At 57.5% G+C, this 104,518-nt stretch overlaps 2 protein-coding genes across 2 annotated transcripts; both read left to right on the top strand.

Moving 5' to 3' along the window:
- Positions 1 to 24,149: 24,149 nt before the first annotated feature.
- On the top strand, positions 24,150 to 62,311 carry Fbln2 (fibulin 2). The gene is made up of 18 exons (XM_090323779.1): positions 24,150 to 24,200; positions 36,437 to 37,750; positions 46,842 to 46,953; positions 47,613 to 47,742; positions 48,811 to 48,991; positions 50,962 to 51,171; positions 51,571 to 51,684; positions 51,765 to 51,866; positions 53,481 to 53,621; positions 56,108 to 56,242; positions 56,952 to 57,089; positions 58,071 to 58,214; positions 58,298 to 58,426; positions 58,824 to 58,949; positions 60,234 to 60,350; positions 60,697 to 60,825; positions 60,948 to 61,071; positions 61,880 to 62,311. The coding sequence occupies exons 2-18, from the start codon at positions 36,454 to 36,456 to the stop codon at positions 62,235 to 62,237; spliced, it is 3,687 nt and encodes a 1,228-aa protein (XP_090179905.1). The 5' UTR covers positions 24,150 to 24,200; positions 36,437 to 36,453; the 3' UTR covers positions 62,238 to 62,311.
- LOC150042917 (uncharacterized) lies at positions 49,683 to 50,485 on the top strand (the record flags this gene model as incomplete). The annotated part of the gene is made up of 2 exons (XM_090323778.1): positions 49,683 to 50,097; positions 50,211 to 50,485. Coding segments are annotated over 2 exons (690 nt in total), but the record flags the coding sequence as incomplete, so codon positions are not given.
- Positions 62,312 to 104,518: the final 42,207 nt, after the last annotated feature.

Below are 104,518 nucleotides of genomic sequence, written 5' to 3'. Positions count from 1 at the left end.
CTGAGTAGAGCGGGCTCTCTGCCCCCCACCCCGCTTCTGGAGCCAGCCCTGCTTGGCACCAGCAGGAGATAGGGAAGGGAGCTCGGGCCCCCCAGCCACTCTGGCTGGGCCAACACCACAATTGTTTTTCCACCTGGAGCGTCCAAGGAGCGGCTGGCAGCCAGGCTTGTGAGGCGGAGGCTGGGTGAGAGACCAGCAGGCACAGAGGAGCCAGTTTCACCCCGGGGTGCTGGGGCAGGGGTCTATTGGATAGCGCTGTTCAGGGACCACCGTCCTTGACAGCCAGTGAGTGACCCCATCCTGATGGCAGTGATTTCTTGGGGTTAGTGAGAAGCAACTCAGCCCTTTGTAAGGCATGACAAGGATGCCTGGCGCCCAAGAAAGGCTCCAGAAGACAGAGGTTTTGGTTTTCATTGCAGCCTGGGGCCAGCCTCACCTCTGATATCTGTGGCTACCCGGCGTGGGCCTCTGAGCCTCCACATACCACGGTCGCCACAGGCAACAGTCCACACAGAGGGGCAGAGGAGGGGACTCTTTCCTCCCTGCCCCTGATCTTGGAGAGGACTTGGCCCTGAGCCCTGGAGAACTCTCCCACCCCGGCAGACACAGGAACTGCGGAGCTCCACAGCCCACGTCCCATTGCTCATCACCACACGGGAGAGAAACGGCAGGGATAGGAAGCCTGGGTCACCCCGTGCAGCTGGACTGACGTCCAGTGGAGCCGAGGTGTGGTCAGGCCACGCTCCCCGGGGCCCAGCTGTGGGAACAAGCTGTCCCAGGCCCTGGCTGCTGTCCTTGCAGTTGTTTGGAAGCAAGATCCGGCGCCGTTCTAGCTCCCACCCTGCCCTGGTGTGGGGCCCAGCTCCTGGGCCTGGCTGCCCCTGGAAGACCCTCTCTGGGCTGCCATCTTTCTCCTTGGCTAAAGTTCTGCTGTGCCCTTCCACCTTGAGGGCCCAGTTGACCAGGGAGCTTTGGGTGGGAGGCAGAGGCAGGGAGCCAACATCAGCTTAGAACCCACCAGGACTCCCAGGCCAGCCAGGACTTTTATCCCCCAGGGCTGTCAGGGTGTGGTGTGTGCAGGTGGCCACACATATGGCTCACTAGTGGAGGTGTCTCCCTGCACAGCAGCCCCACTGCTATTCCATCCCAGCTCTGTCCTCACCCAGAGTGAGTACAGGCTGGGCGCGGGCTGCGTTCCCCAGCACAGGGCAGGGGCAGAGGGACCCGAAGCCTGGGGAAGGGGCTGGCCCAGAGAGGTACCAACCAGTTCAGCCAGGAGCTTGCTTGCCCAGGCTGAGGCCTGTGTGGTAAGGGATCGTGGTGGAAGCTGAGCAGTCGCGGGGAAATGAGAACCTGACACCACCAACTGAATGGGGTAGAGGTGAGCTGTGCCCACAAACATGAAGGGCCAGGATGCAGCTGGTGCCAGACACAGAGGATGTGGGACCAGGGGTAGGGAGGGGGGCATGTTGGGGGGGTATCACGTTCCCTCGTGTATTGGCTTCCAGTCCTTGCAAACCTGCAGGTTTGATGCACTCCTAAATGATACTGGTCATTGCCAGGCTGTCCCAGCAGGGCAGGTGAGCCGGGAGGGAGGGGAAAGCAGGTGGAGGTGGGTCAGGGCTCTGTTTGGGCATGAATTGGAGAGTGAAGCCTGCTGTGGGGCCAGTGCCAGGGGCTGGCAGCCAGGGCGGGTACCACATCCTGCTGCCCCCCAGTTGCCAGCAGCAGAGGATGAGAGAGGCTGCAGATGCTGAGCTGGTCCTTTTCCAAAGGATGCTTGGACTAAAACCAGCTCAGCAAGCTCCCTGCGGTGGCTAGACATATGAAGGTGCTGGGCAGGGTGGAGGTGGCGCATGCAGAGTGTGTGTGGGGACCTCCAGCCAGCTGGCAATCAGAGGTGAGAGCCAGGGAGCCAGGATCAGGAGTCCCCAACTGGGACAGAGCTCCTCTCTGGGAGGGCTGGTGACATCCAGGCAGGCCATAGCCTGGGACCCCCCCGCCCCCCACCTGATGCTCTGGGTTCAGGGCGCCCTGAGGTCCTGAGCCATCCTCAGGGCTGTGCTGGTTGTGGAGGCAGCCTCGTGGGTTGGCACCCAGGTCTCATGCCTCTGGCACTCTCCCGCCAGTGACTTCAGTGCCTTCCCGTGGAAATAAAGCAGGGAGGGTCAGGTAAGGGAGAGAGAGCAGGGCCTGGGCTTGTGCTCGGCCCGTGGGGATGACCTGCTGCATGGACTTTCAGCAGCCTTTCCCCTGGGGCGTCAGACACGCGGTGGGGACCTGGAGGCCTGGCCAAAACGAGGCACGCCAGCCGTCAGCGTGCAGATCCTCCAGTTCCGAGTTGGAACGGAGGCAGGGACACTGGGGAGCTGCTGGCTGGTGAGTCTGCCCTGTGCGTGTCACTGGCCCCAGATGCGTTCAGGCCCATCCTTGAGCAGCTGGGCCAAAGCAGCATCTGCACTTCCCGGGGACCCTCCCAGCAGAGGGCACAGGGCAGGCCTGGGCCTGGGAAGCCACTCCAGCATGAGAGGGCTTCCTGGAGAAAGAGACATGTGAGACAGGCCTTGAGGAGTAAATAAAATATCCCTGTGTGAGGCACAGCACTCTAGGTAAATGGAATGGCATGTGCAAACCTCAGGGGCATGCAGGAGTTTAGTATCTTCCAGAAATGGTAGGTAGGCAGAAGCTGGAAGCCCAGGCGACTGAGGACAGAGGTGGAGTACTAGTTTTTCTGGTGCCTTCTCCCTATTCTAGGTCCCTCTCCTGTTTCCAGCCACCACTTCTCTTTGGGCAGCCGAAGAGGTATACATTTGTACTGCCGCTCACTAGCTCTTGAACCAGTTTTTCTGAGTTTTAGTTTGCCTGATCGATAAAATGAGCTTGAGCCGCCTTTCTCTCAGAACTGTTGTGAGCTAAAAACACCTATGCAGGGCTGGGAGTGTGGCCTAGTGGTACAGTGCTTGCCTAGCATGCACTCATGAAGCCATGGGTTTGATTCCTTAATACCACATACAAAGCTAGAAGTGGTGCTGTGGCTCAAGTGGTAGAGTGCTAACCTTGAGAAAACTCAAGGACAGTGCTCAGGCTCTGAGTTCAAGCCCCAGGATTGGCAAAAACAACAAGAGGAAGAAGAAGAAGAAGAAGAAGAAGAAGAAGAAGAAGAAGAAGAAGAAGAAGAAGAAGAGAAGGAGGAGGAGGAAGAGGAGGAGGAGGAGGAGGAGGAGGAGGAGGAGGAGGAAGAAGAAGAAGAAGAAGAAGAAGAAGAAGAAGAAGAAGAAGAAGAAGAAGAAGAGGAAGAAGAAGAAGAAGAAGAAAAGAAGAGGAGGAGGAGGAGGAGGAGGAGAAAGAAGAAGAAAAAGAAGAAGAAGAAGAAGAAGAAGAAGAAGAAGAAGAAGAGGAGGAGGAGGAGGAGGAGGAGGAGAGGAGGAGGAGGAAGAAGAAGAAGAAGAAGAAGAAGAAGAAGAAGAAGAAGAAGAAGAAGAAAAGAAGAGGAGGAGGAGGAGGAGGAGGGGAGGAGAAGCAGAAGGAGGAGGAGGAGGAGGAGCCACCTACACTGAGCTAACCTCTCTCCCAGGGACTGGTAGAGTAGGAACCCAGCCTGGAGAAACAGAGAACAAAATAGAACATCATCATAGTGAGTTTCTTTCCCTCCTCCTCCCCTTCCAGGCCCTTGTCCAGGCTGAGTAATGGTTTAGGAACCTGGAGACTTTCCTTCCAGTCACAGCCTCTCTGTGTAATCCCAAAGGGATCCCCCCTCCTTCGTGAGCTGTGTCCACGTCTGTGGAGTGGTGTTGCTGGGAGGAACCTTACAGAGGATGTCTGCATGCCGCTCCTTTCACTCAGGGTGTGCCCACACAGCTGGCTGGGCCCCTCTGCTCTATTCAGGTAGAAAGCGTAAGCAGGCGAGGAGACGCTTCCCCTGCACTACCACATCAGATCCAGGGCCCATGGGCTGGACTGCAGACCCAGGCTCACAGTTCCAGGCCAGGCTTACGGCTGACATGTGGCAGCTATTGCAGAGCTTGGTGGCAGCACCTGCTAGTGTCACAGCTCTTGAGTGGCTCCGGTGTCCGTCCCTCAGCCCTATAGCGCTGGCGTGAGAGCTCTCAGGTCTGCCCTGTCTGGGCTCCTTGTGGTCGGGCTTGGCAGCTCCCCGAACTCTTCCAGCCACCAGGGCCTCTTCACCTGCTGTCTTTCTTTGCTTTGGTTCTTGGGCCCATCTCACCTCTGCTTCTCTACCTTTGCCTCCCTTTGGCCTCTCTCTACAGGAGAGCAGTGGTTACTGATGCTTCTGCCTCCACGGCTTCCTTCATAAGTCATAGCTGCTTTTGCTTTTTGTACCCCAATGCCTATAGCCAGAGAGGGGGCGTGGCAGAGGCATCTCCTCCAATCACAGCAGCCCTTCATGCAAATTAGGGCTGCGTTTGCACCAATCACAGCACTCTCCCTGCCGTGGGTCCACCAGAGGAAGCGCGCCCCCTCTGGCCGGGGTGAGAACTGCGTCTGGGTCATCCCGAGGCTCCAGGCTGGTGGAGCAGAGCCTCAGCTTTCTGGGCCACAGCCCCACTGGAGCTTGTCCTCCACTGTGCAGCTGCTGCTGCTGTGTCCACAGAGGGACGGCCCAGTGTCCCAGACCGCCAGCTGCCACTGGAGGGCCTGCTCGGCAGACAGCTCCCCACCCACCCGAAGGCCTGTGTGGTGTTGACAGCAAAGACCCAAGGACAGCCCAACACAGTACTACAACGTCAATACAACTGGACAGTACTGCATAATGCTTTACTCTGCTTAACTCCCCCCAGGCCCAGGGTGAGGAGTCTCCTGTCTGGCCCTCTGGGTCAGCAGAGGCCAGGAGGAATAACACCCAGTAAGATCCCAGAGCTTCCGCAGCTTCGTATCTTTCCAGGTTCTTCCTAGAATTTCTGATCAGGAGGAGGGATCCCAAGGTATAGGCCGGGGAGGGAGTGGAAAGCATGCAGGGGTGTGTAGTCCAGGAGTAACAGCATGAGGAGCGGGGCTGTCCAATCTCAGAGGCGCCCACCTGGCTTCTGCCCAGCTGGCTGAGAGCTCCTGTCTCCGGCCCCCTTTCACCGTGGCCTTTCCCGTCTCTCTGGCTCCTCAGGAAGGTATCAGTCCTAAGATAGAGATAGCAGGGCCTCGTGAAGCCAGGGGAGACTGGCGATGAGGCCAGGGGCATGGGAGCTGCGGCTCTTGGGGCCAGCATCCTGTTACAAGAGCCCCAAGGTTCTGAGCTTGCAGGCTAGAGCCCCACTCCTACTCTGGGGTGACAGACTACCCCCAGTCAAGCACTTGAGGGGGTCTTGTGGTGGCCGTAGGCCATGGCAGGGGCCAGGCTGGTCAGTTCACAGTGGGTTCTACTTCCTGAGAGTTCTGAGAACAAAGCTTGCCAGGCCTCTGGCAGTGACAAACTGTGTGCATAACAAAAACTGTCCATCAAAGGAAAGGCGGATGAACAAAATGTGATCTGTCCATACAGTGGAATATTATTAGACCAAAGAAAGGAAAGAAGCACTGTCTGTATTCCAGTTGGATAGACCTTGGGGAGGAAGAGAAGACGCCACATTGAATGTGGTTCTAGGCAAATCCATTGAGGCAGAAAGGGCTGGGCTGCAGCGGGCTAGCAGCTGAGCCGCGATCGTGGTGATGGTTATGTATTACTGCAAATGGACTGAAAGTACAGGCAGGTACACCTTACATGGCAGATTTGTGCCGTTTGTGAGTTATCTCCCGATGGAGACATTTAAAGCAATGGTGTTCATTGGCTAAAAATGAGGGAGCTGGTTTTAAACAACAAAGTCCTTTGGAAATTATGACAATAAGATGGATGGCCTTGGAGTTAGTGTGCAAGTGCCTGTGTGTGCAGTGCCCTCTAGGCCTCAGTTTCCCTAAGTGTGACATAGGGGTCCCTGCTGTGCTCCTTCCGGCTTGGCAGCATGCAGTGTGCAGACAGCCTGAGCTGCAGGCTGGAGCCATTGTCTCCAGTCATTGCCCCATGTTGTGCTGGTATTTGCAGGCATCCCCAAGATCCAGAAGATTCACAGGGTCAAAACTGTTTGCGTAGCAATCCTCAGACATTCTTTGGCCCTTTCCCTGTGGCCACTCAACATGAATGAAGTGTAAAGCGTGAGTCAGGGGCATGGCACAGTCGTACCCATCTTCATGAAGCTGTGCTATGCCACTGCCAAAGCCAAGCAGTCATTCACCTTGACACTTAAACTCTTAGTTCTAGTCTCGTAGAGCTGAGTGCGGTGGTGACCGGGCCTGCGGTCCCCAGGCTCAAAGAGGATGGTGGTGTTTGAGGCCAGCCTGGGGAGGCCAGCCTCCATGCAGGAGGTCCCTGTGTAATAGGGACACAAGAAGTAGATCAAGTATAATTGTCTCTTGGAAAATCTCGGGGTTGTTTGAGTTGAGTGAATTAGTAAACTATGTTTATGTGGTCGTGGGCCTTTCCTTGAAAATGAAAACAAAAGAAAACAAATGAAATGAATTGTCACCTCAGGGGAAACAACTGACAGGAATTTGTTGCCAGTGATAAAATTCCAGCTTTCAAGTGGAAATTCAAATGTTTGGAAAGCTTGTGTGAGCCTCGGGAGTCAACACTCCCCGACTTTTCGCTAATGAGATTAACAGCCAACTGTGGCTTTAGTTCCTGCCCGGGCCCTCAGTGAATGAATGGTCCCCCCCACCTCAGGGGCCACTGCGGTGCTGTTGCAAAACCAAGCTGGGGTCAGCCAGCCAGGAACAAGGTCAACTGCTGGATTCTCAAGTAACAAATAGGAATGTGTCATTCATGTGGTTGCTGATTCCATGTGACCACATGTTGAGTTTGGGGATGATAGCAAAGGAAAATATTTATAATTAATTATACGAAGCAGCTATTAAAATACTCTACCCTTCCCAGACTCCAGATCTGCACAAAGCCAGAGTTTCTCCACACAGTTCAATGAAAGCCCATTTCGTAACGGAGAGACACAGCAGCTGTTTTCAGTTAAGCCAGGCACTGAAGAGATCTGAAGGAAAAAAAATTCACAATTTCACTGTTCATAATGATTTTTCTAATCTGAAAAACGGCGGCTATTTATTTTACAAGACGTTCTTTTACGTAAAAGTGTGGGTCTTACCACTTAGAAATACATTGATAAGCAAACATTTCGACAACCTTTTCTGTGTCAGTCTCTTGTAATCATTCCTCTGGCGGTGGGTGTGAAGGTTTTTGAAGCCCTCAGTGCCCTGAGCACTTGGGAAGCTGGATTGCTTCTCCAGGGCGCCCCGCGGGAGGCTTAAGAGAAGCTAACTCTAAAATGGTGTGGGTGGTCATTCATCTGAAATTCACATCGAACCGGGCACCTTGTATTCTATTTACAAAGTCCATCTTGCAACCTGACAGAGTGGGGCCAGGCTGAGCTGTTCTGTGGAACTGGGGACACGGCAAGGAAGAGATGTGTTCTAGGAAAGAGAGAGTGTCTCCCCAGAGGTGGACTCACAGTAGCGGGACAAGCCCAGCGTCCTGCCGCTGGCCGTGGCACTGGGAGCCCATGCCCTTGACCGTGACCCTAGAGCCCACAGTTGGCCCTTCTAGTCCTTTCACACTACAGGCTGAGGCAGGTTGGCCCAGAGCCTGGCATGGGAGATACTCCCCAGGAAACTTCCTTCCTTCCTGGCCAGGATAAGGAGCAATGGGGGGAAGGGATAGCCAAGGAGCAAAAAAACAAAGGCCCCTTGTGTGAGGGGGAGGGCGCAGGCTGGGGGGAGGGCTGGCCTTGTCTGCACAGGGATTGGGGTCACCAGTCTGCTGAGCAGGCCTGGACTGCCCCTGGCTGCCTGCTGCGTGGAGGCTTGGCTGTTCAAGCTTGGGTGGGGGTGGTGAGCTCTCAGCCGTCTGAGCTGGGCAAAGAGGACAGGACCAGAAATGGCCTCACCCTGCCACACCTCCTGCCCTGCCACCACTCAGATGGGGGTCCTGGCGGGATAAGTCAGATGGTTTGGGGTCCCCTCAGGCGGCCCAGGTCAGGACTGTGTGGGGATACAAGGCTGGGCTGGAGGGACCCTTCCTCAGAGAGGCTGTCCCGGGAAGAAGGCTGCCTGGGTGGCACGGTGCGGCTCTGTGGGTTCGTAAGAGGAGTTCCTCAGGACGGGCGTAGGAGAAGGCAGGGAGGCGCTGCCAGCTGCTGGCGCCAACAGCCCAACACACATGACTTCAATTGATAAGGAACGCGCAATAGCCAGTCTGCTTTTTATTTTCCTCTCGCTCTGCGCGGTGTAAGAGCAGCAGTTATTCAGAACTGCAGTTATTCGGAACTGTCCCGGGCACGGCCGGCTCCCAATCCCAGCTGCCTCCCAATCCCAGCCGCGTGTGCTTCTCATTAGCATATTTGGATGATGTTGATTGCACTGGGGATGGAATTGATCGGGAGAGCCCGCCCTGCAGGCGGCCTGGCCTGCTGGATTCTCCCACAAGCACATGTTTGGGGACGTGGTGGGGGAGTCTGTGGGGGATTGGGGGACGGATGTGTCCATCGTGATGGTGGGAGCGGCTTACGCCAGCCCCTTTGCCCGCGGGCAGTGTGTTTCACACTGCCAGTGGCTTCTCCTGTGGCTCTGAGGACCAGGGGGACGTCACTCTGCTTTCCCAGAGGCCCATGTGGTGTCCTCATGGGGTGTGAGTGAAAACGGGGCCCAACGCGGACCCCAAGTGAGATGCTTCTGCCTGGTAAGTTCGTACATGCAATGCCACATTTCCTGGTTATTACTGAAAAGACGTGGTTGTCCACAGCAGGGGTTTTGGAAAGTGACCTGCTGGAAGTCTGTGCCCGTCTTGGTGCCCGCCAAGGAGGGACTTCGAACGCCAGGCCAGACCCGGATGACCAGGTGTGGGGAGAAGAGGACAGAGCCTGGGTGGCAAGCGTGGTGGCAGAGGGGCGAGGAGGAGGAAGAGCTTGCTGGCACCCAGTCCTGTGCTCTGCGCAGTGTGTCTCTGTCGGTGTCACCCTCACCGTTCCCCTCGGGGACAGCCCAGCGGGTGCTGCAAGCCGTGACTACCTCGCTGGCCTCTGTCACCTGTCTGTACCATCAAGGGGGGAAGGGGTGGGGGAGGGAGCACTGGCACCAGATGAGGACTGGTGACCCTAAAGCAGACCCTCGCAGGGGGACAGGCACCCCTTCCCCAAACAGATGCCAGGATAGCTAAGATTGACCCCAAAGGACCATAGCCTCAATGGGGCTGCCAACTTCCTGGGCTCCTTCTCTTACACAGAGCAGTCTGTATCCTCTTCCTCCTCCCCTCCTCCTCCTCCTCCTCTTCCTTCTCCTCCTCCTCCTCTTCTTCCTCCTTCTTCTCTTCCTTCTCTTCCTACCTCCAATAGCTAAGAGGCTTTTTTCCCCTCATTTCTCCCTGACATCTTACTATTGCTTTCAAATAAACTTCCCTCTGCGCCTTCTTCGGCCTCATCATTCTTTATTTGGTAGAGATGAAGACTTCAAGAACCCTAGATGGTATCACTAGCTTTTTCACTCCGGGCTCTACCATTTGCACCACAGTTCCATTTGGCTTTTTGGTGGCTAAATGAAGATGATTTTTCTCTTAGATTTTCCTGCCTGAGCTGGCTTCAAACCAGGATCCTCAGATCTCAGCTTCCTGAGTACCTGTGATTACAGGCGTGAGCCACTGGCAACTGGGTTATGCTGTGACCCAGAAATGGCAGAAGTTCATGGTACAAAGGGAAAGCAGGTCCAGGAAGCCCTCACAGACTTGAACCTTCCTGGGTTTGGGCCTCTGACCCCTCAGAATGAGGAATCGGATTAAAGAGGTTCTTTTCTGTCCTTGCCTTGAGATGTGTTGACTTTCACTAAGCCATGCTAAGACCCATGCTGTCTTCTTCATTTGCTGCCATACTGAGCCAGAGGCTCTTCTGGCATCCAAGGGTCTTTGTGTGCTGTGCTGTCTTTCCTGTGATGGCTGCCTTTCCTGGGCTAGGGATTGTGTCTGGGTGAGCCTAGCCTCTTCTTTCTTATTTTTATTTTTGTATAACATCTATTGCTCAATCTGAAATATCAACTCCACCCTGAACTGGGGCTGGCCCCAAGGCTGAGGGCCAGGAAGCGGGGAGAGGAGGGGACGAGGGTGGTGTGAAGCTCGCTGAACTCCGGGTGGGCCTGGTCTTGGGAGTCTATGAGGGGCTTCCATAAGCCTGGGTGAGGCCAGTGAGGGAGGTGGAGTCTTTCTGGAGGGGCCTTTGATTTTGATGGTGAATGGGGGCAGAGCCTCACTCCTCTGCTCCCCAGTGGATGGCAGGCCTGAGTCTGTAAGCCTAGCTACGCAGGAGACTGAGATCTGAGGATCCCAGCGTGAAGCCAGCCTGGGTGGGGACAGTCTGTGAGACTCTTATCTCCAAGGAGCCATCCAGAATGTCCCTCCTGCTTTCTCCATGCGCTGTGGGCTCTGAATGGAGAAGCCATTGTTTACTGAGCAGCTTTAGAAGCTCTGGGAATACAGAAGGGAAAGTGTTCTCTTCCTTGCATCTGTCCCGGGCCCTGGCCTCTGTTCACCCTGAGCCCTATGCAGGCCACTGTCACCTGTGAGTCCTCCCCCTCCTGGTCGGGCTGGGTGGCCAGGACCAGAAGCGTGGGAAGGAAAGGGGGCAGGGCCTGTCCTTCCCCAAGGCTCCATCAGACTTCCTCCATCCACCACTTTCCCTGGTTGCCCTGCCCTGAGGATGCCAGAGCACTGCCCTTGGTGTGGCCTCTGTTCCCAGCAGGGCATCTTGCAGAAGCGCTCGCTGTGTGAGGAGGGGTGGCCACCTGACTTGGGGCATTCCGCTGCTGGATGTCCCCCAGCTTAGTTCCTCCTCCCAGCAGGGGCCTCGACCAGGCTACCTGTTAGCCTTCTTCCCTGTGCTCCAGCTGCCTCGAGACACTGAAGGGAACACGGGCTGGGCAGCTCTGCGGCCTTTCACCCCGTCCCTCCCGGCAGCTCCAGGACCTAGAGTGCAACCTACTTTTTGCCTAGGCTCGGCTTGACTTGAGATTTTCCCCATTGCTGTTTCTCAAGGAGCTGGGTACAGGAATGGGCCATGGTGTCTGACCCTATTATTTCTGATTTCTCTGTCATCTCAGTCTATCTCACCCTGCCTTAGGGTGATGGCGGGGGCTGCCAGAGGTGTCTACCATCCTCACGTTTCCAGTCCCCTTGAGAATGTGGACTTTGGGGGGCTTTTGTTCTGCACGTCAGGTTGGGCAGAAGTCCTACCAAACAGTGTCTCCTCAAATGCCCACCCAGTTCTGCCGGACAAGGCTCAGGAGGGGCTCGAGACTTGCTTAAGACATACACAGTGTGCTCTGAATTCCAGATAGGGACAAACCCCGGCCATTCCTCTTGTCCTAAGATGGAGGCAAGAGAAATACCTGGGCAAGATGTAGGCTCTGTGGTTTATGGGGGAGTAGACCCCAGAGAGCTGCGCGAGGCTGTGGGACAAAGGAAAGGAGGAAGCCAACAGAAGACAGAAGAAGACATAAGGTACCAGCCCTGGGCTGGCTCCAGACCCCGAGGGACCATGCGGGGTATGGTTAAGAATGGCTCCCACCAGGGGCCAGTGTGCTGGGGTATCAGTCCCTCAGCTTGTGGACTGCTCCCGGAGGCTGAAACCTGCTCTGCACACTGCAGCTCCTGTGACCAGCGGTTCCAGAGAGAGCAAGGGTGGAGCACAAGGCTGCTGGCCCTGGCTATGTCCACAGCCATTCCAGCCACGCTTTAGAGATGAAGGGCGGAGAGGAACAGATCCCCTCACGACTGCAGGCTACAGCCTGGTGCACCCTGGTTCCTCAGGCCTGGGTCCCCGGGGTGTGTGCAGGCGACGCCCGCAGAACTTAAATGTTCTCCTTGTGGCAGCACCCAGATTCAGAACCACGCACAGTCACGCTGATGGTGCCGGCTCCCAGCTGATGTCTTGCAGCCCAGGGATGGAACTCAGGCCTCAAGCTCACCACACAGATGGTCCACTACTGCGCCCGACACCCTGCCCTGACTCCTCGGCGCTCAGATTAGTTTTGCCTGCTGCAGAACATCGCAGGCAGTAGACTTAACCGGGTGTGATCATTTACATCTGGCATCTTGGAGTCTGGGTTTGCTGGTAAGTGACATGGCTGCTACTATCTGCAGTTGAAAGTGGTCCCCGCTATCCAGAATTCAGCAGTGTGGCAACCATCAATGACCTGCCCAGTCCACTGGTGATGGACGGTTGAGAAGTTTCAGGGCAGGGGTCCTGGCTGGTGCCCAGAGGAGTCTTCTGGCCTGAGCCTGCTGGAGGGCGCAGGCTCTTCCTCTAATCCGGAACTGGGAGCAGGGTTTCTGGGTCGTGGTATATGGTACCACACGTGCAGGCCTTCCTGGCAATCTGTTTCCTGTGACTTCCTCGGGCAGGGGATGCTTCACTTCCCTGCCCACGCTCACTATTTTGTTACCTTGGAGTAGGTGAGTCTTCAGCTCCCTTGAACAGTACGGGCCTCATCCCTTGGTGGCGTCCATCTGCTTTTCCCAGGCAGGCGGGGATGGCGAGGGGAGGGCCATCTCTACGCGCACCGCGCAGGCCTGGGCTCTGAGGAAGACGCTCAGCAGCAGACCTCCTTCCTGCCCAGCGGGCCCGCGGCCGGGACAGGAGCTGTGAGTGGACACTGGCAGATCTCTGACGAGAGCAGCGTGTGCGTGGGGTTGTTTTCACCCTTGAAGTTGTCCAGCAGGCCGGTCCCGGGGCCTCTGTCCCTGTGAGACAGAGAGGATCTCCAGGCCCCTGGGGTGCTGGGGCAGGGTGAGGTCAGCACGGTCCAATATGTCGCTACTGAGAATATTAATGGAAGGACTAGATTGTCGTCATCCTATTTCAGGTTTATCCTTCCTTTAAATGAGCTAAGCTGTGAGGACGGGGTAGTTTGCACTCCGACAGCTGGTAGAACTTTCCTGCTGCCTTGAGCACTGAGGTCCAGTGGCCCTGCTGGCCTGACGCCCTCACCCCAGCCCGGCCTCTCTGCACCTCCACAGAGGCCCTGAGGAGGCTGCACAGCAACCATGGCTGCCTGCTGTCGAGGCACAGCTCGGGCTCCGGAAGGCAAAGTCCCAGCCACCATGGCTTCACCCAGCCCAGCCCGGCCCTGCCACCATCACAACCCGCAGGAAGCCTGGATGGCCCTGCCGCCATTTCCACCCAGGCCAGAGGGGGCGCACTTCACCCCCAGGGGGCCTGCAGAGGGCTGTGATTGGTGCAGACGCAGCTCTCGTGTGGAGGACTGCTGTGATTGGTGCAGACGCAGCTCTCGTGTGGAGGGCTGCTGTGATTGGTGCAGACGCAGCCCTCGTGTGGAGGACTAGCTGTGATTGGTGCAGACGCAGCTCTCGTGTGGAGGGCTGCTGTGATTGGTGCAGACGCAGCCCTCGTGTGGAGGGCTGCTGTGATTGGTGCAGACGCAGCCCTCGTGTGGAGGACTAGCTGTGATTGGTGCAGACGCAGCTCTCGTGTGGAGGGCTGCTGTGATTGGTGCAGACGCAGCCCTCGTGTGGAGGACTAGCTGTGATTGGTGCAGACGCAGCTCTCGTGTGGAGGGCTGCTGTGATTGGTGCAGACGCAGCCCTCGTGTGGAGGGCTGCTGTGATTGGTGCAGACGCAGCCCTCGTGTGGAGGACTGCTGTGATTGGTGCAGACGCAGCCCTCGTGTGGAGGACTGCTGTGATTGGTGCAGATGCAGAGGACTGCTGTGATTGGTGCAGACGCAGCCCTCGTGTGGAGGACTGCTGTGATTGGTGCAGACGCAGCCCTCGTGTGGAGGACTGCTGTGATTGGTGCAGACGCAGCCCTCGTGTGGAGGGCTGCTGTGATTGGTGCAGATGCAGAGGACTGCTGTGATTGGTGCAGACGCAGCCCTCGTGTGGAGGGCTGCTGTGATTGGTGCAGATGCAGAGGACTGCTGTGATTGGTGCAGACGCAGCCCTCGTGTGGAGGGCTGCTGTGATTGGTGCAGACGCAGACCTTTGTTTGCAGAGAGGGCTGCTGTGATTGGTGCAACTCCAATTCCTCATTTATGATTAGTGCAAACACCTGCCATAGTTCCCGTCTCTCTCTATAAGAAGGCTGTCCAGCTCACTTACCAAATTAGCTAGGAGGAGCCATCTTTGTGTGGGTCTCCCTGGAAGTCTGCTGTTCCTCTGTGATCTTTATCACCGAGAGAGCAGTGGTGACTGTGTGGCTGAGGGTGGCTGAAGAACTGGGGGCAGAAGCAACCGCAAAGGATGACGGAGCAGGTGAGAGAGGGCAGAGAAGCCTGTGGCAAGATGGAGCTGCCAAACCCTGAGCCGGAGAGCTGAAACACTGGCTGCTGTAGGAGCTGAAGCCTGTTCAGGAGCCCCTGCTGCAAATGTGGGGCCTCTAAGGTGAGACTCCTGAGCCTCAAGTCTCTGGCCTCCAAAGCCTGGAGCAGCAGCCCTGGCTCTTTAGGCTGGAGCTGTGAGCCTTGGCGTCTGCAGTCTAGCCTCTAGGTCTTGGCAGTCAGGGGCCAAGACTGCACCTCCTCGCTCTTCAGGATTTCATGGAGAGCAGAACCCCAGCCGGCTGAGGGCAGGCTCACCTAGCCCAGACTCCTGGGAGTCAAAGCTGGTTTGGGTGGAGGAGGATGTCTGCCCCAGAGACCACCGGGAGCTTGGAGGGCAGGGTATTATCCTCACAGGCCAGGAGCCTGGAGGCTATGGGGTGGGACAGTCAGGCTGTCTCAGTCCCTCCTGGCTGACCTTGAGGGCTGCCCAAGGCTCCCCAGCTCCTGGTCTCTGATGCAGGCCTGGTAGCAATACTAGAGGGAGTAGTGTTTGAATGGGTCCCTCAGCCTGCTGGAATCACTGCTGAGGCTGGAGGGAGAGTGCTCCTCAGGCTGGAGGGAGAGTGCTCCTCAGGCTGGAGGGGAGCATCTGGAACTGGGCAGGGCCCGGGATGCCCCGTCCACCGCCTCTTCCCTCCACATGTTGGCATCTGGTTTTGTTCAGTTGGAGCCTTGCGGGTGGGGGTGGGGTGTTCCACCCTCCAGCGGCAGGAACAAGGCTCCTTTGTCTGGTCCTGGAGCCTGGAATGGTGGGTTGGACCTTGTACCAGCCATGCAGGGCACTGTCTGTGGTGGGAAACTGACCAGAGTTCCCCTGTACCAGATGGAGAAACTGAGGTAGGGAGGAAAAAAAGTAACCATCCAGAGAATTCCGTGTGCTATTAGTGGAGGCAGGGCCAAAGCCAGACTCCCTGCCCCCCACGCGCTCTGCTCCTCCTGCTCTGTGGGCTTCCAGGGGTCCCCAAGTCCCCCGTCAGGCCTGGGCTGGAGCACCCAGCTGCCATCGCCCCTCACGTGCGGGGAGCTGAAGGCATGGTCACATTGCCAGAGACTGGGAAACTTGCTGCCTTCGGGCAAAGCCAAAGCTGGCCGAGCCCACTGACCGACACGGCTGGGGCCCACAATGGTGGGTGGGCAGAAGCCAGGAGAGCTCCTGCAAGGAAAGGCTGCAGGAGAAGCATCCAGGCAAACTTGGATGCAGGGCCCCTGCAGATGGGGAGGGGCGGCAGGCGAGCTGCAAAGAGAGTGGAACAGGGTGAGGGAGCGAGTGAAGGAAGAGAGGGGGCTGGAGGGGAGAGGGAAGAGGAAAGAGGCAGGAAATGGCTCTTATCCAGCATGGAGACACAGGCTGGAGCCAAACCACCGCAGGGCCCTGCCGGCTGGGCTGCAGGGCGTGGGCTTCCCCCCCAGGCCCACGGGAGCCATGGGGGGTGGGGAGAATTCACCCGGGTTGGCAGACCCCAGTCTGGCCAGGCTGTGCTTGGGAAATTGAGATTGTGGGTAAGAAAACCATGTTTTGAAGGGTGAAAGCCATGAGCAGACATTTCACCAAAGAGGAACTGCTGACAGCTGGCGCACAGACGTCCGGTGTGGCCTGCATCCTCGTCATGGCGAGGAAGGGGTGTGTACATCAAGGCGGCACCCAGAAGCCAGTCTGCACCTCCTCTCGCAGGCGCGCAGTGCGGAGGAAGGGGGCACAGCTGGAAAGGGCAGTCCTGCCGCCCTGCGCACCTCTCTTGAATGCCTGTCCATGCAAAAGTCACAGGAGGCAGCAGACAGTGGCGGTGGCCTCATCTGTAACGGGGAGAAAGAATCTCCATTTCAATAGCGGTGAGACTAATTCACCGCGTCAGAGCTGGTCAGCTCTGCCCCGCCGGTGCCGTGGTCTCTACATCAAGTTCAAGAAGCAGCAGATTAGATGGCTTTCCGTCGGAGAAAACGTGGGGTCATCGTGGCAGAGAAGGACCTGGAAAAGGAGCCGGTCAGGACAACCTTGCTTTTCACAGACACCCAGCCAGGGAGTTCAGCCATGTGAAACGGGCTCCTGTCCCGTTCTCTCTGACAGGCTAACATTTTTCCGATGGGTGTAACCTGCTTTTGTAATTATTAATCACCAACCACAGGCGACTTGCTTTCCCCCTAGGCCCACCAAGTTCCTACCCGGGACTGCCTGGGCTCTGCTACCAGAGTCTAGGGAGAGCCCGAGAGGGAGCCTGGGTTTCTCGGCTCTGACTAGCCTCTGCTCCGAGCCAATCACTGAGGAGTCTGACCAAGTCCACTGGTGCCTGCTGGGGGTTTTACAGAGCACACCCTTTTGAAAATGGGAACATTTTTATTAAAACTGAGTTTTTATGTATTTCAAATGTCATGTTTTGCAGTCAAGTATTCAAGAAAAACCTCTATATGCAATCACTGGCACAATAAATGTAAGAAGAAAATGAAAATTAAGCTGACGCTTTTTATGCCATCGATGCATATGGATCTATATAATACCTCAACATAATGTCTATAGGATATATATCCTATCATAGACCTATATGTCTATATAGATATATTTATAGCTCCAAATTCATGTCCGTAACCTTGGGTACCCCAGTAATGAGTCATGGCTCTTGTACTGTTTGGATCTACTATCCACATATCAAGGAGACCATGCGCCTTTTGTCCCTTTGGTCTTGGCTTATCTCACGCAACACTTCCCAGCGCATGCCACTATTTTATCTTGTCCGGTGGCTGTGTACAACTCCATTGCATATATGTGCCCGGCGTTTTTGTATCCATTCTTCTGTACTGGGGCATCTGAGTGGTTTCCCTCGCTTGGCTGTTGTGAACAGTGGGGGAGGAGGGTGACTGAGAAGGTGTCTCTCTCATAGTCTGGGTCATGTTAGAGCACACGCTCTAACATAAATCTATGCCGGTGTCTGAATCGCTGGGGAAGTGAGTACCTCAAACCCCGGGGTGCCGACACAAAGCCCTGCCAGGCTGTCCGTCACCCACCCAGGACCCTTACTTTCTGTTGTGGGGAGCCATCCACTCTCTCGGGCTTCCCGCTCTGGAACTGGCTCAGGCCTGAGCACCTGCCCTCAGTCTTCCGGCTGGGAGGACTCTCAGGACCCAAGGGCCAGCTGTCCATTCTGCCAGCTGTGGGGCTGCAGAGGCCCTCCTGGACCCCTCCGTCACCACGGGAAAATGGAGCAGAGCAGGGTAAAGCTGAGGGTCGGGTGGTGATGTGGTTGAGTCCACCCTTCTGGTCTTTCGGGACCAAGGCCGCGGTCTGGCTCTTGGCTGACGTCTGCTGGGTCACATGTGCTAGGCTGGTGGCAGCATGTCCAGATGCATGTCTTTCCCAGCTCATCAGCAATACCTTTTGATCCTGAACTGGGGTGAGCTGTCACCCCAGTTCATTCAGTTCCTGGGCTCCCAGCATCCTTGCGTACTTCCTCTCTGAGGGACCTCTCTCTCCAGTCTTGTTACTCTCTGGGGACCTGATCTATCATACAGGGTGGAACGAGGCTTGGGGAAGACAGAAACCTGGCCTGTCTGGTTTCCCAATGCATCTCATTCACCATGCGGGTGTGAGAATGTGAAGTCTGTGTCTGCTCCTCTCTGCTTCCATCTCTCTGGGTGTAGGGGTGAGTCGTACTCAACTGCAGGGCCACCAGCCAGGCAGAGACCGGTGTCCAGGGCAGACTGGCTCTGGACCGCTGGCTGACGCTTGCTTACTTACCATGTTCCACCCTCTTTCCAAGCACCTCACACGCTGAGGCAGACAGTTATTTTCCCTTAATGGAGGCCATTTCTCCAGGTCCCCTGTCTAGTGAGTGCAGAGCTGGGACCCAGAGCTCAGGCCTGGGTGGCGGGGCAGCTGTGGTCTGTGAATGGGGGGTGGCTGGGTGCTGAAGCTGCAGTCTCATGGGAGATCGGGGCAGCGGAAGGCGGGGTGTGGAGAGACTGCCCCCATATCCAGACCCTGTGAGGAGCCCAGGCTGGGCTGACAGAGATAAAGGTTCAAGGCTCAGCTCGCCGGGGGCATCTCTGCTTCCAGGGGCTGGAGCCAGCTGGCCAGCATGGTCGGAGGTGTGGCTCTCTGCCCGTGCCTTCCCAGAGCCTTGGCGAGGAGGCCGGAAGAGAGGCTTCCTCTGGTGGAAGATGCTGGACGGGCTGGTGGGGCAGAGACCTGGGACCGATGGGCAAGCCTGCCCGTGGTTGCCAAGCCGGCTTGAGGGGCTGAGGGGCCACTGTGGGTGGTGCTTTGAGGCATTGCCCCAGTAGCCACACCAGCGTGGGCATAGCACCTACGGGCTGAAGGACAATGCCGCATGGAAGGCGAACCATCTCCATGAGCTGTGCGGACTGCTGGGGCGGGAGGGGCCCTGGAGGCTGGAGAGCCCACCCCTCAAGTCCTGGCCGAAACCACGAAGGGGTCAACATGGAGGTGCTGTCCCTCTCACCCATCACCACGCTGGCTCCTTCCTGGAGGAGAGGTTCTGAGCCCCATCCCAGCATTCACAGTTGAGGATGGCACCAGAGTGCTGGATTGAGAGAGGGAGCTGGGACTGAGGAGCCCCGGGGCCCCCGAGGGGGAGCAGGACCCAGGACCCAAGTGTGACCCCTCAGCTTGTTATTTGCCAAGTGGGGACTCACGGATCCACCTTCAGGGCAGGGGCTCGGGACAAGGGCGGTGGGCTGCTCTCCTCCACGGGCTGCCTGGCTGCTGTGCCTACCCTTGTGTTCATTTGGTTGTGGTGATTTTGCCAAGCTAGATTAGCTTGGCAGGAAGAGGCTATGGTCACAGTGCTTTGACACTTGTGCCGAGTGAGGAGGAGGAGGAGGAGGAGGAAGAGGAGGAGGAGGAGGAAGGGGAGGAAGAGGAGGAGGAGGAGGAGGAGGAGGAGGAGGAGGAGGAGGAGGAGGAGGAGAACTATGGGCAGCAAGGGGCTGGGATCCTGGCACAGTGCTAGGGCTTCAGCCGCTGAGCTGACAGGAACAGGGGGCTGGAGAAGCATCCTGCTGGGCAAGGTTGGGGCGGTACTCTATCCCTGGCTGGAAGTAGCTTGTAGTCAGACACAAGGGTGGACCTACAGGGGTCCATCCCCTGAGCAGCTGCAAGCAGAGGATCTGGGACCTGTCCTCGTTGTCATCTGATGGTTTTGACCCTAAATCGACAGGCTCAGGAGGGACCAGCCCTGAGCTTTTGTATTCTACCACCCGAGCCACAGCTCTAGTCGGGGTTTTGGCGGGCAGGTTACTGCCTGGGCTGGCTTCAAACAACGACCCCCAGGTTCAGCCTCTTGTGTAGCACGATGCAGGCCCGAGCTGCTGGAGCGCAGGTCGCTGCTCTGCCAGCCGAGCCGCAGCTCTTTCAACCCTTGGTGAATTAATTGGAGATGAAGTTACTTGGGTTTGTCTGCCCAAGCTGGCCTTGAACCCTGGTTCTCAGATCATAGCCTCCTGAGTAGCTAGGATTATGGGCTTGAGCAATGACTATATGTGTTTTGCAGCTTACCAAAATCACAACCATCTTTCCCCATTTTTCAAGTTCTGGCTGGGGAAACTGAGGCTTAGAGTAAGCAAGAGCCTGGCAAGACCAGGCCTCCTATCTCGGGACAACTCTCCTAGCCCATTGAGGTTGGCTGTGTGCCCTCAGGCAAGTCCTTTCCCTCTCTGGGCTGCTCCAGAGGGAGGACTCTGAGACCCCTCAGCCTACTTTCTCAGCCTCTGAGGTCAGTACGCCCTCTCCTCCCCTCTGCTAGGATTGCTGGCCTAACCAGCAAGGCCGGGCCAGGTCTCATCCAGGGTGACCAGATCATCTGAGAAGTGCCAGCAACTTCATCAGGCCAGGCGGAGGGCTGGGCTGGTGAGTTATGACTGAGCAGGGCTGCGGGAGGTAGCGTGGACCATTCCCAGACGGGAGGCGTCAGGTTGGGCAGCTTTCCTGGAATAAGCAGAGAACTTGGGAGAGGAGCGGAAAAGGAGTCCCCGCGTCTCCCTCCTCCCTTCCACGCACCCCCTCTGCATACTACAATCCTTCCCACACCTGCCACGCCCCCTTCCGGGTTCACAGCCTGTGTGTGTGCGCCTGCATGTGTGTGCGCCTGCATGTGTGTGCGCCTGCATGTGTGTGTGCGCCTGCATGTGTGTGCGCGCCTGCATGTGTGTGCACCTGCATATGTGTGTGTGCGTTAGAAAACACACCAGCAGCAAAGGGAATCCGCACTGTAAACGTTGGGTCCCCAGAGGCTGGACGCCCAGCTGGATGGGGTCTGGGAAGTCAGGTACAGGACAGGTACAGGACAGGAGGCGCGCTGGTCACAGAGTTTGAATATAAGAAACTCCAGCTCCAATGGCTAAATCCTCAAGCCACCCAGAGTAAGACAGCAGCTCAGACTGGTGGAAGCCTCCAGAAGCATTTACGGGTGTCTGGAAAGGAGACCTGGGAATGGAATCTGAGCTGTAATCTGGTGGCCAAACATCCAATCACTGGACCCTGGTCTCCTGGGCTCCCCCTCCCTGTGGTCTCATTCTCAGCGTCCTGCTGTGTCTCCTGGCCGTAGGCAGGGTGCAGATGCACTGTCCTGTCACTGAGCCCCTGGCTGGGGACATGGACATGCACTCCAGAGCCAACCACTGCCTCCAGGCGCAGATAGACCCCTCCGGGGGGCTCACCTCAGCCTGGTGCCCAGCCCTGATGGATCCCCTGGGCACATGGGGACACCAAGTAGAGAAAAGAGGGCTCTGTGGGGAGCTGGGGATGGGGACGTGCCTAGGCAGAAACTGTCTTCCGGGGTGGGGCTCCAAGTTCCACCCTGCAGGGCCTGGGCAGCAAATGGAGCAGAGCCCTCGGCCATGGCTCGGGTCAGACTGCTCTGACAAAGTGGGTAGCCTAGTGGAGTCCACGAGGATGGTCGCGGCCAGGAGTGGTCATGGCGCCTCCCAGGCAAGTGGGCTGGTTCCTGGTTATATACAGGGCTTCCAGCCTGCGGCAGGGAGGGGGGTCTCTTCTCTGCTTTTGTGGCAAGAGCAAGAAGCTATCTCTACCACTCGTGCTCCATCCCATCGCCTGCCGGAGACCCTGGGTATGGCAGCATCTGTCCATTGGGAGTCTCTGCAGCGTGATTCTTCCCGTCCTGAGGCTCATGGACAGAGGTGGGGAGTCGGGGAAGCCCCCCGGGTGGCCAGCCGGCTCTTCATTGGCGGGAATCACTGCCCGCCATCTGTAAATACCATCTCAGTCCAGTTTCTGTTGCTAGAACAAAATCCCCGAGGTGGGTGTGTTATAAAGAAAAGAGGCGCCAGGGTCTGTGCTGGAGTGAGTGATCCCCTGGTAAGACAAGAAGCAGGACAAGTCAAGGGCCGGTCTTGTTCTTTGTGCACACAGAGGCTCTCACGGCACCCAGGCCGGGCCCTGAGGCAGCGCCCTCGTGGCCTAACCACCTTTCAGGGTGCCCCACTATGGAAGTGGGCTGACCCAGGCTGCCTCACTAAGGTGACCTGCCACCCTGGGTGTCAGGAGGTGTGACAGATTGGGAGCCAGCCCTGGGAGCAGCAGGGGAGTCTACATCAACGCCTGCACCAACGGCCCTTACTAGAGAACTTGCTTCTCCCAATACCTTCACTCCCAAACCCTCTGCTGAGACCCACTCTGCTTTGGTATGGAGGCCAGAGGGGACACCCAGGCCTGGAGTCACACAGGCTAACACCGCTTTAGCCCCAGGCCGTCTGGTCCCAGAGCCCAGGCCCCTAAGCCTTTAGCTAGTAGCTTGTGGGGTCTGGTTACTGTTACTCGTTCCTCAGATGTTTGGGCTGGGGCTTGGAGAGGTGGGGAAGTAACCCCCAGAAGGCCAGCCGGCTGTCTCCTCCCCTCTGGCCCCTCTGGCGGTGCAGGTGAGTCTGGCGCCTGCTGGCTCTGATGGCTTGGTGCCAGGAGCTGGTAGGATGTCACTGAGGTCACTGATTTCACTGCCACTGGGACCTGTCTCAGCTTTATCAGCTGGTGATGTCCTCCATGGTGTGGCAGCCAGGCCCTGGGCCCAAATTCTTGGTGAGTGACATGCACTGTGCACTCTATCTGTGATAAGAGCCCTGCCTCTTGGCCGCATCTCCGGCTCAAATAACAGAGGTCGGGAAGTGCCTCAGCTTTATCTGCTGCAAAGCCAGCCAGGCCAGGCCCAGGCTCCTCCTGATAAAGCAGAGCTCAGGTTTGGCTTTGTCTTTCCTCCCTGAGGTCATCCAGACAGCGAGTGGCTCCATGCCTGCTGCCTCTGTCCCGGCCACCTTTCCAGTGGGCAGAGGAAGCATCCAAGGGTTATCACTCATGAGGTATTTTCTGGGTGAAAGAAACCCCATTCCAAACGCTTTTAGCCTTCTGTTCATTCACTCTTCCTGCACACCCCTGCCAGGCCGGATTCATACTTTTTCTAAATGATTGAGAACAATCAAGGCTCAGAGAGCTGAAGTAAGGATCCAAGGTCTCACAAGGGTACCGTTCTTAACCACCAGGTAATCTTGGCAACAGTCATGGGCCATCGAGTGTTACAGCCAGTCAGTGACAAGCACTCTCAAGAAGCAGCAAACAGGAACTGATGGGGACCCAGCTGCTTCCTTTCCTGGGGCCTCAGATGGCCTCCTCAGAGCGAGGACACTTCAGCTACTGCGTCCCAGTGCAAGCATGAGCCAGCCAGCTGTGCGTATGGGGGAAGGTGCCAGGGAATAGCATGTGCAAAGGCCCTGGAGGAAGCATCAATGGATGAGTTAATGAGAGAGAGAAAGATAGAGACAGAGAAACAGAGACAGAGACAAAGAGAAACAGAGGTAAAGACAGAGAGTCAGAGAGACAAAGGGAGAGGAAGAGAGGGAGAGGGAGAGGGAGGGAGGTAGACATGGAGACAGAGAATGGGGAGGTGGGGAGGTGGAGGGAGAGGAGTGCCGCTGGTCAGCTGCTAGTCAGCCACAGGTAGAAGGACAGGTTTTCCAGCCAGCCTGCCTTTATTCTGACCTGGCCTCTGGGCCCCTCACTGGTGTTAGGGATGGAACTGAAGCTGGGGCCCGTGTGCAGAGCCCAGGTCTGCAGGCCGGGCTCAGGCCTCATCCTCTGGCACCTGGGCTATCTTGGTGCTAGCATGTGCCACAGGCTGGCACTGCGTGGGCTTTGCTCCTGCGGGCTTGGGAGAGGCCCTTAGCCAGCAGCCTTTGTGCAGGTGGGGCTCTGGTCCCCTGATGGTGGGAGGTCTCACCTTGCCTGTGTTGGGGGAGGGCGTCAGAGTCCCAGTCTGGGACCCGGTCTTCCAGCCTGTCCCTCCCTGGGCTGCAGGGCACAAGTTCCACACAGATGAGGCCAGGCTCAGAGAGATCAGGGCCTTGCTGAGGCTACACAATGAATGGCACATGCAACAGAGGTGCAGCCTCAGAGCTGCAGGACCTGAGGTGGCTACAGGGTCCAGCTGGGTCCAGCCCATCTGCCCCTGCAGCCGTGCAGCACGCCCGGAATTCAAAACCCCAGCCAGGGCCGGGAGGGGCGCAGGGGAGAGGGAGCTCTCGCCAGCCGTCCGGGCCTGGCTTCCAGCACCCAGCCTAGGAGCTGCACGCAGGGTCACCGCCTCCACAGAGGGGATCCCTGGCCCTGCCTGAGGGGCGGAGGCCCGGAGGGGGCGGGGGAGGCCCGGCTGGGGGCGGAGGCTGGGAGGGGTGGAGGCTGGAGGGGCCCCGCCCGATGCCCCGCCTCCACCCCTGTCCCCATCAGAGCCGAGCAGCCTGCACGCTGCACTCTGGCTCTCCACACGACGGAGGTGGAGACAGAAGGGCAGACGGACTGGTGCTCGCAGTGCAGCCTGGTGAGTGTCCCCGGCTCGGGTGCCCGGGCCCCATGTGTGGCTGTCTGCTGTCCGCAGCCCCTCTGGGCCGCCCCACAGACGGATGCAGCCGCTCCTGAGCACAGGGCATGGCTCTGCCCTGCCGGCCGGCTTCCCCAGCCCTCAGGCCTGCCACTCCTGTAGCTCAGAGCCTGTCCCCCACCTCAGCGCTGCACCCCCCCTCCCCGGGAACCTCGAGGCCACCACCCTGGGGAGCCAGGGAGCGGGGGCCGGGGCACTGAGGCCGTCACCCACAGACTGGCAGCACCCCCGCACTGCTGCAGAGCCAGCGCCATCCTGCCTCCAGGACACACAGACACACACACACACACACACACACACACACACAGACACACAGACACACAGACACACACACACACACACGTGCAGCCTGCAGACATGCATCCGCTTCTATCAAACAGTTGTTTCCTAAACACGCCTCTCTCTTCTATACATGTGTGTGTGTGCACACACCCATACCGGCACACCAGTTCCACACTTGTGTCTCTCACAACCCCATCACATGGGCCACGCACGCCTCCCACGTGGCCAGTGCTGTCACCTAGGACAGCTCTGTGGTCCTGAGCACTGGACCTTCTGGCTGTCATCCTGCATGGGCCCAGAGCCCCAGCCTCGGGGAGAGGGGCCCTGAAGGTGGCAAGACTCCTGTGCCGTGGGCCGGACTGGCTGGGGCAGGGTGCAGGGCTGGGCACGGCAGGGCACCCTTCCTTCCCCGCTGTCCCGTTAAAGGTACCAGGCTCTCCTCCTGCCTTCCACTCTCGCCCAGGATCTCTCCCGGCTCGCTCGGCTTTCAGAGTCGCTTGGGTCGGCTGAGCCAGCAGGTGTCGCTGTGACCGACTGGGAAAGGAGAAGGAAAGGGCAACTTTGGGGTGCTTGTTGCTCAGCCAGAGCCACAGAGGTGCATGTGTGGAGCCCCACCGGGGATCCCCGTGCCTTATCCCGGGCTTGGCACAGAGCGGAAGCCAATGCTGCGGCTGGAGGCTTGGTGCCCGGGTGAAGGCTCTGGCGCTCTGGGGCGGTGGAGGGGGTGGGAGCAGGACGGCTGGGGAGGCGTCCAAGCCTGTGAACGCCGAGGCGCAACCTGCCAGCCCCGCTGTGGCTAGCCCTGCGTGTTTTGTTTGGCTCTCACCCTGTTATTATTATTTTAAAAAATTTAATCAGCTGCCAACATTTACAGATTGGCAAGTTTCACACAAAAGTCCGGATTTCCGTCTTCTCTTGAAAAAAAATCCCACGCTCTGGCAGCTCAGGCCCCACAGGTCCTCGTGGACCACGGGCCAGCGTGGGCCTCCAGCCTCCCGGGAGGGGCCGGGCCCACGGCTTGGCGTGCCAGGCTGTGGCTGCGGCGGACAGCGAGCTCTCTTCTTTGTGGCTTCGTCCCTCTTGTGTCTGGGGAAGCCCTGGTGAGCTGTCCACCGCTCGGGGCCTCACTTACTGGAGCGGTGTGATGTCTGGGGCCCTGAACCACAGCGCGGGCTTGCGATGGTGGCTGACACATTCCACTGGGCTGGGGGAATGGGGGCTGGGACCCCGGGAGCAAGAGCACCTCAGATGTGAGTCAGGCCTGGCTTTTCTCCCCGGCCGCCTGGAAGGCCTCCTTCATGCCCCTGTTTGACAGGACAGAGAGCAAAGCCCTCCCACCTCCCGCTCCGCTTGAGCCAAGAGAGGGAGGGATTTGGTGTCTAGCGCTGAGGGCGTCCCTGAGCTTTCTTCACGACAGGCCATGGAAGCTGTGTGCCCTCCAGGGAATGCTGTACACGTCTGATGTGCAAGGACACTTTAAATCCCACGAAACCCAACGCAGGGCTCCTCCTTGAACAGCATCCCCGCGACGGGATGGGCACAGCCGAGACGCTGAGTGAGTGTGTACCGCTCCGGGGCCATGGAGGCCCCTGCTCTGGACAGCTCGGAGGGGTGTCACTGCAACCAGAGGTGTGGGCTACAAGCGTCTTTTCCTTAAACCCAGCTGGCCCTGGGTTCAAGAAAATGCGATGCCATGCAGAGAGGGACGGCTTCTGGTCCCTTGTGCAGATGCTTGCCAGGCGGCAGGTGCGGTGGCAGCCATGGTGTTATTCTGAGTCCCCTCCTTCTCTCGTCTCCCTATTGCACATGGCTCTATTTATGTAAGCCGAGTGGCTCTGAGGCACATGGCTTCCTGGAAGTTGGTTGCCTGAAGACCAGGCTTGTCTGTGGCATGTGTGTGACTTGGACATGTTCAGGTGGTGGGCAGTCCATAGCCAGACCCCGGGCTCCATTTCCAGCAAACAATCCCCAGTCATTACAGTACATGGGCTACCATGTAGTTGGTGGACGGGTGTCCATCTGTGCGTTCACTTGGTGGGGTGTGGGGAAGACGTGCTGGCATCTGTATTTTGGATCTTGTACTTGCTAGACAGATGCTCTACCACTGGGCCAGGCCTCCAGCCCCAATGGCGGGTTTTAGATGGTTTTTAAAAACCCCTTGCATTCATGATTGCCTTTCTCCTGGCGTTGGCACAGGAGAGTTCGTGGTGAATCAATGGTCATTTGGCAGCTTGGTCAGTAGTCAGATGTGGCATCTGCCCTTCCTCTCCCTGCTTTCCCTCGTCCTTTCCTCTGGGGGCATTTGCTTGTGGCGATTGCACCTAGGCGTCTTCCTGGGGTGGTCGGAGGCAGGCATTGTTGGGGGGACTTGTGATGCCAGGGTCTCACCAGTGTGAGCCAAGCTGCAGCTTGGGGGAGCCCATGCAGACTCACCCCTGCTTGGGAGCTGCTGGGGGACACCCTAGTTCTGAGGCTTGGTGACAGACAGGCCGGGTGTTCCCAGCAGGAGAGGGACAGCCAGGCCTGCCAGGCCCTTTATAGCCCCAGCCTGGAGATGGGGCTGGGAAGGGAGCCAGATGACAGGTGGAGGCCAGTGAGGAAGCAGGGAAGGGAAACTGAGGCCCCAAGAGTGTGTGCGAGCCCGTGAGGGGGAGGAAGAGCTGGGAGAGGGCCAGCTCCGTCCTGGATCAGAACCCCCAGGCGCCCTCTCACTCGGGTCAGGCTGTACGTCATCTGCTTCATTGTCTCCCCTTAACTGTAATTTGGAAGTGTTACAGGCCTGCCCCCTCCGCCTCTGCACGGCCATTGTTGCAAGAAAGCTCAGGTCTGGGAGGTTATTTCCTTCCTGGAGGGCGGGGGCCGGTTTATGAGAGCCATTGCATTGTCCTCACCCAGAAAGTATGCCACCCACCCTGCTGGGCTGGGGCCAGGGGGGAGGGGGAGGGGTGGGGTGGGGGAGGAGGAGGAAGGGGGAGTAGAGGAGGGGGAGGGGGAGGGGGCTGTGGCACCCAGCACAGAGTCCCTGCGCCTGAGCCCTGCCCAGCCCCTGCACTGCCCTCTTGGCTCCTCTGTGGGGAGGGGCTGCCCTCTGGGCTCTGCCAGTGTCTGGTAATCAAGGATGCCTGCATGTAAGAAGAAGTCATGGCACGTGGGGAGCGTGGAGGAGAGGGACCAGGCCAGGCCCGCCCGGTACCTGTCTGGGCCTGGACCAACCTCAGTTTCCCCACCTGGAACTTGGGCAAGTGGCAGTGTGCCCATCTGGTCCCCATGTCCCCGCTGAGAGGTGGACTGTGCTGTAGGTGGGTCACCTGGGCTTGGTGTGTGTGGCCTTTCTCTCCTGTCACCTCTAGAGTCTCCGTTTTTAGCCCCCCTTTCCGTCTCAGAGCTGGTCTAGCATCCCCCCTTCTGTCCCCCTTTTCATCTTAGAGGGCTGAGCATCTCAGCCCTCTTCCTGTCCCACGTGGGTGTGTTCAGGGCATCAGGGAAGTTCTGTTCTTTGAGTGGAGTTGGGACCACTGACCAGTCCGCCCTGGCCGTAGGTCTGTGACCCACATCCTGAGCAGAAATCCTGCGGTGGTGGGGTAAGTGGGGGTGGGAGGGGGGATGGGGACGGGGGTGCCAAGACCCCCAGGTCAGGGCACTGGGAGACACACAGACTCTCTGAGGACACAACCATGAGGTTGTATGCCCGCGCACAGGTGCACACACACACACCAGGGGCACACTCCCTGGGAATGCACAATCCTCAAGTAGGCATATGCATACATAAGAACACACTTACATACACAGATATATAACATACGTGTATGTGCACTCTCCCATGCACAGGCACACACTCTTCTGATACACATTCACATGTATGTACACACACGCCTACACTCATGTACATGCATGCACACACACTGTAGGCGTGCTCATCTCTGGTTTCTCAGACATTGTCTAGGCCCCTGGAACAGAGGTGGCAGGCTGGCTCAGAGCTCAGGGCTCAGGGCTCAGGGCTCAGGGCTCAGGGCTCAGGGCTCAGGACTCAGCGCTGGCTCAGGGCTCAGGGCTCAGGGCTCGGGGCTCAGGGCTCAGCGCTGGCTCAGGGCTCAGGGCTCAGGGCTCGGGGCTCAGGGCTCAGCGCTGGCTCAGGGCTCAGTGCTGGCTCAGGGCTCAGCGCTGGCTCAGGGCTCAGGGCTCAGGGCTGGCTCAGGGCTCAGGGCTCAGGGCTCGGGGCTCAGGGCTCAGCGCTGGCTCGGGGCTCAGGGCTCAGAGCTGCCAGCGCCCCTTATCTGCTTCCTGCTTATCTTGGGAAGCAAATTAACTTCTTCACCTCTTGAGACACTCTGGCCTCTGCTCCTTGGTCATGGGTGGCCGGGGCGGGCTGGGGGACCTGTGTACTTTGTCAGGGAAGTAGCCGGGGCGTCGGCTTCCTCTTTGGACAGAGTGGGGCTGGGCTGGGTGAAAACTGGGCTCTTGCCCCATCTTGACACGGCACATGGGCTGCTTAGAAACGTCCCTCGCTTGTTTTGCCGATACTGTACGTGGAGACCTTTGACCACAGCTGTGCAGAGACTGGGGTCACAGGCCCAAGGCCTCAGACCCACAAACAAATACCGTGCTGACGCCGAGCCTGCTCTCCACCATCGGGGCTCTGAAGAGAGGTGGTGTGGGTGTCACAGGCGTCAGAGGCACGGGGTGGGGGGTCCCTGCAGAGTCACCCCCACATCCTGAGATGGCCAGGCTCATGCCTCCTCTCTGGAGCTTGTTTGCAAAGCCCACCCTCAGCCTGTCCATCACCCCTGCCCCCTCTCTGGCTGCCTCTAGAGGTCCTCAGAAGTAGCTGTCACACCCCCGCCCCGCCATGACCTCTGAAATGCGTGCCTGAGAAGAAGCTGAGGGGCCGACAGGATTCAAGGACAGGCTTGCATGAGTCACAGCTGCCACCCCGCAGTGGCTGAGGTTACAGTGGGGAGTGAGGGGAGAGCGGGCTGCGGCTCTGCCCACATGTGCCACACGGACCTGGGTGACTGGGTGACATGGGCAGCCGTCTTGCTCCCTGAGGCTGCACTGAGAATCGTGCAGGAGCGGCCTGGCAGGGAAGGGGCGGTGTGCTCTGAGGAAACGGTGTGGAAAAGGGCAGCTGGGCTGGACTTCAGTCACACACGGGGTGTGTCTGGCGGGCGGCCTTTGCCGAGGGGACCCTCCCCTTTTCTAGGCGCAGAGGGCCGGCCGCATGCTTGGAGCCTGGCGGGGTCTTGGCGTCCTCTGTCTTCTGCTCATGCCTCGGCCGCTGGGCTCCTGGGACCAGGTGTATTTTGTGGATAGAACCTCGCTGCTGTCTGGGTCACTTGCCATGGGTTGGCCAGCTGCCTCCCTGGGAGCGGGGTTCAGCCCTGAGCCCGGCTTCTGGGACCCCAGCTTTACCCTGTTTGCTCTTCTTTACTCCTCCCAGCAGTGGTTACAGGCCACCCCAAGGTGGGGGTGATCCTGCCCCCTCCACCCGGCAGCTCTGCCAGCCAGGGCAGACTCTGCTGTTTTCACACACCCCTCACCTCCCTGGCAGCCCCGGGAAATTCCTGAATTTCAGGCCCGTGCAAATAAACTAGAGGGCCGGCTCAGCGAAGGCCCCAGGGGACTCACAGCTGCCCACTCCCCGGCTGGCGTCTTCCAGATGTGGGCCGAGGACCTGGGCCCGCCTGCCTGACTCCATGTCCGTCTGTCTGTCTGTCTGTCTTTGGTCTCTGTGGCTTCCCTTTTGCTTCTGTCTCTGTCTCCTTTCTCCCTTTCTCCCAAGGGTTACCAGGCCTTGTCTCTATCTTTTTTGTCTGTCCCTTGTACCCCGCCTGGTTCCAGAGTGGGGGGAAGGGACCCCCAGAGCTGGCCTCTGATGACCTCCTTCCGGCCTGTTCAGCAGGAAGATGGCCCTTGGTGACAGGGTAACAGTGTCTGTCCTGGGCTGAACCAGCCTGCTGGTGTCAGACAGGAGAAAGACTCCAGTGTGGGGGTGTCCCAGGAGGCAGTCTGGACCAGGCAGAGGCCAGCCGGGCAGAGGGGAAGGGGCGGGAGGTGAGGCAGGACCCACCAGGTGAACAAGCTGCTTCCCCGACGGCAGGCGGGAGCAGCGCTCCTGTTCAGATGTCCCTGGACGTCTGTCAGGAGAGGAGGCAGCTGGCTTTCCCTAGACCTGTGACCATGGCTTACCCATTTGTGAAAAGGGTAGACAGTATTGTGAGCTCCACCTCGCTGGGCCTGGGCCAGCCTCCATGCGAGAGTGTTCTGCTTCTTCTTCTTCTCAGTGCTGGGAGAGCTGGCTGTCCATTCCGCAATGGGAGCCATGCTTCCCCGCGGGGGCCGGGGCAGCGGGTCAGGCGCGGGGCCAGGCTCTCCCAGCACTTCCCGGGCAGGGAGCTGTCTGAGGTGCTGCCCCTGGGAGCCCCGGGCCTTTGCCAGTGTTTGCAGAGGAGCTGAGAAGAAACGACTGAGGTCAGAACTTCCTCTCGTTCCACTCCAGCCACCGGCCCTCCCCCACTCGTGCCTCTGCTGTGTCCTCAGCTATCCTTGCCATGGCTCTCCAGGAACCCCCTCCAACCTCTCCCCATCTCCCCCCCGCCCCTCTGTCTTCTCACCCCTAAAATGCACGTCCTCGCCTCCATGTCTTATCCTGGGGTGTCCACCAGCTTAGGAGAGCTTCAACGCCCAGCCACCCATCTGTCAGCCCCTGCCACCATACCACCGCCATGTCTGTCTCCCACCCACAATTCATCCGTTCACCAGTTATCCCCACACCAGTCCCTATTCTCACCCACTAACGCACCTTCTCTTCACCCCTACCCCCCATCGGACACCCCTCCCAACCAGCCACCACCGCCCTGTCCCTCCCTCCATCCGCTCCACCCCATGCATTTACACACACACACACACACACACACACACACAGTTGATCCACTCAGCCCATCTATCTATTTATCCGCCCACCCGCCCATCCACTCACCAACTAACCCACCGTTCATGCATTTTCCCACCTGTGGGATTTGGCTTTGGCCATGGGTGTGCAGAGTCTCAGGAGCGAGGCAGAGACTGAAGCAAAGAGGAGGGGCTGGGAACAGGAGTCTTAGGGCTTCCCCTGAGCTGGCCTGGGTGTGGGGGGCCCCGGAGCGGGTGGGGTGGGAAGGATTGAGTGTCCCCCGGGAGGCTGGGAGAACCTGGGTGGCCGGCGTGGGGGACGGGGGAACACGTGGGAGTCTGGTAAGAAGCTGGCTTGGAGGTGACAGAAAACCTGTCCCAAGCTAGCCTTCTCGAGACGGGCCATGCCTGGCCAGGTCAGCCCCAAAGGTGGCTTCAGGCAGGCTGGATTTTTATTTTCTAATTTTCTGCTGTCTCCAGCTTCAACAGTCTCCACCTGTGGACGGAAGGGTTCTTGGGGTTTAGTCCCGAGCCAGCAGAGTACCCTGCCCGCTCCTCCCCTGGCTCCACTGTCCTCCTGTCCACTCCTCCCCTGGCTGCCACTGGTCCTGTGACTGTCCGTGTGCAGGAGGGACAGGCAAGAGGGGTGGGGCAGGGGGAGAGTCCTGTGCAGGGCCCCAGGACGCATTCAGGCTGCCCTGGGCAGTAGCCTGTGCTGGACGGTTCAAGCTTGCCCAGGTTCCCTGTTGGGGTTCATTCTGGGGGAGCAGAGCCCAGCCGCGCTGGCCCGGCTAGAGTTCTCCCAGGGCCCGGGCTGATGGGGAGAGGGCAGTGAGGTGCTCCGAGGAGATGCTGTGGGAGGACACTGGGGCGTCCGTGGTGGCAGCGGGGGGTCAGGGCCCCAGGCGGGGCAGGGCGGCCTCTCCCACTCCACCCTGGGACCCCTTCCTCGGCAGAGCCGTCCCTGTCACACGCAGCCCTCTGGAGCCAAACGCAACATGCTCCTTCTGTAGGTTTGATGAGAGGTGGGGCAGCTCTGTCATTCCTCGCCGCCTTTGCTGCTCCTGCGATGAGAGACTGTGGACTGCGGCCAGCTCGTTCCGCGTTCACAGCGTCTCACGGCGTGTTCTCCTGCGTCCTCACCCCACTGAGGGAAAACCGGGGTGGTCAACAAACACACGAGGAGTGTGGGGTCTCTGCACCCTAAGTGCTAGGTCTTCCAAGCCTCGGGGACATCTGGGCCAGCACGCCAGCCCCCGCTTTGTACCACTGTGCTTTTTTATCGTTGCTGGTGGTACTGGAGTTTGGACCTGGGGCCTTGCCATTGCTAGGCGGGCACTGTCACTGCTGAGCCACGCCCTGTCTTGATTTTTACTTTGTAATTTAATGCGTACTGTTTTATGCCATTCCTGGGGCTTAAACTCGGGGCCTAGGTGCTGTCCCTGAGTTGTTTTTGCTCAAGGCTGGCTCTCTACCGCTTGAACACAGTTCCACTTTTGGCACAACACTGGTGGTAGGGGTCTCCCAGACGTTCTCACCCAGACTGGCTTCAGTCCTCACTCCTCAGATCGCAGCCTCCCGAGTGGCTGGCACAGTGCCAAGCCCCGCGTGTTTATTTTTGAGATAGGGTCTTGCCCTGTCGCGTCGAACAACTCCCCTGATGCCCCTGACGTCCAGTGCCCCCCCTGCACTGGAGGGGTGTGGGAACGGACGCCCCTCTCTGGCTCCCACATTCCTGTCCCTCACCCTACTTCTTGTTCCCTACATCCCCTCAGTGTAGCAAGCTGGTTCCTACCCCAGGACTTTGGCACACGCTGTCACCTGTGTCCACAAGGCCGTTCAGTGGAGCTTTCCACCACCACTGTGCCAGGCAGGTCTCAGCTGAGAGGCTCTGGAGGGCCCCCCTGGCCTCTCTCCCCACGGGAATGTCCGTGTCCCTCAGGGCTGCTGCATTACTTAGTTCTTTGTGTGCCCCTTCCTGGAGAAGACGTGGCCGCCTGGGTGGGACAGTCAGTCTTGTTTGCCCTCGTGCCTCCGAGGCAGGGTGGTCAGAGGCACGGCGCTTGATGGATGGCCCTGTTGGATGGCCAGCCAGGCTGGGGTCCACATTCCCAGGCCGGGTTTCCTGGAGTGTGGCCCTGGCGGGCAGGTTTCTTTGTTCCCCGGTCTGGATGAAGTCAGTATCCCTGGAGGTCATAGTCGGTGTTGGCCCCGAGGAAATGATGTTAAATAGAAATCCCATCCACAGCTAAGTCCTGGCTGGTGCTCGGTGCCAAGAACTAGCTTATTTCCCGCCGTGAGCTGGATGACTTCCTCTTATCAGACCAGAACTGCCGGGGCACCCTCTAATTTCCCTTTTGGCACTGACTTCCAGGAAGCTCCTGCTAAGGGCAGGCCTCGGGGCAGCCCTCATCTCCTGTCAGGGGCTTCCTTCCCCTCCTCGGCGCCAGCTGCTCACTTGGCCCTGGGAGGCGCACGTGCCCGCTCCGTGTCACGCCCTGGGCGTCCTCTGTGGTCCAGCCATCGCCCTGTCCATCCCATCTCTCACGTTCTCAGGCTGTCCATGCTGTTGGTATCAGCGGGGTTTGAACTCGGGGCCTTGCGCTTGCTAGGTAGGTGCTCTCTGATGTGAGCTATGTTTACAGCCTGTTTTAGTGCTCACTACTATTGTAGATAGAGTCTTGCTTGATGCCCCGGCCAGCCTGGACTGTGATCCTCCTGTTTGCTTCCCCGTGTCTCTGGAATGTCAGGGATGGACGCCCTGTCCGGCCATCCGTTGGGAAGTCTTGTGAGCTTTTCTTTTTTGGACTTGGTTGCCTTAAAATGTGATCTCCTGAGTTCTGTTTCCCAAGTGGGTAGAATTACAGGTTTGATCCATGGTGGCCAGATCAGATATTATTATTATTATAACTGTAATTATTAGCATGTTTCCCTCTGGTGCTGCGGCTAGAATTCAGGGTCTTGCTCTCTCATTTGATTGTTTCACTCACACCTGGTGCTCCACTCCTTGAACCATGCCTCCACTTCTGGCTTTTTGCTGAGTATTTGGGGACAAGGACCTTTTGGATTTTTCTGTCTCACATCTCAGCCCCTGAATCATCAGTGCACTGCTTACACATTCTTTTTAATTGGCTGCATTTCTATCTTTACGTGCCTCGGGTGACTCCAGGCTAATTGATGTGTTTACATGTCTAGGACGAAGTCGTTGACCCTGCTGTGTGTGTGTGGGGGTCACCTGTGTGTCCTCGTGTGGCAGCCGTGACGGGGCGCAGGGTTCTGCCCAGGCTCTGCTGCCCTCACCTGGAGCTGCACTTGTGCCAGCTGTGCTAATGGTCCACACTTGTGCCTTCTTGCACTCCTGGTCCTTGGTTGACAAGTGTTAACCTTGACATGTCCTCCGACATGCCTGCAGGGTCACTGTCCCTGGTGGGTTTTTTTTTTTGCCAGTCCTGGGCTTGAGCTCAGGGCCTGAGCACTGTCCTTGGACTTTCTCAAGGTTAGAGCTCTACCACTTGAGCCTCAGCACCACTTCTGGCATTTTCTATGTAAGTGGTACTGAGGAATCGAACCCGGGTCTTCGTGCATGCTAGGCAAGCCTAACGTCCCTGCCCAGGCGGGGGGCTCCTCTCCTTCCACGGTGCCCACAGGCTGTGCTGGCTTCCAGCCCTTCAGTGCTTCCTGTCTCAGCCTGTGTGCTAGCCATTGTCCTGGGCAGTGACATGTCCACTTGGGTCCCGCTTAGCACTTGTGCATTGCCCTACATCAGCGCCACACAGTTCCAGCCATGAGTTGCTGGGGGCCTGCGGCGGGGCCTGGCTGGACCTTTGTTCTGCCCAGCATGGCGAACGTTTTCTCTGAGAGGACATCCACACAGCTTCTCTGGCAGGGAAGTGGACGTGTTCCCTGGTTGTTCAGATCTAAGAGACAAAATCAGAGCCTGCCAGCTCTTCCCTGCTCTTCTGCCGCCTTCCTGTCAGACCAGCCATGGTTCCGTGTCAGGCTGGGTCCCCTGTCCCTCTCTCAGCCAATCACGGTGAGGGGGAGCTCTGCCTGGGGCCAGGCGTGGTCCAGTCAAGCATCTGGGCTGGGTCCAGGTGGGTCTCCTGACCACTCCTGCAGGCTGCGGGAGCCCCAGGGGTGTCAGTGGGTACTGGGGTTCCTTCTGCGACTGCAGAAGCTAGGAGTTGGGGTAGTCCACTGGCCCTGCCACGGCCGCTCCCGCTGTCGCCCCCTTGCTTCTGCTGTCCTTGAGCTTGTGGTTGCCCCAGCCCACCCCGCTCTGCCTCCAGCACCAGGCCCCGTTCATGGCAGTCCCCTGGAGAAGTCCTCGCTGACCCCGCCAGTGGGTGGCGGGGTCTCTACTGTCCACTTCCCATTTCCCCTCTCGATGTATTGCTTCTCGGTGTACTTGCCAGTGCCCGGCACAGATTCGTACTTGCAGTTATGCCTCTGTCCCCCACTTTCGGTTCTGGGGAGCAGCCAGGCAGCCTGTCTCATTGGCCAACACACCGTCCACACCTCACGGTGGCTGGCGTGGCGGAGCCACGGGTGGGGGCCGGCTGGCCTGCTGTGCAGGGGAATGGCCAGTCTGCCTGCCGCTGCCCACGGCCCAGGCCAGGCCCGCAGGCCACGCTCGTCCCGCCCTTCCCCCCCGCCCCTGCCTGGGCTCCGCTGGGAGTTGGTGAGCCTGCAGTGGCTCTGCACCGGTTTCCTCTCTGTCCTGAACCTTTAAACAGACATTGCCTTTAAAAGTTTTGAAAGGACAAATGCTTATAAAATCGGAGATGCCATTGCAGGCCTTTCGTTTAAAACAAAAGCCGGCAGCGGCTGCCTTGTCAAAGCAGGGGTGCTGCCTTAGGACTTGGGGCTGGGCCTTGGGCCGGGTGGATGAGGACCAAGTCCTTTCCTGTGACTTCCGTGTTCTCTGTCCAGGCGGCAGCCTGGTCACTCAGTCAGCTTGTCCATGCCTACCCCTGGTGCTGACCGGCTTCCTCTCCATTCCCCAGGGCCCCGAGGGACCAAGATGCTGTTCCTGGAGCGCGCAAGGGCCTGGCTGGCCCTGGTGCTGGCCCTGAGCGTGAGGCCGGGCACGGCGGTCCCGTGGCAGGACTGCACGGGCGTCGTGTGCCCGCAGCTGGAGAACTGCATCCAGGAGGCGCTGGAGCCCGGAGCCTGCTGTGCCAGCTGCGTGCAGCAGGGCTGTGCCTGTGAAGGCTACCAGTACTACGACTGCGTGCAGAGGGGCTTCATGGACGGCCGCGTGCCTGCCGGCAAGTCATACTTCGTGGATTTCGGCAGCACCGAGTGCTCCTGCCCGCCCGGTGGTGGCAAAATCAGCTGCCAGTTCATGCTGTGCCCTGAGCTGCCGCCCAACTGCATCGAGACGGTGGTTGTGGCCGACAGCTGTCCTCAGTGTGGTCAGCTGGGCTGCGTCCACAGCGGTCGCAAGTACCCGGCCGGCCACACCGTGCACCTGGCCCCCTGCCGGGCCTGCCACTGTCCCGACGCCGGCGGGAAGCTCATCTGCTACCAGCTCCCTGGCTGCCACGGCAACCTCTCGGACACGGAGGACGCCGACCCCGAGCGGCACTACGAAGACCCGTACAGCTACGACCAGGAGGTGGCCGAGGCGGAAGCGGCAGTGGCCCTGGCGAGCGAGGTCCAGGCAGGGGCGGGGCTGCCCCCGGCCGCACTGGGAGGAGGGAGTCAGCCCCTGGCTTCCCTCCGGGCCACCCTCCGGCCGGCCGCCCTCCCCTGGCCCACGGCAGCCACTGCCCTGGGTCCCCCATCCCCCGAGCATGCCAGAGCCAGGATGGTGACAGAGGCCACGGCAGAGGAAGGGGATGAAGAAGAGGAGGAGGAGGAAGAGGAGGAGGAGGAGGAAGAGGAAGAGGAGGCGGTGGCGACTGAGCAGACTGTAACGAGCAGCCCCCCCACGGCCCCTGCCAGACCTGACTTCCCCGTTCAGGAGCAGGGGGAAGAAGCCAAGGCGGGGCCCGAGGAGAATCTTATTCCAGAAGCCCAGGCCGTTCCTGGCAGCACTGGGCAGGAGAGTGCCATGCCCCTGCCAGGGTCAGCCCTGGGGGTTGCCACCACATCTCAGGCCTCGCCGATCTCTCCCCGGGGCCCAGACAAGCTGAGTGCCCTCCCCACTCTGTCAGCACCAGCACTGAATGGGTCCCAGGCCCCGCCCACCTCGGAGGTGCCCGAGGAGGAGCCCGAGGAGGAGCCCGAGCACCCGCAAGGGCTGCCCCCGCCCCAGGCAGAGGACAGCATCGACCCCAACTCCGTGCATTCCGATCCCAGAGGCAGCCCTGCAGGTAAGGCCACTCTGCTTCTTCCACTGGGTCTGGGAAGGAACTGGGCCCTGCCCCAGGCCCCAGCACAGTGGCAGGCGCTCTGAGACGGAGGGTGGGGGGGTCCCCGCCCAGGCTCTGCTCTACCTCTGGGAGCAAGCCTCGTCGGGGAGCAGGGGAGTCTGACCGGGCCTAGTGGGGTCCACAGGCCTCCCAGCAGGAAGAGTGGGGCTTTGGGGACAGGGACCCCCAGTATGCCCTCCTATGATGTGCCCAGCGCACAAGAATGCTACTTAACATGGGGCCACCTGCCTACGGTGGCTGGTACCACAGCCGCCTGGCTGGGACTTTGTTCCTGTGACACACACGTGCTCGTGCCACTGACGCCTCCTCCAGAGTAGAAACAGTCCCCTCTGTGGCAGGGTCCTGTGCAGTGGCTCTAAGTGCCCTCGTGAATGTCCTCTCCTGTCCCTTTCCCCTCCTCCAGTCCGCCTCAGGGCCCCTGCATTTCTGCTCCCCTCCCCCTCCCTCTGTGCTGCTTCCTGACCAGCCACCCTTTTCCCACGCTGTGTTGATTTCTCTTAGCAATGACCGACATTACAGGACCTCATTGCTGGGTCATGTCCACTTTCTATCGCTCGGCCTGCTGCCCGCCTCCTCTCTCAGTCGTTACCCGTACTCCAGCCGCCATGCCACCCGCCCCCAAGCTGGAGCCTGCCTCATTTCTGACCCATCCACTCACTCTGCAACCTCGGCTGGGTGTGACGTGGGAGCAGACCCCCACAGCCATCCACCTAGCACCCTCAGAGCCTGTGTCCCGGTAACCTGGGGGTTCTGTTGACCCCCCCAGCCTGCAGCCCCCATTTCCAACCCTCTGCTTCCAGTGGGAAGAGCAGGAGCCAGGCTCTGTCCTGGGCTGGGCTGGGTCTGTAGGGTGTGGCTGGGGGTCCCGCTGTACTGCCAGGGCCTGCAGGGGGTACTGATGAAGCCCATGTGTGCACATGCCACCCCTCCAGCCTGGTGGGGAGGGGGCGGGACTTGGAACGGTGACAGACACACCCCTTGCCAGCCCCTCCCTCTGCCCTTGCCGCCAGTGGTCTGGCCGGCCCCGGAACCCCCACAGAGCCCCAGCCGCTCTCGGGGCTCCCCATTCGTGCTTTCCCCTAGCTCTGGGTTTCTCAGATGGACTTGGGGGTGGGGCTCTGATGAGGGATGTTGGGAGCTGGGCCTCCCCGCGTGCCCACATCTGTCTGAGGGTTATTCTGGCAGCGACCCAGCACAGCGAAGGCCCAGAGACTAGCGTCAGCGGGGTACGGGGCCGGGCGCGGGGTGCGGGGCGTGCCTGGCAGCTGCAGCCTTCTGGGTGTGGGGGGAGGTGCGGGGTGGGTTCTGGCAGCAGGCCTGGGACTCACCCACCATGGCCTCCATCTTCCACACTTTACCTGCCCTGCACTGGTCCCCTCCGGCCGCCAGCTTGTGAGCGGGCAGCCCAGGCAAGCCCCCTGTCCTTTAGATAGCAAGGGCTTGCTGCTTCTTGGGCTGTGTTAAGAAATAAATGAGCTAATTCATGTTAAGTGCTTGTGCGGAGCAGAGTTCGTGCTGAGCAATTAGAGGTGTTTGTGGTTGCTCTCTGCCATCTGTTGCTTCAGCAGCAGGCACTCAGGGCACCCTCGCTGTGCCGGGGGTTGTGCCATCCAGCAAGGCAGGGCCACCTCTCCCTTGGGGGCCCTCATGGGGGTGGGGAGCCTTGAATGAGCACCGATTGGTTCCTGGCCACCCCGGGTGAATGCCACCTGGTCAACAGTGTGGCAGCCATCTGGGGGGCCGCAGCGGGGAGAGGATGGTGGTCCTGCCGTTCAGGGGCCTGGCGGGGCCCTGGCCGGGGGACCTGCTGAAAGGTGGGCGGGAGGCCGGAAGTGACCCCCCCCCGCATCTGCTGCCATGGCAGCTCTGGGGCCTGGAGAAGGAGAATCCCCACAACAGCCTCAGGCCTGAGGAGGGGGTCCCGCCTGCAAGCCGGAGCCGTGCCAGGGAGCCGGGCCGTCCCTGCCTCTGAGCATGTCCAGATGCGGCCTAATGGAAGCCACATGGCTGCTCCCTGGCTGGGGAGGGGATCCGAGGCCTGTTGTCACTCGGGGGCCTGGGGGAGGTGGCACCCTAGAGGGAGGGGCCAGTCCCTCCCCTGGCAGGGCTCCAGGAGCAGGGGAGGCGGCCCAGAACCTGGCGGTGGGCAAGGGCCTGTGGAAGCAGATTGAGCAGGCGGGGGTCTGCGGACCCTCTCCTGCCCACAGATGGCTCTGTCACAAAACCCAGTGGTGTTTCAGCCTTCCACCCGTGACAAGCCGGCTTCCTGGAGAGGGAGGTGAGCCCTGGAGGCTCAGGGCCACGGGAGGTGGACGCAGACAGGGAGGTACTGTGAGGAGATTACTCCTCGCTGCTCACCCCGGGCTCCCAGGAGGTGGGACAGGCCACACTCCTGCCACAGCCCTGGAACGTGGCTGGCCTCCCTGACACTTGTCAGGCGTCCTCCACGGCACACGCTGTAGCCTCTATGAACAAGCCATGGCCCAGCAGCTCAAACATGACCCCTGCCTTTTCCTTCCTTTTTTCTTTTCCCCCTTGGTCTTTCCTCTTTTTGGTGGTACTGGGGTTTGAACCCAGGGTCCTGTATTTGCTATGAAGGTGCTCTACCACTTGAGTCACAGATTCAGTCCTGTTTCCTGGTAGGTTCTTTTGCAGTGGGGTCTGGCTTTTCACCTAGGGCTGGCTTTGGGCCACGGTCGTTCCACCTGCGCCTCTGGCAGCTGGGGTCACCTGTAGCTCCACCGAGCCTGGCTTGTCTTGTTTTGCCTGGGCTTACCTCAAACCAGGCTCCTCCCCAGCTCTGCCTCCTGAGTAGCTGGGATTACAGGAATGAGCCACTTCTTTTTGTCCCACATTCTCGGGTCAGCAGCTGGCTTCCCTGGGCCAGGAGTGGTTGGTGTTTGCCAGGGCAGATCACCGTCGGTGGTGACCGAAGCTCTCCCAGACGTTCTCGGCCGGGGAGGGTGGTCTCTGCTCCCCAGGGCTGTTACCTCCGCTCTCTGTATCCCTCCCTGCCTGACCCAGGGGCGCTTGCCCCACATCCTCCAGTCTACTCCACAAGGTCCCTGTCTGCCCCGTGGTCCCCTTCCTGTCTCTGAGCTGCCTGCTTTCTCATCCAGGGTGGCTTGCTGCACTCTGCTCTATTTCAGGTAAAAGAGGAGTAGTGGGCTGGGTCGAGGCCTGTAGAACCAGTAGAGATGCCATGTTTTGTTGTTGCTGCTGTTGTCCCGCCTGTCCTGGGGCTTGACCTTGGGACTTGGGTACTATTCCTGCACTGTGTTGCTCAAGGCTAGTACTCTGCTACGTGAACCAGAGCTCAAGTTGTTCTTAATGTGGATATAAGGGCCTCACAGACTTTTCTGTCTAGTCTGGCTTCCATCAATGATCGTCAGATCTCAGCCTCCTGCGTAGCTAGGATTGCAGGCCAGGTGCAGGCCAGGTGCAGGCCAGGTGCAGGCCAGCAAGGGTGACTGCTTTTGCCATTTCTGGTTTCAGCCTGGCAGGAGCTGATCCCAATCCAGGGGCTCCTCTGTCAGCACAATAATCACGCAGTTAGCTGTGCGGACTGAGGGGGCTGGGGCCTGGGGTCTGGGTCAGCGAGCCTGTGAACCCACCCACCACTGCACAGCAGCCCGGACCCTTCTCAGGGGGTCTCGGAGCTCATCGTGGGTGTGGATGTCCCCACTACAGCAGGGTCATGACCCTACCTGGCCGAGCCCCCTCTGGCTGGGATGGCTGGTCCCCTCCTGTGCTGTGAGACCCAGGCAGATGTCTACCTGCCCTGGGCCTTGTTTTCCCTTCTAAAGAAGAGCTCACGGTTGGCTTCCTCCTAGAGCTGAGCTCTCAGCTGGAAGACTCCAGGGGCTGGTGTCTGTCTGTCCACCATGGGGCTCGGAGCTCCAGGCACGTCCTGGAGTGCTGTGGGAGTCATGGGCTGCCCGTGTCCTGGGCCTTCTAGGAACCTGGACGCAGGCCACGGCACCCCACTGTGGAGTTTCTGCCCACCTCCACCCCAGCACGTCCGCTGGCTGAGTCGGGCTTGGCAGCTGCTAGGCCCTTTGTCTTAAAGGGTGCCTTCTGTCTGAATGAAGTGAGCACTGTGAGCTGGGGCGCTGCCAAGCCCTCCACCTGAGTCTACCCACAGCTTCCATGCTTGGGCCTGTGTCGGCCTGGAAATGGGACCTAGCCAGCCCTCCGGCAGTGAACTTGTACCTCTGTCCTAGCTGTGCAGAGGAGTCTCCTTCCCCTAGCCTTAGCTCTACATCTGTCAGACGTGGGTCAATTACTCGGGGTTCCGGAAAGAAGTTTGCAAGATGTCAGCGCAGCGGGCTCCTTGGGTCCAATTCCTTCTTTCGTTCCCTGCCAGCTCTGGGCTGGAGCCTGGGGGGTGGATTTGTGTTTTTGCTGGCCAGAAGCTGTCGCTCTGGCAGCAGTGAGGACCAGGGCTGCTGGGGACAGGCAGGCTGCTGAGTTGCTTGCTTCCTGCCCCGCCTCAGCGTTGTCGGTCCAGCTGTTTCCAGATGTGCAAGCTGGGGGCCTGCCCTGCCCTTGCTCAAGGCCCCTCCCTGCCGGTCCCTTTGTGAAGCACGTGGGGGAAGCAACTCAGAGGACAGGGACCACGGATTCATGATCACCAGAGACCTGAGCCTTGAGGCCCCAGGAAGAGGCCACGCTGCCACCTTATTTGGATTTTCTAAAAGGCACTGTAATCTGGACCTTGGTAGAACAGCTCTCAGCTTGGAAAGGGAGGCAGCTGGTAAAGTTTAGAGCACCCAGGGATGTGACGTAGTGAAGAGCAATCTCCCTGGTCGGGGTGGGGACGGCGGGGATGGCACCACGTTGGCCACCGTCAGCTCCTCTTTGGATCTGTAGATGGCTTCATGTTGAGGGTTCCGTGGGCCCCTCGCTCTTCACGCTGCAGGGACCAGGCAGAGGAGGGGTGACCCGGCAGGGGTGGAGGCAAGATAGCGCACCGTCAGGGTGTGGCCTTTTGATGTGGTAAGGCCACCGTCCCCTGTGTGCAGGAAGCACGGCCTGCGGGGCTGCCGGCTGGGGAACCCGGAGTGACGTTTGGGGGATCCTCAGCCCATCCATGGTTTCCTACTGGGAACACTGAGCTGTTCCCCAGGACAGGGGCCACGGCCCCTCTAGAGGGCTATGTGGGGTGCCAGGGTTCAGTGAATGGGGCTCAGGATCCATTATTATCCAAGAAAGACACACTTCTATATGTACACACACATCCCCAGACACGGGTCTGCACGCACACACACATCTCCAGACACGCGTCTGCACGCACGCACGCACGCGGCCCCAGACACGCGTCTGCACGCACGCACAGGTCCCCAGACACGCGTCTGCACGCACGCACACATCTCCAGACACGTGTCTGCACGCACGCACACGTCCCCAGACACGCGTCTGCACGCATGCACACGTCCCCAGACACGCGACTGCACACATGCACACACAGGTCCCCAGACACGCGTCTGCACGCACGCACGCACACGTCCCCAGACACGCGTCTGCATGCACGCACAGGTCCCCAGACACGCGTCTGCACGCACGCACACATCTCCAGACACGCGTCTGCACGCACGCACACGTCCCCAGACACGCGACTGCACACATACACGCACACGTCCCCAGACACGCGTCTGCACGCACACACACACGCACACGTCCCCAGACACGCGTCTGCACGCACGCATGCATCCCCAGACACGCGTCTGCACGCACGCACGCGTCTCCAGACACGCGTCTGCACGCACGCACACGTCCCCAGACACGCGTCTGCACGCATGCACGCACGCGTCCCCAGACACGCGTCTGCACGCACGCACGCACGCGTCCCCAGACACGCATCTGCACGCATGCACACGTCCCCAGACACGCGTCTGCATGCACACACACGCACACGTCTCCAGACACGCGTCTGCACGCACGCACGCGTCCCCAGACACGCGTCTGCACGCACGCACGCACACGTCCCCAGACACGCGTCTGCACGCACGCACACATCTCCAGACACGCGACTGCACACATGCACGCACAGTTCCCCAGACACGCGTCTGCACGCACGCACGCACACACGCACACGTCCCCAGACACGCGTCTGCACGCACGCACAGGTCCCCAGACACATGACTGCACACATGCACGCACAGGTCCCCAGACACGTGTCTTCACGCACGCACAGGTCCCCAGACATGCGTCTGCACGCACGCACACACGCGCACGTCCCCAGACACGCGTCTGCACGCACGCACACGTCCCCAGACACGCGTCTGCATGCACGCACGCACGCGTTCCCAGACACGCGTCTTCACGCACACACACATCTCCAGACACGTGTCTGCACGCACGCACACGTCCCCAGACATGCGTCTGCACGCACGCACGCGTCCCTAGACACGCGACTGCACACATGCACGCACAGGTCCCCAGACATGCGTCTGCACGCACGCACAGGTCCCCAGACACACAACTGCACACATGCACGCACACGTTCCCAGACACGCGTCTGCATGCACGCACTCGTCCCCAGACACGCAACTGCACACATGCACGCACAGGTCCCCAGACACGCGTCTGCACGCATGCACGCACACACGCACACGTCCCCAGACACGCGTCTGCACGCACGCACAGGTCCCCAGACACACGACTGCACACATGCACGCACACATCTCCAGACACGCGTCTGCACGCACGCACGCACACGTCCCCAGACACGCGGCTGCACACATGCACGCACAGGTCCCCAGACACGCGTCTGCACGCACGCACGCTTCCCCAGACACACGACTGCACACATGCACGCACACGTCCCCAGACACGCGTCTGCACGCATGCACAGGTCCCCAGACACACGACTGCACACATGCACGCACGCTTCCCCAGACACGCGTCTGCACGCACGCACACATCCCTGACATGCTCCTTACTGCTTGGGGTCTGCAGAGTGAGTTGTGTTTACACACGCAGAGGGCCTGCCACCCAGTGGACCAGGCACATGCTTCCTGTGGTCCTAGGTCCGTCCCTCCTCTGTCCCTGTGAAAGCCACCATTCACCAGCTGTGAGTGGTGTCGGTAACCCAGCCCGGTTTCTGGAACGGGCAGGTTTCTCAGGTACCGATGGGTTTCTGCGCTGGCTCGTTGTCTTTCTGCTCTCGGGGTGATTGTGGGTGGACCCATCGCTGGCGCTGCTGCGGGAGGGACCCCCAGCCCTCAGCGGGCGTGCCACCACCCCCACTTCCCAGCGCCATGTTCGTGTGCTGCCGAGGCCTTGCCCTGCTCACATGGGCCTGGCTAGCTGGGGGCTGGGCTGGGGCAGATGGCTGCCTCTCATGGCCTTGGGCTCCTCAGGGCCAGCTCTGACTTATCCCCATGGCATCTCAGCAGGGTCCCAGGCAGGACAGCAGTGGCTACGGGGCCTTTTGGAGTATCGCGTGGCCACAACCTGTTGGGGGCTCAGCTGGAGCCGTTCTGCCCATTACCATCCCAGCCTCCCGTTACCTGCCCGGCTCAGTGATCCCAGGGCAGAAGACAGAGCCATGCCCAGGATTTGTGCCCACTTGGTTACTTCTCAGACCTCACCAAAAGACACAGCCCCCTGGGTGGCCGAGGAAGGCCTGCCTGGCCCCTGTCCCCTGGAGAGCTCTCCGGCAGGGGTGGGGACCCCAGGCCCCAGCAGTCTCTGGGCTGTTTGCTGAGGCTCTGCAAACATCCTGATCAAACAGGGGGGCTGGTGGGACCCTATCAGTCCTCTCCTGCTTGGTGAACAAATGCCTCTGCAGCCTTCCAGAGCTGGACTCAGGCCTTTCACATCCGGGAGAGGGGGGCGGCCTGGGGTGTGTGTGGCGGGGAGGTGACAACCTCTGGATTGGATTGTTCCGGTTACCCATTGTCCTGTAATCAAAGGAGGCAAGGGCCATCCTGAGTGTCGTTTATAGCCGAGTTTTCCTGCATGGCCATACCTGCCTGCTGTAAAAGGCAAATCCAGAAAAATCCAGAAGGAGCCCTCAGAGACAGGCCCACACCCCTGCCACGGGCCCCTCCCAGCCAGAACCCCGAGGCTGGCCCTACAGAGCGCGGTGAGTGGGCATTGGAGACTGCATGGGCGCAGACAGGTTTCTTCCTGGCCCTTGGCTGTCACGAATGCCGCAGCCTTCGCTTGGCGGCTGTAGGTCATTGAGAAAGAAAGAGTTAGGGCCACCTTTCGTGTGTGCCTCAGTTACCTGCTGTGACGCTCACACGTCCCAGCTGAGACCAGTTCGATATCCAGTTCTTGCAGTGTCCCTTTGACCATCGCCATCCTCGGCCAGGACTCTTCCCACTCCAGACTGAAACGCTGCCCCTCACCTGCGGGCCCTCGAGTTGGTGGCCACCTCGGGCCTGGCACGGTGGCTCTAATCTGTGTCAGGTCCTCAGGTGGCTCCCATACCCTCCCCGGGTGCTGTCTTTGGTGGCCTCCTGTCTGTGTGCCCAGCTCCACCGTGTGTCCACAGTGCTGTGTGTGCATCTACTTTCTGACAGCTTGCAGAGTCCTCCGTGCAGGGCATTCCCAACTCCCTTTCCCCACACCCCTGTGGTGGAGGCCGGGCTGCCCAGCCCGCCCAGCCCGCCCAGCCCCTGCACGGGCCCTGCCTGTGCTGGCTGTTACGGGACGGAGGACTTCCCTGGCTGGTACAAGCGGCTGAACTTCAGGCTGTGCCAGCACATGGCATCCAGTCCCACGACTTCCGTCCTTTCTTCAAGCAGGGTGGTCTTTTCGGTTTTGGTGTGTTTTTTGGTTTTTATCGGCAGTCTGTCATAGCTGACAGCGGCAGGCCCACGGGGCCTGAGGCCCTGGGTGTGGGTGGCCCCAGCTGAGCCCTTGGAGTCGGTCATAGGCTATAGGGGCTCCTCCAGCCCCCATGGGAAGAGGGGACCCTGGGTGAGTCCCCCAAAGCAGGCTGAGCAGTTAGCAGTGGGGTGGGGCCCTTGCCAGCCCGATGCTTGCTCGGTACCTGATGGCCGTGCTGTCCCTGCAGGCTCCACCAAGGACCTGATCGAGACATGCTGTGCAGCTGGCCAGCAGTGGGCCATCGACAAGGACGAGTGCCTGGAGATTCCCGAGGGCGGAGTGGAGGGCGACGTCTGCAGGTGAGCGGTGCCCAGGGCGTGCCCTGGGGCCAGGCCCATCCCATGTGACCCCTAGGACAGACTGACAACACGGATCTGTCTCTAGCCCAGTGCCATAGTGGGCATAGGCACTGGAACACCATTCGGGGTTTGCTGCCCTGGACAGCTGCGACCCCCATCCCCGCAGCTTGCTTTCCTTCCTATTCAGCTACCCTGGGTCCCCCAAGGCCAGGTACTCACCCCTTTCCCCACTGCCTGGGCCCACCATTTCTTCCGGCTCTCCAGTCTTTATGGCATGGCTGCTCTGCCAGGCTGAGGAAGATGCTGACCAGACAAGCCAGGCACCGTTCAGGGCGAGCACGGTTCCCTTCCCGGCCCAGCTCCTTAGCCACGCCCCCTTTCCTGGTGCCACCATGCACTGCTTGTTTTCCCACAGTGCCTCTGCCCCCGCTCCCTGCCGCCCTGCCAGTCTGGGCTGCTAAGGAGTAAGAGCTCGCCCCGTGCAGAGCTGGGAACTCTGCGTGCACTTGCTCACCCTTGTGATGTGTGCAGCCAACCCAGGAGGCGCCCAACCCTGACACTTTGCCTGAGTGTCCTGGCTCAGGGCCACCCTGCAGAGAGGGACAGGCAGGGACTCTGTGGAGGCCGGGGGAGTGGGCGCTGAGCAGTCTGTGTTACAGGACGGCCCAGAAGCACTGCTGCATCTCCTACCTGAAGGAAAAGAGCTGCATGGCTGGCATCCTGGGGGCCAAGGAGGGCGACACCTGTGGGGCTGAGGAGGAAGACAGCTGTGGCGTCTCCCTTTACAAGGTAAGTCCAGCCTGTCCCCACTCAGCCAGGAGCAGCGCACCTGGGGAGCCCCGCGGGGCTTTTCTCATTCGCTGGAGGCCAGACATAGGCCGGCCTGGGCCGGAGGAGCGCAGGTGCAGCCCGTCACTGGGGGCGGGGACGCAGGCTGCCGTCCCCTGCACCGCCTTCCCGCTGCTTCGTGGCCCCAGATGTCCAGGCTATGGACACAAGGAAGAGTCAACAACCGGGGCTGTTGTCTTCACATAGTATTAAAAGCCAGTTTAAGATGGGGTAAGGCTGCACGGCATCTCCTGGATCCAGCTTTCTGCTTAACTGTCCTCAGCTTGCAGTTTCTAGCTCATTTCGTGACCCAGTGTGGCTGCGAAAGCTCCAGCCACCCAAATGTGCTCCATGAAGGGAGACTATGAAGAGCAGAGAGGACGACTTCATCACGGAGTCGGCCCCATCACGAGACACTCTGCCTGAACTCTATCCAGTGACCCTAACTACAGGGGAGCCTGGGAAGTGCTAGCTGTCAGCTGGCCTGACCAGGACGGAGGTCCACTGGGAAGGGGCCTCTGTGGGCCCATCTACAGCCCTTTCTTCAAAAGGCCGTGGGTTTATTTAAGAGGAGGAGTTTAACCCTCCTCACTAGTAGACCGTGGACATGGAGGTAGACCTGCCCCGAGACAGAGCACGCAGGTGGGCAGAGGAGATGGGACCCCATCCAAACACTCCCCCCGCCAGGCCTCCCGGAACAGGCTTATAATCCCCGCTACTTCGTAGGCAAAGATTGGGAGGGTCGTGGTTCAAGGCTAGTTCAGTCAAAAGACAAACAAACCCCATCAAACCCCAACTCCACCCACACTGGCAGTGCAGGCGCGTCGGCCAGCCATGTAAGAAGCAGATACAGGACAAGAAGCTACCTGAAAAATAACCAAAAGAAAAGAGAGCTGGCGGCTTAAGTGCCATAGTATTTGCGTAGAAAGCACAAGGCTCCGAGTTCAAACCTCGGTATCACGGAATAAATAAAAAGTAAATAAAATGAAACCCCAAGCCGTTTTTCACTTCCCGTCCCCGTCCCTGCAGCAATGCTGTGACTGCTGTGGCCTGGGACTCCGGGTGCGGGCCGAGGGCCAGTCCTGTGAGTCCAACCCCAACCTGGGCTACCCCTGCAACCACGTCATGCTCTCCTGCTGCGAGGGCGAGGACCCCCTCATCGTGCCTGAGGTGCGCCGGCCTCCAGAGCCCGTGGCCGCCCCACATCGAGGTGAGCGTGGCCCTGCCCGGGGGCATCTGGGGCATCTGGGAGGATGGCTGGGGCTGCGCCAAGGCCAGGCAGGCCCTGTGGGGACTCTGGCTCCCTCTCACCAGTGGTTTGTGGAACAGGCTCTTCTCTCCACTGAGTGCTGAGCCACTGATTTCACCTTGTTACTTCTGAGACGGGCATCTCACCACCTACTACACCACTAACCCAGCCACCGCACATTACCTTTGCATTTCCTTACCCCCTCCCAGACCATCCATCCATCCATCCACACATCCACCCACACACACCCATCCATCCATCATCCATACACCTACCCACCTACCCACCCACCCATCTACCCATCTACCCATCTACCCATCTATCCATCCATCTATCCATGCATCCACCTATCCATCCAACTATCCATCCATCCATCCATCCACACATCCACCCACACACACCCATCCATCCATCATCCATACACCTACCCACCTACCCACCCACCCACCCATCTACCCATCTATCCATCCATCTATCCATCCACCTATCCATGCATCCACCTATCCATCCAACTATCCATCCATCCATCCATCCATCCACATATCCACCCACACACACCCGTCCATCCATCATCCATACACCTACCCACCTACCCACCCACCCACCCATCTACCCATCTATCCATCCACCTATCCATGCATCCACCTATCCATCCAACTATCCATCCATCCATCCATCCATCCACATATCCACCCACACACACCCATCCATCCATCATCCATACACCTACCCACCTACCCACCCACCCACCCATCTACCCATCTATCCATCCACCTATCCATGCATCCACCTATCCATCCAACTATCCATCCATCCATCCATCCACACATCCACCCACACACACCCATCCATCCATCATCCATACACCTACCCACCTACCCACCCACCCATCTACCCATCTACCCATCTATCCATCCATCTATCCATCCACCTATCCATGCATCCACCTATCCATCCAACTATCCATCCATCCATCCATCCACACATCCACCCACACACACCCATCCATCCATCATCCATACACCTACCCACCTACCACCCACCCATCTACCCATCTATCCATCCATCTATCCATCCACCTATCCATGCATCCACCTATCCATCCAACTATCCATCCATCCATCCATCCACACATCCACCCACACACACCCATCCATCCATCATCCATACACCTACCCACCTACCCACCCACCCATCTACCCATCTACCCATCTATCCATCCATCTATCCATCCACCTATCCATGCATCCACCTATCCATCCACCTATCCATCCATCCATCCATCCACACATCTACCCACACACCCATCCATCCATCATCCATACACCTACCCACCTACCCACCCACCCATCTACCCATCTATCCATCCATCTATCCATCCACCTATCCATGCATCCACCTATCCATCCATCCACCTATCCATGCATCCACCTATCCATGCATCCACCTATCCATCCATCCACCTATCCATCCATCCACCTATCCATCCATCCATCCACCCATCTTCATCTTTCCATTTATCCATCAACCCATCCACCCCTTCATTTATCCCTTTATCCATCCACCCAATCCATTTACCCATCCACTTATCCATCCACTCACCCATCCTTTATCTATCCATCATCTATCCATCCATCCATCCATCCATCCATCCATCCCCCACCAGTCATACCCTCCACTTTCCAGCTATCACCAATCATCCATTCACCCATTCACCCACCCATCCATCTGCCATCCCCCCATGTATTCCTCATGCATCCACACAGCCATCCATCCACCCACCCATTCACCCACTCCTCTACCCTTATTGATCCATCCTTCCATCCAACCTCGCTGACTGCCAGACCTGCGCTGGGTTTTGGGGGGGCTCGTGTGCTCTACCACCTGTTTTGGCCAACCCGACCCCATCTGAACGCTGACCCCTGCTTCAGTTTCAGAGGCAGAGACGGCGAGCCGTGAGGCCCTGTCACTGGGCACAGAGGCAGAGCTACCCAACAGCCTGCCAGGCGATGACCAGGACGAGTGCCTTCTGTTCCCCGGGGAGCTGTGCCAGCACCTGTGCATCAACACGGTGGGCTCCTACCGCTGTGCCTGCTTCCCGGGCTTCTCCCTGCAGGCCGACGGCCGCACCTGCCGCCCAGGTGAGCCGCAGACTGAGGGGCCGAGCTGGGCGGCTCTCGCCGGGCGGGGTGCGTGTTCTGCTCTCCTTCCTGCCGCGTGGTGTGTTGAGCCGCAGGGACCCGGGAATTCTAGCAGCTTCTGTCCTGGAGCTCCCCAGCTGGGCTGGTACAGATGGGCTTTCTCCATGCCAGCTGTACAGCATGGCGCCATTTTGGGTGTAGACATTGCCCCCCTCCACTCTTCTTCCTTCCCTCTGCCCCTCTCTGTCCCACCGAGCTGTCAGATGATGCTTGCCTGAGACGCCTCCGTTTCTCTTGTGAGACGGGGCGGGGGCAGTGAGGCCATCTTCCCAGTGTGGAAGCCAGGCGGGGAGGGCCTGGTGAGGGTGGGCGCCTTCCCTTGCTGACTTCCCATGCCAGATGGAGATGCCCTGCAGCCGGGAGCCAGGCGGGAGCCCGCGCCGAGGCCAGCCTCCGCCCCCGCGGCCCCGAACACCATCCCGATGCCGGTGCCACAGCCCAACACCTGCAAAGGTGAGTGGGGCAGGCGGGGGCGGGGCGAGCTGGGTGACCAAGGCCACCGTGGCGCCTTCTCACCCCTTGGTCTCCTCCAGACAACGGGCCCTGCAGGCAGGTGTGCAGCATCATCGGGGATTTGGCCATGTGTTCCTGCTTCCCGGGCTACGCCATCATGGCAGACGGCGTGTCTTGTGAAGGTGAGGACCCGGGGCCACCCTCTTACCCTTCCACCCTGCAGCCTGGCAGCCCGGGAGGCTCCAGCTGGGAAGTCGGGGCCGTCAGGCACTCAGGCTCACCGCGTCTGTGAACAGCCCACGGGTTCCCCTCGGGTGTCACGAGCAGTGTGTGGGGGCCTTGGCTGGGTCCAGCACACTGCCACTGAGGTCCAGGGGCCCAGGCTTCTCCGTGGGATTGTTCAACTGTGTCCTGAGTGGGCTTTCAGGTCTCCTGGCGATCTGGCCACACAAACGCCTGACCAGGTGGCCCAGGTGGGCCTGGAAACTAATTTCCCTTCCTTTCTTCCCTCCCTCCCTCCTTTCCTCCCTCTCTCCCTCCGTCCCTCCCTTCTTTCCTTCTTTCCTCCCCTTTCCTCCCTCTCTTTCTTCCTTTTTTTTTTTTTTGCCAGTACTAGGGCTTGAACCCATGACCTGGGCGCTGTCCCTTAGCTTTTTAGCTCAAGGCTGGCATTCTAGCCCTTGAGCCACAGCCCCACTTTGATAAGTTTTCCCAGGCTCTCCTGACTCAGATCTCCGCCTCCTGAGCATCCAGGGTTGCGGATGTGAGGCCCCCCGAGCTCCTAAGCAGCACCCCGCGGCTCTCTTGGGCACACTTGAACGAGGCCGTCGCTGCCCGCACGCACGGCCGGGCTGTTCGGGGCAGGGTCACAGCGCTGGTCTGGCCCTGGGTGGAGGAAGGGCAGAGGGGGGCCCTGGTGGCTCATGTGACAGCTGACCACAGCGGCCTCCTCCCTCCGGCGTGTCTGGGGCGGCCGTCAGGTCCGCCCAGATGGTCACCTCCCTCCCAGACGTCAAATCCACGTCCAGCCCTCTGCCAGGGCTGGGATCTGACATGGACAAGGCCCCTCGGAAGAGGAGGCAGCAGCCCCGGGCAAGGCGCACAGCGTGGCGGGCCTGCCAGGCTCCTCTCCCTGATGGACGGGTCAGGTCCAGGTGACGCTGTGCCCTCTGGCTCTGCTGACCACGAAGCCAGCGTCCACCCTCTGCCAGGCCACCCACCCCCCTCAGGAGGCCCTGTAGTAAGCGCTGTGGGTGAGGCCAGAGGCTGCGAGCCTCAGTTGAGCACTCAGGCAGACGCATCTGCCCGCTGTCAACCAGGAAAGGCTCAAGAACTTCCAAACGCGTTCCAGATTTTGGGTTTCTCTCGAAGCTGCCTGACATGTGCCCACCCCCTGGCCCGCTCTGAGCCGGGCACGAACCCTGCCGCGCCGCTGGAGTCTCTCTGGTGGCCCTTCTGTTTGTGTGGTCAGCCTGTCCCACTTCACTGCTTGAGGTCACAACTCCTTCTGCTGTGGGGTTCCCTGGGCCGCTGCAGATGAGGGGAGGAGGCCGTGTTTGGTCCTGCCTGCTGTGTGATGGAGGCGGACAGCCTGCCCTCCCTCCTTCCTGGGGGAGAGGCCCTGGCGCTGATCTCGGTGGACAGACTTGGTTCAAGGGCCTCGCTGTCCCACAGGGGTGCTGGAAAGTCCTCTGCAGCCGGGTCCCCTCTGCGTCCCCCACCCCACCTGAAGCCCCTGGCAGGCCACGCCTCTCTAATGGCCCTTCTGTTTTTCCCCCCCGGTCGGCCGCCACTAGACCAAGACGAGTGTCTGATGGGCGCTCATGATTGTAGCCGGCGGCAGTTCTGTGTGAACACCCTGGGATCCTTCTACTGTGTCAACCACACAGTGCTGTGTGCCGAGGGCTTTATCCTCAATGCGCACAGGAAGTGCGTGGGTAAGCGAGAGGCCCGCTGCACCCCACCGTCTGCTCTCTGCTCCACGCCAAGCCCGCCACACTGCCACCAGCTGAAGGGCCTGTCCCGTGCACGCCAGCCCGCCCAGCAGTCCGTGTCCCGTGCCACCCCCTTGTCTGGATGTCTTGTTCTGCCCGCTTGTTTTGGGGAGCTGCTTTCCCCAGGATGCGCCTGGGACTCAGGACTGCCTGGTCAGTGACGAGGTCAGCAGGGCGGCGTGAAGGGTTTGGAGGCAGGGGCCTGTGCCCAGCATGGGCCGTGGACAAATGTCTCGTCCCCGTCACGGTTCCTTGGGCTGTTGGAGGCCTGCCGGCTGTAGACAGGAGCATTGTGCGGGGGGCTCGGTGGTCCCGGCAGGCGCTGGCGCAGCGGTTCTGGCTCTGTACTGGCTCTCAGGAGGGGAACACTCCTCTCCGAGCCTCTATGGGGTGCAAGGACTGGGTGAGAGCGCAGGCCCCATGCCAGGCCTGGGAAGCTGCTGCCCCTCCTGTGTCTTCTCTCCAGGCCCAAGCAGGGCTCCTGGGTGCTCTGTGGGCATTTGTGTCGAGGATTCGTGGTGGACTCACCGGGGCCACCTAAGCCACCGAGGGTGACAGGCCAGGCCCCCAGGGACAAGCAGCAGATAGTAGAGGGAGAAGTCCTGCCTGCCAGGCACGCGGCGACGGTGGGAGTCGTGCTTGTCCCTGTTGTCCTCCCTGGAGGAGGGCTGAGCCGGGAGGTAGGCTCAGGGCATGTGACCAGAGCTCCACGTGTCTTCTCTGTGCTTGGGGACATGTCCAGCCTGGACATTCCCCTGCCTCCCCCACGGCTGGGCCACTGGGCTGCCGGGCTGGGCCAAGCGGCCCTGCAGACATGTTTGCCCAGGCCTCAGCCATGGGTACAACATGGCTTCCTTCTGTGCTTGTGGCTGGGGCAGCTCGTCCTGGGCGGGCTGGGCTTGTGTGTCTGTCGGGAAGGGAAGGCCGAGCCTGCTGGGCCCGTGAGCACCTCCCCTAGGGTGCAGACTCCCTTGGGGTGCCAGGTGCTGGTGGCCTCCATGGTGGACCCGTGTGTTCCCCACATGTGTACGCTGCAACGTGGGCGCGGAGGGCCGCTCTGGGCTCGGCTGCTCTCTGCCCCCGCGCCCTGGTGCTCAGGGGACGGGGTGGGTCCGCCCGTCAGGGTTTCGATGCCGGCTGAGATGCTGGCCGTCTGTGGAGGTTCTGCCCCAGGCCCTCCCGGCTGGCTCGTAGGCCGGGCGCTTTCAGGGCCACAGGGCCCCTCAGGGAGAGTTCCAGGTGGGCTGGGCAGCGGGGGGGAGTGGAGGGGAGCCTCTCCAGCCTGGGGGTCCCTGCAGTGGGCAGTCAGCGGCAGGCGAGGGCGGCTGTGTCGGCATCTGCACCCTGTCTTCCTGGCTGCTTCTGGACTTGAGTCCAGGGACCCCCTAACTGAGAGACCTGTTTCCATCTCTGCATTGGGGCTGCCAGACCCCCCGAGGGGCTCCGCCGAGGCGCCTGCTGCCCTTTCGGGGTCCCCGGACAGGGTCCTGCCAGGCGGCTCCCATTCTGCCCACGGGCAGGCGTGCGGCGCCCTCTGCTGGCCAGACCAGGGCTTAGCAGCCCCCAGCACCCGGACTCCTGCATGGGCTGCGGGGGTCCAGCGCTGCCTGGTTGCTGACCTTTCTTCACCGACACATCTCTCTTCTCAGCGGGCCTCGTCCCCCTCAGCTTCTTGTCAGTGGGACGGTTCTTGGCTTTGCTTCCATGCACCGCCCCCCCACTGACCTCAGCCCAAGTTAGCGTCTCTACCTGGGACCCTTCAGGGAGCTCAGGAGGCTCCCTGCTGGCCTCTGACCCTCACACCACTCCACAGGGCTCCTCACCTGCCCGTGTGCCGGCCTCTCGGGGATCTCGCTCTCTCCCGCGGGCCTTCTCCCCCTCTGTCAGTGGGTCTTGGTTCTGGCTCCCAGTATCCCTGCAGTCTCACTGCTGGTCTCTCTGGCACCGCCATCTCCCGCCTGGTTGTCGTCATTACCCAGGTCTAGTCTCTAGCCCGCCTTCCTCGGCCAGGCATCCTCCATCTGGACCCAACCTCGCTCACATTCGTCCTCTCCCGTCCCTGGTGGCTCCCTCCCTGGTGGCTCTCCCCAGCCGTCCTCCACCAGGGCTGTGTCAGCCCTTCAGATTCTCCCTCTGAGGGCCTCCTATGGAGACCTGCCTAGCCCACGTTCCCCGGCTCCTCATCCCCAGCTGCCTCCTCAGCCCCCCTCCTCCTCGGCAGTGGCTGCCTCCGCCCAAGAGCCTGTGGTCCAGGCTCCATTCCTCCGGCCAGGCATGGCGCGTGGCCTATCGCAAGGCCCAGCGGCTCTGCCGAGCGAGGGGTGGTGGCTCGACGCCCCTCCCCGCACGGTGGGCGCGCACGGCCCGGGGGAGCAGGGCCCCAGCTCCCCGGGATCCCGGCTCTGACAGCCGCCTCACCCTCCTCGCAGACATCAACGAGTGCGTGACGGACCTGCACACCTGCAGCCGGGGCCAGCACTGCCTCAACACCGTGGGGTCGTTCCGCTGCTACTCGGCCCTCCCCTGCGAGCCGGGCTACGAGCTCAGAGAAGGGGAGTGCGAAGGTGGGGGCCGCCGGCCACGCCCCAGCCCGCCCCACCCACCCCTTTCCCCACGCTGAAGTCGTGGCCTGGCCTTTGGCCCACATTGGACTCCTCTCCCTGGAGGAGCTGGACCGTGGCCTCCTGCCCCTGGGGTGGTGGGCTTGGGGTAGGAGCAGGGGAGTTGGGGGCAAGAGTGGGGTGGGCCAGGCTGCTGTGTGCCAGGGCTCAGGACAGGCTCCGTCTCTGACCCACGCAGGGGCCTGCACAGCCAAGAGGCGGCAGTGGGAGGCCACGCTGTCTTGCGGCTGTCTGAGGAGAAGCGAGGAGAAGGCTGTGTGGAGCCCGTGGGGTGGGGTGGGGGCTGGGATTGCGGCCTGGGTGAGACAGCAGAAGCTGGGGCCTCCCACTGCCGCCTCCCCAGGAGAACCCCACTTCTGTGTGCTCCCTGTCAGCGCAGGACAGGCGTGGTGTGGGGCTCCACGGCCTGGTCCTGGTCCCAGCCCAAGCTTTCACTGCTGGGGGGGGGGGAGTGCCTCTGTGCCTCTGTTTCCCCATTTGAGAGCTGGGCGTGGCATCACAGCCCACCCTTCCTGAGCACCCGGAGAGCCTGTGGCAGGCTTGGTACCTCTGGTCACATCGGGGACACTGGGGCCACGTGGGCACTGGGTAGAGAATGTGGGCCGGATGGCTGAATGACCACCCGCCGCTGACACCAGCCTGTGTGTGGCAGATGTGGATGAGTGTGCCACGGGCACGCACAACTGCCAGGCCGGCTTCCAGTGCCAGAACACCAAGGGCTCCTTCTACTGCCAGGCCCGCCAGCGCTGCATGGAGGGTTTCCTGCTGGACCCCGAGGGCAACTGTGTGGGTGAGTGGGGCGCCCAGGGGCGGGGGGAGGCATGGGGAGGTGCCGAGGGGCGGGGGGCACCGACAGGGGCGCCCAGGGGCGGGGGACGCCGAAGGGGAGTGAGTGCAGAGGGGCGGGGGGACGCCGAGGGGCAGGGGGCACTGAGGGATGGCACTGGCGTCCCCTTCCTCACCCCCATGTTTCCAGGGCGGCCGGCCCCCAGGCAGGACGCTGTCACCCCCCGGCCAAGCTCCCCCCGAGAGGCTGGTCTGGGGAGCAGCGCAGAGGGAGAAATGGGCAGATGGCATGGGGCAGACAGGACAAAGCGTGTGAGGCCACAGCCCTGTGGGGCCTCTCCTCGCGATGGAGGGGTCCTGGGAAGAGACGGGGTGTAGAGGACTCTAACGGAAGGCTCCGTGAGAGGGACTCCAGAGGGCAGGGCCAGGTGGGGCAGGGGCTTCCTGCGGATTCGCTGGTGGACGGTGTTGGCTGAGCACAAGCACTCTGATAAATGATGAGAGGCAGGGGATTCGAGGTTGGAGCAGAGGCCGTCTGCCTGGCCTTGCCCAGGACCCGAGAAAGCAAGCCAGCCAGCCACTAGGAAGTAGCAGAGCGCCGGGGGAGCAGGGCAGGGTGTGGGATTCGAGGGCAGCAGGAGAGCGGGGGCGTGGGGCGTGGTGGCTGCCAGGCCCCTGTGCGCCCTGTAAGATGGGAAGCCTCGGGAGGAAGTGTGGCTGGCTGTCGTTACTCCAGCTCTGGGCCTCAGTGTCCCCTCTGTCTCCAGCTGCTTCCTCAGGGCAGTGTGAGCACGAGGTGGGACCCCCCCCCTCCATGGGTGTCGGGGTTCTGGGGAGGACCCCTGGTCAGGATGGAGCACTCTAACACTGGACTCAAATCTGGAGCTGGCCTGGAGCTCCACAAGATCCAGATTCCCAGCGTGGCGCTGAGCCTGGGGGCTGAGGCCTGGGCGGGTGAGGCCAGACTCCCCTCTTCACTCCTCAGACATCAATGAGTGCACGTCGCTCTCCGAGCCGTGCCGCCCTGGCTTCAGCTGCATCAACACCGTGGGCTCCTACACGTGCCAGAGGAACCCGCTGGCCTGCCGGCGGGGCTACCATGCCAGTGAGGACGGCTCCGAGTGTGTGGGTAAGGCCACCTGACTCCCTGCCCGGGAGGCCAGGCAGAGGGAGTGCCTGGGTCTCAGGGTGCCCTGCTCACCTGCCCCGCAGACGTGAACGAGTGTGAGATGGGTCTGCACCGCTGCGGAGAGGGCCAGCTGTGCCACAACCTCCCGGGCTCCTACCGCTGTGACTGCAAGCCCGGCTTCCAGCGTGATGCCTTTGGCCGGGCCTGTATTGGTAGGTCGCGCCAGGGGCCAGGATCTCCTGAGAGCACGGGATGCCCCTCAGTGCCCCTCCATGCCTGCACGCCCTCTGCCCCTGCCCAGGCCCCTCCCAGAGGCCCCCTGGGACTCTTTGCCACATTGACCCCACACTCAGGCCTCCTTGCTGTCTCTCTCACCGACTGCTCGGCTCCTGCTCTGCCCCTGCCACCCTTGGCCTTTGCCTCTGCTGCACCTGTTGCCCTCCGTTACCCCATGCTCTCACGCCTGCCGACACCCCGTCTCTCCACCTCTCCCTTCCCTTCCTGGTCCCTCCCGCCCAGGCCTTCCCCCACCTGGGGCCTGAGCCAGCCAGCTTTGGGGCCGCCTTCTGGCAGGCTGTCCACCCTGGGCTCTCGTCCCCTCCCCTCCAGATGTGAATGAGTGCTGGGCTTCGCCGGGGCGTCTGTGCCAGCACACGTGTGAGAACACTCCGGGCTCCTACCGCTGCTCCTGCGCTGCTGGCTTCCTGCTGGCTGCTGACGGCAAGCACTGCGAAGGTACTGGGCCCCGGTCTCTCGCCCCATGTGCCTGGCTCTCCTTGGACAGGTGTGGCAGACCTGGCTGCCCCTGAAGACAAGGGCACACAGGCGGCACTCAACTTGTGCTGAGGGCTCTGAGCCTGTCCTCTAGGTAGCAGATTTGAGCCTGTCCTCTAGGGGAGCAGATTTGAGCCTGTCCTCTAGGTAGCAGATTTGAGCCTGTCCTCTAGGTAGCAGATTTGAGCCTGTCCTCTAGGTAGCAGATTTGAGCCTGTCCTCTAGGGGAGCAGATTTGAGCCTGTCCTCTAGGGGAGCAGATGTGAGCCTGTCCTCTAGGTAGCAGATTTGAGCCTGTCCTCTAGGTAGCAGATTTGAGCCTGTCCTCTAGGGTGGCAGATTTGAGCCTGTCCTCTAGGGTGGCAGATTTGAGCCTGTCCTCTAGGTAGCAGATTTGACCCTGTCCTCTAGGGGAGCAGATTTGAGCCTGTCCTCTAGGGTGGCAGATTTGAGCCTGTCCTCTAGGTAGCAGATTTGAGCCTGTCCACTAGGTAGCAGATGTGAGCCTGTCCTCTAGGTAGCAGATTTGAGCCTGTCCACTAGGTAGCAGATGTGAGCCTGTCCTCTAGGTAGCAGATTTGAGCCTGTCCTCTAGGTAGCAGATTTGAGCCTGTCCACTAGGTAGCAGATGTGAGCCTGTCCTCTAGGTAGCAGATTTGAGCCTGTCCTCTAGGTAGCAGATTTGAGCCTGTCCACTAGGTAGCAGATTTGAGCCTGTCCTCTAGGGTGGCAGGTTTGAGCCTGTCCTCTAGGTAGCAGATTTGAGCCTGTCCTCTAGGTAGCAGATTTGAGCCTGTCCACTAGGGAGCAGATGTGACCCTGCCCTCTAGGTAGCAGATTTGAGCCTGCCCTCTAGGGGAGCAGATGTGAGCCTGTCCTCTAGGGGAGCAGATGTGAGCCTGTCCTCTAGGTAGCAGATTTGAGCCTGCCCTCTAGGGGAGCAGATTTGAGCCTGTCCTCTAGGTAGCAGGTTTGAGCCTGTCCTCTAGGGGAGCAGATGTGACCCTGCCCTCTAGGTAACAGGCTCAAGCCTGTGCCCAGGCTCCTCTGGGGCAGGGCCCAAAGTCTCCACACATCCTCCACTTTCTCCTGGCCAGCCCCTGTCCTTCTCTTCACCCTGCTCCACCATGGACTGCCACAGCTGCCTGGCACCACTGGTTCCTCGTGACAAGCTGTGGGTGAGCCAGAGCCCTGTGCTCTCGTGTGCTGGGCGGATCCGCCCTGACCCCAGCGCTGTCCCCGCAGATGTGAACGAATGCGAGAGCAGGCGCTGCAGCCAGGAGTGCGCCAACGTTTACGGCTCCTACCAGTGCTACTGCCGCCAGGGCTACCAGCTGGCAGAGGACGGGCACTCCTGCACAGGTGAGAGCTGCCCCGGCCCAGGCCCCGTCTAGAGGCCCCCCTCCCCCGGTCAGGCTCCAGAGCGCCCCTGCTCGGCCTCAGGCCTGGCCTGACCTCTGTCAGGTCAGACGACGTGGGCAGGGTGTGGGCACAGGCCTGTGGCCAGAGCCTGGGCAGCCCCCACAGGGAATGGTGGCCGTGAGTCCCTCGCCGCGGTGGACCTAGCACACGCACACACCTGGCTTGCTGTGAGGTCCTGGCCTCTGCGTCCGGAGCCTCCTGGCCTCTGTCAGCTGGCTGCCTGGCTCTGGCGAGGACGGGGCGTGCGGGCTGGGCGAGGCTCAGGCCCTGCCACTCTGTTCCACAGACATCGACGAGTGTGTGCAGGGCGCTGGCATCCTGTGCACCTTCCGCTGCGTCAACGTGCCCGGGAGCTACCAATGCGCGTGCCCGGAGCAGGGCTATGCCATGCTGGCCAACGGCCGGTCCTGCAGGGGTGAGTGGCAGGCCCGCACGTGGCGGAATGGCTAACGCCCTCAGCACACGGGGCGCTGGCTCCAGGCTTTCTGCGTGGCGGGACCGCGCCCAGCCTCTCTCCCCTTTCCTTCCTTCCCCCAGACCTGGATGAGTGTGCACTGGGCACGCACAACTGCTCTGCAGACCAGACCTGCCACAATATCCAGGGCAGCTTCCGCTGCCTGCGCTTTGAGTGCCCCCCAAACTACGCCCGAGTATCTGAGACGTGAGTGAACCCCAGCCCCTGGCACCAAAGGCATGGCCCTGCTCAGGCCGCATGGCAATGTGGCCTCACTCCCCAAAACAGACAGAAGGCCAGGGCAGGGGTCAAGGCCTCTGCCTACCACGCCCAGGGCCCTGAGTTCAAGGCCTAGTGTTGCCAGAAGCCAATAGACGCCCCTCTTGGACGGTCCAGAGAAGGAAGAGAAGGCTCAGAGCCTCTCTCCGCCTCGGTCCCACGCACCACAGACAGCACGGCGTGTGCTGGTCATAGACTCCTCCACCCCACACCACCAACTCCGTCACCGCTTCTGAGGGCCACCACCCAGGAGCAGCTTCGGTGCCTGGCTCGGCTCAGGATCCCCCGGGGCCACGGCCAAGTTGACCCCACCACCTGGCCATCTCAGTGAGCACAGGGGTCCCCAAACCCTCACACACGGCTCTCAGCTCTTCAGCCCCTGGCTTTTGCCGGGGGCTGTGTGGGGTCCCAGCCCGAGGCCAGTCAAAGGGAGAGTGCTAATACCAAGTGTGCTAAGTACACCTGGGTGACTGAACACCACCGCTGCCACAGCCCTCAGCCATGCTACCCGAGGGGCCGGGAGGGACCCGTGGAGCATGGCCACCAGCAAGTGGAAGGGGACAGGGAGGGGAGCAAGAACAGATGAAGGGAAGGAGGGAGGGAGGGAACAAGGAGGCTGGCTGTGTGGAAGCTTCCCTCTGCGACATCCTGAGGCCGGCCGGGGTCTGCTGCGACCCGAGGAAGCTGGGGTACGCCACACCGTCCCCCTCCTCTGTCCCCCGCTCCGTCCCCGCAGGAAATGCGAGCGCACGGCGTGCCAGGACCTGGCCGAGTGCCAGGACTCCCCGGCCCGCATCACCTACTACCAGCTGAACCTCCAGACCGGCCTGCTGGTGCCCGCACACATCTTCCGCATCGGGCCGGCGCCCGCCTTCGCGGGGGACACCGTCTCCCTGACCATCACCAGGGGCAACGAGGGCGGCTACTTCAGCACGCGCCGCCTCAACGCCTACACGGGCGTCGTCTCCCTGCAGCGGCCCGTGTTGGAGCCCCGGGACTTCGCCCTGGACGTGGAGATGAGGCTGTGGCGGCAGGGCTCCGTCACCACCTTCCTGGCCAAGATGCACATTTTCTTCACCACCCTGGTCCCCTGAGGAGCCGAGCCCCCCCCCCCACACACACCTGGGGCGCCCGGTCCCCATGGGGGCTTCTGGCCAACTTGGTAACTTAATTTCGCTGACATGATGGCTGTGGGGCCTGGGGAGGGGAGGTCAAGGTCAAGGTCAACACGAGCTCTGGAGGTGAGCGGCCGGAGGCTGGATGAGGCTCTGTGGACTGGACACGGCTACCGCATCAGGACTCAGGACAAAACTGGTGACCCGTCCCTGCAGCTGACAGTCCGTTCTGTCCCGCCGGGATTAGGTCTTCCCTTCAATCATGTCAAGGTTTCTGTTTCATGATAAGGATAGTACACATTCGTTGTGTGTTTGCTTTTTAAGTAAACCGTGTGTCTTTCTCTTGTGAAGCATGGGTGTTGGAGTTCGACAGCAAATCTGAGTGTCGCAGTCCCGGGATGTGTCAGGTTGTTGCGCTGTCCTCCCCTGAAGTCTCACTCGAGTACCTAGCCCTCAAGCCATGCCCGGGCTGGGCTCCTCTCTTCTCCTTGCCTACTTCCTGCACCTCCTCCACCTCCTGTCCTCTCCTTCTGCCTCCTTCCCCAGAGAGGGGGCTCAGCTTGCTGGCCTGTCACCTGGATGCCATCCAAAACTCCAGACCTGGTCCCTGTGGTTCCAAGGCCCAAAGATAGTGGGTCAGATGCGGACTTGGGCAGGACCAGAAAAATGTGAGCTTTTTCAGAGTTCAGTGTAGCCTGTCTGCCCGCCTGCCTTCTCCCTCTCTTCCACCACCTCCGCCTCCTCCTCCTCCTCCTCCTCCTCCTCCTCCTCCTCCTCCTCCTCACAGGGATACTGTCTCTGAGAGTCTCTTGCTCAAAGCTAGCACTCTACCACTTGAGCCACAGCACCTCTCCCAGCCTTTTCTGGGTGTGAGGTACTGAGGAATACAGCCCAGGGCTTTGTGCATGCTAGGCGAGCATTCTACTACTAGGCCACCTTCCCAGCCCCCCAGCTGACTTTAAACTGCAACCCTCAGACCTCAGCCTCCTGAGTAGTTACAACTACAGGCAGGAGCCGCTGACACCCAACTAATGTAAACTTCTAATTCAGGACTAGTTTTCCGTATCAAAAAGATAAGAGGATAATGCAGGTTTTCTGGTGCAACACTCCACCCCCCGGGGTCCTGCTCTCCACCTCTTACGTTCATTAGTCTAGACACATCACAGTGAAAAGTTCAGGAAGCAATTCTGATACAGAATGATGAGTTAGTGTCCTGTGGTTTGGCTTTTCCTGATTTTACCCAGTGTTCGTTTTCTATCCCTGGCTTTCTGTCCTATTCCCTTGATGCCAGGTGACTGGGCATCTCCCCAGGGGGAAAGGGGGGGCCCAGCCAGCTGACCTGTCACCCAGGGCTCTGCTCTCCCCAGAGCAGCCAGGCTGGCTCACTGAGCCTCCAAGGCGAGGTCTAGGGAACTGCGCTGCACAGCGACACCTACTGGCGGCAAGCGGCGGTGCGGCCTTGCTTGCAGAGGTGGATGGTGAGGGGGCCACCTCTCTCCACTCTGAGCACAGGTGAGGGGTTCACTTCAGGTCCCTGAGATCTCCTTCGGTATTTTAATAACTGACTTCCATCGGCAGATCAGAAACCCCATGCCAGCACACAGGCCCACACAGGCATGGGCACACGCACACACGCACGCACACACGGGCGCCGTCTGGAGGAGAGAGTGGAGGGTGGTGGGTGCTGACCACCTCATAACCCAGACCTGGACACATGAGGAAGGACCTGTGCACCAGTGCAGCCCACCGCTGGGCCTGGATGGCGCTGAGGCCCACGTGGCGTCTCCACGGAGCCTCTCCATGGGGCCTCTCCCAAGGCACAGCGCAGAGTGGACACTGCCAGTGCGAGTGGAGGGATGAGAGGGCGCCCACCCTGCCTGCTGCTGCTGGAGAGAAGGGTGGGGGTGAGCTATTGGTCAGAAGGCCCAGGCAGGGGCCATGGTTGAAGGGAGGGAAGGGAGGGCCGGGGTGGCTGCAGTTTGGCGCCAGGCCTTTCCCCGGCCCGTGCTTCCACCCAGAGCCCTGAGAGCCCAGCGCTTGGCCTCTGAGCTCTGTGAGTCCCTGCTGAGCAGAGTCAGGGCAGAGTCTCACTCTCCGTGCTGTCCAATGACCAGGCCAGAGGCTCAAGCTTGCTCTGGCAGGGCTGAAGTTCCAGTGCCATCCACCCAACCCAGGACTCTGATGTTGACCCAGGTCGACCCAGCAGGAAGGGTGGGGACGGGAAGGTGACCACAGGGCCTTTGTGCTGGCTCCAGGGCTCTGTTAGCTGGGCCCAGGGACTAATAAGACCTGGTTACCATGGCAATGCCCTTTGCTTGAGCCAAGCAATCCTTGGGGGCCTGGCAGAGCCCCAGGACACGCAGCTGGCCAGGGCAGGTGGCAGCGAGGTCGGATGATATTCTGAGACCCCATTCTCCATACAGGTCAAGCCCTGAGACCTCCCCCTGCCAGGGTGAGAGAGAACTGGGTGTGAACCCCACAGCTGGCAATGGGTATCGGCTGCAGTGGCCAGGCCAGCCAGCCTCTGTGCAGCCCAGACCTGGGCGGGCCCGGGCCTGGCGGGCCTCAGTCTCCTCCCTGCACGTGTGTGGTGTGAGTCCCCTCTGCCCCACCCCCCCGGCTGCGCGTGCACAAGACAGGCCTGCTAACTGGGGCATGGGCCCTCCTTTTCCTCTGGGCTGTTTCACCTGTGGCCGCAGGTGCCAGGCCTGAGGGTGACGCCCCTCAAAAGGTGCTGGAGGAGCTGCAGGTGGCAGCTCAGCCACAGGGCACAGGTGGGCTGTCCCAGTGCCACTGCAGGCCCAGCCCTGGGCACCCCCTTCTCTTCCCTTTCCAGGGCTCACCCCGCCATCCCCTGGGCGCCCCCTCCCCTCCCCTTCCTGGGGCTCACCCCGATGTCCCCTGTGTGCCCCCTCTCCTCCCCTCCCCTTCCCAGGGCTCACCCCGCCGTCCCCTGGGCACCCCCTCCCCTCCCCTTCCTTGCACATGTTCCAGCCACCAGCCCAGGACGCAGGAAAGGTTTGTCCTGCACAGATGGCCGCTAGGTGCCGCTGCAGCTCTGCTGACATGTGAGGCAGGCTGGATGGAGTCCCAGGTCCCTGGACCTGGCTGGAGCCGCCCAGCCTCTCAGCCTGCCGTCCAGGCCAGCCCCGGTGCCACCCAGCCTGCAGAAGCAGCAGGGCAGGTGGGGGCGGCTCTGGAGCGGGTGTGTGCAGGGAGACATGGGGGGGGGATAGACCAGTCCAGGGGCTCCAGGAGCTGAGGCAAGCTTGTGAAGGGTGCAGATTTGGAACGGGAGAGGCTCCTCGACGGCGGCCATGGCTAAGGGGCAGGCGTGGGGTCACAGCCAGGCAGAGGAGCACAGGACGGCGGGAGCAGGGCCCACAGACCCAGCCAGACTCCATCTGCAGATAAACAGATTCAGGGTACTGTCAGAGGGCAACTGGTAGGCATGGGGGAGCCGGGCTGGGGATGGAGGCTGCCCCGGGGCCTGGGCCACAGAGGAGACACCAACAGACCCACGCGGAGCGAGCACCCCTAATCACCCCTATAATCACAGCTACTCAGGAGCCTGAGACCTCAGGACCGAAGGCTGATACCAGCCTGGGCAGAAAAGTCCACAAGACTTTATGTCCTGTCACCCAACAGAAAGCCGAGCACATGGCAGGGGGAAAGCATGCAAGACCCCAAGTTTAAAAAAAAAAAAGTCGGGGGGTCCCAGGCAGGGGTTCCTGCGAAGACTGGACGGCGTGCGTGTGCGGCTCAGGACCCAGTGAGCTGTGGTGAGGGTGGGTGAGCAGGCTCTGGGCAGCCCTGGGCCCTGCGCTGTCTGCCCAGGAGACCGCCCTCTCCTCACCAAACCCCCTGTGCCAGGGCCGCCTCAGCCCCAGTGACCACACGGGGGCAGCAGAGGGCGTCGCTGGGCAGAGGGACAGTGGAGCTGGAGACAGGGCCCTCTCTGTTCCCTCCTCACGGCAGGAACGGCACCTGCAGAGCCCAGCCCTGTTGGTGCCTCGTGGAACGGGGCCAGTTTCTCCTGCAGAGGGCCGCAGGCCCGGGAGACTGGTGCAGGCACATGGACGTGGTGGGCGAGTGGCATGCCAGTGGCACTGAGGGAAACGTGCCAGCAGTTTCTTGTCACAGCACTAGCACTTGTGCTGGGGTGGACGTCAGGGGAGGCGGCTGTGAAGGTGGAAACACAGAGGCCTGCTGAAAGGAGCCCCGAGAGCATGGAAGCCATGCCAGGGCGGGGGGCGGGGGGGCGCAGGGCCGGGTCGGGGACGCTGGGCTCCAGCCTGCACGCAGCCCTGCGGTGACAGAGGCCTTCTCTTCTAGGGCCTCGCTGTCTTCGGTGTTTTTCTGTTCTTGACTCCCAGCTTCCCCCTTGGCTCAGAGAATGAGAGAGAAAATGAGAGAACCAGAGAAGACAGAGGAAGGGAGGGGGGAGGGAGGGAGGGAGGGAGGAGGGGGGAGGGAGGGAGGGAGGAGGAGGGAGGGAGGGAGGGAAGGGTGCTGCTCTCTGCCGTTAGGGCGCCAGTGTCCCACGGTGTCCCCCACACTGGAAGGTACCCCTGTCTGTGCCCCGTCCTCTTGACTTTTCCAGCTCCCTGGGGCTTTGGTGTGGCGGCCTCTGGACTAACCTCCCCACCCTCCATCACCTCCTGGGTTGGTTTCCTGTGGCCACAGTGGTATTTCCAGTGCACACAGAGATAGAAGGGAGCTGCAGAGGTAATGTGGGTGCTTCCACGCTTGACAAAACGGGAAGGCAGGTGGCTTCTTGTCTGTGGTAAGCGCATCTGCTTCTGCAGTAATTACTATTTGAGATAATTATGAAAAAGAATTTAAATACTTAAGGCATGCGCAGGGCAGGACAGCGTGCTTTTGCCTTATTCCTGATTTCTCCTGCAAGTCGGAGCGTTGTCCTGGCTGGGGCCTGGGGTGGGTGGGGCGGCAGCTCAGACCCCACTGCAGGCTGAGTTGCGGTGGGCAGGCCCCAGACGGAGGGCCTCGCAGGGGACCCCTTGCAGGGGGGACAGCTGGTGGCTACACTGACCTGGTTTCCTTGTACCCAGTTCCCTCATCTCTGGCCTTGGGTTCAAGGCTGGGCTCCGTGACAGCCTTGCTCATAACGGGACACACCCGATGTGTGCCAGGCCCTGGGCTCCTGGGTTCTCCCCTGTGCTTTGTGGGACCAGGTGGGGAAGTCATAGGGCAGCGCAGGGCAGGGGGTGGCGGGAGCTTAGAGAGGAGCAACCTCAGGGAATCGCAGCTAGGAGTGGGCAGCCATGCTGGGCTGGGGGAGATGCCAGCTCCATGGGTGGCCCAGATTCCGGGCTGAGCTCAGCAGACTGGCTGGACCAGCAGGGAAGAAATGATTTCCTTCACCCCCGCTGTGCGGCAGTGCAGGGAGAGGGGACGCCTGAGGGCATCACCCTGACCCCAGGATGTGGGTCCTGGAGGCTGTGAGGGAGGGAGATGAGGCAGCGGGCTGTGCAGGGCCTGGAGCCTGGCAGGTTGGTGGGCAGCGGGCCGTGCGGGGCCTGGAGCGAGGGAGAATCTTTCCCGGGCTGCACAGACGCCCTGGCCTCTCAATGGCCGTGGGGTTGCTGTGGGTTGGAGTGAGGCGAGGGCTAGCCAGGCTAAGCCTGGAGCCGTCCGTGGACAGGAGAGAGGGTGCTGCAGCTCTGTCCTGGGGCCATTCTGACTCACTGTCTGCACGTGGGGCAGGGTCTGGCTTTGAGGTTGACTAGAAAGAAAACCCTCAAGTGCGATGGTGGAGACAGAGGGCAGTTCACCTCTCAAGCCCTAGGACTGGAGCAACCAAGTTTAACCGACGACCTAGCTTCCTTCCAGCCCCTGGCTCTACTTGACCAAGGAAGCTTCTCCCTAGAGGCCAGCATGGCTGCAGTTTCAGCCATTGCATCTGAGCTCCAAGTAAGTGGGGCAGGAGAGGAGGCAAGGAAGGGGTGACAGGTTGTGAGGTCTTTTGCCCAAGGCCTTTGGCCATGATCCCCTCACTTACTCCCATGGTCCGGTGCTTGGTCCCAGGACCAAAGCGGGAGCTCAGCAGAGGGGCAGGCAAGAGGCAAACGCTGGTGATTCTGCAGGGGACGACTCATGGGCTTTCCTTGTGGCAAGTCTGCGGTGTGGAAAGGTTCACGTGACGAAACCTGAGATTCCAGAATGTTCTGTGGCAAGGGCATGCACGGGCATGGCTGAGGTCACAGGTCCCGTGGGCACACTCTGGGCTGGCTTTTCCCTGGGGTGCAGTGGGTCCTGGGAAGTCTGAACACTGTTTAGACTTTATGGGGTGCACCCTGGCTGCGTGGACAGTCCAGCTGAGGCCAATGGTGGCTGTACAGGTTCCTTCATCCGCTGGCCGCCCTCCTCCAGATGGGATGGTGGAGCTCCGGGTCTCCCTGAGCCACCCTCTCCTGACGCCACCTCCGTCCCCCGCAGCCAGCACTCCTGCCAGGGCCTCATTCTCTACCCTGCTCTTGCCTTCTCTGGCTTTGAGTCCCCTCAAGATGGCACAGTGGGTACAGTGGCTCTAGCCCTCACTCGAACGATTTCTAGAAGAGCTCAAAGAAGTTCAGATCTCTTCGCAGATGGGGCCATTTCTGTGCCACTTACGGGGCAGCAAGACGCTGGACGCTAACTGGCCTTACTGTGGTTTATCGGGACCAGCCATGGAAATGAGGAGGTCGGATGACACAGAGCAGGTCAGGCCACTCAGCCCGAGCCCCGGAGCAGAGCCTAGCTGGCCCCTCCTCGCCTTGCGTGGGTCCATGACACCACGGTGGCCGTGTGCTGGGAATGACCCTCACCCAGGAGACAGAGCCCTTCCCCCGGCCTCACCACCCCCGCCTCCGACCTCTCCTGCTCGGCTCAGGCCTTCCCCAGGCTGGTGATCCATCCGGACTGGTTTTCAGCCGTGTGATAAGTGACCACAGGGCTGGGCCCCCCACACCACACACTGATTTTCTTCAGAGTTCCAGAGCCAGACGTCCCCTGTGTGGTGCCAGTTGGGCTGTGTTCCATCTGAGAACAGCTTCCTGCCCTTGGGTGGTTTTCCTGCAACCCTCCCAGCACCCCTGTGCCCCACCCCTGTCCCTCAGCCCCTGAACCCCCCTCTGCCTTGAGGGCCCACCCTGGCCACACCTTTATCTGTCTCATGCCACAGGCTGGGGCCTGGCCTGGCTTCCCTGTGTGCTCAGCAGGGGACAGAAGCCACACTGTGAGGGAGGGGGGAAGGCCTAGGCCTCTCAGTGGGCTGGGGCTGGGCAGATTTGGGGCAGGTGTCAGCCATGCCTGTGGTGTCACCTTCAGTCCCCCCGTCCCTGCCGGCCTGCGCTGTCCACTCAGAGCCCTGTCTGCCCCGGAGCCGGGGTCCTCAGCCCTATGCATAGGTGCACGGCTGGGCACCAGGCCCACTGGGATGCAGCCTGGAGCAGAGCCTTGAGGCATGAAACCTTGCGTTCAAATCCCATCACCACCGGGCCTTCCCTGAGCCTGTTTGCCCATCTCCAAATCCAGGCCAGTCACGTCCCCTCCTCGTGGCTCTGGTGGACGGTGACAACGGCCCTGAACTTTCTTAATTAACCATCCAGATAAGGAGAGGCATCTGCACACTTAGGTGTACCTGCTGTGAGCCTGCAGTGATTGTCGCTCAGGCCCCAGGCTGGTGTCTGAGTGGGACTCCCCTCTGGGGCTGGGGGAGGCAGGCACCTGGAGTGAGGCCCCTCCCTCCACTGCAGCCTCACTGCACAAGCCAGGGGCTGGGGACTCCAGAGCCAGCCCGCTGTGGCTCCCCCTGTGGCACTGGGGAGTGGCGAGTGGTCAGTGCTGGGTGGGACTGTCCAGGGTAGGGGGAGGAATCAAGGAGACTCGGGCACTGCCAAGATGTATTGATTCCAGGCATCAGGCGCTGCGCTGGGACCCAGCCAGGAGATGAGGTCATGGAGGATGGGACAGTGACTCCAGGGATGGCGCTGTCCTGGCCATGATGTCATCGCAGGCATGAACAGCCGCTGCCTGGAAGACCTAGGCTGCCTCCTTCCTTGTCCTTGCATCAGAGTGGGGAGGGAGGCCCGGGGACCTCTCTCGTGACTGCCAGCCAGCTCTCTGGGCCATTGCAGACAGCGCTCCCGTCTCCCCACTGCGGGCTTCCCTGGCTCGCTGCACCGTCCCCGAGTGAAGGAGGTGGCACCAGACGAGTAGGTAACCTCTCTGTACTCAGGTTGCCATCAGCAGGCTGTGTGCAGGTCCTCTCGCAAGGGCCTGGCAGCAGCTGAGAGCCGGGAGCAGGGGTGTGGCCACGCCACCTCCTCATGACTTCCAAGTGTGACTGGACCAGTCTGGGGCTCACCTTGGTGTTGCTTAGCTGTGGGGTCTTGGGTAGGTTGGTTTCCTTTCGTGAGTATCAGTTTCCCCATCTCTTAAGAGGCCAAAATAGGGGGAACAGAGGCTGGTGGGGTGAGCTTTGACATAGGTGTTGGTGCCTGAGAGCGGCTGTCATCAGTACCAACTAAGCCTCAAACTTACATCCAAGTATGTAGCATGTACTGTCAATGGCAGCACAGAGCCTCACCCCTGAGAGTGTGGACAGCAAGTTACCACAGAGTCAGAAGAGGAGTGAACCATCGCACACACGCAGGGACTGAAGAGCACTGACACACACACACAGACATAGGAGAGCACTGACACAAACACAGTGACAGGAGAGCAGTGACAAATACACACAGTGACAGGAGAGCAGTGACACACACACAGTGACAGGAGAGCAGTGATCCACACACACAGTGACAGGAGAACAGTGACAAACACACACAGTGACAGGAGAACAGTGACAAATACACACAGTGACAGGAGAACAGTGACAGACACACGCAGTGACAGGAGAGCAGTGACAAACACACACAGTGACAGGAGAACAGTGATCCATACACACAGTGACAGGAGAACAGTGACACACACACACAGAGAGACAGGAGAGTAGTGATCCACAAACAGTGACAGGAGAACAGTGATCTATACACACAGTGACAGGAGAACAGTGATCCATACACACAGTGACAGGACAGAAGTGATCTATACACAGAGTGACAGAAGAACAGTGATCTATACACAGAGTGACAGAAGAACAGTGATCTATACACAGAGTGACAGGAGAGCAGTGATCCATAGACACAGTGACAGGAGAACAGTGACCTATACACACAGTGACAGGAGAGCAGTGATCTATACACACAGTGACAGGAGAACAGTGATCTATACACACAGTGACAGGAGAATAGTGATCTATACACACAGTGACAGGAGAGCAGTGATCTATACACAGAGTGACAGGAGAGCAGTGATCTATACACACAGTGACAGGAGAGCAGTGATCCATACACACAGTGACAGGAGAGCAGTGATCTACACACACGGTGACAGGAGAGCAGTGATCTATACACACAGTGACAGGAGAGCAGTGATCTATACACACAGTGACAGGAGAGCAGTGATCTATACACACAGTGACAGGAGAACAGTGATCCATACACACAGTGACAGGAGAACAGTGATCTATACACACAGTGACAGGAGAACAGTGATCCATACACACAGTGACAGGAGAGCAGTGATCTACACACACAGTGACAGGAGAGCAGTGATCTATACACACAGTGACAGGAGAGCAGTGATCTCTACACACCGTGACAGGAGAGCAGTGATCTATACACACAGTGACAGGAGAGCAGTGATCCATACACACAGTGACAGGAGAATAGTGATCTATACACACAGTGACAGGAGAACAGTGATCTATACACACAGTGACAGGAGAACAGTGATCCATACACACAGTGACAGGACAGAAGTGATCTATACACAGAGTGACAGAAGAACAGTGATCTATACACAGAGTGACAGAAGAACAGTGATCTATACACAGAGTGACAGGAGAGCAGTGATCCATAGACACAGTGACAGGAGAACAGTGACCTATACACACAGTGACAGGAGAGCAGTGATCTATACACACAGTGACAGGAGAACAGTGATCTATACACACAGTGACAGGAGAATAGTGATCTATACACACAGTGACAGGAGAGCAGTGATCCATACACACCGTGACAGGAGAGCAGTGATCTATACACACAGTGACAGGAGAACAGTGATCCATACACACAGTGACAGGAGAGCAGTGATCTACACACACGGTGACAGGAAAGCAGTGATCTATACACACAGTGACAGGAGAGCAGTGATCTATACACACAGTGACAGGAGAGCAGTGATCTATACACACAGTGACAGGAGAACAGTGATCCATACACACAGTGACAGGAGAACAGTGATCTATACACACAGTGACAGGAGAACAGTGATCCATACACACAGTGACAGGAGAGCAGTGATCTACACACACAGTGACAGGAGAGCAGTGATCTATACACACAGTGACAGGAGAGCAGTGATCTCTACACACCGTGACAGGAGAGCAGTGATCTATACACACAGTGACAGGAGAGCAGTGATCTCTATACACAGTGACAGGAGAGCAGTGACCTATACACACAGTGACAGGAGAGCAGTGATCCATACACACCGTGACAGGAGAGCAGTGATCTATACACACAGTGACAGGAGAACAGTGATCCATACACACAGTGACAGGAGAGCAGTGATCTATACACACAGTGACAGGAGAACAGTGATCTATACACACAGTGACAGGAGAACAGTGATCTATATACAGAGTGACAGGAGAGCAGTGATCTATACACAGAGTGACAGGAGAGCAGTGATCTATACACACAGTGACAGGAGAACAGTGATCTATACACACAGTGACAGGAGAACAGTGATCTATACACACAGTGACAGGAGAACAGTGATCTATACACATAGTGACAGGAGAACAGTGATTTATACACACAGTGACAGGAGAACAGTGATCTATACACACAGTGACAGGAGAGCAGTGATCTATACACAGAGTGACAGGAGAACAGTGATCTATACACACGGTGACAGGAGAACAGTGATCTATACACACAGTGACAGGAGAACAGTGATCTATACACACGGTGACAGGAGAACAGTGATCTATACACACGGTGACAGGAGAACAGTGATCTATACACACGGTGACAGGAGAGCAGTGATCCATACACACAGTGACAGGAGAGCAGTGATCTATACACACGGTGACAGGAGAACAGTGATCTATACACACAGTGACAGGAGAGCAGTGATCTATACACACAGTGACAGGAGAACAGTGATCTATACACACGGTGACAGGAGAGCAGTGATCTATACACACAATGACAGGAGAACAGTGATCTATACACACAGTGACAGGAGAACAGTGATCTATACACACAGTGACAGGAGAGCAGTGATCTATACACAGAGTGACAGGAGAACAGTGATCTATACACACAGTGACAGGAGAACAGTGATCCATACACACAGTAAATGGAGAACAGTGATCTATACACACGGTGACAGGAGAGCAGTGATCCATACACACAGTGACAGGAGAGCAGTGATCTATACACACGGTGACAGGAGAACAGTGATCTATACACACAGTGACAGGAGAGCAGTGATCTATACACACAGTGACAGGAGAACAGTGATCTATACACACGGTGACAGGAGAGCAGTGATCTATACACACAGTGACAGGAGAACAGTGATCTATACACACAGTGACAGGAGAGCAGTGATCTATACACACGGTGACAGGAGAGCAGTGATCTATACACACAGTGACAGGAGAGCAGTGATCTATACACACAGTGACAGGAGAACAGTGATCTATACACACAGTGACAGGAGAGCAGTGATCTACACACACGGTGACAGGAGAGCAGTGATCTACACACACAGTGACAGGAGAACAGTGATCTATACACACAGTGACAGGAGAATAGTGATCTATACACAGTGACAGGAGAGCAGTGATCCATACACACAGTGACAGGAGAATAGTGATCTATACACACAGTGACAGGAGAGCAGTGATCCATACACACCGTGACAGGAGAGCAGTGATCTACACACACAGTGACAGGAGAACAGTGATCCATACACACAGTGAAATGAGAGCAGTGATCTATACACACGGTGACAGGAGAACAGTGATCTATACACACAGTGACAGGAGAATAGTGATCTATACACACAGTGACAGGAGAGCAGTGATCTACACACACAGTGACAGGAGAACAGTGATCCATACACACAGTGAAATGAGAGCAGTGATCTATACACACAGTGACAGGAGAACAGTGATCCATACACACAGTGACAGAAGAGCAGTGATCTATACACACAGTGACAGGAGAACAGTGATCTATACACACAGTGACAGGAGAATAGTGATCTATACACACAGTGACAGGAGAGCAGTGATCCATACACACCGTGACAGGAGAGCAGTGATCTACACACACAGTGACAGGAGAACAGTGATCCATACACACAGTGAAATGAGAGCAGTGATCTATACACACGGTGACAGGAGAACAGTGATCTATACACACAGTGACAGGAGAATAGTGATCTATACACACAGTGACAGGAGAGCAGTGATCCATACACACCGTGACAGGAGAGCAGTGATCTACACACACAGTGACAGGAGAGCAGTGATCCATACACACAGTGAAATGAGAGCAGTGATTTATACACACAGTGACAGGAGAACAGTGATCTATACACACAGTGACAGGAGAGCAGTGATCTATACACAGAGTGACAGGAGAACAGTGATCTATACACACAGTGACAGGAGAGCAGTGATCCATACACACAGTAAATGGAGAACAGTGATCTATACACACGGTGACAGGAGAACAGTGATCTATACACACGGTGACAGGAGAACAGTGATCTATACACACGGTGACAGGAGAGCAGTGATCCATACACACAGTGACAGGAGAGCAGTGATCTATACACACGGTGACAGGAGAACAGTGATCTATACACACAGTGACAGGAGAGCAGTGATCTATACACACAGTGACAGGAGAACAGTGATCTATACACACGGTGACAGGAGAGCAGTGATCTATACACACAATGACAGGAGAACAGTGATCTATACACACAGTGACAGGAGAACAGTGATCTATACACACAGTGACAGGAGAGCAGTGATCTATACACAGAGTGACAGGAGAACAGTGATCTATACACACAGTGACAGGAGAACAGTGATCCATACACACAGTAAATGGAGAACAGTGATCTATACACACGGTGACAGGAGAGCAGTGATCCATACACACAGTGACAGGAGAGCAGTGATCTATACACACGGTGACAGGAGAACAGTGATCTATACACACAGTGACAGGAGAGCAGTGATCTATACACACAGTGACAGGAGAACAGTGATCTATACACACGGTGACAGGAGAGCAGTGATCTATACACACAGTGACAGGAGAACAGTGATCTATACACACAGTGACAGGAGAGCAGTGATCTATACACACGGTGACAGGAGAGCAGTGATCTATACACACAGTGACAGGAGAGCAGTGATCTATACACACAGTGACAGGAGAACAGTGATCTATACACACAGTGACAGGAGAGCAGTGATCTACACACACGGTGACAGGAGAGCAGTGATCTACACACACAGTGACAGGAGAACAGTGATCTATACACACAGTGACAGGAGAATAGTGATCTATACACAGTGACAGGAGAGCAGTGATCCATACACACAGTGACAGGAGAGCAGTGATCTATACACACAGTGACAGGAGAGCAGTGATCTACACACACAGTGACAGGAGAACAGTGATCCATACACACAGTGAAATGAGAGCAGTGATCTATACACACAGTGACAGGAGAACAGTGATCCATACACACAGTGACAGAAGAGCAGTGATCTATACACACAGTGACAGGAGAACAGTGATCTATACACACAGTGACAGGAGAATAGTGATCTATACACACAGTGACAGGAGAGCAGTGATCCATACACACCGTGACAGGAGAGCAGTGATCTACACACACAGTGACAGGAGAACAGTGATCCATACACACAGTGAAATGAGAGCAGTGATCTATACACACGGTGACAGGAGAACAGTGATCTATACACACAGTGACAGGAGAATAGTGATCTATACACACAGTGACAGGAGAGCAGTGATCCATACACACCGTGACAGGAGAGCAGTGATCTACACACACAGTGACAGGAGAGCAGTGATCCATACACACAGTGAAATGAGAGCAGTGATCTATACACACAGTGACAGGAGAACAGTGATCTATACACACAGTGACAGGAGAATAGTGATCTATACACACAGTGACAGGAGAGCAGTGATCCATACACACCGTGACAGGAGAGCAGTGATCTACACACACAGTGACAGGAGAACAGTGATCCATACACACAGTGAAATGAGAGCAGTGATCTATACACACAGTGACAGGAGAACAGTGATCCCTACACACAGTGACAGAAGAGCAGTGATCTATACACACAGTGACAGGAGAGCAGTGATCTATACACACAGTGACAGGAGAGCAGTGATCCATACACACAGTGACAGGAGAGCCGTGATCTATACACACAGTGACAGGAGAGCAGTGATCTATACACACATTGACAGGAGAACAGTGATCTATACACACAGTGACAGGAGAGCAGTGATCTATACACACAGTGACAGGAGAGCAGTGATCGATACACACAGTGACAGGAGAACAGTGATCCATACACACAGTGACAGGAGAACAGTGATCTATACACACAGTGACAGGAGAGCAGTGATCTATACACACAGTGACAGGAGAGCAGTGATCCATACACACAGTGACAGGAGAGCAGTGATCCATACACACAGTGACAGGAGAACAGTGATCTATACACACAGTGACAGGAGAGCAGTGATCCATACACACAGTGACAGGAGAGCAGTGATCCATACACACAGTGACAGGAGAGCAGTGATCCATACACACAGTGACAGGAGAGCAGTGATCCATACACACAGTGACAGGAGAGCAGTGATCTATACACACACAGTGACAGGAGAGCAGTGATCTATACACACAGTGACAGGAGAGCAGTGATCTATACACACACAGTGACAGGAGAACAGTGATCTATACACACAGTGACAGGAGAGCAGTGATCCATACACACAGTGACAGGAGAGCAGTGATCTATACACACAGTGACAGGAGAACAGTGATCCATACACACAGTGACAGGAGAACAGTGATCTATACACACAGTGACAGGAGAACAGTGATCTATACACACAGTGACAGAAGAGCAGTGATCTATACACACAGTGACAGGAGAGCAGTGATCTATACACACAGTGACAGGAGAGCAGTGATCCATACACACATTGACAGGAGAACAGTGATCTATACACACAGTGACAGGAGAGCAGTGATCTATACACACACAGTGACAGGAGAACAGTGATCTATACACACAGTGACAGGAGAGCAGTGATCTATACACACACAGTGACAGGAGAGGACGCCCTGTCGAGAGCCAGCCAATCAGCAACGAGCCTGTCTACCTGGACGTGGTGATTAGGTACGGCGGAGTGGTCACGTGGGCTGGCCGGGCCCATGGCGGTCACCTCGTGTTCCTCGTGTTCCCGCAGGTGGCCCTGGGCGCCACCTTGCTCTCCGTTGAGTGAGAGTGGCACATGTGGGACTGTGGCCACATCTCTGTGGTCGGTGGTCTCTAGGAGCTGGCCAGTTTACCACTGTGTGTCTAGAGCCACCCCTGGCCGCCCCCATCCTCTTAGCTGCCTTCTTTGGAAGGAGAGGTCATTTCTGCGTTTATAGAGAGGACAGATGGATGGGGCCCAGCTACTTAGGACCAAAGCAGTTATGCCATTCTCTGTCTGGGGCTGTCATTCCTTTGTGACCTGAATGAAATTCCTCATCAGCACGTCCCTTTCAGGGGAATACGCATGTGCGCACACACACACACACACACACACACACACACACATACATACACACACACACGCACACACACACACACACACACGCACACGCACACACACGGAAGTCAAGAAAGTAGAGAGATGGATTGACCCTGATAATATCAAATAGTTAATTTCTGAGCTCATTCCGGAGCTGTCAGGGTCTGGGAGACTGTGAGCCATAAATAACACGTTTTAATAACGGGGACTTTGATTCCTCTCTGGGGGCTGAAACTGTATTGTGATTCGGGTGGCAACTTGTCATGGCGCCAGCTTGGCACCTATTAAGGGATTGTACATTTGGGGCATGTTTGGGTCTTCATGGTCTACTGGAACACTGCCCCGCCGAAAAGGCTTTTGACCCAGGGAAATGGACTTTGGTGGAAAACACCAGCCTCCCCCTTCGTGTTCACTGTTGGGTTTCGCTCTGAATTCGAAGGTTGAAAGTGGCTATTAATTACTTTCCACCCATTCCCTGGGCTCACAGCACCTCCGTGACTCCGAGACAATCCTGGTTCTGCCACTTCTCAGTTCCCCATGTATAAGTCTACAATGGAGAATGGAGTTTTTTGGAACTTTGGGGAAGCAGGGATCTCGCCTGAGATGATCCTCAGGGCTGAAGGTTTCATCTGAAAAGTTCTAATGGCTGTCATATGAGTTTTCTGTGTGACCTTGGGCAAGTCACTTACCGTGGCTGGGGTATGCCTCTCCCTGGGCGGGGAAGCAAGCCTACTGCCTCTGTGGTGGGATGTTCTTTCAGGAGAAGAGGCTTTTTTGTTCCTCTCCTATGAAATGGAGGTGACTGACAGTTTTCATACAAAGGGCATTTGACGCCTTTCGAGTCCACAAATGCTCCTTGGGCCTACTGTTTTCTAGGTTGTGTTTAGAAACTGAACACAAAGCACGAAGCCGCTAGCTGTGGAGCTCTAGCTGCATGAAACCTGCAGGGCTTATGTGCTGCATCCCTGCAGGTGTGTATTAAAGGACAAGGGAAAAGAATGCAGATGACCATGGGAGATGGCTGTCATTTCTGTAGCCAGGTGCTCACCGCTTCCTGTCCTCCATCATACGACTCAGATTTATTCAGAGTCATGTCAAATGAAGAGTGACATTTGTGGTTGGGCCCCCCCACACACACATTGCAGCTTGTGTTTGTAAACTCAGTTTCTCTAAAGGTGAGGATTGGAAGGGTCATAGTTTGACACCAGTCCAGGAAAAAAATTAGTGAGACTCCCACCTCCATCTCAAAAAGAAAAAATTAGTTTTGTGTATGGTATCCCATGCCTGTCATCCAGCTAGGAGGGAGGGATAACGAGCAGGACCGTGGTCCAGGCTGGCCAAGGCAAAACCATGACACCCTGTCTCAGAACTAACCAAAGCAAAATGTCTGGGATCATGACCTAATTGGTAAAGGTCTGTCTAGCAAGAGAAAGGCCCTGAGTTCAAACCTCATTACTCAATCCCCTCTCCTGCCCCGCCCCAAAGTTACCTTCTTCAGCTTTCCTTGAAGCTTGGAGTGGCTATAGGACACAGAACTAACTCAGGAGTTGTAAGCAGAGAGGCTAGAAGGCCTTCTGGGAGAATCGTTTTGTTGTTTTGTCTCCTGGTAATGGATTTCCTCTCTGTCTGGAATGAAGATGTGATGATTCAAATTCTGCTGCTGTTTCATGAACATGACAAGAATACACCTGAGAGAGAAGGTAGGGGAGGAGAGAGTGGAGCCCGTATCCTGAGTCTGGCTCGCATTGTTCCTGGCTTTTAGTCACATGGGAGAAACCTCTGTCATGCTTTAAGGTACTGCCGTGTAGTGTTTCTTTTCCTTTGTTGGTACCAGAGTTTGAATTCAGGACCTTGCACTCTCTCTTAGCTTTTATGCTCATCTTACTCTACCACTTGAGCCATACCTCCAGTCCTGTGTTTTTCTTGTTTAATTGGAGGTGTAGTCTGGAGGGCTGGGCTGGCTTTGAATTGCAGTCCTCCAGATCTCATCCTCCCCAGTACCTAGGGTTAGAGGTGTGAGTCAGCAGTGCCTGGCATTGTTTAGGTTTTCTGTGTACAAATGCAATGACAGAAAATCAGTACAAAACCTGCAGCTCTGGCTCTGAGTTTCCCAATAGCCAAGTCAAGACTAAAGAAACAAAACTGTTGTGATTCTTATTCTTGGAGATGAGATAAAAAGTTTCTCCTGGTACTTGTTGGGGTCACCTCACGGAGTGTCCCCCGGTGTAGCGTGAGTCCCTGATAAAACCTCTCAGGGGTTGTCACTGGTCCCCCTCAGATAGGAGGGGGTGTCTCCAGACCCCTTGATGAGCCCCGCTTTGCCACAGGGCAGCCCCTCTCCATTTCATCTGAGCCAGGCCCTCCAGAGGCGCTCCAGTGCCACCTGGCCAGGCACCTTTCCCTCTCCCTTCCCCTCCCCTGCAGAAGTGGCTCAGGTGATGGGGTGTAAAGCATCAGATAGGGAGTTTGAGTCCTGGTCTCACATGAAAAGCCTGACGTGATTCCACGCTGCCCCTCTCCTGAGAGTCAGGGAGGCCTCGTCAGCTCCGAGGCCCAGGGTCACCCCTGGCCCCAGAGCTTTGCCCCTTTGGTGAGATTCCTGGGGCCTCATCCTGCCTAGTGACCTCACCTCTGTCTGCCCCACAGGATGGGCGTGTGTGAGCACCTGCCCCTTCCATTCCAGTCCCCATTTCTCTCTTCCTAGAGGCCCAGCTCAGCTCACCTTGCTCTCACAGCTTTCACATACATACCCACTCACCATCCGTCCCTCGTGCACACCCTCCCGTCCACAGGCTCACAGCTCCACATCGCTCTCTCACACCTGCCCCCGTTTCCATCTTCACCTCCCAACTCTGGTCCTTTCCCTTTCCTGCTCATGATTCCATAGCCTCCTCCCCCTGCCCCCCTGCAGTCACCCCCTCCTCAAGCCCTCCTCCCCACAAGCCCTCCCCTACATGGTTTCCCCAACACAGGCACCCACTCATTGTACCCACGTGCCTTCCTGCTCCTGTGGCCGGGGGCCCCTGTCTCCCTAGGTAGCGCAGAGATGGGGAGAGCCACCACTGTCTCCCCTTCACCTGGGCAGGGCTCTCTGGGGGAGGGGCTGTGATCCTGAGGAGACAAAGACGACCTGAGCCCCACATGGAAGGGAAAGCCATGTCCTCTCAACACTGGCTGTGCATGGGAGAGAGCTCCCTGCCATGGGAGGCATCAAGCAAAAGCAGACTTCCTCCTTTACTGGGGGACAGGGACAGAGGGGTCCTGCCGAGGTCTCCAGCCTGGCAGGATGGAGGGGGAGCTGGCAGGAGGGCAGCAAGGGGTGGATGAGGTGGGGCCGGCGGTCCCAGAAGGTGAGGGCTGTCTCTTCGCAGCTGCCATAACTCAGCCAGGATGGACAGTTTCCTTTCTCCTGCCTGATTTACTGCCTGCTAGCAGGGCGAGGCCCGTTCTTTGAACTTCAAAGGGAGCACGGAGCTAGGCTGTCTTGGGTGACAGCCCTTTTTGCCAAGGGGAGCCGGGTGTTCCAGGTCAGCCTCAGAGGCCACTGGCTGCCCAGACAGCTCGTCCAGCCTCGGTCTCCTCATCCTCATGAGAGGATGTGCGGTGAGGCTGTGTGGCAAGGGTCAGGTTGGAGGGCTTTGACCCTAGGATCTGGGCCAGCATCTCAGTCGCTCAGCACCAACCAGGGGGGATCATGGCCTCTTCCCACGCGGGAACACGGATAACTAACATGTAACGGGTTGTCCTCTTCACAGGCACTAGAGGGAGTTGTCCATTTTTCCCCTCTCTTCATTTTGCAGGTGGTAAATTGAGGCTCAGAGATGTAGGTCAACCCCCCAGCCACACAGAGCACCCTCTGACCCAAGCCCCTGCCCCTGGCCCCAGCTGACCCACGATCTGTGTGCTCAGATTGTATTTGCTGAGATGCCATGCTTTTGGCTGAAGGACCAGCAGGCTGGGGCCAGGCACGGGGCCTGTCTAAGCGCAGGCTGTCCTGGTGCCTCCTGTGTGGGAGGGAGCTCTGGATGTCCCCAGCTCTGGACTTCGGTGTTCAGGTCAGACCTGCCGTGCATTTCCTGCGTTGTCACCTGACGGGGTGGATGTCTAAAACAGGTTCTCCATACAAAGCCAGCTAGACAAGTGCTCGGCCACGGCCGCGCCCCGGCCTCCCTACCTTCCCCAGAAGAGCCAGAACTGGGCACATTGGCGTCCTGCCTGCCACCTAAAATAAAGGAAAAAGTGGGTGTAGTCACTTCCGATGGAGAGCTGTTCTGTAGCCCCCCACACCCCTCCAGCAGCTGCCCTCACTGATGGGCTCCCTCTGGCTCTTGAGAGGCTTAACTCATCTGCAGAGACTTGCTTTGGGATCTGGTCTACTGTCTGTCTGTCTGGGAACTGGGGCTTGAACTCAGGGCCTGGCACTCTTGTTTGACGTTTTTGCTCAAAGCTAGTGCCCTACTACTTGAATCACACCTCCACCCTTAGATTTGGGTGGTTAATTGGAGATAAAAGTCTCACAGGCTCTTCTGCCTCCATCCTCAGATTTCAGCCTCCACAGTAGCTAGGATTTGGCCTGGGCCCCAGCTCCTGGCTGGAATCTGTTTACTTGTTCTGTGACTTCACTTCTTGGGAGCCTCTGGGTAGCCTGAAGTGTGTGGCTTTCGTGGCATTGTGTCTGCGTTAGGCGGTGTGGCATGGCTGACAGCGGGGATTGGGGGACAGGAGCACTGACCAGGCCCCTGCTGGCGCTGGGGCTCCTCGGGTGGATTCGCAGCAGTTCCAGCAGTTTCCACCTGGTGACCTTGGGAATTCAATTAACCTCTTAGGCTGCTCCCCCTTTCAGCTGGGGGTCGGGGTGGGGGTGGGGGTGCTCGTGTGGGAAGTGCCTGACTGTGCTAAGTGAGCCAGGTAAGGCTGGGGACCCCAGCAGAGGGTGGCTGGGGTCAAGAACGGAGGCATTTACAGAGATGGCCTCATCCAAGGGGGGATAGAGGAGCGGCTCAGACCACTGCCAGCCTGGGAGAGGTGAGAATGCCAGGCAGGTGGCCGAGGTTAGGATAAGGCTGGAGCCCGAGGCCTTGTAGCCGTAGGGCTCTTGTCTGTCCTCGAGTCCCTTCAGGTGGGAAAGGGTGCACATGCTGCCGTGCCCCTGCTTCAGGGTGGAGCACAGTCTTTTCCCAAAGCACCGCCCAGTGCTCCAGGAGGCTATGGCCGGGTCTGAGCCCTCGAAAGCTCCCTCAGCCATACCATTTTACCCTGGACATCGGTCCTTCCTGATCATCCACAGAGGAAGCCAAACGGGGTAAAGTCAGCCCTGCGCTTGTGTGAGCCTGCGATGTTCTTGGGCCCTTTGAGCCTCAGTTTCTACGTCCTCGAGACTCAGGCATGACACTTAGCCCAGAAGTTTCCTTTGTGGATAAATACGCCCCCGTTCCTCCTCGTGAGGACGGAGAGGGCTCTGAGAGCTTCCACCTCGATTCCCTGTGGCAAGCTTGCAGTTAGAAGTGAGCTCATCTGTGCTGCCGGTAGGCTGGAGGTGATTAAGATATTCTAGGGAGCAGAAGGGGGCCATCTGCCCCTATTGCCTCCAGGCAGAAATAGAACATGCTGACCCTAGAACAGGCACCAGGGGTACCCCAAATATGTCTGCCTTGGTAGCTGTGGGCTCCCTCACTTGGCTCGCTGGAAGAGTGGAGCTGGTTGGACCAGAAGGAAGCCCTCAGTTGGGAATGTGTCTGTCTTTGAGGAGTGATCGGGGTCATAAATTTTCAGTGGTGGAGCAGTCCTCCGAGTTTTCCTCGCGCTGAGGAGTCTGGACTTGCCTGGGAAGGGGGGCAGTGTCACCCAGGGAGCGCACCAGCTCCAACTATTTGCTATTGCAAAGGTGATTTTATTTTTCCCCTTAAGGTGGAATCCTCAGATTTCATGTTCTGCTTTAACTTGTTTTATTTTACCTGGAACATAAATAAAAATAGCCCACAAGATATATGGATCAAGCTGAGAGAAGTTCCTTCTTTCCTCTATTTGTTCCATGACCCCGTTCCTCCCGCAGTGCTCCTGGGCAGGGTGGGGTGGGGGGCTGTCTCCAGCTCTGGGAACCCCCAGGCTTCAGCCACTCCACAGAGGATGAAGGAAGCCTTGTGGCACTGGGTCTCCAGCTGGCCTAGGGGGCCACCATGCAAGCCTAGGCCTGCGAGGCTCTTGAGCTTGCGCTCGTTTTGTACTGGAACGTCTTAAGTCTCCACTCAGCATTCGGGGTCTGAAATTTATTTCTCGTGTCAGGAGACCTCTCAGGCTGAAGTGGAGACTGGAGTACTAGCAAGATTGCAGAAAGACAGGATGCTTAACATAGCTGGTTCCGGGGCTGGTTTGAAGTCTCCTGAGCACCTCAGGAACCCTGTTTCCATGCCAACCATTGCTGTGCCACTCACAGGCATTCCTCTTTATTTGCTAGCACAGGCTCTCATAGGACGTCAAGGAAAATGCTTTCGGCTCAGAAGTGGCTTATTTGCATGTCATTTGCATAGTTAGTGATTTTTCTGGATTCTCACAGAATGAGCCATCTGACACAGTGAGTGCCTTGTCTGTTAGCTGACAGCACAGGATAAAAGGTCCTTGGTGGTGCCACATGCTGGTGCAGGGAAGGACTGAGCTGCCAGGGCCCTGGCCAAGGGGGAGGCACCTCTGCAGACTGCCTCAGGATGGATCCCCGGGGCAGGTGGGGGGGAGGGGGGAGGCTAGGGAAAGAAGGTTCCAGGTCTGTCCACCAGCCAGAATGCTCTCCACGTGGAGCTGCTGGAATGGATTCCTTTCGTTTTGAAAACACTCAAAGCCTTTGCTAGTGCTGGGAGGTGTCTCTGTGTCCCCTGTACTCTCCCTGAAGAAGCATGCTGCCTCGTGCAGGGCTGAGGGGGGGGGGGTGGCTCCTCCTCTTTCAGGGAGAGAAGGGTTTCCAGGGACAGTGCTTGGATGGGGACAGAGTTGTGCCTCAGGGGCTTGAACTCAGGGCCTGAGCACTGGCCTTGGACTTTCTCAAGGCTAATGCTATATCACCTGCGCCACAGCACCACTCTGCCTTTTTCTATGTATGTGGTACCAAGGAATCAAACCCCGGTCTTCATGCATGCTAGGCAAGCACTCTACCAATAGGCCACATTCCCGGACTGACATTGTTTAATTTAATCACCTCAGCAAAACCCTCCCACCCCAGGGTACAATTGTGTCTGGGTGCTGAGCATTCCGACTTAGGGCGGGTCACAACGCAGCCTGCCCCAGTAGAAGTTGTCTCACTGTGGAGGGAAGGATGAAGGAAGAAAGAGTGACCAAGAGCTGGGGTCTGAAGGCTTCATCGTCAGGCCAAGGACTGGGCCTCTCTGCCTAGGTGAGGCCACAGTCCCCGAGGCAGGGAGCTGGAGGACAAAAAGGAGATTTTTCACAGCATCCGTGTACAGTAGCGAACGCAGACTGATGCCAGCTGGTCTGGTTCTGGATGATCTTTTGAAGTTCCTTTGGTCCTCAGAAGAAAACTTGAGACTGGTCCCATAGCTCACTGCACTGTTAGGAGCCCTTTCCACACCCCTTAGGCATATATACCAGCCTCGTTTCTAACCTCCTCCTCTGTCCCAGCCCCTGGCCTCCGTTCTCTGATCACTTAGGCTTTCTCTTCCTCCACGGTCCTGGGCTGCTTTCTCCCTCAGGTTCTTTCAGCCTGGAATACCTAGATGTCTGTTGAGCATCCAGCTTCAAGTATTTTGTTATAGTAATAGAAAATGAACTAATACTGGCATGGAGATTTCCAGGCAGAATGAACAGAATGAAGATCCAGCAGTTTGGTGTTGAAAATATTTGGGGAAAAGTATTTATTTCAACTGACTGGTTAAATTTCAGTGAGATGAGGGCTGAAGTGAATTTAAGATGTCAATAAGCCTTTAAAGCGTTCTTTGGGATGTGTGAAGTTGTGGGTTGAGTGGCATACGGATGCTGTGCCCAGTTGCCTTACAGGTGTGAGGGCAAATGGGGGTGGTTTGCATGTGAGTCGTGTGTGTGGCTGTGTGTGCACGCGTGTGAGTGTATTTCTATGTATTGGTGACTGTGCGTACCTGTCTTTGTGTACGTTCTGGGGCCAGCCTGGCCAGCACAGGGCAGCCTCTTTTGTTGTTCCTCCTTTCATATTCAAATGTGAGTGGGTGACCTCATTTCTCAGTTTGTGATGGAAATTCTTTTTCTGAGCCTGCTCCCAGGGCTCGCCTCGGTTCCCCCCCTCCCCACCCACCCAGGTCTCTCATTGCTGGGTGCTTATACTGTTCATTCAGCAGGGAAAACTGGACTGCCATAAAAACTACACATGTGTGTTTCATGCAGCGCCAAACAGGTGGCGCCTGCTCTCCGATTCACTGCATCTCAGCTCCATTTTGGCTGTGAGGACACTGAGCCAGAGGTTGATGCCCAAGGGAAGGCTGGTAGGATTCAAACCCAGGCATCTGGTTCTCAGTCCTTAGACCAACTAAATCTGGCTGGCTCGCAGGGCTGGTTAGCAGGGATCAGGACAGACCCCCCTCTGAAGGCTGGGGCCCACCTGTCCTCCAGACCATTTCTTGGTCATACCCGTCGCCTTGGTTGTAGCCTGGTGTCGTGCCCAGCCCTGCCCGCCCTACCTCCTTGAGTGTCTTTCCGTCTAGCTTTGGACATCCTCCCTGACGCCATCACTTCTGAGCCATGCCTCCGGTCTCACCTGGGTGCTAACATAGGTTTTTTTTCCTGGCATTCAAGACCCCCAAAAATATGGTTCTCACTGTCGCCGAGGCTACAGTGTCCTTTCCTGGGACAAGGCGAACAAGCAGGGCCCAGCACTGGGCTAGTTCTGTGTTCGTGGTGGGGTAGGCATGCCATCGAGGTTTCTGGATTAGACCTGAGCCTCTTGTGAGGGATGGAAAGAAGAGGTGGGCAGAGCAGCAGAGACAGACCTTTCCCGGTTCCCGTCTGGTGCCAGCTGTGAAGGCAGCAGATGTTTTTGTGAGGACTGTTTCTCAGTACATGGCAGTTGGCTGCCAACCTCCACACAGCTATGATACTTAGGATTGAACTCAAGGCCTCTCACTCGAGCCACGGCTGCATACCTTTTTTGCCTTAGTTGTTTGCCTTTTGCTTGGGTGGCTTAGACTGTGATCTTCCTGTTCGTACTTCCCCAGGGGCCATTTTGTCACCCTTTGTTGTCCCCCAGGAGTTTGGGATGATAGATGACATTGCTCGAATGGAGTCTCCTGAGCTTTTATGCCTGGTGGCCTTGAACTTCATTCCCCAGCCGTAGGATGACAGGCTTGAGCCAGTCATGGTTTCCATTCCTCTCGGGCTACCTTTGTGTTTTACTTTGTGACTCTACAAAAGGCAGTTTGATCTGGGCATTGAGAGTTCCAGCTCTCTTGGTTCAGTCATTCTGAATGCCAGCTTTTATTGGTGTGGTCCTGCTTCAACATTCATGAAAAGGGGACAGTTGTCACCGTTTGTCTCAAATGTTCCCCAGGGGCCACGTGTTAAAAGTTCAGTGGCCAGAGGTGAGGCTGTGGGGAGGAAGGTCTCTGCTGCTGTCCAGCCCCCTCTCACCAGCCCCAAGCCAGCACAGCCTGAAACTTCTGAATCCACACACCAGAAACAAAACCTTTCCTCCTTTTACATTGCTTTCCACAGGTGTTTTGTTGCCATGGTGGAAAGCTGTGACACGGGTGGGCTTCCTTATGAGGCTGAGGACCCTGTGAGACAAAGGTCCTAGGGCCAGACGGATGCTTATCTTGCGTTTCTTTCTCCTCCCCACCCAGCCTGCCTGCCTTCCCTGGCCTGGCGTGTGTGCGCTGGGTGGTGGAGGTGACTTTGCTGCTTCTTGGCAGGCTGGACGGCTCCCGGCTGGGATGGTGGTGACGTCACTGAAGATCTCTCCAAACCGTGAGGACAGCGCTCCCTTCCCACATCCTGAGGGCAGATGCGCCCCCAGCCTCCACCTGCACTGCCTCTCTCCCTGCTTCCTTTGGGCTTGGGAGGCAGAAGCCCAGTGAGGCACAGAGAAAAGAAACGCCTATGTAACAGCGCTGAGCGTTGAGCACCACGCGAGGCTCGCCCGACCCTGGCAGCAGGTCTGTGAAGGATGCGCCAGGAAGCTGAGCGGATCCAGCTGATCCTTGATCTTAGCCTCTGCCATCCCAACCCTGTGGGGTCTCCTTCCTACTCCACCCAGCCTGAATCCTTTCTTCTCCATTCCTGTGTGCATGGTGTCACTTGGCTCATGGCTCTGGAGGTTTCAGCCCATGGTTGCTGGGACCCATTCCTCCCCGGGTAGTAAGGCAGAGGTCAGGTGGAGCGTGAGTAGTGGGGCAGAGCTGCCTCACTCTGGAGGGCTGGAGGGGTGTGGGGGGGAGGGTCTCAAGGCATGACCTCCAGAGACTTCTTCCAACTCGGTTCCTACCGCCTGCAGCAGCGCCACCACGCAGGACCCATCCATGGACTGTTTGTGGACGGCTTCCCCACAGGTCCACTTCTGAGCCCTGCTGCTTTTAGGAACCAGGGTCCAACGCGTGAGCTCCAGGGAACATTCCAGATCCAGCCATACATAGCAGTTGGGTTCCTTTCTTTTCTGCTCCACCTGCATCCAACTTGTGGATTGCAGTACACAGAGAGAGGTGTGTCTCCAACAGAAAACTCTATGTGTGTGTGTATGTGTGTGTGTGCGCGCGCGTGCGCTGAGTGAGATGGGAACAATACGGGCCGTGCCACTGTTGGGGGAGAGTTGGCAGGAGCATGCAGTGGGGACTTACTAGGCTTGGAGCCCTGTGCACACCAGTACACACATGCACACCACACAGACCTCACAGAAGACGCCCCTGTGGACAGGCTGGCCTTTTTCTGTCACTGTTGGGAGCCACCATTCCCTTTCCCGCTGTAGGCCTTCGTCTGGATTCCTGGACTAGAACCCCAAGGCTTCTCGGGGCTGTGGCTCTCAAGTGGGCCGAGTAGTAGAGGCTGGGCTTGTGGTTAAGTGGCTGGGTTCCTACTCAAACTCCCAAGTTTTCAGATGTGTCTCCTCAGGGCCAGTTTACCTGTCTCTGTACACACCTGGAAAGCAGTAGCTGCCCAGGGCTCTCATTGGGCAGCCATGCAGGTGGAACAGAGAATGTGTAGAGCAGAGCTCTACATTGTGGGGGAGGGTAAGCATGAGAAAACACCCCCATGGGGCCGGAGGTCTGCCCTGGACGGGGGCCCTCGAAGCTCACACCACCTCCAGACACTTCATTTCCTCTGATGAGCTCCGCCTAGGACCAGGGGTTGAACTAGTGCGTGGGACCTTGGGGTCTGGAGGAAGTGCTGGCTGTGGGGAGGCCTGACAGGGTCACCCTGGGAACAGAAGGACATTGTGCACTGATGGGACCCCGCGGGCCGAGGGGCTGTGCCCCACCTACTGGGAGCCGGGCTGGCATGGAGGGTGGGGAACGGGCCAGGTGCCCAGGAGCCCAGCCCACTGCCACAGCCAGCGTGCAGGGCATGGCAGCCTTGGCCAGGCTGGCGTCTTCTGAGCGAACATTCCTATAATTTATTTCACGCTTGTCTTAATTTTAAATTTATTTTTTCATTTAATTTTTTCTTTGGATCTGAGCTGTGCTCACACGGTTCAAAAATCAAAAGGTTCATCAGTTGGGGCCGAGCCTGCCTCCCGTCTGGTCTCCTGCCTCCTGGCCACTCCCTGTGGCCATGGCTGCCGTGTGGCTGCATTTCCAAATGTAGACATGCCGGGCTGGGCCCCACTGCAGGCTTTCTTCTCACAGTGTTATTTTTTTAGCCTCTATCTTATGGAGATGAATTTATGTGAGAGGAGTCTCCCGCCACTTGCCTCTGACAGGCGGGGTGATCATGGGGGTGGGGGCTGCTAGCTTCCGGAGGTGCTGGAGGAACAGACACCTGGTTGACACTTGGCTGGGAATCAGCACAGGGCCCCGGAAGACCTGCCAGCACAGGGAGCACCACACAGCACTGCCGTCCCGCCAGTGACGTGAGCTGCGTCAGACAAAACCCCAACCATTCCAGTAACCTCGGAGGCTCAGAAATTATGGCAGAGCATAGACAAGGATCTGATCTGAGGATTCCTGAGAGCTTGTTGGGAGGTTCTGTTAATAGAAGGGTTACATGATATTTGCCAGATAGATGGTGCATTAATTCCCATACATTGATGCCCTTTCACATGTCTTGGTCCCCATTTCCCTCCATCTGCTTAGTTTGTAGATCTCTCCTGTTTCTTCTGCTTGGAGCTTACTAGCTTTGTGGATGTGTAAACTAATGTTCTTCAGTAAATTTGGTCAACTTGAAAGTCATTGTTTCCTACAACGTCTTTCCCGCTCCTAATCTCCTTCTGGTTCTTCAATGACATGCATGTGCCCCATCTGTAAGCTTAGCTTTTTGCACTGCTGCTTCTTGTGAGCCAGTGGAATGAGTAAAGCAGGTCGGGGTGACACTGTGGGGGCCGTTGACCCAGGACTCGGGAGAAGGAGATGAGAGGATCCTAAGAGCAGCTTCAGTTGAGTGGGAGAAAGAGGCTCGTTGACTTGGAGCTGTGTGAGAGGTTTGCCGTGGAGGTAGGGAGAGCTCCACACCAGGTGGGGGGTGGGGTGGGGGGGACACTGGGCCCCAAAGAAGTATGTGGAGGAGATTCACTATCCCATGTTCAAAAAGCCTGGAAGAAAGAACATGGTTTTACCTAGGATGCCCCTCCACGCGCCTCTTAGGGCTGGCATACACCATGTGTGCAGCCTGCTTAGGGAAGACAGGAAACAAGAATCCTGACTCCACCGACCCCCATCCTAGCCCCGGCCACGCTGGCCTGGCCTCTGTTGGCTGCGTGTACATGTCAGGCTTGTCCGGTTCCAGGGCCCTGGCAGCTGTTTCTCCCCGGGGGGGTATTCACAGATCTTGCCGGTGGCTTTCTACTCCTGAGAGTTTGAAGGTTTTGTGCTGTGGGTCTGTGGACGGACAGGGACAGCACACAGTGGTGGGAGCAGGTAACGGGGGCGGCTCACTCATCCAAGAGCTGCCTCCGGAGCCTCGCTTCCGTAGCCCAGGCCCACCTCCCACGCCACTCCACCACCCCCACTAACGCCAGGCTGGGGACAAACTGCAACAGGACCTACCTCCAGTGTCACCCACTCAAAGCTGTTTCTCTGACTACCAAGTCTGACATGGTCTCCCCTCTAGTGACCTCAAATTCCCTTCTGCAGTTATTTAAATATTTGTAAACTCCTTTTGTAAAGGAAAACTCTCTAAGCACAAGGAACTGTCCATTCTTTTTTTCTTTTCTTTTCTTTTTTTTTTTTGCCAGTCCTTGGGCATGAACCTGGGGCCTGGCCACTGTCCTTGGACATTTTTTTTTTGCTCAAAGCTGTGCTCTGCCACTTGAGCCACAGCACCACTTCTGGCTTCTTCTGTGTATATGGTACTGAGGAATTGAACCCGGGGCTTCATGCATGCTGGGTGAGCACTCTACCACGAGGCCACACTCCTGGCCTGGAACTGTGCATTCTTTACACTCACTTGTCACAGAGATACCAGGCATAGGAAAGAGCCATGGGATGAGTGACTGACTTAAAATCCCCACTGTGGCCCTGGTGACAAGGACAGGACGTGTGGCTTCCCCTGTGCCCAGAAGGGGCATCATGTGAGACACACGCAGGTTCTGTCTGAGTGCTTGGAAAAACTTTGTTGGGGGACCGTAAGCAGCACTGACTCACAGACTACAGAACTCAGTGAAATACACTAATTTTTAAGCTTTTTATTTCACTTTTTGTCAGTCATAGGACTTGAATTCAGGGTCTGGGCTCTGCCCCTGAGTTTTTCTGCTCAAGGCTGGTGCTCTACCACTTTGTACCCACAGCACCACTTCTGGCTTTCTGATGGTTAATTGAAGTTAAGAGACTATCATGACCTTTCCTGCTCAGGCTGGCTTTGAACTGTGACCCTCAGACCTCAGCCACCTGAGTAGCTCGGATTACAGACGTGAGCCACCAGTGCTTGCTTCTTCATGATTTAGTTTGATATCTTCTATAACAAAGCAAGTTCGATCAGTTAGGAATGACACAGAAGTGGAGAGATAGAAAGTCAGGACCAGCAACAGCAGTTGAAAAGAATGTACCTATAGAGGCCGGGAATACGGCCTAGTGGTAGAGTGCTTGCCTAGCATGCAGGAAGAACCAGGTTCAATTCCTCAGTACCACATACATAGAAAAAGCCAGAAGTGGTGCTGGGGCTCAAGTGGTAGAGCTCTAGCTTTGAGAAAGCCCCAGGACAGTGCTCAGGCCCTGAGTGCAAGCCCCAGGACTGCCAAAAACAATGTACATGTAGATAGATACAATTAGATAGAACACATTGTGCATCAGACTTATTCTAACACTTTAGAAAACGTTATATTTATTATATAATCATTTCCCAGTGTCTAAGAAAGAATGGTTTTAGGCCCTTCCACAGACACCCAAACCTGCAGATACCCCAGTCTGCTGCCCACATTCTGTGTGCTTTACGTCTTTAGGCAGTGCTAGTACGGATTGCTAGAAATAGATATTACTAGATGACTTGTGGTGCCTAACATGTACAAACTGCACATTGTTCTACTGCCTTGTTTAGGCAAAAATGACAAAGAAAAGTCTCTACATGTTGAGCACAGAGGCAGTTTTTTTTAAAAAAGTGTTCTCAACCTATCGCTGAATCCATAGATGTGGAATGCATGGACTTTGAGGGCTAACTTATAATATGGTGAGTACACTATGGTATGCTACCGTAATGTGTAAGTGCTTCTCACATTTAATTATATGATACTGTCATCTGTGCGAGGCCATTATCTGGAGCAACCTGTGGTATGTGTTCTGTCTCCTTTATTCTCATGCCGGTCCAATCTCCTGCGGACAGGCTGAGAGCCAGCTTTGAAGGAGAGATGAGAAATGCATCTGCTCAGGAGACCTGAGGCGTGTGGCCATGCAAGCCTGGCCTGTGTGTGAAGGAAGTGCAGTCCCTGCCCCAAGCAGGGACCTCAGGCAGGGGCAATATTCACCAGTGCCTACCGAGTGCCGCTGGCATTTACTGCAGGCTTTGAACTCACAGTTGCCTTTAACTTACTAGTTTAAACAATTAAAATGTGCTGTTCCTTGATATCCCTGGGGAAGGGCTTCAGACCCCCTTGGGTGGCAGACAACGGCTCCTGAAAGGTAGCCACGTGCACCCCCCTGCATGCTGTAGGTCACCCCCCGTTACCTGCAGCGCCCGGCTCCTCTGCGTTGTTTAGGGAATAATGACATGGAAAGATGCTATGTAAATAGCTGTTAGAGAGTATTGTGAAGCAAGTAATGATAAGGAAGGAAGTCTGTGCGTGTTTGGTTACAGATGGAGGTTTTTTCCAAAGATTACTGTCGCTGTACAGTTGTGCAGGAAGCCGGGATGTGGAGTGCACGCCGAGCCGGGGCCAGCACAGCCCGGCTTTCCCCTCCCTGGCCCAGCAGCCCATCCACTGCTGTCACTGTTGTATTCCGGGGTTCTTACAGTGTGTGCAATATGGGAAGGGATGGAATATTTTCTGGGAACGCCCAGGCTTTACAGATAAGTACTTTTAAAATGTTTCCACAAAATTATCACGATGACTAAAAAAAAAGTCAATGCTGTTTCCGTAGAGCCCCTGGGCCTGGTCCACTGGCCTCTGCCCACTCCTCTCCGGGAAGGGTGCTTGTTGTTGTCTTCTAACACACAAGACATCTGAGACTCAGTTGTGGCCCCCACGCGGTTTGGGGTTGGGAAGCCTTCGAAGGGTCTTTTCCTGAAGCAGGGCCTCTTCCTGCTTCTCTTTTTCAGGACATTTGTTTCCAGAATGACCAAGGTCGCTCGTCCTAGGCACGAGTGTGCCCTCGGGAATGGACGTGGGAGGGAGGGAGCCCTGGTGGTGTGTGCAGGCTAGTGGCATGCTGGATTAAACTGTGGGCCTTGGAGACGGGCACACCCATGTAGAGGGGCTTGAAGCTGCTTAAGGCTGGCTGTGTTTTCAGAGATCCATACTTCCTGAGGTGTGTGTTGGGAGCCAGGAAGGGTGTCAGGGCGGCAAGTATGGTGTGAGGCTCGGCGGGCCTTTGCGAGAGGCTGGGTGTTATTTATGGAGATGTCCCAGTGACAGGGGCTTCTGGCCAGGAAGTGCCGCTGGCGTCCTGTCCTAACCTGGCTGGATGGGAACGCCCTCTGAGGGAGAGAGTGGTAGGTCCGGAGCCCCCGTGGCAACATTTCAAAGCCATAATAAAGATATCAGTGGGGTGATCTGTCAGGCACAGACACTACCGGGCCATGGCTGGGGCCCGGCCCATGGCAGGGAGGACAAGGATGGAGCTGGGAACCAGATGTGCTGCTTCCTGAAAATACACACGTCAGGTCTCCGGGGCTGCCAGGTGCCCCTCATTAGCCCTTCAGCCTGAACAGGGCCCTCGTGACCTGACAGCTCACTTAGCTGTGGCACCAGGCAGGGGACGGCGCGGGTCCAGAGCCTCCACCAGGCCCCGGGGCCCGGGCTTTGAAGAGGCTGCAAGGGAGGCCCACATGGCTGCTCCTTTCCCAGAGAGAAGGAGACACTGCAGGGGACGGCAGCGGCTGAGTGCAGGGACGCCAGAGTGGCTGTCAGCGAGCACCGAGGACAGTTCCTCGCCCGCTGCTCTTGGAAGCCGCCCTGCCCTGTGCGGCCACTCCACTCCAGGAGGCATTTGTGTTTGGACTTACCTTGCTCTAGGCATGGTCGCTTTTCCCCACATAAGCAAATGGAGATTTGATGGCAAGCGACATTTAAGAGTCATCAATGAGTCGTGCTAAGAGTGAACTCCCTGACGTCTTGATAACAAGGACGCTAGTCTGACTCCCCAGCCTCTCCTTATAAAGCAAAGGCTGATGTGGAGGTCAGGGGCACAGAGCACATGACGTGCCAGCACCCCATTCCTGTCCCCGTCACCTGTGGGGAACACTGAGATGTGTAGAGGAATGCGCATCAAAGGAGAGGCAGGACCTGCTCGAGGACCCGCCACAATTCCTTCCCCTAGCAGTGCTTCTGGTTAATGACTGCACGTGTGCACACACGCACACACACGCACACACACACACACGCACGCACACACGCACACACACACACACACGCACACACACACACGCACACACACACACACACACACACGCACACACACACACGCACGCACACACGCACACACACACACACACGCACACACACACACGCACACACACACACACGCACACACGCACACACACGCACACACACACACGCACACACACACACGCACACACACACGCACACACACACACGCACACACACACACGCACACACACACACACGCACACACACACGCACACACACACACGCACACCCACTTGAGCCGTGCGACCCTCTGGAGCAGTGCTTTTCTAGTGTGATTGTGGCTGGACTGCAGACATAGAGACCCAGAGAGACCAGGGCCACCAGCCTTGATGTTAGTGACCAAGCTGCCCTATGGCAGCTTCAGACTTGGACTTGGGGTGCTGGAGTGCCAGCCTCAAGGAGAAGCAAAGCCTGGCTGAGGCCCCAGGGGCTGCTGGGAGGGGGAAGCGGCTGGGCCATGAATGCCTGTGAGGAAAAGCAAATGGGAAGAGGGGCTGGGGAGCCCAGCTTCACGGGAGCTCCTGTTCCTCTTGCAGGGAGCGCTGCTCAAGCAGGAGCCAGGACGGACGCTGTAATTAGGCCTCTGTAATAACAGGCTCTGTATCCCCCACCCTGTCAGGGGAAGAATCCATCTTATCGGTAATTGTAGGGTTGGCAAGCTCTGAACTAATGTCTCTTTCCGCTAGCTTGGGCCTTTCCCAGGAGCAGGCCGGGCTTTCTGGGCTGGGGGTGGGGAGGGGGCGCGTCTTGGTGAACCTCCCTTAGGGGAGGGGGCCGCTCTCCTGTCTTGTGCTGTGCCTGGATCATGCCTCGCTCCTGGGTCCATCTTCCTGAGATTCCTGGACCCTGTAGACAGCCAAGTCCAAGTTGTGTCCCCACCTCCATGGCTGCACCTCTCGCAAAGGAAGAGCCAAAGCCCTGGGCCTAAGCCCCGAGCCTGGAGCACCTAGGCAGCCATCCTGGCGCTGAGGTGGCCAGTCCCAGTGCCACAGTGCAGGGCAGGATTGCACGAGGTCACACCCAGTGCCCAGCACAGGGCGGGGTACCGTGTTAGCTGCTGCATGTTCCCCAGAGATGTGGCTGAAGGAAGAGGTTAGTGGCAGACAGACTGGGGGTTCTTAAGGGAAAGGGGTCTCCACACCGAGTCAGCACTGAAGGGGCCTGGAGAGAGGCATCTCAGAGCAGTCTGCATCGGCTGGCCTGGGGCCCGGCCCTGTGTCCGGCCGTGGGGAGGGGTCAGGGTGGAGCACAGCGTGGGGCTGCCTGGCTTACTGCTGTTACAGGAGTTGCCACTGGAATCACTGCCATTCTTGCTCACATTGGTGAAGTAGATGAAAAAGCGTTCTTCTGGGGATTTAAGTTCAAATGACAGTCACAGAAAAGAAAGCCTTGGAAAGCCTTGATCCACCAGACCAGAGCAAAACAGTGCTATGCCACTTGCTAAACAAGGGCCAAGGAGGGGACCGTGAAGCAAAATGGAATCCCTCTTCACACAGTCATGTGTGTTGTGTGCTGCGTTGGTGTCCAGTGAAAACACGATGCACGCAAGCCAGGGCTGGAAAACAAGATGGCAGTGTGAAAACACACCAGTCTCAGTGCGCATGCATCTAAGTGTTTATACAAACATTTAAACATTCAGATGGACTCTCACATAATTTGATATTGGCCAACCGTGGCTATGTAGAACAACACAAGGGAAAAACCTAGAAAGGCTTTACATTGCCTGAGTCTCTCAGTGGAAGTCTGGCCGTGGTAGTGAGGCTTTCCCCCTCATTCATGTGTACAAATCATTTTAATTAGGTGGAAGCACCCCCTTGAGGCCTCAGGACCCGCTGTCCATAGTGAAGTAGGGTGTCCTGCAGGCAGATGGGAGCCTGAGGACACTGTGCTCTCAAGAGAACCGAAGGGGTGTCCGTGTGTTTTGCTTTCTTTTGTTTTCTTTTTTTTTGGGGGGGTGGGCAAGTCTTGGGGCTTGAACTCAAGGCCTGGGCACTGTCCCTGAGCTTCTCACCAATGAAGCCACAGCAGCACTTCTGGCTTTTTCTGTGTATGTGGTATGATGATGAACACAGGGATTCGTGCATGCTAGACAAGCACTGTACCACTGGGCCACGTTCCCAGCCCCCTCCTTGTGTTTTGTTTTGGGTTTTTAATTATTTCATTTAAAGCAGTCCTTGCATTTGTAAGGGTCTGCACACTCGTTTGAAAAAATTCTTGAGATTTTATAACGTAAACATATAATTGGAGCAAATTTTCAAAAGAACACTGAGCCTTGAAATTGTGTTTTAATCAGTACATTTTCAATATCCAAATGCTCAGCAAACAGTGCCTTTAAATATCAGCCCAATCCCAGTGCCTCACCTCCTGACCTAGGTACCAGCAATTCACAGGAACTTCCATGACAGCATCAGAGCCTTCAGGGCTTTGGCAAAGAGCGTTGGGGATGTGGAGAGCAGGGATTTAAACGTAGCTCTTACCTCCAGGTGCTGCAGGCCACCCTGTGGCCCTAATCACTCAGGGGGACAAGATCTGAGGACTTCAGCTGTTCCAGCCTGCCTGAGCACAAACGTCCCTGAAAAATCTCACCCCAAATCGAACACCAAAAGGCTGCAAGTGGAGGTGCGGCTCAAGTGGTAGAGTGCGAGCTTTCAGCACAAAAGCTCAGGGACAGAGCCCAGGCCCTGAGTTCAAGCCCAGGACTGGCACACAGAACAAAGTAAGTAAAAATGTAGCTCTCACAAAGGCCACATCTGCTTTTTTTACGCAGGGTCAGGTCATGTACTTTTGTCTGGGCTGTTGTCCAGTTCTCCTCCATCTCAGGTGCCAGGATGACAGACCTCCTGTCATGCCAGCTTGTTCTCTGAGAGAAGGCCTCTCAACAGATTCTTCTGCCTAGCCTTCAACAGATTCTTCTGCCTCTACCTTCCAAATATCTGGAATTACAGACATATGCCAACACCCAGGTTTCTCCCATAGTTTTTGAAAACTAATAAGCCTTTTAGGTCTTCAAAATAGTAATGTGTGAGTGCGTGCGTGTGTATGTGTAGGTGTGTGTGATATGTGATATATATGTGTGTGTGTGTGTGTGTGTGTGTGTGTGTGTGTGTGTGTGTGGTCTATATAGGTATATCCTAGTTCTTCGAACCTTAATGAAATCTAGATAGCGATGCTCTTTGTGAGTGATCTTCAGAGGAATTGAGTGGAATATTCAGGGCGAGAGGTGGTCCAGCTAAGGGAACTGTAACCTTTTTAGTGGTTGCGCCTACCACCTCACAGAAGAGCCACGCAGTGAGCGCTGGACGATGGGACTTGCGGGCTCAGACTTCCCGATGCTTCCTGATAGAGGGCATTCAGGTGGGCTCTTCCACTTTCCCAGCCTCTGCGGGTCCCTTGCAGGGGGCAAGCAGCTGCAGGGCCGCCTGGCCCCTCAGTGTTTCCATCAGTGGTGGGTGCTCAGAGCTCACCTGAGCTGGGGAATGGACTCCAGGCGTCACCGTGCCACTGACAGAATGATTTATGGCTCTGTGGGCCAGGGGATAGAGAGGCATACAAACATTTATGGAATGTCGTCAATGGTATTCTCATAGAGGCCCATCATGAAATGAAAACATGCCAGATTTAAACAAAACCCCAGGTATGTCTATCGAACTCCCTGGAGTTTGATAATTTAGCCTATATCTGACGAGACAGGCCTGCACTCTCCCCAGACATGCACTGGCCTTTTCATTCATACACGCAACTTACCTTTGTCCTTGGTTAAAACATTCCCACAATTTATCATTTAAACCTGTTCAGTCTTGAGTTAACATTGGGCTGGAGGTGTGGATCAAGTGGTAGAGCATAAGTCAGTCATGAGCAAAGAAGCCACGTGCAAGCAGAAGGCATTGAATTCAAGCCTTAGAAGTGGCAAAAAACAAAAAAACAAAATAGTCCATTCTTTTCTATTGATTGTGTCTATGCTTACCCTCGCACCGTGGCGCTGGTTCCTGTAGATTCGTAGTGAGCTTTGAAGTCACCAAGTTTGAGTGCTCCAACCTGGTTCTTTTCTAGGATTTTTTTTTTTTAAGAAAAAAAAATTGGACCCCATGAATTTCCACATGCATTTTAGGATTGGCTTGTCAATTTACATAATAAGAGGGTCAGAATTTTTGTCTGGATTCTGTTGACTCTAGTCCAATTGGAAAATTGCCGTGAGAAAGTACTAAGCAGATAACTAAGTACTAAGTATATAGCTATGTGATCTTTTCCCATTTATTTAGGTTTTCTTCTCTTTTTAAGTATATAAGGCTTAGACTTATTTAGTTTATTACCAAATATTTTATTTCTTTTCGATGCTGTGGTAAGCAATTGTTTTCTTAATTTCATTGTGGATTGTTCATGGCTAGTGTATAATAACATAACTGACTTGTGTATATTACATTGGTTTCTGCAACTTTTTTATTAGTTCTCCTTTTGTGTATGTATATAAAATAAAATTTACAATACATTTTTCTGGATCATCAGAAAGCTTTTATGATTTTAGTTATCATATTGAATCTGGATAATTGAAGGTTGAATCAACACCTTTGCCATACTAAATATTCTTGCCTATGGTTGTGAGGTTTCTCTCTATTAGGCCATTATTAAAATTACGCCAATTCTGAGTATTTGAAGAGAAGGGACAGAAGACAAACAGGTATAAGTTTAAGTTAAAAGTTGTTTGAGGGGCCGGGAGTTTGGCCTAGTGGTTAAAGTGCTTGCCTAGCATGCATGAAGACCCGGGTTCGATTCCTCGGGAATCGGTGCTGGAAGTGGTGCTGAGGAAAGTCCAAGGACAGTGCTCAGGCCCTGAGCTCAAGCCCAGGACTGGCAAAAAAAAAAAAAAAGTTGTTTGAACTCTAAGCATAGTAAGCCATGAAGCGCCATGGTCCTGACACGAGTTCTCTTATCCATCATATGCACTGAAGTTTACCTTCATACTGTGGCAAGGGCTAGAGCAGCATTGGGGTCCCTGAGTTTCTCCCAGTGAAAGTTTTAGGGCCACTTAGACATGGGGTGTCATGGCACCATACATTTGGGGATCTCTGTATTTTAGCTCAAGCAACAAGACACTCCTCTTCAAAGATTTTTTTTTCTTTTTTCCAGTCATGGGACTTAACCTCTGGACATGGGCGCTGTCTCTGAGTTCTTCAGCTCAAGGCTAGCATTCTACCACTTGAACCACTGTCACTTCCTGTTTTCTGGTGGTTAACGGGAGGAAAGAGTCTCCTGGGACTTTTGTGTCCGGGCTGGCTTTGAACCTTGATCCTCAGATCTCAGCTTCCTGAATAGCTAGGTTACAGGTGGGCACCACGGCACCCAGCTTCTTCTAAGATTTTGAAGCAATCTTTCCTGGTGCAAAGAAATTTTAGGGGTCATAGGTCACAGGCATGTTTGACAGAGTTAGGAGACAAAACTCTCCACTCTAAACGGAGACCCACAACATCCTGAAGTCAAAAATTAGGGCCTAGCTGGGTGTGGTAGCTCATGCCTGTAATCCTAGCTACTCAGGAGGCTGAGATATGAGGACAGCGGTTCAAAGCCAGCCCAGGCACTAAAATCCGTGAGAAAGCCAGAAGTGGCACTGTGGCTCAAGGGGTAGTGCAGTAGCCTTGAGCTGAAGAGCTCAGGGACAGCACCCAGGCCCAGAGTTCAAGCCCCACGACTGACCAAAAAAAGAAAGAAAAAAGATAGAAAAAATTTAGGGCCTGACACAAGAAAGACAGGGCTCCTTCTGCCACCCACCCTCCTTGAGGCATTCCCATGCGCTCTGACACCCTCCTGGCACAGTACTATTTCATCCAGGGCTATGGAATCTGAACCCGGCCATCTTAATCTCTGCCTCTGGGAGTGTGCTTTGTGCTGCACTCCGTGTTGCCTGGCCATCCTGCCAACTGCTTGAGTCTCTCAGGGCGGAGCCCAGCGCCATGCCTCCCAGCCTCCTTCTGCTCCCTTTGCTCCATTGTCCACCCATGCTGTGTGATGTTCCTTGTGATAGAATTTGTCCAAGACCTTCACTGCCCGTCCTTCATTCTGCTGCTTCCTCTGTCTGAGAAGTGCTCCTACTTTGGTCTCACTGGAAAACCCACTGTAGAATCCCATGTGGTCCGTCAGAGCAAAGCATCACAAGCATAAGCTGTATCTTTATTTGACAACCACTCAAGAAGATATTGTGCTTTGGAAAGAACTGACATAATTCTTACCTGAAAATTTCACTTGGGATTTTTTTCTTACTTTATTGTCACTGGGAGAGTTCTTTGTCATAGATTTATCACTCATACATAAAAAGGAAAATGGAAGAGTCAAGAGACTGGTTAGGTTAGTTCTGCACCTTTTTCTCATTCAGAGGCCTGGCTGTTCTGTGTGTGTTGTCTGTGTGGTGGGTGGCTAGTGTATTGCATTGAACATAGCTCTTCTGGGTTCATGTCTACAGACGTGCCATCGTTCTAAAAACTGTCTCCAGGAATCCCCCCAGACTCTTGCTATGGCAGTTTTCCTGCTGGGGACTTACAGCGTGGCATGTGTCGTGGCAGATTAACAGTGCCAGCCTAACCCTCTGGCCTGGAACAGCTGCACACACAAATGTGTGGTTCTGCCTCCCAAACGCATAGTGCCTGGGTCCTTCCCATGGCCCCCCAGGTGTGCTGCAGCCAGGCTGCCTGGTGCCAACGCTGCCTCGTGTGGCCAAGCCAGGTCTTAGCGCCTCCGCACACACCATTCTTGGCTGTCTTCCTGGAGGGAACTGTGTCTATTTTGTTCATACTCTGCTCAGCTCAGTTTGAGCAGGTTGGTAGTTCATAGTTTGCCTTAGTAGCTAGCTCGCTCTGTCTCCCCCAGGTCTCCCTCTGTTCTGAGCTGTTCCCTGGACCGGGAAGCCCAGAGCCTTCGTGCAGGTGTGACTCCTCTCACCGGGCCGAGTGGGACTTGAAGTGTCCCTCCGCAGGAGCAATCACAGAGGCCAGATTCTTAGGTAATACCACCCACTTGTAATGCATGAATTAATGTGATGTTGCCGAGTAATAGTACTGAGGAACTAGGGAAAGTCATTCGTAGGGCTGCCCTGAAGAAGGAGAGACGGATGTGAGAGGATTGTAGTTGTTTGATAAGGAACCTGTTTAGACCATCTAACACATGAGGCTCTGCGAATGAGAGCTTTGGAAGTGAGGACCGCAGAGCGGCTCAGCAGCTCAGGGGTGTCACGAGGACCCACCCTGGCATTCTTTATACTGCGTCTCCATGTGTGGTCAGATGACCACACCATCACCCCCAGTGCTACATACTTTCATGGTAGCATTTCAAGCAAACAGTCACTCCCAAGAGTCCTGGGAGCTTCCGGTAAGATTTTTTTTTTTTTATCTTGTATTGGTCAAAGCGAAGCCCAGGGGCTGAGAGTGTGGCCTAGTGGTAGAGTGCTTGCCTAGCATGCACAAAGACTGGGGTTCGATTCCTCAGTACCACAGACACAGAAAAAGCCAGACGTGGTAGAGCGCTAGCCTTGAGGAATGCCCAAGGACAGTGCTTAGGCCCTGAGTTCAAGCCCAGGACTGGCAAAAACAAAACAAAACAACAACAAAACAGAGTCCATTCATTCCTGGACTAATTCCTGGCAAAAGTAAAATCTCTGATCTGGAGCAAGTGGTTGCATTCCCCTGGCAGGTATGCAGTACCTTCTCTTTCCTGCAGAAGCCATCTTATATCACACACATACCGCATTTGTACCTCGTGTGTACCATACGCACACCACACGTGTACACATGCATACCACGTGTTCCAGGTACACCACAAAGGAATAGGGTGTGGCCTGGGGCACCACCCAAGCCACTGCCAGTCCAGAGTCTGCCTGTGGTCTTCTGGGTGGACAGGGCAGAGCCAACAGTTTTTCCTGGGTAGATAACGAGCAAAGTGAGTCAGTAAGTGAATGAGCAAACGTGAGTGAGTGGAGGTTCTTAGCTGCTAGAGCAAGGGACCTCTCCTACCATGAATGAATGAATGAATGAATGAATGAATGAAGGTTCCTAGCTGCTAGAGCAAGGGACCTCTCCTACCATGAATGAATGAATGAATGAATGAATGAATGAATGAATGAATGGAGGTTCCTAGCTGCTAGAGCCAGGGGCCTCTCCTACCATGCCATGGTTGACCATGGTGCCGCTGGCGTGCCTTCTGCTGCCAGGACGGAGCAAAGTGGCCCAGGCTGCCTGGTTCTGCTGGGCAGGTGGAGGCCTGCCTGCTGGCCTCCAGCAGCCTCTGGTCTCCTCTCTCTTATATTTGGGTTATTCCCCCACCGGCCCCCTTCCCGCCTCTCTCTCCAGCCCTCTGCCAGCTGAGTTATCCCCTCTGCTATCTCCTTCCTTCAGGTGTGCTCCAGGGCTGGGGCGGGATGCCAGAGAGGAGACAGATGATGGCCCAGCCTTGCTGGGGAAAATTAATTAGCCTGGGTTCTGCAAATCACTTTGAAGATAAAAATAGAGGAAAGGAGAAGAGAATGCACATCCTCATCTCTTCCCTCGAGGATTCAGTTTTCATGCTCTAGGGTAAGGTACGAGCCTGTTCCTCTGCTGCGATTAAAAAAAAAAAAAACAACCATTTCTGGACCCCTAGAGCTCTGGCACATGGTGCAGTGAAGGGGAATGTGTCTCCTTTCTGACCTCCTTGGTGTAGGATCAGGTCTCAGAGCTCAGGGAGGGCCTCTCAGCCTCTGTATCTGAGCAAAATGCATGTTTCGGCACACTGCAGCGGCTCCACTAGTCCAGCTCCCGCCTCTCCTCTCGTCTTGGACAGAGCAGAGTCCTCTCACCCCCAGGTAAAGTCTGGGCCTGCTGTCTGGGCCTGGTTTCCCAGCTGCCTCCTCAAGGACCACCCAGATGGCCTGCCTCCTGCAGGGCGAACTCCTGCTCAGAGCTGCAGAAGCAGCTGAGGCTCAGGACGGGCAATGGTGCCAGCGTTCTCCACTTTGGGAAAGCCCTCGTGGCCGGGCCCGGGCACCAGGCAGACCTCCTAGTGGCACTGCCTCCAAGCTCCAGATCATCCCTCCAGCCACTGGAATCTTC

The sequence above is a fragment of the Megascapheus bottae genome, chromosome 33 (genome assembly GCF_031878675.1).
Source record: "Megascapheus bottae isolate mThoBot1 chromosome 33, mThoBot2.hap1, whole genome shotgun sequence".
Classification (NCBI taxonomy): Eukaryota; Metazoa; Chordata; class Mammalia; order Rodentia; family Geomyidae; genus Megascapheus; species Megascapheus bottae.
Note: the sequence above shows the minus strand (reverse complement) of the source record. Positions and strands in the feature narration are given on the sequence as shown.

Bases quoted from the DNA above. Each gene is read 5' to 3' on its own strand.
- Fbln2 (XM_090323779.1), top strand. From the start codon at position 36,454: ATGCTGTTCCTGGAGCGCGCAAGGGCCTGGCTGGCCCTGGTGCTGGCC. The intron at 57,090-58,070 runs GTGAGTGGGGCG...TTCACTCCTCAG, and splicing joins CCCCGAGGGCAACTGTGTGG to ACATCAATGAGTGCACGTCG. The intron at 58,950-60,233 runs GTACTGGGCCCC...CTGTCCCCGCAG, and splicing joins TGACGGCAAGCACTGCGAAG to ATGTGAACGAATGCGAGAGC.